The following is a 111843-nucleotide window of genomic DNA, read 5'->3' on the forward strand; positions in this document are numbered from 1 at the left end:
CTCTGTACTGAAACCAAAGCTATGGCTTTGGGGGCCTCGCTGGAAACCTAATGGGGGAGCAAGAGCTGCTAGAACAGGCATCCCCAAACTTCGGCCCTCCAGATGTTTTGGACTACAATTCTCATCATCCCTGACCACTGGTCCTGTTAGCTATGGATTATGGGAGTTGTAGGCCAAAACATCTGGAGGGCCGCAGTTTGGGGATGCCTATGCTAGAACATAAATTCCACAGGTCAGCTTATATATATGCATAAATAGAACCATATATCTAAAAGACACCACCAACTCCAGTGACCTTAATTTCAAGGATACTGAAGCTGAGGTAAGTGCTAGCACCCTTTCACCACTAGGGCGCACATAGCACTGACATTAGAAGTGGAATATTGTTTCCTGGGAGAAGATCTGTGAGCTAAGTGTTAAAATGGAGGAAGGAACAGCAGTGCTCTTACAGCAGATTAAATTGATGCTTCAGTAGCAAGTAGAGCAGCAAACCCAGCCTTAAAGGAGAAATGGAGGCTTTTCACATGCACCTGAAGGGGAGTTCCCACTTGAGGTGGCGAGGGTCTGTCTGGCCAGCTGCTCTGAGGCACTGTGAAGTACCCAGAAGCCCAGTGCTTTAGATGTATGGTGCAGATGTGGCCTGAGTTGGAGATGATATGGACATTCTGGCTACAAGTGATGTGTTTCTATTCTCTTTTTGCCTTGCCTCTTGGCTGATAGCCCCTGTGGCCATTTGAACTGTGGTGGTTCTTTCATACATGCAAAATCCCTCAGTTGACAATGCACTTCTCAAGCAAAGAACAATGTCCATGTGTAAAAAGAGCACAGGGAGGACTCCTGGTCCTAGTACTTCTGGTCCTAGTACTGCAGCTGACAAGGTAAGTAAATAGAACTAGTCATTGCAAAACCTCTTTGCGCAGATCATTTAAATGGGGATAGCCCCGGCTTCAGAACTGACTCAGTCAATCGCACATGCATATGTGTCTTTTGAAGTGCTGACACTTCTTGATATATGTCCTTGAATCACACAGAAACAAGAGCCCCACACCCTTTAAAACCTTATGTAACAAACATTAGCCTCTTCTTGGAAACGTTCAACCTCAACCTTCCCAGGCAGTTTAGTCAAGAGCTCAACTGCTCAGATGGTTAGGAACATTGTCTGATTATTAGGTCCCAGGACAAACAGAAAGGAATGGCCAGGAGCACTGTGCTTTATGTGCATGCTTCCCAGAGGCATGTGGTTGGCCACAATCACTAGATGGACTTTGAACTAATCAAGGATGGACAAAGGCTTGAGGCAGAAGACTTCCAGAGCCCCCAGACAGTATTGTCTTGGCAGTGAGCCCAGCTAAAGGGCTTCCAGGCCTTTGGCTCATGTTAGGGTATGACTGAGGCTCCTTCTCCCTTGCCAGGGCCATGAAAGGCTGACAGGGGGCTATGGGGGGAGAGGCCTGTCTCTTATCTATCAATCGTTTCAGTCTACTCTATGCTCGATGCTTTTTTGACACTCAATTCCCCACCCGTACACATCACCTTTACGAATCAGGAAGTGGGATGTGGTGTGGTCTGGGGCTTTCTCACTGTTGGCCTTGCGAGCCCTATTGATACTTCGGGGCCTCATCTCGCTCTGAGATGGCAAAGGAGCTGCAGTTTCCTGTGTCAGAGAGTAAGTACCAGAAATGAGTGAGTATGAGAGGGAGCTAGTTCGCTGTCTGCTGACAACTCGCGCCTTTCCGATGCCATCAACGGTCTACTCTGTAGGGTAGTGGTCTCACTGCAGCAGGCTGAATTCCAGACCAGCTGTCCTCATAGCGGGGTATACTGGGCAATCAGCCTTTGGCATGGCAACTCCAACCTGACTCATGAGACCGCGAGACGAAGAGACCATTTTACAGCCAGGTAAAGTACATAGGTATTAAACAGTTCTCTGCGTAGGGATGACTTAAAGAGAGAAAAGCTTTTCAAGTGAGCTTTTGATCTGACAGGTTCGGCATGGCTGAGAATGCTTGTTTAATTATTGTGGCAATGCACAAAAGGAGACCTGCCGTGCAGTTGGTCCCATCTCCAAAGGCTCTTAACTTCATGGGACCCCTGCCTAGGGGAGGCTGGGGAGTTGCCAAGCAAAGACCTAGGTCCTCCACTCGCTAGTGGGTAAACCTCATTGAGTAAATAATGTGTACGATTGTGCTACAGATACCACTGGAAGCACTGAGACTTAAGCGAACAAAAATTCATTTTATCCATTTATTTCAAGGGGACTTAGTCACAACTTTGACTGAATACCAGCTGGGTAAGCAAATGCTCCAGCTTTCTGACATACTGTGGCTGAATTCTTGGGGATAATTTTCACCCCCTTTCTTGCTAATGTAGGGTGGCCACTTACACGTCACCAAAAAGAAAGAAAAGAGGATACAGATTTGCATAAAGTATGCATGTATAATTTATATGCGGTGCTATTTTTCTAGAAAAGAGGTGCTGGAACTCACCATGAACTCCTCCCTTGTTTTCTTATAATGGCAATGGCGCCTACCTGAGAGGTGCCGTAACTGAGTTCTGGTGAGTTCTGGCTGAAGAAAAGCCCTGTTTATATGTATAAATGGAGATTCAGAAATATGATAATCTAATACATCTCACCATAGCTTGGAGGACTAGGTCCAGGTGACCTGTATGCTTGCTCAGTCTGCTGTTCATGTGCCAACTGCGTTGCTATCTCAGTTGGCTAGGGTGTGGTGTGTTAATGCCAAGGTTGCAGGTTCGATTCCCATATGAGACAACTACATATTCCTGCATTGCAGGGGATTGGGCTAGATGATCCTCAGGGTCCCTTCCAACTCTACAATTCTATGATTCTACGATCAAGGCTGTTGTTCTCTCTTCTTATGCTTCTTTATCTTTAAGCTTGACATGGACCAGACAACCCTACAAACAGGGGGTTGTCTTCTGAAGTTCTTCCAATGCAGGACTCTCCTCTGTAGAAAGGATCGCCTGGCTGGATATTATGCCAATAGATCTGTGTTTGTGAATGAAAGAAACGCTGGAGTCCTGGACCTAAATCCATAAGGGACACGGGCATGACTTGCTCCCTGTGAGAATACAGCTCTTAGCAGTGTTGAACCATTCATTCTGAGTCAGCCTTTGATTGTGAAATCTTCCACTCCAAGTTTAAATGTTACCACTGCTGATTAGTCTACAATTACTGAGAAATGCATCCAGGAAAGGAGATATAATGAACATCGGCCTAATCATTGGAGTAATGTCATCTTCTGATAATCTGGGGTCAAGGGAAAACCCAAGGAAAGTATGGGCCATAGTATTTTGCTGTTTCACATCTGTTTAACATGCGTGTGTGTGTGTGTGTGTGTCAAGTCCCTTTCACGGAGCATAGAGCTGCACCAAGACATTTTGTTGTCCGAGGCAAAAGGCAAATTGACACTGCCACCTCATTCAATATAGAGAAGGGAACTGGACTGGCAGATAAATCTTACTTCAAAACCAACAGTGGAACAGCCAGCAGAGCTGAAAAGGCTGAGTAGTCCCAGCTCTGATCTTCAACAGAGGGGAATGGACAGGGGATTAAGGAGGAATAGCCAGGAGGGCTGTGGCCCCCAGCACCTGCCACCTGAGGCAATTGTCTCATGCTGCCCAGTGGTAGGACTGGTCCCTAACAAATAAATCTGCAGGGCTTTTTCTCAGTCAGAACTCGCCAGAACTCAGTTTTGGCACCTCTCAGGTGGGTGCCATTGCCATTCTAAGAGAATAAGGGAGGTGTTCATGGTGAGTTCTAGAAAAATAGCACTGGGAATATGTATGCTTGCTGTTGGGACTCCATCTTGATTGCCACTTCTTCTCCATCAGTGTTTCACTCTGCAGTCATGAAGACCAGCCCTCCAGCACTGCTCTACATTCTTTCAGTCTTGATGGCCTTCATCGATATGTCTGCACCATGTCTGCAGCCTGCCCCATATGGGCCTTCTCCAGGTAAGCAGCAGTGACACGGATGTTGGAAGGATGGCTCTGTTGGAATATTGGGGTGTAAATCACCAATATTCTTACTACTGCCACTGGCTTCGGTAAGGAAGACAGCAAACAATCGTAGGTGCTAATCTACGTTTATTCAGAGAGTGTGTGTTCAGCCATCACTCTCCAGTTTAGAAGAAAGTGAAAGTAGAAAGAGAACAAAGAACATCACATGACAGGAGATCAGGTTACAGCTTGAGCTCCTGTGTGGGAAAGTTACAGCAATCACATAAAGTAAACATTCATCCACATGCAGCATCTGTGCCATGCAGAGGATTTATGCTAACATCTCCCCTGAATCCTGAAATGGAAAAAGATGCAAATGTGAGAGCATCATTAAGAGAAGTAAACAAACAGTTGTCATAAACAAAATAAGACTTTCCTGCTGTGGAACTCTCTGAGACTGGATTGACCAGCTTTGGCTTCCAGGGGACCAGAGCAGTTGCTCTGTTGACAGAAACAGTGTTGCGTTTGACAACCTGTTGTTGTGGCTTAGCCTGTGTGACTGCTGCCTGTTTTGGAGTTCTAAGCACAGCTAAATTTGCAATTGCTGTGTTGGCAAACTCCTGAGAATACCTCTTGGGTCCTCTTCTAATCCTCTCAGACCTGCGTGAGAGGTGCAAATCCTGTTTACTGAGATCCTCCCCTGCAGGACTTTTGGGAGAACTCATACCAATGGTAAACAGTGGATCTAGTGCTTCAAGCACTTTCTCATCATCTGATGATGGTCTGTTAAAAACAGCATGAGTTCCTTTGTGTATGACTGTCTCCCCTGTGTCAGAGCTACTCGGGGTAGAGCCTTCAGCAAAGGAATCATTATCACTACCACTTGTGTCAGTGTAGGAAGCATCAAAATCATTGGCACCTATGGTAAATTCATCAAGAACATATGTTTCTTGTGGCGCAGGAGTGTGTTCTACCTCTTGAGTAAGAATCACCTCATTGGAAGAATGCAACATAACTCTGCATTGACCTTCCTCAAAACCCAATAGAATGCCTTGGACTGGCTTGCCCTCAAGCGAAGCCACCCACATTTTGGTTCCAAAAACCTTAGTGTTGCTCACATCAGGCTTTTGTTGGAACAGAATCTCATAAGGAGAACGCTTCTGTCCTTTAGGAACCTGTCTGAGCCACTGGTAAAGGAAAAATGAGATGCTTTCAGCCCACAGTTGTTCAGACAATCCTGAACTCAGCAGTTGCGCCTGCATGCCTGCTACTAACTCAGTGTTAACCTTAAAACATAAGCTTTTGTCCCAAGCTGCCTGGGTCTTGGCAAACTTGTGGTGAATGCCTTTGTCATCAAAAAAGGCTTGAAACTCCTGTGAAGTAAAAAGAGGAATGTCATTGGTCAATAAACATTCAATTTTACAACCATGTTTCAGTTCAACCTTAGCATGAAATTCAGAAAATTTCACAATAGCCTGCTGAGGCTTTTGCAGAGGATAAAACCACGTATACTTAGAGAAGTGGTCAGTTATCAGAAGATAGTATTTGGCCTTGCCAAGGGACTTCGGCATAGGACCAAAAACACCAGCAGAAACGATCTGGAAACAACGTGTTAGACCTTTCTTGCTTGGTTGCTTCTTTGTCTGCTTAGGCTCCTCTGGACCTGTCAAACAATCATCAACAACATTAAAGCATGCATCACTTTTATCATAAGATAATCTGAAAAGGTTATCTTTGTCTCTGTGTCCCTTTAAAAGAACTTCTCCATCTTTAGAAATCATACAGGTGCCCCTGTGAAAACACAGCTCAAACCCCTTCTCATCAATTTGAGAAACACTGAAAAGGTTTTGCTTCAGCTCTGGAACAAGATACACATTACTGATACTCAAATTTAGAGATTTCAGAAAAATAGTTCCTTTTCCAATGGATTTCAAAGAATTGCCATCTGCCTGTGACACGATGGAGTCCAGCTTCTCGAAAGTCTGGAACAGTCTCTTGTCGTTCACTAGATGGTGCGAAGATCCCGAATCTATGATCAGATAAGACCCGTCGTCGTCTTGGTCATCAAGCTGAGTGAGCATTACAAGCATTTTGCGTGCAGTAGGGCCCTTGCTGCTGCCGCCGCCGCCGCCGCTGCTGCCGCTACCGCCGCTGCCTCGCCCCTTAGGCCCAGAAGCCTGTTGTTGACTTCCTGAGTCCTTCTGGGGTCGTCTGCATGTCTTGGCTGTGTGCCCAGGAATATTGCATAACTGGCATCTGACCACAGCTTTAAGGGCTTGTGCAGTCTCTGCAGATGCACCAGGTGAGGGTGAGACGCGCTCCCCGTTGGCCTCCGCCTGTGCGTGGGTCCTGTCCTCCTCATTAAGCAATGAAGCATAAATTCCTGCTGCAGTCATTTGCTGAGGGTCTTGAGCCCCCAGCTGGGCTGCAATAGCATTATAGGACTTGGGAAGGCTATTTAGCACTGTAAAGCAATAAATGTCGTCATCCAAATTGACGTTTCTGTCAGCTAGCTCCTGGCGTAGTTGACGCATCTGATGCAAATGGGCTCTCAAGTCTCCTCCCTCCTTCAGACGCAAATTAATTAATCTCTGAAAGAATAATGTTGTTGATCCGGCGCGCAACCTCAGGTGCTCGTCCCGAAGATGAGTCCAAACATCATAAGCATTATCTAAGTTCCGAATATGAACCAGCTGTGATGGGTCCAAATGCAGAACTATTGTTGCCCTTGCCTGTGCGTTGCGATTCAACCACCTTTGGCCTGGCAAAACGGGCGGTGCGTTCTGAATCAACTCAATAAGTCCTTGCCGGATAAGAACACATTCCATTTTAACACTCCACGTTGCATAATTGGAGTCATTTAACAAAGGACACAAACTCTTGGGTGTTTGATCTGAATCCCCGGCTTTAGCCATCTTGCTTCTGTAAGCGTGCTGCTAGCTTCTGACTTCAAAGTACAAAGGCTCTGCCTCACCACTTCTACTGCTTCTACTGTGTTCCCCCATAAATCCATTTCACATTAAGCTACAATTGTTTAAAAACAAAGCACAACATATATTTTTTTATTTAACTAGCTATAGAACATGTATTTTCTCTCAAAATATACATTTAAAAACATATTTCGATATCCCTTTTTTGAACTGAAAACTGAGTTGCAGCCTTCAGAAAAGTGAGCTGGATAGCTTTACAGTGGTACCTCAGGTTACATACGCTTCAGGTTACAGACTCCACTAACCCAGAAATAGTACCTTTGCTTCAGGATGACAACAGAAATCGTGTGGCAGTGGGCCAGCGGCAGTGGGAGGCCCCATTAGCTAAAGTGGTTGTTGTGGTTTAGTCGTTTAGTCATGTCCGACTCTTCATGACCCCATGGACCAGAGCACGCCCGGCACCCCTGTCTTCCCCTGCCTCCTGCAGTTTGGTCAGACTCATGTTCGTAGCTTCGAGAACACTGTCCAACCATCTCATCCTCTGTCGTCCCCTTCTCCTTGTGCCCTCCATCTTTCCCAACATCCGGGTCTTTTCCAGGGAGTCTTCTCTTCTCATGAGGTGGCCAAAGTATTGGATCCTCAGCTTCAGGATCTGTCCTTCCAGTGAGCACTCGGCGCTGATTTCCTTAAGAATGGATAGGTTTGATCTTCTCACAGTCCACGGAACTCTCAAGAGTCTCCTCCAGCACCATAATTCAAAAGCATCAATTCTTCAGCGATCAGCCTTCTTTATGGTCCAGCTCTCACTTCCATACATCACTACTGGGAAAATGTAGTACCTCAGGTTAAGAACAGTTTCAGGTTAAGAACAGACCTCCAGAACGAATTAAGTTCTTAACTAGAGGTACCTCTGTGTTCCAATCCACGCGCTGGCCAGGGAAGTGAGGATCAGACTGATGTGTATCAGAATATGCAGAGTGGTTTCTTTAGGTTTCCCCAAATGTGCCAGAAAGCAGGCCCCAAAATTCTCTGTCATGCACTGAAGTTCCACAGCAGGAGTTCTTCAGCAGTCCAGTTAATGTGGGAAGTGTTTCCTTGAAGGTGGAAAAGCCCCAAACACCCCTACCATAGTAATAAAATTTGTTGTATATAGCCAAAGGCCTTTGCAAACATCACTTAATTCATTCTGCAGAATTAACAACTGACAATATATGATGTACATCAATAGCATTCAAAAATACGTCATTGATAAAATCCATATCTACTATATTCACTGCTCATATAACTCAACTCTAAAGGTAAAGGTAAAGGGACCCCTGACCATTAGGTCCAGTCATGACCGACTCTGGGGTTGCGCGCTCATCTCGCATTATTGGCCGAGGGAGCCGGCGTATAGCTTCCAGGTCATGTGGCCAGCATGACAAAGCCGCTTCTGGCAAACCAGAGCAGCACATGGAAACGCCGTTTTCCTTCCCGCTGTAGCGGTTCCTATTTATCTACTTGCATTTTGACGTGCTTTCGAACTGCTAGGTTGGCAGGAGCTGGGACCAAGCAACGGGAGCTCACCCCGTCACAGGGATTCGAATTGCTGACCTTCTGATCAGCAAGCCCTAGGCTCAGTGGTTTAACCACAGCGCCACCTGGGTCCCAACTCAACTCTATAAAAGCCATTAATAAAATGCATTTTTTAAATGTGCATGTGATTTCTTGGCACCTGTGACAAATGACAGCACCATATAATAAGTTCTATAAAACTGGTTTACTGTATCTAATAATCACTCTGTCACAATCTTGTTAGATGTTTGATCCACCCACTATTGAAAGATGTATGCTAACCATTTTTCTCATGGGTCAAGATAAAACGGGCAGAATAATAAACTGTGAGTTGTATCACCATATAATATAATTGGAGCCAAAGTAACACTTTGACTTCTGTTGTGGCATGCATATATTATCTCCCTTGCAAGATACATGAATGGAATTACTTTGAAGGCAAGTCCTGTGACACCCTAAGTAACTGGAGGAAGGTTCCTGTCTGAGTATAATGTGCCCTCATATACAGCCCCTCCAGGCTGCTGTGGGGTTTTGCAGATGTATGTTGCAAAATGGCATTGACACAATAATATTGCATTAGTGGTGGCATTATGCAGAACCGTCCACACATCATTCCAATTTATTCGTTTTTGTTCAACACTTCCCTAGGGTTTCCACATCTGGAAGGTCCCTCTTGTGCTATAGTGTGACTCTCCTGGCTGTGTGTATATGAATAAAAACCACTCTCCTCTTGCAGCTGGAATAGGGAATATGTAGAGGCCTGATATGCTCTCTGTGAGAATCCAAATCAGTGGCTTTGGTGACCTCCAGAACCCTAATGGGGGACCGAGAGCTGTTGAAGTGTTAATACTCTGAACCTTATGCTCAGTTTGTATGTACAGTGGTACCTCGGTTTAAGTATACAATTGGTTCCGGAAGTCTGTACTTAACCTGAAGCGTACTTAACCTGAAGTGAACTTTCTCATTAAAAGTAATGGAAAGTGGATCAATCCATTCCAGATGGTCCGCGGAGTACTTAAACTGAAGTGTACTTAACCTGAAGTGAACTTTCCCATTGAAAGTAATGGAAAGTGGATTAATCCGTTCCAGACGGGTCCATGGAGTACTTAAACTGAAGCGTACTTAACCCGAAGTATGAGTGTAATTGGTTCTGGAAGTCCATACTTAACCTGAAGCGTACTTAACCTGAAGTGAACTTTCCTCTTGAAAGAGAGATCCCGGCTTCCATTACTGCTTAGAGATTGGGGTGCATGTAGCACCATATCATAAATAGATGAAATTGTTGTACATGTCTCTGACAAGCCCTTTTGAGAAGCAAATTGTTGCACACCACCCCAATCTCTGAGCAGTGTGCTCACCCAGGGTTTGTGTTTCTTCTTGGATTGAGGCATAGTGGAGACTGTGGTGTCTTTATGATATGCGGTTTATTTGCACAAATATACAACCTGAGCCTATGATTGAAGGGTCTCACAGCATTAGCACCCCCAGTGGCGGAGGAAGGGGGTGCAGGGGTGTGTGGCCTGCCCCAGGTGTGATCACTGAGGGGTGTGTGTGACAAAATGAGGGTTTTAAAAAAAATGGGTTCACAAAAGTTTTTAGGAATGACATGGTGGCTTAGGAGCCTGCAGGTTCTGCGCTGCCTGAAATTGCAGCATGGGACTTGCATCTGCTTACTGCCTCTCCCTCAGCTGCTCTACAGCTGAGGGGGAGCCGGCGGAGAGTCTCCAAGCGTCAGAGAGGCTCGCCCCACCCCCATGGGTGGCTCACCCCACCCCTGACTGCAGGACATGCCCAGGGCCGTCTTGAGCAGATCGCGCGCCCTGGTGCTGAGGGGCGGAGATCGCTCCGCCGCCCGCCCCGCCCTCACAGGGTGCAATTGGTTTCCGCGCGGCGTCGCCCTCCTTGCCAGGCCGGCGCCCAGCTTACCAGCCCCGCGCCATGGTGCACTGCGCCACCGGGGGTCTATGAAGAGCCGGCCCTGGACATGCCCCTGCACCAGGCACCCAAGCAGCTAGCTATGCCGCTAAGCACCACCAGAGAGTCTTGTTTCTCCCATAGCTGGAGCCTTGGATTCAAAAAGAAATCAAATGTTGCTCAGGCTTGCTGCTTTGCTTCTGGCTCACATCACTGCCACTCAATTCCAGACTCTGGCTTCATCTTTCTAACTATCTCTGAGTTGAAGGAGGGACCCCACCCATTTGCCATCTCATACAGAACTCCTTTCCTTTGTTTTCCTGAATGGCCCATAACCCAGGCTATCACCCCAACAGGAAGCTAGCCTGGCTGTATTTTAACACCAGGGGTTAGGAAAGGCATCCCCAAACTGCGGCCCTCCAGATGTTTTGGCCTACAACTCCCATGATCCCTAGCTAAGAGGACCAGTGGTCAGGGAAGATGGGATTTTTAGTCCAAAACATCTGGAGGGCCGAAGTCTGGAGATGCCTGGGTTAGGAGGACCTCTACATGCAGCCTACTCCCCCCCCCCAAGACAAGGGAATTCTGGTTGGAAAAGATGGTGCCCTTGCTTGTATTTAAGGTCTAGGTGGGCCACAAAAGTCAGCCAAAGGATGCCCCAAAATGAAAGTAATTCTCTGAGCTTGTGTGAAACCATGCTTATACTCCCCAAACAGAATAACCTACAGTATCTCAGTATTTTTCACAGAGCATCAAATGAAACTCCATGCTATTTAGTCTCACCTTTTCATTAACAGATTCCTCGAGTCTCAGTTGCTTTTATGACTCAGTGGAGATTCTCTCTTGCACTTGGACCCCGATGAAAAATATCACTGAAGCACAATGCCAGCTCAGGGTTCAACTTGAGTCAACGTGAGTAATGAGTGAAATATATTTATGAATGATAAAGAACAGCCTTGTTGTTCTATCAGGACTATTGTCCCCTCTTCAGTCTTTGTTTTTAAGGATCATATGCTGCCTTTTAGCTCATGCCCTGTCTGCACTAGTTCTGTGATTTGTAAAGGGTGCTGAGACTTGTTAGGAGACTCCTATTCCTCTTACTGGGATGCAGGTGGCGCTGTAGTCTAAACCACTGAGCCTCTTGGGCTTGCCAATAAGAAGGTTGGTGGTTCGAATCCCTGTGATGAGGTGAGCTCCTGTTGCTTGGTCCCAGCTCCTGCCAACCTAGTAGTTCGAAAGCATGCCAAAAAGTGCAAGTAGATAAATAGGTACCGCTCCGGCGGGAAGGTAAACGGCATTTCTGTGCGCTGCTCTTTAATGTTACACACTTTAAATGTGTGGTGCAGATAGAGCCAAAGAAGACTGTTATTGCAAAGAATATTTACAGTATGTTTGCCTCTGAAAGTTATTGCAGAACTCTATGCTATTCCACCTGTTTGAGGAAATGTTCCAACTTGTTTCGAATATCCCTTATCATTTGCTCTGTGCTTTTAGTATTTTTAAGGACAGCTGGAAAAGCATATTGGGAGATAGCAGCTCCTCCCTAACCTCTAAGAAACCTCTAAGAAATCATTTAGCACTTAAACTGGTTCAATAAACACATAATGGTTTATTGCCTGACAACAAGAGCATGTCAAGGCTTGGGTACGTGAGCAAGCCATAGCAGGTTTGGCTTGGTTGCTATGATTCATGTCTTGGTTATCCTCACGATTGGGCTACTGTAATGCACAATGCCCTGCCTTACAATGTATGAAAGAGCCACCAAACGTGAAGCTTGAGGAGCTGAGCACCTCACAGGAATTGTTTCTTACAGGTCTGACAGGTACAAAGGACCGGAGACATGTCAACTGCAAGGTGTAGCCAACAGGATCTGTGAGCTGAACGTTTCGGTGGGTAATCTACTAAGAAAATGCTACCTAACGAGGCTACCTAACGAGGAGAAGCTGTTTCTTGCTTTCATTACAGTAATTTGAAAATACATTTGCTGCAATAATTTAGTATTTCAAGTCAGGGCCGTCTTAAGCATGTCGGGCGCCCAGGCGCCGTGGTGCGGAGATCGCTCCGGCGCCCCCGCCCCATTTCTTGCCGCGGCTAGTGGGCGGGCACAGTGCGGCTGCTGCATGGCTCCGCCACGAGGCACCCCCTGGCAGCCTGGCGCCCTGGCGCCCCACACCACCCAGCCTTCCCCTAGAGCCGGCCCTGTTTCAAGTGCCCCTAGAATTCAGGGGTCAGCAAACTTTTTCAGCAGGGGGCAGTCCACTGTCCCTCAGACCTTGTGGGGGGCCGGACTATATTTTTTGGGGGAGGGGGGATGAATGAATTCCTATGCCCCACAAATAACCCAGAGGTGCATTTTAAATAAAAGGACACATTCTACTCATGTAAAAACACGCTGATTCCCAGACCGTCTGTGGGCCGGATTTAGAAGGCGATTGGGCCGGATCTGGCCCCTCGGCCTTACTTTGCCTACCCATGCCCTAGATCAGGAATAGGCAAACTTGGCCCTCCAGATGTTTTGAGACTACAACTCCCATCACCCCAGCTAACAGGACCAGTGGTCAGGGATTATGGGAGTTGTAGTCCCAAAACATCTGGAGGGCCAAGTTTGCCTATGCCTGCCCTAGATTCTGCTACAATTTTAGTCTGTTTTCCCTTTGTGAGCATCTGTGCCGTAAAGTTGAAATCTCTACCCCAGCAGTAGAGAATAACTCAAAATTCTTTGCTGTTGGGATGTAGGGAACCAGAGGTTATACCATCATTACTCGTCTCCATGTTGTTTTGGTTATCTCCTTCTTCCTTGGAAGAGGGAGGAAAAGGGGGCAGCATTCCTCTGATATTCCTCCTACATCAGGTGCAGGGAACCTCTGGCTCTCCAGATGTTTCTGAACTGCAAAACCCATCATCCCTGGCCATTGGCCATGCTAGGTGAGGCTGATGGGAGTTGTAGTTTAGCAACATCAGGAGTGCCAAAGATTCCCCACAGCTGCCTCACACCATTCTTCTATGGATATATCTATACTGCAGCCTGAAAACTAATCTAATAGTCCTAGGATATGTGTTTTATTTTTTATCTATCTGTTACATTATATGCTGCCTTTCTGCAATGAGAGTGGTCCTTAAGGGACCTTACAATCACAATCCATAAAATTACTAAAGGGTACAAAGTCATAATAAAGCAACTCACCATTGAATGATGATGATGATGATGATAACAACTTCACTTTTAAAGATTTGCACTTTCCAAAATAAAGCACAAACTGAAATGGGATAGCTCACCTGGTTAGAGCGTGGTGCTGGCAATGCCAAGGTTGCAGGTTCGATCCCCATAAGGGACAGATGCATATTCCTGCATTGCAGGGTGTTGAACTAGATGACCCTGAGGGTCCCTTCCAGCTCTAAAATTCTTTGATTCTATGTATGTATTCATGAAAATAACATTATATTATAGGAAACTGCTTTGTAAAAATGTGCATGTTAGGCAAAATTACGTATAAAAATGTGTGTATTAGGAGAAATTCACACTAAAGTGCTGATTAATTTTCATGAAGGCTTTTTTTTGGGGGGGGGGGGAGAGAAGCAATGTGGAAAACTGAACTGGGAAAGTGAGAAACAGAAAGACCAAAAGTGACACATTTACCCATTGCTACTTCCACTTATCATTTGTGAAGCTGGGTGATGGGGTGAGCAGGTGTAGGACGAATTTTTGACTCACCAGCTGATGGGTTCAAATTATAGATAACAGCCTTTCCAACTATTATTTCCAACATCCCTAATGATAGTATAACTGACCATGATCACAATAATGTTTTTATTTGTCTTCAGAAATTTGACATGACTATTACACACACTATTCTTGTGCAAGTGTATTGCCGTACTGGGAAGAACTGGACGTGGATGCAGAATCAAAGGATGTGTCCTTTTCAGAACCGTGAGTTTAAAGTGCCTACATTTCTTGACGCTATGCACTGTGCTATCTTTTTCGATCATATAACAAAGTTCCTTCCAGATGTTGCTGGACTACAACTCCCCTCGTCCCATGCTAACTCAGACGGATGGGAGTTCGAGTCCATCGACATCTAGAGGGTACCATGTTGACTACTCTGATATCATGCCTTTTCCTATTCACTGCACCTGAGCTCTCATTTGACAGCTTCTACACAGCCAGTTTGGTGTTCAGCTGTGGCTAATAGGAGATGAGTTCATCTCAGGACAAATAATCTTGCCTGGATGGCAAAATACATCTTCTAGGAAGCCACTGTGATGCTTCACAATCCATTGTAATGGATTGTGGGCAGCTATAATCCCAAACTACCCACTGGGCAGCTATACATCCCAAACTGTCCTTGAAACCCAAATATATATTCACACATACAACCAAGGCTGTGCCCTGTCTTGGTTCATATGATCAAATCTGGGGGTTGAGCTCTATGCATCTCCTCACAGCCCCTTTACTCCAGCTTTGTTCCTCCTTTGCACAGACCAGAAACCATGGTTACATGAAAACTGGGAACTATGGTTAATGGCTTCCAAACAATCCAGATCCAGAAGCCAGCTTTGTACCAGGGAATAAAAGTTGGTTTCCAATATATATATGTGTGTGTTTGTGTGTGTGTGTGTGTGTGTGTGTTTTAACATATAAAAACAAAACATCACCAACACACCAACCCCAACCAATACCTAAAAGAAAAAAACAAGATACACAAATAAAAACATTAACACAAACATAATTAAAAACACAAAAACAAAAACATACATATACGATAATTCAAAAACCATTCATCTTTTCTGACATTGTAGGTTGACTTCCTCAGCCCCCCTTCCTGTGGTTCATCTTATACTCTCTTTGGCAATTTCCTAATCCTCATCTTAACATTGTTTCTTTCTATCTTAAACATGTTTATACACTTTAAATTTTAAAGCAAAATTCTATAATTATCCTTTTCATTATAGTTTACATATTTATCATCTATGACAACATCATACTCCTCTTTCCTTACATATTATATTTCTACCTTAAACATACGTATTCATTTAATTCATATTATAAAATTCTTAATCTACTAAACTAAAAATTCTCTTCCTTGTACCCACGCCTCTCTTCTAAGAACTCCCCATCTCAGTCAAAACCATATTTCTATTATTAACCCTTCTAATCACAAGGCCCTTTTTACGGTCGGCAAGTCTATATAAACAGTCCTAATTCAATCCGGGTTACCCTATTACATAGAAGTAGGTTTCCAAATTCTGGCTTGTTTAGAAACCAATAGCTGTACTTTTCCAATTAGCACATAACAAGAAACCATGGTTTTACTGCAGGTTCCGGGTTTATTTCATTACTTGGGCGGTGGAAGGAGTAAAGTGGCAGCAGCTGGACTATGTGTGGGTGCAAGTTAGTTGTGCAGATACCCAGGGAAGGACTGTAACACATTGGTATGGCACAGGGGCGTAGCCAGGATGAAAATCAGGGGGGGCAAGGGGCGGGGAGCAAGGGGCGGGGCCAAGGGCAGGGGCGGGGCGGGGGCGGGGCCACATCGGAGCAGCCCGAAATTGGGCTGCTCCGACTCCCTCCTCCCCCTCCGCGATAGGAAGGGACGAGGGGGAGCCAGGATCAGCCCGAAATCGGGCTGCTCCGACTCCCTCCTCCCCCTCCACGATCGGAAGGGACGAGGGGGAGCCAGGATCAGCCCGAAATCGGGCTGCTCCGACTCCCTCCTCCCCCTCCGCGATAGGAAGGGACGAGGGGGAGCCAGGATCAGCCCGAAATTGGGCTGCTCCGACTCCCTCCTCCCCCTCCGCGATAGGAAGGGACGAGGGGGAGCCAGGATCAGCCCGAAATCGGGCTGCTCCGACTCCCTCCTCCCCCTCCGCGATAGGAAGGGACGAGGGGGAGCCAGGATCAGCCCGAAATCGGGCTGCTCCGACTCCCTCCTCCCCCTCCGCGATCGGAAGGGACGAGGGGGAGCCAGGATCAGCCCGAAATCGGGCTGCTCCGACTCCCTCCTCCCCCTCCGCGATAGGAAGGGACGAGGGGGAGCCAGGATCAGCCCGAAATCGGGCTGCTCCGACTCCCTCCTCCCCCTCCGCGATAGGAAGGGACGAGGGGGAGCCAGGATCAGCCCGAAATCGGGCTGCTCCGACTCCCTCCTCCCCCTCCGCGATCGGAAGGGACGAGGGGGAGCCAGGATCAGCCCGAAATCGGGCTGCTCTGACTCCCTCCTCCCCCTCCGCGATAGGAAGGGACGAGGGGGAGCCAGGATCAGCCCGAAATCGGGCTGCTCCGACTCCCTCCTCCCCCTCCGCGATCGGAAGGGACGAGGGGGAGCCAGGATCAGCCCGAAATCGGGCTGCTCCGACTCCCTCCTCCCCCTCCGCGATAGGAAGGGACGAGGGGGAGCCAGGATCAGCCCGAAATCGGGCTGCTCCGACTCCCTCCTCCCCCTCCTCGATCAGAAGGTACGAGGGGGAGCCAGGATCAGCCCGAAATTGGGCTGCTCCGACTCCCTCCTCCCCCTCCGCGATAGGAAGGGACGAGGGGGAGCCAGCATCAGCCCGAAATCGGGCTGCTCCGACTCCCTCCTCCTCCTCCGCGATCGGAAGGGACGAGGGGGAGCCAGGATCAGCCCAAAATCGGGCTGCTCCGATCCCCTCCTCCCCCTCTGCAATCGCTGGGGCAGGTGGAGGGAAAGCCCCAGAGCCGCGCAAAGCGGTTGCCTGGCTTTCCCTCCGCCCGCCCCACAGCCAGCCGGCTAGAAGGGACGTCTCCCTTCTCCCTTGCTGGCTGTGGGGCGGAGGGAGGGAAAGCCAGCCAAACGCTTTGCGCGGCTCTGGTGCTTTCCCGCCACCCGCCCCACAGCCAGCCAGGGAAAAGGGAGACGGCACCGGGCGGGCAGTGGGGCAGGCTGGCCAGTGGCCCTGCTTCTAGGGGGGGGGCAATTGCCCCCTCCTGCCCCCCCTGCCTACGCCCATGGTATGGCATAGACCTTGGATGCAGAAGGTCACATCTCCAAATAGAACTGGGAGAGACACTTGCCTGAAAGCCAAACCACTACCAATCAGCGTGGAAAATACTGAGCTAAGTGGACCAGTGGTCTGTCTCAGTATAAGGCTGCTCTCTGTGCTCCTATATTATTAAACCAGGATTTGGTTGTGTGAATGCAGTTGCTGTTAGAAAGACTCGTGGAAAGCAACAGCCACACAACACCTAAACCCTCAGGGCAAGGTTAATGATGGATGAATTCTCAGCCGTAGCAAGTAGCATCATAGAATTTTAGAGTTGGAAAGGACCCAGAGGACCATCTCATCCAACCTCCTGCAATGCAAGAATCACAACTAAAGAACCCATTACAGACGGCCATCCCTCCTCTGTTTAAAAGCCTCCAATGGACAAGAGTCCACCACCTTCCAAGTAGCGCCGAAATAAGGTTGCAAAGAAGAGATGCTTTATCTGTAACTAACTTGACGTTAGCAGTCATCAAGGTCAGGAAAGGACAATGTGTGTGTACCAAGCCCATATAACTTGTGTCAAAGATAAGAGTAGGGCTGAGCCCAACCACATCTTCCATCTTGTCATTTCATGTGGTATCTTATCCCGCCATCAGATCTCCTGTTCTTGGGCGTCAAACTGACAGTAAATGAGACAGACAGGATACTATGGCCAGGGTGGAGGAACTTCTGATTATCAGCCACAACAAACCCAATAAACCTACTCCTGTTATGGCTGTGACTCCTTTAAGATGGGCCGCACTGGCTCCTAAACACGCAACAACAAGCATTCAGCTCTTTCATTTCCTAGGTGGGCAGGGCTCTTTTGCCAAAGAATACGTAGTTATTTGCCCTGGTGGCTATGTTCTATGCCCACTGTCAGTGGAAGTAATGCCTCTGAATACCAGCTGCTGGAAGCCACAGGAGAGGAGAGTGCTTTCTGCTCAGGTCCTGCTTCCAGGCTTCCCACAGGCATCTGGTTGGCCACTGATAGGATGCAGGATTAGATGGACCACTGGCCTGATTCAGCGGGGCTTTCCTTATGTTTCTCTCTACACATTTTATTGGTGTTTTTATTTATCTCATTGTAATTCTATATGCTGTCCACCCCCCTGCTATATTTTTTAAAAAAATTTTTTAAAATGTGGTCTATAAATTGCTTTCATAAATAAACATTAAGTCAAAAGGGAGAGCAATGTAAATGGTAAATGCCTCTCTCTTTCACTCCCCTTCCCCTACAGCTGTTACAGCTGTGACTCCTGCAAAGGGACCCACCCCCAACAGAAACAGAGGGAGTGTGGCTTTGGTTCCTGACTGTACAGCAACAAACACTTTGTTCTTTCAGTTCCCCTGCCTGCAAATATGTTCCATTTATTGTTCCTCCAGTAATGAGTGACAGGTGTAAGTTAGATGGGAGGACAATGTGGTTTGTCTCACTGCAGGCATTGTAGCTGTGATCAGGGGCGGAGGAAGGGGGTGCAGTAGGGGTGGTTTGCCCCGGGTATCACCACTGAGGGGGGTGACAAAATGCCGGGTGGCACTCACCTTGGGGCCTGTAACGCATCTGAGCCACGCGTCTCTCCTGGGAGAGACGTGGTGGCTTGGGCGAGCACAGGTTTCCCGCTGCCCAAATGGTCTGCCCGCCGCCTCCCCCTCAGCTGTAGGGCGGCTGAGTGGGAGGAGGCAGACAGACTCCTTGGAGGCCCTACGGAGCGCCCTGCCATGGCTCGCTCCTCCCTGCGGGCAGCTGGCCCCACCTGGGCTTGCTCCACCACTGGCTGTGATTTTCTATTTGTGAGACAGTCACGCAGAGAAGAGTGGAGCAAGGCCCATTTTCATTGAGAGATTGGGGCTTACTGCTACAACAAACCCTGCTACAAGGATTGGGAAACTGTGGACTCCAACCTCCATCATCCCAAGCCAAGATAGCCAATGACTGAGTATTATGGGTATTGTAACTTAATAGGGACGTGGGTGGCGCTGTGGTCTAAACCACTGAGCCTTGGGCTTGCCGATCAGAAGGTCGGTGGTTCAAATCCCTGCGATGGGGTGAGCTCCCGTTGCTTGGTTCCAGCTCCTGCCAACCTAGCAGTTCGAAAGCACGTCAAAGTGCAAGTAGATAAATAGGTACCATTGTGGCGGGAAGGTAAATGGTGTTTCTGGTTTGCCAAAAGCGGCTTAGTTATTCTGGCCACATGACCCGGAAGCTGTCTGCGGACGACCGCTGCAACCCCAGCGTCGTCTGCGACTGGACGTAATGGTCAGGGGTCCCCTTTACCTTTAACTTAGCAACATATGGAATGTCGTAGGTTCATTCAGTTCAGCTTGCATTTTAATGCAAACCTACCTAACTTACACTTTGTAAAACAAGGGAAGTAATAATACCGTTCTATCCTGCTTTAGTCAGACCACACCTGGAGTACTGTGTCTAGTTTTGGGTGCCACCATTTATGAGGTATATTGACACGCTTGAACATCTGCCAGAGGAGGGCAACCAAGATTATAAAGGGTCTAGAAACCAAGCTTATGAGGGAGGTTGAGGGAGCCGAGTATGTTTAGCCTGGAAAAGAGGAGATTGATAGGGGAGCCATTTAAAAATATCTAAAGGGTGTTGTTACATGGAGGGTGGAGCAAGCTTGTTTTCTCCTGCTTGAGAGGCTAGGACTTGAATCAGTGGTTTCAAGTTACAAGAAATGTGATTCTGACTAAACATAGGAAGAACTTTCTGGTGGTATGAGCTGTTGGACAGTAGAATGGAGGTGGACTCTCCTTCCTTGGAGGTCTTTAAGCAGAGGTCGAATGGTCATCTGCCATGTATGAGCTAGTTGAGTCATGCATTGCAGGAGATTGGACTAGATGACCCAGAGGTCCCTTCCAACTCTACAATTCTACGTTTCTATGATTCTGTGTAGCAAACCTTAGAAATTTGTACTTCTGCACATTTTGAGATGCAGATCTCAACCCCCTAGAAATGCATTAAACTGTGTATATTAGTAGGAAAGGTGCATAAAAACACATTAAAAAGAGAATATTTTATAGTCTTAGCAAACTGCTTTAAGATATACAATTTTTTCTTAAATTGCATGTGTGTGTGAAAATGACACAAAATGCATTGGATTAGGGGAAACTGCTTGCAAAAAATGTATGTATTAGGAAAAATTGTATGTGGCAATGCGTACTGTATCGTAGGAGAAATGCACACTTAATTGCTAGCAGATTTTCGTGAGGGTAATTTTTTTCTAATGCAAATTGACATGGAACTGTTTAGAGCTGAGTTGAAGATTAGAAAAAGGAGAAACTGAGAAGAACTGAAATGGAAATATTCATTCATCGCTACTTTTGGCTAAGGCACATAGTAGAGGCTTAAAATGCTGCATTTCAAGTTGGTATTTGCATGCTGTTCTATACACTAGAGAGTCTTCACCTGGTGCACATTACCTGTTGGATTTCCCTGCCCCTGCAGCCCCCCTGAACTCTCAATCATGAAGGTGTCATCAACACATGTGCAATGGCTGTCTCAAATGCACACATGTCAGCTTAACTGCCAAGTGGGTGCGGCTCAAGTTTTTCTTTCAGATTGAAGCTGGTTTCAGAGAAAAGGCACCAAACAACATCATTTCTTGAGAAGCGACAGGATAGCTCTGTGTTGTGGGTAACTTCACGTGTAGACAGATTCAAAAGTCAGCGATGGGAGAGCATTGGAAGCACAGCAAATGTTAATGTGTGCCCACCTCAGCAGTTTCGTTGTTAATGTTACCTGCTGGTTCTCTCTTGTTCTCTTCAGTTCGACTGCGGTCTCCTTGCAACGTCCAAATGGAAAATGATGACAAGCTTTCCTACAATTTAACTTGGAAACTCTGTGCTCTCTCACATTATTTAGAAGATGAGGTGGAGTACCAAATACGGTATAAAAAAAAAGATCCTAGCAAGGTGCGTGTGAGGAGACATCTATAGGGATGGTAAAGATTTGATCTGGTTTATTCTTTTTCAGTCCACTTTCCTTTCCGTGGACCCAGAAAGCCATTTTAATACAAGATCCAAAACAATAAAGTGATACATTTTAGAGGTGCAGCAGAAATGCTACCTCCTCTTGAGAATGCAGGGGCGCCAACTATAGGGGGAGGAAGGTACTTCAGCCCCCTCAATATTGGGTGGCAGGAGGCTGAGCCCCGCTATCAATGGCTACTATCCATGAACTACATCCACTGCCAGAGGTAATATGCCTCTGCATGTCAGTTGCTGGGCACTCATGTCCTGCTTGCAGGCTCTCCTTTGGCATCTAGCTGACCACTGTGAGAGCAGAATGCTGGACTAGAGAGCAGAATGCTGGACCTGATCCCGCAGGGTTCTCCTTATGTTCCTAGAGGGCAGCCATGCACAAACATGTGGTGTATAATCAAGGAGTGCACACGGTCTGAAATCATTCCCCATCTTTGACTTTGCAGGCTTACATAATCAGCAGCAATATTCAGGATCAGAGGTGGATGAAATTTGAGACTCTTTCTCCGGACACAATTTATGAGGCCGCTGTTCGTGTGAAGGTAAAAAAGAACACAGCACTTTACAATAGCACATGGAGCAAATGGAGCGTGCCTGTAACATGGACGACCCATAAAGGTAAGGCTCACAGAACAAAGCCTGTAGGATATTTGAAAAATGGAACAGATAAGGACCCCAAAGCCTTTATCAATTTGGGGGTGGGGTTCGACTTAGTGTCAAACAGGCTCTGAGCATGTAATCAGGAGTTTATCTATGTACTGGAGCATGGGGGAGGGGAAATCTCCGAGAAACGCATATGCAGTGGTGGCTTGACTTACGAATTTAATCCATTCCGAAGGCACCTTCGTAAGTCAAAAAATTCGTAAGTCAAAGAACGCCATTGGAAATACGATTTCCCATAGGAATGCATTGGAAACGGAAAAATTCGTAAGTCGAAGCAACCCTATCTAAAAATTCGTAAGTCGGAAAATCCCTATCTAAAACCGCCGCGGTTTCCTTGGGGTGTCGAGACATTCGTAAGCGTGCAGCCATTAGCCCCATTCATAAGTCGAAAAATTTGGTTGTCGAGTCGTTCGTAAGTCAAGGTACCACTGTACTTTCCTTTCTGGCTAGATCTACACAGCTATTCAAAAAACGCTCTGAAAACACTCTGAAAAAGAAACCTGTTTTAAAGCTCACAATGGAAGATATTGAGTTGAGATTTCAGCTCTGCAGTGCCATCTGGTGCCACTGTGTTACAACACATTTATAACATTGTAATCTGACTAATGTAGCTGTCACTGTAAAAACATCTTGCATTATCAGAGGCCTTTGCACATACAGCCTGCCACTCTAGGAATGAGCAAATCAGGCTATTTTTAGCCTATGTTCACATGAGATCACCCATAAGTCTGTTCAGTCTCATTCAGACATTAATTTGAGATACTGCTTTTAAAAAAAAAACTGTGTGAAGATTCATGCTTAAAAGTGTAATTTTATACATTTCCCCCCTTCAAAGTATGCATTTCCAAACCTTTTTTTTGATCCTTGTAGGCTGCAGGCCTGAGCATACTTACTACAGCAATGTTGTCTACATGGGGCATTTTCTGTCGCCCACTGGATCCCTTGCCCTGAGTCTCCCCCTGCTGAAATTAAACACCCCCCCCCAAAAAAAAACCTTCTGTGTTTGCCCATAAAATAGGATGCAGCAGTCAGGGGTGATGGGAGTTGTAGTCCAGCAACATTGGAAGGCCACAGGTCCCCTGTTCCTATTCTATAGATACCATTTTTAGGCCCTTCTCAATTTTTTTTCTTGTTGTACATATCTTCTTTTAACCTGAAAGCCATCCTGGGACACTTTAGAGGTTATCAAGGTGTATGTTCGCAAGGGGAGAGCAACAAAATAAAAGTGCAAATTTTATTTGCTATTAATTATTCAAGGCAGCACTACACAAAGTGCTTCAGCCACCAATATATAAATATTCTCTTCTTTATGAGCTTAAAGCTGCAATAAATTTGATTTGATTTGATTCCCTTCCACTTTTTTTGTTGAATAGAGACCAACACTTGCAGGGATGCATTGAGTTGTACATCCTTAAATCCATGCACTCCATCTGAGGATGAAGGCTGAGCCAACATTTCCCAGAAAACATTTTTCAGAGAAAAATTCTGAGATTGCTCTCTCTTTTCTAACCCCGTAGAGAAAATAATGCCACTTTGCAGAACTTTTTTCTGAATATTCTCCACTTTAGGGGTGTGTGTGTGTGTGTGTGTGTGTGTGTGTGTGTGTGTGTGTTAATGCCAACCATTCCACCTCCCTTCTTCCCTCACAATTCCCTGGAATGACAATAATCTGGGACACTGTGGAGGTTGTAGGAAAGGGGCTAGCCTGACAACCCAGTTGCAGCACCACGTGCAGAAAGAATCTTAGGAAACAAGCATTGCTAACAACCAACCCTGGGTTGCTGAATTTCTCCCACACCTGGAGAAATTCTGTGTCTCTACACACCAATAGGGTGGATAATTTTAAGAGGTGATTTGTATACACCTGTTCCTTTGGTTCAGTTGGGAATCACCTGTCTTCCATTAATGGCTAATTCCTCCTCTTTCTAGGGGATGCACCGTCTCCAAGTCTGCTCCTGACAGTTCTTCTCACCCTTTTGGGGAGTCTCCTCTTCATCTCCCTCTTCTTCATCACCATTTTCCTGAGGGGCAAATCACCAGCATCAAAATGGTAACAGAGATCTTGCTTCCAGACTCTGCCATCTGGGTATATTAACCATGTTTCCTTAGCCAACAGCTACAGGTGAAACTCGGAAAATCAGAATATCGTCGAAAAGTGCATTTATTTCAGTAATGCAACTTTTTATTTTTTTATTTTTCTTTTAATTTTTACAAATGCTCTCTTTTGGAAATTCCACAGTAATAAAACAAATAGTTACAATAATACAAAAATAAACATCGCTATTACATTTCATTAATTACATTCCAATTATAATTGACCCACCTAACGACAAATAACTACAATTACAACAAATAAATGCTTGACATATCTTGCTTTGCATGTCATGCATCTATCTCATATACTGGTTTCACCTTTTAAGTTGCGTTACTGAAAGAAATGCACTTTTCGGCGATATTCTAATTTTCCGAGTTTCACCTGTAAATTGTGATAATGGTCACTTCTTGCATGAATCTGCACATCAACAGCATGTGCTGGGAATGAGGTGGTAGAATGGGCTGTAGCTTCTGACTGCAGGTGGAAGATTCCACTTTTAATGATCCTTGATGTAAGCACTTCCTAAGCAGAAAATTAGCTCAGCAAGGAAAGGACTCATCTTGAACCTTTCTCTCCTAGGCTTTAGTTTTCTTCGTGCAAGGAGTTTTCTTCTTAAGGTGAATCTTCAGACATGATACCTCCACACACCTGCAGTCTGTAGGAGTACAGTCTGTCTTCTCCACTGCCTCATGTTTCTACCGCTGCACTCTGCTGAATGGGCAGAACCAGCCTGAAAAGTGACAAAACGGTTTTCCCTGGATTTTTGAGACCTAAGTCAGAAATCTCACATGGTTCCGAGTCATCCAAATCCTCTGTTTCTGTTGTTGCTTTGGAGGAGGAGGGAGAATGGTGTGTCCTTGGATTTCATTCATAATTAAGGACATGGGTGGCGCTGTGGTCTAAACCACTGAGCCTCTTGGGCTTGCTAATCAGAAGGTCGGTGGTTTGAATCCGCACGACAGGGTGAGCTCCCGTTGCTCTGTCTGAGCTCCTGCCAAAGCGCTTTATATCATCCAATATAAAGCGGGTTGTGGTAGGGCTGATAAGAAATTTAATATAGGGTTTGGGGCTGGGACCTAGGCCACAGGTCATGCTGAGTAATGGGGGGCGTGGTTATGTAAATCCATGTATTGGGATTGGTGGAGGGGCTCCCCATTTAAGCTTCTGTCCTCCATTTTAAACTCACTTTTGCCTTGGCATTCGAATCCCTTCCCACCGGCCGTGTTCTTTCGCAGGTTTAGCCTGACATTGCTTTGCCTCTTTAGGGCCCCCTGTATTCAGGGGCCAGTAGGAATTTTTCCAGTTGGCTGATTGGCTTTGTGTTATGTATAAAGTTAACTGCAGTACTCCTTCTGGCCAATGTGGCTGCAGTTCTTACCCTGCCCACTGTGGCTGCAGTTCTCACTCAGGTCCACAATGGGTGTTATGTATAAAGTTAACTGCAGTACTCCTTCTGGCCAACGTGGCTGCAGTTCTTACCCTGCCCACTGTGGCTGCAGTTCTCACTCAGGTCCACAACATGCAAATGAAGGATTGAGAGTGCTGTTCACAGATTGGGTAGCTAGGGGAAGTTTGTTAATGTTGCAAGTTACTGAGTACTATATAAGCCAGTCGGCTAAGCTGCTGTTCAGTCTTGACTGAGAGCTAGAATAAAGAGCTGGTTGTTTTAAGAGCTGTGTCTTCATCCTTCTTACCCACTATTCTACACTGGCAACGATGATGGGATCAGGATGCAGCAAGCCACAGCCAGAGCTGAATCACTGAGCTGAACACTTAAGAGCTGGAATCACTTAAGAGCTGAATCACTGCTGAGGCTAGCATCCATCCCTTCGCCATCCAGTCGACATCAGGGAACCATGGCTTCGCTACTGCCTCTACTGCCATATTCTCCAGCAACTGAGTCCTGGCAGTCTTATATGGCCCGTTTTGATTGCTACATCGAGGCAAACGGTTTAGACCACAAATCAGACGATCGGAAGAGAGCCCTTTTCCTCACTGTCTGCGGCTCAGAAGTTTTTGAAACAGCTCGGGCTCTCGTCGCACCAACTGCTGTGCAGACCACGCCTTGGGAGACACTGAAAGAGAAGCTCAAGGGTCACTACGCACCAACGGTATCAAGGATCGCTGCCCGCCATGCATTCCATCACCGGAACCAAGCTGAGGGGGAGACGATTAGCAACTACCTGTCTGCTCTCAGGAAGGCTGCTTACCATTGTGAGTTCAGAGACTTGGATGACGCCCTGCTTGATAGAATTGTTTGTGGTGTATGGGATGAAAAGCTGCAGCGCCACCTACTTGCCAAGCCAGACCTCACCCTCAAGCAGGCCATTGATGAAGCCCAGGCCGCGGAGCTGGCAAAGCACTCGACAGTTGAGATTCGCAATGCCAACAGTCCAGCGGTTCCAAGGAAGCTGACCCCAGTCCACCATGGGAAAATCAGTGAATCAGAGAGCTCCTCGGAAGAAGAGGATGATGTCTGCCGTGTTAAGTGGGAGCATAGAAAACTCAAACAGCAGACAACGGACAAATCAGCCTGTGCAGGTTGTGGCAGTAACCACCCTCGATCCAAATGCCGTTTCAGGGACGCCATCTGCCGACGTTGCTTCCGTAAAGGTCACCTTGCGAGGGTCTGCCGCTCGTCTACACCGGCAAACACGCCCCCATCACCTGGAATAAAGAGGTCATCAGTAAGGTCCGTCAAAGAGAACTGCCATGCCGTAACCAACTGCCACTGCGCAGCTGAGCGGATCGTTGGTCGAGCAAAAGACTCAATGCGCCGGAAGATCTATATCACTGTGACTGTTGAGGGCAAACCTTGTGAAATGGAAGTTGACACAGGTTCTGCCATGTCCATCATCTCTTGGAGCACCCTCAAAAGACTGGTTCCCAAGGTATCCAAGAGACAACCTGACTCCCATCACCTACACTTGAGAGACTATCAAGGAAATAGCATTCCAGTTGTAGGTGTGGGCAGTTTCAGGGTGGCCTACAAAGATTTTTCAGGCCCTCTGAAGCTAGTGGTGGTTGATGGAAATCGTCCCAGCCTGCTTGGACTGGACTGGTTCGCGTCCTTGGGTTTGGAAGTCACTGGCATCCACAACGTTTCACAGCCAGAAGTAGACGCTCTCCTCAATGAGTTTTCAGAAGTGTTTGATGGGACCTTAGGACAATATGTGGGGTCACCCATATTGTTTAGCCTCGACCCATTAGTTGCGCCCATCCGGATCAAGCCACGGTGCGTACCATTTGCTCTTAAGCCGAAGATCGACGAACAATTGGACAAGCTGATTGCACAAGGGGTCCTGGAGCCCGTAGACAATGCTAAGTGGGAGACTCCCATCGTAACACCCATCAAGCCTGATGGGTCGGTACGTATCTGTGTGGACTATAAGTGCACGATTAACAAGGCACTTCAACAGCATGCGTACCCCGTCCCTGTCGTTCATCACTTGTTGCACTCGCTGGGAGGGGGCAAGGTTTTTGCGAAACTCGACCTGGCTCAAGCATACCAACAACTGCCAGTGGGCGATGCCACGGCTGAGGCACAGACAATCGTCACACACCGTGGGGCTTTCCGTTGTCATCGGTTGCAGTTCGGAGTCAGCATAGCACCAGGAATTTTCCAGAGTTTGATGGAGTGGCTCCTACAGGGTCTGCCTGGCGTCGTTCCCTATTTCGACGATGTGCTCGTCTCTGCAGAGACAACGCAACAGCTTTTTGATCGTCTTAGTGCTGTCCTGACCAGGTTCCAGGAAGCAGGCCTCAAGGTAAAATGAGAGAAAGGCCAGATCGCTGTACCTCAGGTCGAGTTCCTGCGGTACCTGGTTGACAGCTCCGGCATCCACCCCACAACAACGAAAGTCAAGGCCATCCAGCAGGCTCCCGTACCAAAGAACAAAAAGGACCTTCAGGCTTTCCTAGGCCTTTTGAACTTTTACAACATGTTCCTGCCACATAAGGCGACTGTCGCTGAGCCTCTCCATCGACTTTTGGACAAAAAAGCATCATGGAGGTGGGGCCGCCAGGAGGCTGCAGCATTTGCTGCTGTGAAAACTCTGTTAACATCGGACTCTGTCCTTGTGCAGTACAATGAGGAGCGTCCTCTTATCCTGGCTTGTGACGCATCACCTTTTGGTGTTGGGGCTGTTCTAAGCCATAGCTTCCCTGATGGCCGGGAGGCCCCTATCGCTTACTTCTCATGAACCTTGTCGTCTGCAGAGAGAAACTATAGCCAGCTTGATAAGGAGGCACTGGTGCTTGTGGCAGGTATCAAACGTTTCCACGAATACCTTTATGGCAGAGACTTTGACCTCATCACGGATCACAAGCCTCTTCTGGGTATCCTGGCTGGGGACCGCCCAACTCCACAGATATTGTCGCCACGAATGACGCGCTGGACAGTATTTCTCGCAGCTTATAAATACCGACTCCTGCACCGACCTGGTAAGGGGTTAGGGCATGCTGCTGCCCTTAGCTGCTGCCCATTGCCAGCACTGGTCGAAGATCCAGCGCCCTGGTCGGAGGTACTTCTGATCGAGGAACTGCCTGAAACTCCACTGTCGGCATCTGACATCGCCTGCCATTCCTCCAAGGATCGCACCATCGCCCGCGTGCTCAACTGGGTGTGGAGGAGATGGCCGAAAGGGCCAATTGACCCAGAGTTTCAACCTTTCGCACAGCGGCAGCACGAATTATCGGCTCACCGCGGCTGTCTCCTGTGGGGAGACCGAGTCATCATTCCACTCAAGCTTCGTCAACGCGTCCTTCAGGCGCTCCACATCGGCCACCCCGGAATTGTGCGCATGAAGGCGTTGGCGCGCAGATTTGTATGGTGGCCAAACATGGACAAAGCCATCGAATCCTGGGTCGAATCATGCCAGGCCTGTCAAGAATCAAGGCCGGATCCACCGGTGCACCGCGGAAACTCCTGGGAGACCCCCAAGGCACCCTGGTCGAGGGTGCACGTTGACCTAGCAGGGCCATTCCACGGCCGCAATTTTATGGTGGTAGTGGACGCATACTCTAAATGTCTGGAAGTGGTTCTGATGTCCTCAACCACCTCAGAAGCCGTTATACGTGTGCTACAGAGGCTTTTCGCCACCCATGGGTTGCCTGATGTACTTGTATCGGACAACGGGGCACAGTTCACATCGAGCGCATTCGAGCGCTACCTCCTGGGCAGGGGCATCCGCCATGCTCTGACGGCACCTTTCCATCCATCCAGCAATGGCCAGGCGGAAAGAATGGTTCGCTCGGCTAAGGAGGCACTGGCACGCATGGACCATGGGAACTGGCATGAACGGGTAGACGAGTACTTGTTTGTCCAGCACATAACCCCATGTACAACGACAGGGCGGAGTCCGGCCGAACTTTTGATGGGCCGCCGCCTGCGTTCTTTTGACCGGCTGCACCCAGATTTTGCTGTGGAAGATCCCCCCAGGCTGTGGTAACTTGCCACGGTCTTTTGTGCCAGGGGACAAGGTGTTTGCAAGGAACTATGCTGGAGAGATTCCCTGGTTGCCTGCTGTGGTGGTTGGGGTTACAGGTCCAAAATCATATCAGGTGGCTTTGGACTGCGGCCGGTTATGGCGCCGGAACATTGACCAGCTGCGCCGCCGGGCAGGGAATTGGGACACTGGAACAGTGCCTCCGCCGGCCCCGGCAGAGGCTGGTCAGCCACCAAGCACCGCTGAGGAAGAATATCCAGCACATAGACAACCTTCACCAGCACCCCCGACGGAGCCTCCTGTACAACCACAGCCTGAAGCTGCCACTGAAATAGCTAACGCGGAAGCCTCAGACTCGAATCATTCACCTGCGGCTCCTGGGGCAGGCAGTTTCCCAGGCTCAGGTAGCCCAGCTGCCTCTCCAATAATACCTCGGCGGTCTAATCGAGCTCGTAGTCATCCGGCCTATCTTAAGGATTATGTTGCCTAATGAATCAGTGTATGGAACTTGTAATTAGTTTAAACATATGTTGTTAAGTGTCTTGGTGAAGCAACTAAGATTGTACATGAAATTAGCAACCATACGCTTACAGTGTCTAATGTAACCTTCACAAATTGGGGGGGCCTAACACCTCATCCGGGTAGGAAGGGGTGTTATGTATTAAGTTAACTGCAGTACTCCTTCTGGCCAACGTGGCTGCAGTTCTTACCCTGCCCACTGTGGCTGCAGTTCTCACTCAGGTCCACAATGGGTGTTATGTATAAAGTTAACTGCAGTACTCCTTCTGGCCAACGTGGCTGCAGTTCTTACCCTGCCCACTGTGGCTGCAGTTCTCACTCAGGTCCACAACATGCAAATGAAGGATTGAGAGTGCTGTTCACAGATTGGGTAGCTAGGGGAAGTTTGTTGCTGTTGCAAGTTACTGAGTACTATATAAGCCAGTCGGCTAAGCTGCTGTTCAGTCTTGACTGAGAGCTAGAATAAAGAGCTGGTTGTTTTAAGAGCTGTGTCTTCATCCTTCTTACCCACTATTCTACACTTTGCCTCTTGGTTTTCGCCTACTGCTTAGCAAATTGTCACAACTCATTAGGTTGGCGGTTAGGCTTTTGGTTGGTGAATCGGTTGGAAGAGGGGTGTGGCATCCAGATGTCTACCCCCCCACCTTTGTTGCTCCACATAGAAGTATTCCGTTAAAGGAATCCTGGGGCTTACGCTCATGTCCTTACAACCCCACCTAGCTAGGTGGACTAGTCGTGATGCCCTTTTAAATGTCTGGTGGAAGGGGGGATTATTAGGCTGTCTTTGTTCTTATTTTTATTAGTGGGCGTTTTATATTGTAATTTTATGTTGTGAACCGCCATGAGATCTACAGGTATAGGGTGGTATACAAATTTAACAATTAAATAATAAAATTTGTTTGATTGTAAAAATGCAAAACAACCCAGAAAGCTGTCTACGGACAAACGGCGGCTCCCTCGGCCTGAAAACGAGATGAGCACCACACCCTACAGTTGCCTTTGACTGGACTTAACTGTCCAGAGGTATTTTACCTTTCTTTTACCTATTAGGCAGAGGCTTTATGTTGCTGTTAATACCCTTTTTGCATTTTTACAATCAAACAAATTTTATTATTTAATTGTTAAATTTGTATACCGTCCTATACCTGTATTAGACAACCTAATAATCCCCCCTTCCACAAGACGTTTAAAAGGGCATCAGATGTCCATCAACCAGAGGCCTGGTTAAAGAGCTGCCGAACATTCACACGACTAGTCCACCACCCTCCTCCATTCCTGGCTATGCTTATTGTACTGTTGTCCAAACCCATATTCCCTTTGCAGCCTTCTCACCCTAAGCTCTGTTTGCTTTAGCTTAAGGAAGCTGCTGAAGATCCATCTGCCAGACCCTGCTGAGTTCTTCCCATCTCTCACTGCTCTCCATGGAGGAGATATCCAGGTAAGGAGGACTTTGAGGTTGAGGGGGTAAGGAGATGGAGGACAAGACTGCTGCCTATAATTCGGGATGGATAGTTTTTGCTTATCTTAAGCTTCTCATTTATCCAACCTTACAGCTTGCAACATTTCACTTCGCATGTTTCTTTGTGTGGCACCGCAAAGACTCTCAGCCCCTCCTGTTGTAGTATTTGTATTCAATCTGGTTTTTGTCTGTTGCTATTGGTAAATTTAGACAAGTCATAATCCACACAAATATTGCACATCTGTGGTAGGGATTAATCTGTCATTTTCAATGTTTTCTCAGTTTCATATTTTTCCAGTCTTATGTTGAGTTTGCCACATTCCCACATTGGTGCTATTGAAAAAAATAGTCATCGCAAAAAATAATAATAGTGGGCATTTCTCCTGATATACTGACGTTTATGTACAATTTCCCTTAATATAATGCATTTTTGTACACATTATTTGCATCTCAAAATTCAGAGAAGTGTGAATGTTGAAGGAGGGAGCTGCTTTTAAGCCCACATGTTGTTTCAAGGAAGTGCAAATTTGGTAGAGTCATATGAAAATGCAAACTGAAACACATTTCTTCCCTTCCAGTTTTAGCCCTTATTTTAAGTAGCATGACCGAAGCCATTGCTATCATTTATTTGTTGACTTATTTTTAAACCACCCTGCATCATTTAGAAATCAGGGTGTTATACAAAAAGAGACAGCTCACCTGTCAAAGTGGGTCCTGCCAACTGGATCCAGTTCCCCAGCCCTGGATTAAAGATCAAGGGAAGCTATTCTGTATGGGACACGGGTGGTGCTGTGGGTTAAGCCACAGAACCTAGGGCTTGCCGATCAGAAGGTCGGCGGTTCGAATTCCCGCGACGGGGTGAGCTCCCATAGATCAGTCCCAGCTCCTGCCCACCAGCAGTTCGAAAGCATGTCAAAGTGCAAGTAGATAAATAGGTACCACTCCGGCAGGAAGGTAAACGGCGTTTCCGTGCACTGCTCTGGTTCTCCAGAAGCGGCTTTGTCATGCTGGCCACATGACCTGGAAGCTGTACGCCAGCTCCCTTGGCCAATAGAGTGAGATAAGCGCCGCAACCCCAGAGTCAGACATGACTGGACCTAATGGTCAGGGGTCCCTTTACCTTTTTATTCTGTATGAGTTCAATTTATTGAACTACGTGAATGGAACACTTCTCAACTTCTGCTTATTTCTTTGATGGTGACATCGCAGCTGTTTGAACGTTACCCTTTATTTTCTTTTTGTGCTTCCCCACTAAAACCAACAGAAATGGCTGTCCTCGCCAGCACCCATGTCTTCCTTCTACCTGGCTGCAGCAGTTCCAGATGTTTCTGTGCTTGAGGTGATGCAGAAAGGCAATCAAGAGCCTTCCCTCCTCCTTCCCAAGGAACATCCTACTAATACGGACGCACCAGAGACTAGTGGACATTCTTCATCCAGCTGCTTTACCAACCGGGGCTATTTTTTCTTCCACACCGATGATTCCCTCGAGATTGAGCCCTGCAAGGTGTATTTCACCTACGACCCTCTTACTCAAGAGATCAGTGGCAGTGAGGACAGCGACCCTAACTCCTACAAAGTGCTCCATGAAACATGGGACAACCGGTCACCGCCACCTGCCTACAGCATCATGGCAGACCAGGAAAGCGAGTCCTTTCTGCAAGAAGCAAAGGTCCCAAACCAGAAGGTTGGAGGTTGTCCAAGGACTCTTCCATCAGTGGAGAGCTCCCCAGTGACATCAGAAGTGAAACAGGATGAGAACAAAGAAGCGAGTGAGGCCATTGCTCACCCCCACAAGTCTCCGGGAAAGTATTCCATGGACTTTTCATGTGTCTGGGAGCCGTCTGGCAGCAATACTGATGGAACAGAAGCAATTGGAAGGGTAGAGCTTTCTACAGGCTCTGTGGAAGACAATAGGCCTGCATTTCCCCAGTCTATGATTCAGAACTCAGGCCAAGCCAATGATCTCTGCAGAGCCGCATCTTCCAGCCAGGTGCTGAGTTCTTCGGAGGCCTACCTGACCCTGAGGGATCTTCAGGGCCATTATGGCCATCACTCGGTCTGAATTCTGAACCGTCCCTGAAAGCAAGAAAGCAACAACACCATCAGTTAAACGTCATCAAAGAAATGGAAAGGGAACATAAGGCTTTTAACAGGCAATGGGACTTATATTTTAGATCTCCTCTCCCCCTCTCAATACGCAATAGTGACCCCCACCCTGTAGTGCTGGGAAGCCAGGAGAGCAACAGAGCCCCACCCTTACCGCTTCACTGGATGCTACTGCAGTATAAGGAGAGGGTTTTGAGGTGCTGTAAGGGGGGTTTAGGGGGGCTAGCAGTAAGGGTGGAGGTGTTGGTGAGTTGTAAGGGGGTGGTGAGCAAAGAGGGCAGGGGAACAGCCCCTAGTAACTAATGAAAATGGTAATAGGAACCAGATTTATGACACAGGGTGGGAAGCATATGGCTGCATTTTATCTTGAAAGTGGTTACCCAGAAACTTATAAGTGGAGCCCACTGTCATCTGTTAATCCATTTTCTTGAATAAATTCTTGAATTTTGGGAGTGTGTGATATGCCACAGAGGCATGTCTTTCCCACAAAAACTTCTGCTTTCTCCACATGGTACACCCTACTGTGGATAACATGGACAATGCCATTCTTGTGCCCATTAGGAAGCAAAGATCCCAACTCGGTACAGTAGTACCTTGGTTCTCAAACTCAATCCAATATGGAAGTCTCTTTGATTTCCAAAACATTTGCAAACCAAGGTGTGGCTTCTGATTGGCTGATTGGCCCCAGAAACAATGCCAACAGTCAAAACAGACATTCAGCTTCCAAAAGATGTCTGCAAACCGGAACACTTACTTCTGGGTTTGTGGCGTTCAGGAGCCGATTTGTTGGGAAACCAAGCAGTTTGGGAACCAAGGTACAAGGAAGTGAATTGTTGTCTACAGGTCTAAAAGAATCCTATAAGTCTATGAAGCTCCATGGAACAGCACGTGCACAGTAAATTGTTGCTCAGGGATGTAACTGAAAATTTTCTGGTGCTTTTTATTATATGGTTTTATACCTTATTGCTACTACAAAAGAATCTGATGCATTGAAGATATGAAGTTCATTACCTTCTGCTGGTCTAAAAAACCCACTGTAATTCTGTATGTTAGAAATGGATGAGCATAGTTTACTGAAGTCATTGCAGCATTTTAGCTAAGAGTATTGAGTTGTATCTGAATAGACCCACTGAAATGAATGAACCTAAGTTTGCCATGTGCATTAAGTGGATCTTCTCTGAGTAGGACTAGCAATGGATAAAACCCATTACAGTATTTGTATCTTGGCTGGTTGTTTTAAATAGCTTTCAATGTTTCATTAATTGGGGTGGGTCAAGGTTACCTTCTTTCTGCAATCTAAGCTTTGTTACAGCAAAGGGAAACGGCTTACTTCTAGCAATAACTTGTTTACCTTTTGAATACAACAGCTTTGAAAGAATCCCACTTTCACCCCAATTGTTGATTTTAAATTTTCCCTTGTTGCATGTGAATATGCCATTATTGTTCATTGTAACAAGATCCCAAAATTTAATGAGCCATTTTCTTAGATGTAGGGCATCTTTTGCAACAGTCAGCATATCGCGGTTGTGCTACCAGGACCGTGTGAAAAATTAATGTTCCTTTGTCTCTATCCACTGCTTCCTTTTAAAAAAAAAATCCCTTTAGGATTTAGAGGCAAATGAAGGTCCAGAATCTTCTTGATCATCTACAGAATGTGGATCCGGTAGCTTCTTGCTCTGAATCTAGTTGGTGTGTGTGTGTGTGTGTGTGTGTGTGTGTGTGTGTACTTTTAGTTGTATAGCTTGGAGCTTGTACTTTTAGTTGTATACTTGGAGGCTGCTACAAGACAGCACTATGGGCTACAAATGTGAGGCGGAAATTCCATAGATTAAAAGTTTTGTTAAGCCTATGGAGATGCATTCTAAAAATCAAAATATGGCTGAAAAGGTAGGAAGGGACTTTTTTTTTACTATGGGTACTTCCAGATGACCTGTTTATTGAACAATCCTGATTTGTTTGAAGGGAGATTGGCCAGCGTTGGCTATTGAATGAACATTCACTCTGATTTGCCTGAAGGGTGTCTGGACTATATTGTGTCAGAGGTCACACTGATACCCTACCTTTAAAGCCTTCTTACACCACTTTACACACCGGAAGGAGTGCTGGAAATAGCGTTTGTGCATGCATGCACCGTGGCGTCTGCGGGACCGTGAACCGGCCCAAGCCACAAAAAACATACCAGGGTGAAGGCATCTTCTTCTATTTGTCCCTGTGTCCCTATTTGTCCCTGTGATTTCAGTTTGTTGGTTGGAACACCAGAGAATTACCTGACTGAGGCTGCATTTCTAAATCCACTTACTAAGGAATAAACTCTATTGAATACAGTAGGATTTACTTTTGAGTAAATATGCACAGGACTGCACTGCAGAGCAGAGCTGGCTCTAATCAATCGTATCCGAGTAAGATTGTCTTCCATAAACATGGTTTTAACAATGAGTCCGTAAGTGACTGTGGAGGCCAATTCTGGATCCACACGTCCTTCCACAGTGGGGACATTGGTTTCCGGGCGGGAGTTGATCACGGTGTGGATTTGCCAAGCGCGCCTTCCTCTTAGCACGTTTCTCCCTTGCGTCCTGAGATCGACTTGCTTGCTCTGAGGTAAGGCCCATTTGACTTCAAATGGCACTTCCCCCCCAACAGAGGAAGCTGCCATATCAGATCAGACGCTTAGTCCATGTAGCCCCACATTGCTCACTATGACTGGCAGTGGCTCTCCAGCATGTTCCACAGGGGGTCTTTCCTTTGGTCTGTTTTGCATGCAAGGCTCTACCACTGAGTTTCAGTCTCTTCCTCTTGACCTTTGGGTCCAGGCACGAAGCTGAATGAGTCAAACGACTACAGTTAAAGTGATTCAAAGGTTGATGATTCAAATTAAGAACATGACACTGTAATGGAAACAAATGCATTTAGTCACTTTTATTTTTACTGTCGATGAAGTGTAGTTTCTTGTAGTTTCTTAACAGCCTGTAAATCTTACTTCTGTTTTTGTCTCTCTTCATTATAGTGTTTTTGATGTATGGTGTTGATTATTTTGATGGTTACGCTCTTAGTTACTTTGAGTTCCTTTTGCAGAAGAAAAGCAGACTAGAGACTATTCTAAATACACTTACAATGGGACCCTGTGTGCATGTTCTTCCATGTTTGAATACAGGAAATGTTTTCACAGCAAAAGCCCATCTAATTTCCCATTCCAAATGGAATATTCTAGTGATGTTGCTCTGTCTTACAGGACAAAATATCCGTCTTTCATTTGATTATGCTAAGATTATTACAGAGCAGAGCAGCTCATAGCCTGTACCAGTGAAAAATCATCTTAATTGATATAGCCCATTCCATTGTTTCCCTTGCTCGAGGAAATAATCACATAATTAACAGAGATGATGGGTGAATCATCTCACATAAATAGATACAGATCTGCACCTGTGCCTGAAACCAAAACCAAATTATTTACTTCAAAGCATTAAATATTCAATTAACATTTGATATGCTTTCTCCCTGCTTTGAGGAACACATACTACCATCACCATGATGCAGCACAGAGATACTACTTTTACCATGATGCAGTGGAATCGTAGATGGCAAAAGAATTATTGCGTGGCTGCTGTGATGGCCATTTTCAGTGATCACAATGTATTCTTTTTTTCTTCTTCAGCATCTCTTTCTTCACTTGTGACAAAAATCAAGAAATATCAGAAAATGAACATTTTCCAGAAATATCTATGGATGAATGAGCATTTAAGGAACCTCTCCAGTATTCTATAATGTTATTTTTCCATTTAAAAACAGAAATAAATGTGCTTATACAAATGTGTTGAAGTTAGGATTTTAGTTCGTAAGCTCCTTGGGGCAAAAACTTACTTGTCCTCTTGTCCTCTGTAATGCAATATGCATGCCAATCGCACACACACACCCTGCTCATATATCTTTAAAAAAAAAAAAACTTTAATTCTAATTAAAACATCAGCAAATCATAACAAACAAACACATACCAAAAGCAAATTATAACAAATCATAACAAACAAACAAATACATACAAAAAGCAAGTTATAACAAATCATATCAAATCATATCAAATCAAATCATAAGGAGAAAAGGGGGGAAAGGAAAGGAAAGGGGGAAAAGAATAAGAAAGAAAAATAAGAAAAGAAGAGATTAGAAAAGAAATAAAAGAATAAAAATCAACTTCCAAGCATTTTAATATCGATTCCCTTTCAATATATAACATCTTCCTCATTGCAAGTAATCAAAAATAAAACCTCTCATATTTTTCTTACATTATATATCTTTTAATTCTGTCCATCATATAGGAAAGCTGAAACGTCTACATAGTTATATTAAACACCTGTTACGTAAAATTTGTCAGGTGAGGGGAAATTTATTGGGGTGAATCTTATGATGGGGAAAATACAGCACTGAAGAGTTTGTCCTGGTTATACAACAGGAAACCACGAAATACCAACGCATCTCTGTGCTGCCACCTTTGCAGCCATGCATTGGTGGGTGGTTCGCCTGTTAATATTGTGCTTGCCACAGTGTGAGGCTAACCTCAGTTGTTTCCTATGCTCTTTGTTCTAAAAACAGGAAGTGTGTGTCAACACATTTAATTGTTGATGGTACTGATCTGATAACAAGCACACGCTGTGTACAGGTTTGCTTGTTTGCTTGTTTGCTTGTTTGCTTGCTTGCTTGCTTGCTTGCTTGCTTGCAGGTATGGGAGTTCACAGGGCCGGATTTAGGTGTGATGAGGTCCTAAGCTACTGAAGGCAATGGGGCCCTTTATATGTCCAGCTGTTCTTTGTCAACAACAAATTTTGCTGTTTTTTGTGTTGAATATATGCTATATGGTAATTTATGGACCTAATACAGTCATACCTCGGTTTAAGTATGCCTCGGTTTGAGTATTTTCAGTTTAAGTACTCTGCGGACCCGTCTGGAACGGATTAATCCACTTTCCATTACTTTCAATAGGAAAGTTTGCTTCAGGTTAAGTATGGACTTCCGGAACCAATTACACTCATACCTCGGGTTAAGTACGCTTCAGGTTGAGTACTCCGCGGACCCGTCTGGAACAGATTAATCCACTTTCCATTACTTTCAATGGGATAATTCGCTTCAGGTTAAGTACGCTTCAGTTTAAGTACTCCACGGACCGTCTGGAACGGATTAATCCACTTTCCATTACTTTCAATGGGAAAGTTCGCTTCAGGTTAAGTACGCTTCAGGTTAAGTACAGACTTCCGGAACCAATTGTGTTTGAAAACCGAGGTACCACTGTAGGTACCTAAAGCTATTTGCACATAACAAAATATGTATTTTATCAAAGTGAATATTGAACTGAAATACAATTAAGAAGAAGTATATTAATAGTGAAATTTAGGAGGGGGCCAAGAGAGTGGGGCCCTAAGCAATAGCTTGTTTAGCTTTTACGTAAATCTGGCACTGGGCGTTCAATTGCACACTAGAGATGATTAAAGAACCATTGATGATATCTTAGTGGAGTTCTTTAATAACCCTGAAGGGGGCTTACCTCTCTCTCAGCTGTAAAGTTGCCTGTGATCTTGGGCTATTCAGTCTCTCAGAGATGTTGCATGGATAAAATGAGGGAGGGGGGATCAATGTGTGCTATCCTAAGCTCCTCGGAGGAACAATGGGATGCAAATGTAGCAAAAAATAAAATTCCTTTATTCAAACAAGATTGCATTTATTGTGCTAATTTCAGAATGGTTGGTTAGAGGGCAGCTCTCCCATGCCACACAGTATTTTATGATGCTTTCGATATGTCTGCATTTTCATATTGGCTGGAAATCCATTTTGACTCTCTTGGCTCTCTTCAAAGAACCTCAAAGTGGGCTACTGCCCCCCTTCACTAAACAATTCCTTTGCTCAGGAGCCATGGAAGTGAAACGGACTTGGCACTAGGGTTAAGTGAAGAGAATCACTTGGCTTCTCATCTCTCCATATTTCTACATCAGTTTGCAATTTTCTAAAAAAACCGCACCCTCATAAAAATTCATCAACTCTCCTAATGTACACATTTTTGAAAAGCAATTTCCCCTCACATAAAGCATTTCTGTGGTATTTTCACTAATATGTTCCACTTTTGTGCTCACTCTCCCCTGGGATGGGTGTTTTTGCACGCATTACTTGGCTGAAGAACTGCATTGCAAAATTCAGAAACGTGTGAATTTCAACGGAAGCCTGGGTTCCGATTTGCATATTGTTTCAGAAAATGTGAGTTTGGTAAGTTTGTATTTAATTGCAGACTGAAGCAACTTTGTCCCCCATCCACACTTAGAACTGAATTAAAAGTGGCTGTGTCAACAGTCACAGTTTGAGAGATTTGTCATCACTTTGCTTCAGGGGAGGGGAGCTTCAGGCCCTGGGACCAAACTAGGTGGTGAGCCAGAGGATCTTTGGAAATTATGCCTAAGGGCTGAATACTGCATTAAATTCAGTAAATATATGCACATTCCCTAAGGCCGGTTAGGGATTATGCACAATGGCCAGGTGATGTACAAAATTCAGCTGAGACATGCTTATTCCCCAAGGAGTATTGTAGGTTGTGTATATGGGAAATGTGCACAATTACCTCTTCATGGGAGGATGATGCATGCATTTTCCATGAGGCCTGGTGAATGTGCACAATTACCAGTTTTTATGCATATTAACTGCTCAGCTTACATTCCCCTTAAGGCATAAACTCCTGCTACAAGTAAGAGCTATGCTTCTACTTGGTTAATAGTATCCAATGCATCAGGGTGGTGGGCTAAAAGGCAACACTATATGGATCCCACAGAAGTAGAGTCAGGTGCCTGAAGTTATCTACTCTTAATGCCAGCTTTGTCCGCTAAACATGCCAGAGCCTGAAACTTCTGCTTGAAACTTCTGCAGAAATTTCTGTAGAAACTTCTACAGCTGGCCTTCCTTCCCAGGAAGCCGAAAGGTCTGGCATGGAAGACCTCGGGACTGTGGTGTTTCAGCACTGCCGTTTACTACACACAATCCCCAAGGAAATGAGTGCTTGCAGAGTGTCCATTTGCCGTCCTCGGGTGGGTGGCTTTGCGGGCGGGTGGCTGGCTGGCTGGCTGGCTTTGTGTGTCTCCTCTGTGAACTGGCCCAATCATACTCCTGCCGCCAAATTGGCCAATGGAGGCAGGAATCTAGGGGGGGGGCGTTCACCTGGGCGTGGTGCCAACTGATCTGTCGCATCGCTTGGCATCGCATCCAGGGGAAGGATAAATACCCGGCTGGCAGGGCCTTTTGGAGACGTTGGAGCAACAGCCCCAACCCTGCTAGCTTGAATCAGGCATGGAAGCAGGCCAATCAAGCCATCGGTCGCAGGGTGGAGTGTTCCAATGGCCGGGTGATTCATCACCCAGACATCACAGTTAATCAGGAGGTGCTTTTCCACCAAGATGGGGTCCACCTCTTGGATGCTGGCAATAATACCTGGCTATGCAATATAGTGGAGGGCACTGAGTGTTGGTTGCAGGCGTGAGTGGTTTGGTGGGTGAGCCAATAATGCCTTAATTGGTGGATAGGCATTGGATAAGCCAAGTCTTGGTTGGAGGGGAGGTTGTAGCCTCCACAGGTAAGGGTATCCTGTTTAAAGGATCCAGAAGGAGTGGCTTCTGTCTGATGCCTAGATGGGGGCTAGGGCCATACCACTCCTCCAACGTGGACCGCTTGGGGGACGCCCTGATTTGATGTAGGTCATAAGGCATCCTCCCCCTTCTGCTGTCTTCACTCCTGGAAACACTCCCAGCAGATGGGAGTGACATGCACTGTTACTTACCTCAATGCCTATAATCAAACCTTTTACATCTGTAACTGATAAAGTTGCGGCCTTATTTGATCCCCAAAGCCCAATATGCTGTGTGTTGTCTAGTTATTTGCACCTTAGGGAATAGGGTGGTCGCGGGGCCTCGCCGTGCAAGTAATATAAGCAAAGCTGCAAAGAGGAGTTGACAGAGCACAGCGCCTCACCAGCCATAGCAGAGAGGAGGTGTTTTAATGGCTACTAGCCGCAAGGTCTACGTTCTGTTTCCATGGTTGAAGGCAGTAGGTCCAGTTTACAAGGATCACAAGTATGGGAGAGTGCTGTTGCTTTCAGGTCCTGCTTTCAAGCTTCCCATTGGTGTCTGGTTGGCCACTGTGAGAGCAGGATGCTAGACTAGAGGGGCTTCTGTACTAATCCAGCAAGGCTCTTCTGATGTTCTCATCTTATTGTTTATCTTGTGGACCAGGTGCAGCTGCAGCATGGGCAGGGGCGGTTTGGCATTTCCATTCAGCAACACCTTGACATCTTCGCCAGCGTGCCCTTCTCTTGTGGTGTACCCAGTGACGCACAGAATTCCCATGGAAACATGGCTGTCGAGAAGCAAATTCAGCTCCGGTGGGTGGGTACAATTCCTTCTAATTTTGGCCTGCTGTGTCCTTGTCTCATTCAGACATTTGGATACCATGGCGATGAACAAGCTATGAATGTCTGGATAGATTCACATTTCCTTCGTTCTTCCTTGATGATCAAAGGCCCAAGAATGCGTTCCATAAGAGCATGAAGTTTTGCAGTGGCTGGCATGCAAGTCTGGTGTCAAGGGAATCTAGATCTTCCTTTTTCTACTCCCCAGGATAAGTTTTGTAAAATCTCATTTTCGGTAGTTAGGCCAGGGATGGCAAACTGCATCCTCTGGACTGTGAATCATTTTCAACAACAGAATATTCTTAAAATTTTACCCTAGGTATTGCTGATGTGCATCATCATAATCCATCTTATTCTATCCACAAAGCACCTAAACTTATTTAAAACATAATGTCATTTCCTCAATCATTCCAACTGGTTGCTGCAGTTAGGGTTAGGCTTCCCCCAGCCCACAAATTATTATCAATGACATTTTTTGTTTCACTAGTCATCCAAATTGCTCTGGGCAGTGCTTCTCCCTGTAAAGGACCACTTCTCTCCACATGGACCTATCCAGACAGTGAGATTATCATCTGCGTTCATTCTCTATGTGCCACCTACAAAGGAGATCAAGAGGGAAACCACAAAAGCCAAGAACAGAGACTGTGTCATGAGTCCCAATGAGACCTCTCGGAGGGGCTGGTCAGATCAAGATGAGGGATGAAAGGAACTGGAGGAGTTATCAGTTTATGACCCTGGACATCATGCTTGCCATACTAAAGAAATGCCCACTCCTATATAAGGGGAACCTGGGGGGGGGGTGTTGACCATTAGATCAATGTCTTAGCTTGTGTAGTCATGCCTTGCACCTGCTGCACTCCTGGTACTTTGCTTAAGTACCATGTTTATTTGAGTATTAAAGTTTTTGGCAGGAAATGTAGTCTGAGTCCTTTGTCCAGAGGGAGCCAGGACACAGGGTCCATTCATTCTGCGTTTTGTTCTCCCGAGGTCAAATTGAGGTTGATGGGGCAGTGCCACATGTGACCTTATGGGCTAGTCTTCAATGAGCCAAAGGGGATGGCAACTTATGCATTCCCCTTGTCTTAGATGTTTTAATCTTGTACTGAGAAATGTATCTTTTCTGACTGATGGACGAATAAAGAATAAGGATGATGATGAATGATGAATGATGATGCATTCCCCAAGAGGAGGAAATGCATCACACCCCACCAAAGAAAAGCAGGACACAGATCTGTAGAAAAGATGGCACTCAATGCTAGTCCTACCTGCTGAAGTTAATGGATGTGATTCACTTAGGTTCTTTAATAACAATGGGTTTCCCTTGAACTGCTGGAAACAGCCCCAGATTTGCAGGTGCCAATGTATATGAATAGACACACATTCTAAAACTATGATTACACCTTAATTAGAAATATAGTATGTCTCACTGCAGTGTATGATCTGTGTGCCTGCTCAGTCATCTCTCCAGGTGCTACGGTACCTGTTGATAGACAACTTCAAGTCATCTGCAGCTCTCCTAAGAGTTCTTCATCTTTAAGCCAGACTTACTGGATAGCCCTTCAAATAAAGGACACATGCAGATAGGGTTGCCAGACTCAATAGTGGACAGGGCTTCTGTGCCTTTAATTGCCCTGCTCTCTTTTGAGTCTGGAAACCTTAAAGAGAAACCAGCAGACCCTTTGCTTGGAAATTAAACAAAGGGTCTGCTGGTTTCTCTTTAAGGTTTCCAGACTCAAAAGAGAGCAGGACAATTAAAGGCACAGAAGTCCTGTTCACTATTGAGTCTGACAACCCTACATGCAGATAGAGGAATGCCATTTGCAAACACATGGCCACACTCCCTCTTTGCCTGTGTTTAAACTGGTCCTGAAAGCCTATTTCTTCTACACAGGTCGCCAATAACTGTTTCTACACTGACTTCCTGCTGTTTTTTTACCTGTCATTGTGTTTCTTTTATTGTTTTAAATTATTTTTGCAAGCCACTTTGCATAGATGTTATCCTGAAAGCTGGGGTAAAGGTATACACAATTTTTAAAATACATTAAAGAAAGAATGATCGAAAGAGAAATTTATCAGCTGTGTGGCAAGTAGAAATGCAATTGACATGGCCAGAGATGCACAAAGGGAAAAAGATTCACTTGTTGGATTTCTGTCAGGGAAAAATAAATGTTGGCAACTCTAGTTACGAACCTTGGGGGATTTCCACAGGGCTCCAAAATAATTGCACCCAGTAGGCACTCTGTATCTAAGTTGCTTAGTGGACCTATGGCCATAGTGGCTCACAGGGGGCAGACATCCAGTTTGCTAGAGGAATTATTTGGGGTGATCCAAAGGTTATTTTTGGATGAACCTTTGCTTATAGCCCAGTTCCTTTTTCAGTCAGTACCTGTTGAATGAGTAATGTATTAGGAACTGCAAATAAGGAACTAGAAACAAACATCAGCCTCATACGGGGCTGTAATGAGTAAATGCAATTTTGTCTTCAAAACAGAAAGTGAGGTTGAGGGAAACAGAGACTCATAGAATCATAGAATCATAGAGTTGGAAGAGACCACAAGGGCCATCCAGTCCAACCCCCTGCCAAGCAGGAAACACCATCAAAGCATTCCTGACAGATGGCTGTCAAGCCTCTGCTTAAAGACCTCCAAAGAAGGAGACTCCACCACACTCCTTGGCAGCAAATTCCACTGCCGAACAGCTCTTACTGTCAGGAAGTTTGAACAGCTCTTACTGTCAGGAAGTTACTGTCTGGGGTTCTGAATGTCAGGGCTGGTTGTCTGAGACAGACTTTTGCTTGAGCTTATCAGCGCTGTCTGTTTGGCTAGGACTCTGCCAGCCTATCACTGCTGAGCCCATTTCATCACTCTCTCTGCTGACAGCCCTCTAGCAAGGCAGCAGAGATTTGCCTGCCCCTACTCACCCCTACCTGTGCCTTTCACCAGCTGTGCAAGGTGCAGATATTTAAGGAACAAAGAACACACCCCAGCATCTTCTTGAGGGCAGAGGCTGCACCTGTTTGATTTGTGTCTGTTGCACAGCTGTTAAAAGTGCAAGAGCTCTTCCAAGGGGGAAGAAACATAGCAACCCTAAGGTGGACATATAGGCATTAGTTTCTAGCATAAGGCTCCCCCCCCACACACACACACCCATTCAGCCGTCTTTTGACTTTATCCCCTTGGAGCAAATGAGTGTAACTAAGACAGGGAAAAGTTGCTGGGCAACTATTCAGCAGCCCTCTAGAGGGGGGACCAGAGGGAGGAGGAGGAGATGGTTGGGAGCAAGCAGTGTGTTACCTTGGCTCTTCAGAGCATCATTCGTTCCACATCTTGCAAGCTGTTATCCTCCAAACTGCCCTTCCCCACTCTCCCCAAGTGCTCTCCTCCTGCACTCTCCCATTTGAAAAGCTACAATGTCTTCAGCTTTTGGTAAGAAGAATTGCTACAATATTCTCATGGAATGAAAGATATCAAATAGGTAAGGGGATGGTTTTTCATTGGGAAAAACATTATTATTATTATTATTATTATTATTATTATTATTATTATTATTACGATTTTTAACTGCCCTCCAACACCAAGTCATATATGCACACACACACATGCACAAACACACACACACAATTTACAATCAAAACTCTAGAGTAGGTCCCAAAACATCTTGCACGGGTGTCAAAAGCCCAGGAAAAGAGGTGTGTCTTCAGCATGTAGTGAAAGCTATACAGCCAAGATGCCAGATTTAGGGGCTGCCACAGAGAATGTCTTCTGCTGAGATGCCACACTGCTGAATTTCCCAGGGCAGTGAAACTACCGAGAAGGCCTCCCCACTGCCATTCTTAACACCCAAGAGGGTCTTTAGGGCACTAGCTTCACATAAGCTGTTGAGCGACAAAGAAGAATTTGTGAGGAAGAGTGATGTGGCATGAGATCATTTAAGCACAGCTTTCAGTGCTGATTTGGAATAGGGCAAAGGCCAAAAACAGAGGGCAAAAAACATTGGGCGACAGACTGGTCACAAGGAAGACCTTGGGCTTAAGTAAATATTCAATCCTGCTCAGTATTTACATTCGTTCGTGTGTGTGTGTTTGTGTGTGTGTGTGTGTGTGTGTGTGTGTGTGATTTCAGATGAGACTGCACCAGGCCACAACCACAGCGGGAAGCTACAAAGGTAGGCCTGTCATTTTGGGATCGTGCTGATATTTAAGATTTCTCTTCCAAGGGAGGAAGAAGAGGCTTGGAGTTCTGATGCTGGGCTACAGGTGGCTATAGAGTGCAGCCCAAGCCGCCTCCTTATGGATTTGTTGGTGCAGAGGCTGTAGGAAAAAGCTACTGAGGGAAAACATGGGGCTTCACATGATGGGCATCCACAGGATTTTTTCTGGGGGAATGTGGCAATTGGCAAAGTAAAAGCACTGAAAGGAGGAAAGAGGCTAGTTTCTATCAAAAAGTGATAAGAATAGAGTCTGTACATTTTGTCACCTATCTCAGGTTCTACAATTGATAGAAACTTACCCGTTCTTTTAAAATGAAAGCCGGGAATTTGGAGGCTATGGTTCATTTTTGGGGAGCGATTGGCCCCTTGCCTCCCCTCCATGGATATCCATTCTTTTCATTCTGACTTTGCTGGCCATGAATGTGAGAAGCGAGTGATTAGTGCTGTGATTTATCAGGAACAACTGCATTATTGTGTCAGAAATAGGTTTAGAATAGAATAGAATAGTAATTTATTCGCCAAGTACTTACATACTTGGAATTTGCTTTGGCTAATTTTACAATGTAAACGCACTTTATACAAAATATCTGTTAAATATCTGTGTAAGGATCGGAGTGTGCAGATCAGAACACTATTTCAAGCAAAGAGGAACCACTCCGACTGCGCCTGGAGCTTTTGCCTTCTGTCCCTGTAGTGACTTCAGAACAGGTTGTGAGGTGGTTGTTGGTGCCTCTGGCGCCGAGTGAATTGCTCTAGTTGATAATGCTTGACTTTGCTATAAAACTGATTCAGGTCGTTTGCCAATTTTTGACTCTCCAGAGCAGAAGAATATGTTCTCTTATATTCAGTAAAAAGATGTTCTCTTATATTCAGAAATGTTCGGTAAATTCTTCCAAAGAGTAGCCGAGACATGTTTGAGAATTGAGTCCGAATCATAGGTTCGTTTTGCCACTATAATCTCCTTCGTCAGTGCGCTCCTAGCTTGGTTGTACAAATTTCTGTCTCCTTTCCTCGAACCCTCCTCTTTAGCATATCAAAGTTCCCCTGAGTTTTCTTGATTAATAAGGTGCAGATCATCCATTTTATTGTCAAGTGTGTGAAGATTTGAGAGGTATATAGATGGTAAAGCCGATCTCATTCCTCGTTTTTGTAGCTTAATCAAAGCGCTAGCACTTTTTTGATGTCGTATTATAGCCTTGTTCGTGGTAGGGGTAGGCAATGTGGACTGCAACATTATCATTGGCTATACTGCGATGGGAGTTGTGGTCCACAACATCTGAAAGGCAGCACACTGGCCTTCCCCGATCTGGTGCTTTCCAGATGTTTTAGACCACGGCTACCATTATCTGCCAACCAATGGTTGTGCCAGCTAGGGCTGATGCGAGTCATAATATATAATCAAAGCCATATGGAGGTCATTGGGTTAGGGAGGGGCTGGTATGCACATACGGTATATTTGTGTTTTGTTGCTTCTTTTCCCCCTCGGTCTGCCACATTTAACTCAAAGCACAAGGCTGGTTCTGTCATTGGGCAGAATGAGACAGACACCTCAGGCAGCAGATGCTAGGGGGCAGGGAGCCGGACAGAAGAATTGTGTGTGTCATATGCTCTGCCCTGCATCCCCTAATCTAGCCTGTTGCCCTCTGGTGGGATGGAGGGCATTACCTGTACAGGCAACAAAAAGTATCGGGCCATCCCTGAGAAGCCTCAAATGGAGGCCAGGTGTTGCTGTTTTGCCCCACTGACATCTTACGTCAGGGGTGTCAAACTCAAATTCATCGGGGGCCACATCAGCAGTTTGGTCACCCTCAAAGGGCCGGTTGTATCTGTAGGACTATGTGTCCACTCTTTATTATAATAAATTATTGTCATTGCATTCAATTATTACTGTTTTTTGTAATAATGTAAGTAATAACTAGCTCTGAAAGCAGAAACATAGTCAGAGCGGCGGGCGGCGGGCAGCGGGCCACAGCACGAGGTCTGGCGGGCCGGATTAGGCCCGCGGACCTTGTCTCTGACACCCGTGTCTTACGTGCTTATTATTGACATTTGTGACAGTTAACTCCTGATTGGATCGGAGCAGGCTTTTAGTCTAACAAAAGGCCACATATCCCTAAAATAGGCCATCTATTTTAAGGGGTTCTCTATTTGAGTGGCTGTTGGGTCCAAGTCCAATTTAAAGATAAAGGACCTAGGAAGGGGACAGCAGGGGCCTGAACTCACCCATCAGCAGTTAGACCTGGGCAGCAGACTGGCCAGGAGCACAGGTCCCCTGATCACAGTCTTCCCCGCTGTGGTAAGATGTATGACTATTAAATTTATTTTAAAATGCACTCTGTCTGATGGTTGCTGCAGATTGGGATGGGAATGTGTAGGATATACAGCTGTGAACTTATAGAAATGGCATAAAATAGAGGAAGCTTTGAACCCACCTTTCCACTAAGTCGTCATGGTTTTATTGTGATGGTTTGGTGAAGATGGTCCACAACTGGAACAGACTTTGGCTGCATGTTCTCATGGGAGAACAGAATAGAACCTCAGCTATGGAGAATGGAGAGGAGGCTGATCCTTGCTTTGCTTGTTTGGTAGGTTGTCCACAATGGAGGGAGAGGAGCAGGAGGACCATTCAGAGGTGCAGCCTCACCAAGGACACAAGCGTAGACTCTGTAACTGCCAGCAGTGCATCCCACTCTGGGTAGTCTTGGTGCTGCTGGGCGGCGCTGGAGCGCTAACTTGGTATTTCATAGGTAACTGTTTGAGTCTTCCGTTGTTCTTCTCTGGGATGGTTGGTGATCTGGGATGGGGGGAGAAATCCCATTCAGTCCACATTTAAATGTGAACTTGCCTGATTCGCGCTTTCCAAAACAATTCAGGAAGCGAAACACAATGATCCTTCGAAATTCATACTTATCCCAGTTTGGCAATTTGGCAACTCTCTAGACAAGTAAGGTACACAAAAACGCATATACAGAAGTGTGCATCTAAATGTGTGTCTTACTGCAAATAACATAAAAGATTGCGTACAGTAGGACTTCACACAAAACTCTTAACGAATTTTCATGAGGACTGTAAAAAAAACACAACCACACAATAACACACACACACACACACACACACACGTGGAGAACTGAACGTATGAATGGGAAAATGGGAAACTGAGGGAGAAAAATGACATCCCTGTTGCCAATGCAGCATGGTGGAGGAGTGAGGTCAGTTCAAGCATCTCAAAGACACTTCCTGATCTGGCTTAAGCCCTCCTGTTTGCCGCTCACTTTTGACATGGTGAAGTCAACTCCTCTTTCATGTGGCTGAATGGTGAAGTGATTGTATGTCACTTAAAAATGGTTTGAGGGGGAATTTGCAGCTGAGGTACAGGTCAGCTTCATGGGAAGGTTGAAACAGTCACACAATCAGTTCACCGCACCATCATGGAAGCATCTAGGTCCAGCATTATCACAAAATATGCTAATATACCTTAATTATAGATAGCTGGCTAGAGGAAGAATCTGATATATATCCAGTTGGGATGGTTACATTTTAATCTGCTTAGGTAAGCATCAAGAGAAGTTGCCCCGAGCATTTTTCCCCAAGAAGCACTGAAAGATACAAGTTTTGAATTTTATTATACATGAAAGAAAGGAGATTCTAAGTAAGTTACACTTGACATATTATGACAATGAGTTTAAAGATTTCAGGAATTAAACAGTTACATGTGGTTTAATTAAATACAGTATGCTGAAGTCTTATTTATATTATGGCTAAGTACTGCCAAATTCGTTCAATATAGCACAGTAATGATGGGGGCTGACTTTTTAAAGTGGGGGAGGGACAAGACTCAGTGCTAGAGCATCTGCCTTGCATGCACAAGGTCCCATTCTTAATCCCCAGCATCTCCAGGTAGGGCTGGGAGTGCCCCCTGTCTGAAACCCTGGAGAGTCACTGCCGGGCAGAGTAGACTGTCTGATCGGTGGTATTTGCAAAATCCTGGTGCAGCGCTTTGCAAGCCCCAACAACCAGCTGATCAGCAGTGCCTGCAAATTCCCTTTTGGCCCAGCCATGTCCTTACCTGCCCTTTGCCTGATGTCAGGTATAGGGCGGCTCAAAGGGCCAATATGGGCCTAAGGTTGCTTACAGGACAAAGGTTCCCCATTATTGGTGTAGACAACACAGAGTTTAGCGAGGAGCCTGTCTCCTCTGCTCCAGCTACCTCTGTTCCTATGCTCGCTATACAATTCTGTAATCCGGAATTTATTGAATATATAGTTTTGTAAATTTGATTTTAAAAAACCCTTGATAAACAGATTGATGTTTTTGAAATGCATGGGAATAATTTTTTTTAAAAGTGCCTTCCTTCCTTCCTTCCTTCCTTCCTTCCTTCCTTCCTTCCCTTTCTCTTCATCTGTTTTTCATCCTCCTTGGCATTCATTTTTCCCTCTTGTTTCTCCTTCCCAGCAGAGGATCCTGTTGCACCATAGTATGCAGGAAGCTGGTACAAGCAGGAAGCCCTGCAACAAGAATGGGCTGGGCACCAGATTCTTTGGATCCACTGGTTCAAAAGCCCCACAGACCCTTAGCTATGCACCAGGCAGCAGGTGTAACAGGGAGGGAGGGAGGGAGGGAGGGACTTGGCTTCCTCCCCCCGCCTGCTCAATTTAGCACCCTGGCCAGCGCAAGCCAGCCCAGCTTAGAATGTGGCAGGGGATCCAATGCTCCACTCCCCCACCTACAGTCTGAAATGGTACTGTCCATTCTAATACTACTTCATTCTGCTGGCTTCATTAGGGTGGCCAAAAACATGCTTTACAGATGAGGGCCTGCCATTTTTTACTTGGATCTCACCCTTCCGCACCAGCCTGGCTCCTTTGACAGAGTTGTCTGAATGAAGTCTGTCCATTTTAAGTGTGGTGCAGTGAGAGCCCATGTGGTATCTTGGTTCCACTGTATGGAACTCATCCCTGTGTCTTGTCTTCCCGGCAGACTACAGACCACGCCACACAACATCCCTACACTTCTACTCGGGCAGCCTGAGGATCCTTAATCGACAGTTTTCCCTGGATCATGGGCGGATGGAATCCAGAGGCTTCTGGTCAGAGACAACAAAGACTCAGAAGATGGTAGGGGCACGACTTCATGAGCTACAGACGGTGTTAGTGTGAGGCATTAGTACAGAGGCTATTAGTGTGCAGAACTGCCAGCGTCTCTATGGGTCCTCCTCCAGTATCGTTCAAAGCAGTTTAAGTTGCAACTTCCCCATAGCCATTATTGGGTTTCCCCAGCAGGGAAAGCCCCGTCTGCCAAATTTCTACATTTCAGTCTGCAACAAAAGGCACATAAGCAGCCATAGGTAGCCAAGCGGCCTACTTTACAGAGGACAGTCCTCTATTTTAAGGTGTCCTCTATTTGAAACGCCCAAGTCCAGTTTACAGATAAAGATCCATTAGATGGGAAAGCAGCAACAACAGCAGACATGGCCTATTGACACAGTTAGCACCTAGACAGCAGACTGAGCAGGCCAGGCACACAGCTCACCTGGTCACAATCTTCCCCGCTACAGTCAAATGCATTGCATTGCTGCTTACATTATAGCAATTGTTTCTTTTTCATGATGCATTTCTAGAGCAGAGTTGGTAAAGATAAATGTGGCAATACAGTACTGGTTCATGCCTGAATGCTGAATGATAGGTGAATTATATTATGAGAGAGACTGGGTATTATTTTCTGATGGCACCATTGTCTGGTAATGACTAGAGAACATTTTTTTACAGCTGAAAGACCTCATCCATGCCACCGATTTGGCTCCTTACTACAACTCCAGCACTGTCTATGCCTTTGGGTGAGTGAAGCCTTATTAGCCTCTTTGAAAGCTGCCCTTAGAAGTTGCCGTGTGTTTATTTTACAGAGATGAAGAACCTGCCATACTTGCCCCCAAATGATTATCGGTCATGACTTTGGGTTAATACACCTTAAAGCTGGAAATGTTTCGCTAGCTGCAGAAGCAGCAGCATGATCGCCACTCTTGAAGCTGGGATAGCTCAGCTGGTAAAGCATGAGACTCTTAACCTCAGGGCCGTGGGTTTGAGCCCCATGTTGGTCAAAAGGATACCTGCATTGCATTGGACTAGATGACTCTTGTGGTCCCATCTAACTCTATGAATTTAAGATGCACAAATGGAAAGGAAGAAGCTTTATTCTCATTGCTATTTAATACAGTGGTACCTCGGGTTAAGAACTTAATTCGTTCTGGAGGTCCGTTCTTAACCTGAAACTGTTCTTAACCTGAGGTACCACTTTAGCTAATGGGGCCTCCTGCTGCCATCGCGCCACCAGAGCACAATTTCTGTTCTCATCCTGAAGCAAAGTTCTTAACCCGAGGTACTATTTCTGGGTTAGCAGAGTCTGTAACATGAAGTGTCTGTAACCTGAAGCGTCTGTAACCCTGAGGTACCGCTGTATTTATTTGAAGCTGCGGAGAGCGCTCATTGGGAGTTCTGGGGCAAGGTGCCCTCAATAGGCTGGTAACATTCAGCTCCGTTTCTCCATAACATCTGAATCAAGAAATGCTGTGTAGGCCCCTGACCTGTGTCTGGACAGAGCAGTGGGGTGGATGAGGGAAAATAAACTGGGCTTGAATCCCAATTGGTCCATTGCCTGCCCTGGATGGGGTTGCGCTTCCTGTGAAGGAGCCGTCTGGGGGGTGCTTTGGGGTCCAGAGTTTTCACTGGAGGCCAGGTAGCCATAGTCACTAGAAGTGTCTTTTCCAGCTGTGCCTAGTATGGCCACTTTGACTGTTCCTAACGCAGGAGAGGCTGACCACAATAGACCAGGCATTGGTGACATCAAGACTGGATGACCGCAGTGCACTTTATGTGGGCTTCCCTTGAACTTGACCCAGAAATAGCAAATGCTGCAGCACAATTGCTGACAGAAGGGAGGCCTTGTCAGCATGCAACACCTCTGTTCAGAGATCTGCACTGGCTACTGATATGCTACTGGGTCAAGTTCAGGATGTTAACATTGCCTTTAATGTATTGGGAACAGTTTGCTTGCAGGAGCACCTCACCCTACATGTGCCCATTCGACCGCTTTGATCTACAAAACTGGTGCTGTTACAGGTGCCGCATGAGACTCTGCAGTTGTAAGAAATTGATCTTTTAGTGTGGCAGCACCTGCACATGGACCATCTCTGCCAATTGAAATCAGGCAGGCCCTTCATTGAACATTTTTCGGCACCTTTATCTTTTTCTTTAGCAAGCCTATCCAGGCATGTAGATGTTTCCACGTTTTAATTTTTTCTATTGTTAATTTTAATTATTTTTAAATGCTTTGAGGGAAAATTATCAATGCTTTTAATACAGTGGTACCTCTACTTATGAATAACTCTAGTTACGAATGTTTCTACTTACGAATGGAGCTCCGTCTGCCATCTTGGATGCGGGTTAGATAGGATTTTTTTCTACTTACGAATTTTTAGATAGGGTTGCTTTGACTTACGATTTTTTCTCCCAATGCATTCCTATGTGATTCGACTTACAATTTTTTTCGACTTACAAATGTGCATTCGGAACGCATTAAATTCGTAAGTAGAGGTATCACTGTACTTACTGTAAACCACATAGAGGCTTTCTTGCACTCAAGCCTTATATAAATTTTGTTGAATGAATTTTGAAATAAATTTCAAAATCCATTTGTTTTCTCCATTTGCTAGGGAGGGATCTCTGACATGCTTCTTCTGGTTCGCCCTTCAAGTCCCCAAAGGGCAACACAAGGAGATGACTGCGGAGAAAGTGAATGCCACACTCTACAAAGAGCTTCTTGGCAGCATCGATAGAACAGGACACCTCTCATACCAGACGGAATACAAGGTTGACCCAGAATCCTTGGTTTTGCTAGGTGAGTACTGATCACATATGTGCAGTTTGTACTTCCAAGAAGGAAGAGATGCCTATGATACCTATATAGTCTGGAAAAAAAGATTGCCTGACTCTGCAGAAGAAAGAGATGGGAGGAAACACAGGGTGGAGTGAGTGTGTCTGTCAGCAGGATAGGATGCTGACAATATAAGACCAAGAAAGGAAAGATGCAGTGAGATGGATCCAGACTTAGTCATGCTTGGATTAGACCAGAGGAAATCATGACTAACTTAAATCCCATTTATTTCAGTGGGTCTACTCTAGGGATGAGGGAGAAATTCAGTTTGCATTTTAATGTAGTCCTATCCAATGTGAACAATGTAAACAATGCATGAACTGAAACACAACTATCCTTCAAGGTTTCCAATTTTCCAAATTTGGCTTTGTACTTCTCCAACCAAATAACTGTGAGCAAAAATGCTTATGTTAGGGGGGGGGAGTGTGGATTAAAATGTACAAAAAAAGCATCATATGAAGGGGAAATGTTTGCAAATTTGTATCGTAGGAGATATGCACACTAAAATAATGGTGGACTTCCGTGAGGATTCTCCTTTTGAACAAATTTGCAAACTGATGTGGAAATGTGGCAAAACTGGAAATATGAGAAAGCAGATTTGACAAATTATTCAATTTCTCATCTAAGCATAACTGAGTCTATGATTCCCCTCTTTGAAAGGAATGCTTTCTGAAGATTTATAAATCTTCCTCAAAGAAAGCATGTGATAGAGTCCTAATTTTTATAACAACAACAACAACAACAACAACAACAACAACAACAACAACAACAACAACAACAACAACAGGTGTCACAGTGCTTAAAATTCTTCAAGGTTCCATTGACCCAAGTGGCAAAGTTATGTGATTTTCCTTGTTTATCTGAACAGCTGATTATCTGGCTGCATCCTGGGCCACTTGTAAAAATGAAGATGTACCATACTATAATATATATCTCATACCTTATCCAACAGAAGTACAGTGGTACCTCAGGTTACAGGCACTTCAGGTTACAGACTCTGCTAACTCAGAAATAGTACCTCGGGTTAAGGACTTTGTTTCAGGATGAGAACAGAAATCGCACGACGACTGCGTGGCTGCAGCGGGAGGCCCGATTAGCTAAAGTGGTCCCTCAGGTTAAAAACAGTTTCAGGTTAAGAACGGACCTCCGGAACGAATTAAGTTCTTAACCCGAGGTACCACTGTATCCCCTCTTTGCTTGAGATAGTATCACCATTCCCAGATCTTTGCATGCGAAAATCTTAACATGCTCACTCACCCTCCAAACAGATGGTCAGCATTGTCCGCTTTTCAATGATCAACTGGCTGTCACATCTGATCAGCCATCTTTTAGAGGCATGGGAAGGAAACCAGTAGCTCTCCAGATGCGGTAGGATTCCCAATCCCATCAGTCCCAGGCAACAGGGACAGTCCGCAGGGATGATGGGAGCTGTAGCTCAACAACATCTGGAAAGCCACAAGTTGGTTCCCCACTCCTGTGTTACTTAGAGGATATGCACAGGACCTAATCTATCATGGATAATGGTGAGTGCAGATCAGCTTGCTAGATGTAGCAATTAAAAAGAACAGGTACCACCCACAATGGAAACCTGTTCCCAAGACTGAATTGCACTTGCTGGCAGATAGACTTTAAACATCCTCCTAAACCTTCCCACCACCACCACCCATTGCATTGCATTGCATTGCATTGCATTGCACCTCACAGCAAACTGCCATGTCAAAGTCTCTTTCAACAGTTTTGCCTTCCTCTTGTTACAGTACAGGGCCGGCTCGCCGTAGACTCCCAGTGGCGCAGGGCACCATGGCGCCGTCCCGCCAGGAGGGCGCCGCGAGCTGCGCCCGCCCGCTGGCCGGCCGGTCCGCCGGTCCGCTGCGCGTCGCGCCCACCTGCCCACCGCGCTGGGAAACAGGGCGGGAGGGCGCCGGAGAGATCGCGCTGTGCCTGCCCGCCCGCCGCGCAGCAGCGCCGCGCCCACCCGCCCACCGTGCCGGGAAACGGGGCGGAAGGGCGCCGGAGAGATCCGGCGCACCATGGCGACAGGGGCGCTTAAGACGGCGCTGTTACAGTATACTTTGCAATGTTCCCCTGTGGAAAAGTTGACTGTGTTTTGCCAATCTGTGTTCCTTCACTCTCACTTCTACATTACCAATTTAAAGTGGTGAAACACTCATTCCCTCTTTTCAGAGAGCGCAGAAAATTGCTGGGAGTTTTAGTAGCTAGCGGTGGGAAGAGTTGGGATTTGAACAGAATATTCTCGGAATCATCTTGAAACCTGGCTTGTTTCCAAAAATGAAACAAAACCCCATGACAAACAGTTAAATGAAATAAAACTGATGCATTTGCACTACAACTCTAATATTCGCCTGTTTTTAACAATCATTCCTATTTCAGTGCATTGTGCCTGCCCATAAAACTGGCCTTATTAGCTCTTTGTATACCAGATGCTTGTCCCTTTTGCCATCGAACATGTCAATGAAAGGATTTTGGTTTCTAATTTCTCTACCTCACCACTGGCAAAAATGTTAAATGAGACCAACTCTTTATGCTTCCGAAAATCTCCCTGCTAAGAAATTGCCATCATTCATCATTATCTTTTATTTACAGTTTTTTCCATTCCTAAGGCGTTCTGCGTGACGCTGCTCAGCTCTAAGTAATTTGTGTATTATAATTTTGCAAATCACACTTAGCAAAGAGCAGAAGGACACATTCCAACCTACCTAAGTGACAAAGGCTATGCCCTGGCATCGTCAAGTCTGAAACCCACTATTAAATCTCAATGGGATTACAATAGATTATGTTATCTGGAGTTTCTGAATAATCTTCAATTTCCATCACATAGGTAGCCATATTGGGCTCAGACTTACTGGTGCATCCATTTTGCACAATACACTGGACGCATAATGTTACAACACATTTTATATTAAAAAGTGAGGCAAAATAATTGTGCATGGGCAAGAGAAAATGCAGAAGGCTGTAATGCCCCCCCCCCAACACTCTTAGGATGAACCTTATAAATATACAGGGCCGTCTTAAGCATAACTGGTGCCCTGGCGCCGTGGTGCGACGGATCCCTCCGGCGCCCCCGCCCCGTTTCCCTGCGCAGCGGGCGAGCGGGCACAGCGCACAGCACGGCTGCCACCTGGAGGCCCGGAGCCCTGCGCAACCCAGACGCCCCTGCGCACGACGGAGGCGGCCCCAGGCCCGTGCGCCTCCAGAGAGCGGCCTGAAGCCGCTGAACAGCAGAGAGGCGTGCCTGGGGCGGCTGCCGCCGCACCTCTCAGCGGGCACAGCAGCGCCCCTTCTCCACATGGCCAGTCAAGGGACTCTCACATGCGCCCTCCTCCTGGGCTGGCCAATGAGGTTAGGCCAGCTCACCCTTCCCTCCACACGGGCTCCTCCCCCACCATGCCTCCACCCTCCCAGCTTCCCAATCCACCAGGGGGGCATAACACTTGCCCCGCCCCAAGTGCCGGCAACCCACACAACTTACCGGATATAAGTCACACCTGAATATAAGCCACTCCCTTAAAATTCTGCAGGCACTCACACCCGTTTCATTTTACCGTATGTCTGTTTCAGCAGCAATATCGTAAAAGCCAATTTTGGTAAGGTCGCAAATTTAAGCCGTGCTTTCATTTTTCACGGTCGGAATTTGAAGGGGGGAAAAGTGTGCTTATGTTCAGGCCAATACGGTACTTATAAAGCACATTCCCCAATCCCTAAAGAATCATGGGTGCTGTGGTTTTTCCTCACAAAGCTGTGATTCCCATATCCTTAATAAACTACAATTTCCAGGTTTCTTGGGGTGTGTGCTTTAAATACATGGTGTATACACAGCCTTGCCATGCACATTGGTGGTACTGTATAAATAACAATAATAATACTTCCCTCTAATTGGAGATAATCATTACTTTTCTTCCATGCTAAGTGCAGAGAGGCATGATTCATTATTTAATGGGTAACTATAAAGATTTTTGTACCTCAGAATGAAGCCTCGCTATGATAATTGTCGTATTACATGGTGTGATGACAAATTCTTTTAAAGCTTTCAGAGCTTCTTAACGGGAGGGATTTGTCCTGCTTTAACTCCCCTTATTTTGTTTGATTTGTTAAAAATCATCCCCATCATCATCAAACCTTTATAGGCACCACATACAAATATTCAAAAAATTTTTTGTTAAAAATCAAGAATGGATTGTTGTTGTTTTTTTAAAAAAAACTAACTAGGTTCTGAAATAAATTCTAACCATATAAATGTTGGTTCAAAACAATTTCTTTGAGACAAAATACATTTATGAATGCACCTACTAAAAGGAAATAGATTCAGAAATATATATTTAAGTGCAATGTTTTGTAGACTTTTTGTTGTTATTTATTTTTGTGTTTGGTTTAAGGAGAGAATTACTTTAGATAAAATGAATGAATTCTCTGGAAGCCTAGATCCATGTTTGAGGCAAGTACCCTTTGCTGAGAGAGCCCCAGCAAAGATTTAAAATCATGAAACATGCAGCAAAAGTGGAAATGTAGGCTTAGACCTTTAAAATACCCCCTTCCAAAGTTCCCCACTTCCCTTAGCATAGAAAGAGACCTCACGCTTGATAAGTTTTAAATGGTTTACTTACAAACTCTTCAAAGGTCAGATTCATGTGCTTTCCCATACAGCAGCAAGAAAAGACAGGCAGTTTTACTTAGTTTCAAAATAGTAAGAGTTTCTAAATTATTTGTATAAAAACACAAAGATGGCTGGCGTATCCAGCTTAGAACTCCTTACTGGTAGGGTTCACATGGTGGAAGAAAAAAGAACAAAGAGTTTGGTAACCCTTGCTTCCAAGGCGAGGGGTTGTGACCTAGCTAAGCCTGGCAGACAGTTTACTCTACAGTCTTAAGCCCTTAATGTGTTTATTAGAGTTAAGCATGTTGGTGATATGAATCTGATTTATCCCAGTTTTGTTTTTTCTAAAAGATATTTTAATCAGTTTAATGTGCAAATGGAATGGGACACATGTGAAAGTGACTTGGACTGAGATTAGTCGGCTCCATCTAGCCCTAGATGGAAGGCTACCAGTTTAAAGTGCACTTTTGTGGGTGTAGGTTTGATTGAATAGAATAACTACCGGTAATATATTTAGGACTGCCAATCCCAGCTGTGTAATCCCTTTGCCTTTGATATGGAAATGGAGCATTGTGAGACCACAATTAGGATAAAGCACTGCTTTGAGTGCAATACAGGATCACAATGGCCGTTCCACTTCAACTTCTTTGCACAAGTGGAATAATTCGGCATTGCTAAAGTGCTCTAGTCTGGAACTGCAAGAATATTTCCTCTCCTCTAAAGACTGATATCTGGGAGTATTCCCACCCACCACTCCACTTATTTTGACTCATCTCTATTCTTATGAAGCTGTAAAGGGGGGAAACAAAACCCAACAACTTAATTGTCTTTTGTTTTGCTTTCCCTTGTCAAAGCCATCTGACATGAAAGAACAGCTCAGTGTCTCTTCCATTGTACATCACTCACCCCAGGTTGCTTTTCTTCCCACATCCTCCCCACCTCTTGTTTCAATACCTGCTTATTCAGTTCAGTGGGAATACTTGTAGTAGAGATTTCTGAACAAGGCATTCAGTTGCTTAAGGCATCCTCTTGATGACTGATCCCTTTGGATGACAGCATCCTCACCCAAATTTTGGTACCATTTAGCCCTGATTCAGGAAATGGCCATAGCTCAGTGGCAGGGCATATGCTTTGCATGCAGAAGGTCCCAGGTTCAATCCCTGGTGTCTCCATGTACAGGTGAAACTTGGAAAATTAGAATATCATTGAAAAGTGCATTTATTTCAGTAATGCAACTTTTTATTTTTATTTTTATTTTTACAAATGCTTTCTTTTGGAAATTCCACAGTAATAAAACAAATAGTTACAATAATACCAAAATAAACATCGCTATTACATTTCATTAATTACATTCCATTTATAATTGACCCGCCTAATGACAAATAATTACAATTAGAACAAATAAAGGCTTGACATATCTTGCTTTGCATGTCATACATCTATCTCATATATTGGTTTCACCTTTTAAGTTGCGTTACTGAAATAAATGCACTTTTCGGCGATATTCTAGTTTTCCGAGTTTCACCTGTAGGACCTGGAAACATACCTGCCAAGTCCTGGACGGAAAGATCCGGGATCGGCAGCGCGCGCACACCGGAAGTTGCGTGAACGCAACTTCCGGTGGCGCTTTGCCCTTCTATGGGCACCAGAAAATGGCAGCGCCGGCACCGGAAGTCGCTTCCACACATGACCGAAAACACGTAAAAGCGACTTCCGGCGCCGCCATTTTCTGATGCCCATAGAAGGGCAAAGCGCCACCGGCAGTCGCTTTTACGCGTTTCCGGTCATGCGCGGAAGCGACTTCCGGTGCCGGCGCTGCCATTTTCTGGTGCCCATAGAAGGGCAAAGCAGCACCAGAAAAATGGCCGCCGGCAGAAGCCGATTTAAGGGAGAATATCGGGATTAAAAACTAAACGGGAGACTGCCGGGAAACGGTAGGAAAAAAGGGGTTTTCCCGGCGGAAACAGGATACTTGGCAGCTATGCCTGGAAAGCTGCTGCCAGTCAGTGTAGACAATCAGTAGCGTTGCTGGGGGGACAGTGGCCCTGGGCACATTTGGGGGGAGGGCATTTTGTTCTACGCCTCCCTGCCTATCACGTGCCGTTGGGTTGGAACCAGAAGCTTTGAATCTCCTTTTCTGGAGCATGCAGGAGGAAATAAAAAGAGGGTGCTTGAGCATACAGGCTCATACATACAGTGCTGATTCTGCTGAAATATGGTTTGGCATTCTATCTAACCAATTATTGATAACGGGAAGGGGGGACGATTTATGGTGTGCCTAGTACAGCATGAAAAAGGAAGCTGGCCGTGAATGGAGTGGATGTTTCTTGCATTTTTTGAGTTTTTAGTTTTTGGTCTTGCAGGATCTCATGTGGGTTTTTTTTCTTTATGTGTGTTTTTTCTAACAGAATCCAGTGTGAAAGACATAAAAGTCCTGAAATCCACATTGGGTAGGCTGTTTATTTCTCCCTTATTTTATGTTTCTTGCATTGATGTGCGTGAGAGGGTTTGTTTTTAAAAATCCATAAACCAATGTGACATTTTATCTCTTGAATTTATATCCCACCCTTCTTCCCAAAGGAGCTCAGGGTGGCAAACAAGTGATAAAACAATAAACATATTTTGAAAACGGCAAGAACTGAGCTTAAAACTATTCATAGCACTTGGTCTCACTTTCATAGGTTGCATTCTTATAAATTGTTATTGTCCTTTGTTTTCTGGGTTGGTGTTTAATCTGATTCTTGTGAGCATCTTTGGGCTTACCTTCAATGGGGAAAGGTATCATTGTGGTTGGTCCTTGTCCTCATACATTGATTCTGTTTTTAATACCTCTAACATTAGCATGGAGTTTGCTGTGATTATGCAATGTGTGAAATACACATGCCTTTAAAAAAAAAACAAATTAGGAATGTCCAATTGTCTTAAAGAATATTTTTATGAGCACTTCCCATTTGTGTGTATGCATGTGAATGTTGGATGTCACACTAAACCATGGTTTAAAGGTAAAGGGACCCTTGACCATTAGGTCCAGTCGTGACCAACTCTGGGGTTGCGCGCTCATCTAGCATTATTGGCCGAGGGAGCCGGCGTATGGCTTCCAGGTCATGTGGCCAGCATGACAAAGCCGCTTCTGGCAAACCAGAGCAGCACATGGAAACGCCGTTTACCTTCCCGCTGTAGCGGTTCCTATTTATCTACTTGCATTTTGACGTGCTTTTGAACTGCTAGGTTGGCAGGAGCTGGGACCAAGCAACGGGAGCTCACCCCGTCACAGGGATTCGAACCGCCGACCTTCTGATCAGCAAGCCCTAGGCTCAGTGGTTTAACCACAGTGCCACCTGGGTCCCCTGGTCCTATGGTTTAGCATAGTGTAAATTGATCTAGCCATCTTCCAGGCTTGTGAGCTCCTCACTCCCCTTCTCAGCTCTTGTAGGACTGAGAGAAGGTGCTCAGAAGCTTTCATTTCCACTTTTATGGAACCACAACTTACCATGTTGTCCAAGCTGGGAACCGTGATTAATAATAAATATAGCTAGTTTAAACAAGCCTGCTTCAGAAACTACCCTTCAAAGTGGTCTTGTTTTAAACTAACAATTGTTAATGCTAACCACAGTTTCACTCCAGATGACACAACAGAACCATGGTTAATTAAAAGGAAAATATCCCCAAAGGAGGATGGAGCATGCAAACCTGGGAGGAGGCTAAACCATGGTTTAGCTGACATCGTAATGCTGTCTCTGCCCATGTATATGTATATGTCTTCGGGGGGGTGGGGGGTTTAACACTTGTGCTTATACTCCAGAGTAGGGAACTGGATCTAGCTGCTGGGCAAGATTCCTAAATCCCCCAGCCTGGTGGGTGGGAGCATCCACCTGACACTCACCTGATCATCATGACATAAAGTACAATACATATGTTTTGAAACACCTACTTATTACTTTTACTATCTTGTAATTTTATTCTCCCTCTTCCTATGACTGTTTTATTAGTGCTTTAAACTTAAAAAATGTAAAATGTAAAAGATGTTTACAAAATACTTTTCACAGTGCACTTTTAAAATGTCATTTTGTAATGAAACAGTTCGGAAATGAGCAGAAATTAAGAGCAACACTGGGTCAAAAGTAAAGCATTTTGTAAAATAACAATTCTATTGATTTCAATCAGAGATTTAAGCACATCTTTCACCTTTTTCCATTGGGACAAAAGGACTTGAGCACAGTTTTTGGGGTGACAAGGACTGAGATGGCTAGCAACATTTTAAGGAGAGAGTCACTGAAGAATCAGACTGGTTACTAAATTTTGATTGTATCAAAGGAACCTGGAGGAATGCAGATTGCAAACCCTTCCTATGTTACTTTGCTTTGATCTCTCGTAGGGATACGGAGTAGTTTAACTTTAAGCCACACAAGGGGGCAATCCTACAGAACACCCACTTTCCTCAGAATGAGCACCATTGAACTCAATGGGGCTTAATTCTGAGCAGGCATGTCGATGGTGGTGCTGTAAGACCCCTTTTCTGAAAGACAACTCTCCCCCCCCCCCATCTAGTGGGACGCTCTGCAATTTTGCTTCTCTTTGTAGGTTGCTACAGGTACAGCTACATCAGGGAAGATGCTGTGCTCAAGCTGAGGGGCCCAGACTACCTTGCCTCTAGCTGCCTCTGGCATCTCCATGGCCCCCAAGGCCACATGATCAAGCTACGCCTGGAATGGACCCTCTCCGAATGCAGAGACCGACTGGCCATGTATGACGCAGCAGGACCTCTGGAAAAGCGGCTCATCACTTCGTAGGTAGCTTTGATGTCATAGAAGCATGAATGGCAAAAGATGGAGCCACAGGGCTGCTTTGCGCATCACAGTAAAGCCATGTTTAATGGCTTATTGTGAATGAGCACATAGCAATGTGGCCCAGCCCTCTTGGCTTGGGGCTCGTCCACACTTCTGCTTGTCCTGGGTCTGCAAAACATGGGTCCAGGAGATTTTCCAGTTGTCCTGTGCTTTCTAGGCATGGATCCAAGCAGGGTTATGTTTTGTTTTTTGTCCCACTCAGGAAAACTCACTATTTGCTGCTGAATCACCAATTCTGCAGAGAAACTGATTGAAATTTGTTCCAATTCAGCAGTAAACTGAGAGTGGGACAAGCCCTTGGCTAGTGTAATGTTTGAGTCAGAATTGGTGGTTCGTTTCACTTAAACAAGCCACAGTTGGGAAGCCCAAAACAATGGCTTGTTTGGAGCAAAGGGAATCACAATTTCTGCATTAGACATGACGGTAAGCCAAGGGTCATGGCCTGGTTTCCACATTTGCACTACGGTAATCTGACCAGAACATTTGGAAAACATTTGGGAAAACTTTCTGACAGTAAGAGCTGTTCAGCAATGGAACAGACTCCCACACTAGGTGGTGGACTCTTCTTCCCTGGAGGTTTTTAAGCAGAAGTTGGATGGCCATCTGTCATGGATGCTTTAGCTGAGAGTCCTGCATTGCAGGGGGTTGAACTAGATGACCCTCGGGGTCCCTTCAATCTCTATGATTCTGCAAATACAAAACCCACTTAAAAAACAAACAAACACACACACACAGAGGCATGCTCTTAAAAAAAAACATTTCTAGCCATCTTGTTGTGGTATAGTGCTTAAGAGCGGTAGACTCGTAATCTGGGGAACCGGGTTCGTGTCTCCACTCCTCCACATGCAGCTGCTGGGTGACCCTGGGCTAGTCACACTTCTCTGAAGTCTCTCAGCCCCACCCACCTCACAGGGTGTCTGTTGTGGGGGAGGAGGGGAAAGGAGATTGTTAGCCGCTCTGAGACTCCTTCGGGTAGTGATAAAGCGGGATATCAAATCCAAACTCTTCTTCTGGTGATTAAGGGCTTATCCATACTTCCTCTTGTAACACTGCTTTCCCCCACAGAAAGCTGCTCTTTACTGCTCAATCAGAACAAACAGCAATATGGGTTTTCCCCAGAGTGCTGCTTGTTCCGATCTATCATGAAAGAGTGGGTTTTCCCTTGGAAAGGAGTTGGGAACTGGGAAACTGCTATGACCCATGCTTTCTAGGCACAGCACAAGCGGAAATGTAGATGACTCTTTCCCCCTTCAAAGTTCCTTCATTTTCTCTCTGCCTTTCCCCACCTTGTCAATACACTAATCCCCTTCCATTTTCACCCTCTGCCCCAGGCTGTATGGCTGCAGCCGCCAGGAGCCTGTGGTGGAGGTCCTGTCTTCAGGCCCCGTCATGTCTGTGGTGTGGAAGAAGGGGATGTACAGCTACTATGATCCTTTCATACTCTCTGCACAGGCTGTGCCCTTTGAAGGTGAGCAAGGATCCCGAGAGGTCTGGGGAGAGAGAGAGAGAGAGAGAGAGAGAGAGAGAGAGAGAGAGAGAGAGAGAGAGAGAGAGAGAGAGAGAGAGAGAGAAGATGCAGGGAGCTTTTGTCAAACCCTTCACTTCCTTTGCCAAACATCACTCATCATAGATATAGATATTTATTACAATTTCAGCAGCCAACACTGTATCTGAGATGTAGAGTAACTGCTATCTATTATGGAATGGAAGCTTTGCACAACAATTTGGCCCAAGAATCCACTGATGTTTGGAAAGTAACTTAGACACTAAGATAAGAGCAACTTTTATATGAGAAGACGTAAGACAAATTTCCACCTTACACTAAAGCCAGAATCTGGGACAGAAGATTGTGCAGTAATTATTCATGCTGGCCTCTGGACAGGAGAAAGCTTAATATTTAACACCACATCTACATAGTTCTAACACAGAGAAAAGCATATCTCCTTTGCATGCAAAGAATTCCAGGTTCATCTCCTGGAATTTCCAGTTAAAGTGATTTCAGGTAGCAGGGCTGGGGAAGGTCTCTGCGTGAGGAGCTGGCACTGCTGCCAGTCAGCATAGGCAATACAAGGCTACATGACCCAGTGATCTGACTCAGTATAAGGCAGCTTTGGGTGTTTACATCATCACCATAGGGATCCTCTATCAAAGTTAGCATTAGGATATCCAAACCGGAACCTCTTAAATTATGGAGCAGGGAACTTGTGGCTCTCCAGATGTTGTTGGACTCCAATTCCCACCAACCCCAACTAGCATGAGGGCCAGATGTTGTCCACTGCTGTTCTAAGCAAAACTGCTCTGAGTAGTTCTCTATTTGCTAAAAAGAAAGTAAATGGGCCGAAGGTCCATAGCTTCTGATTTGCAAGGAAGTGAAAATGCCTCAGTTGAATGCACGGCATGCTCCCCCACACCACATGTGCACACACACTGGCTTATACAGAAAGGACTGTGTTAGCCAAAGAATACACTTATACCATGTCCAAACCATTGATCCAAGTACCTCAATATTGTCTTCACTAACTGGCAGTGGCTCTCAAGAGTATCAGACAAGTGTCTTCCCCCAGGGCTACCAGTAGATGCCAAGGTCTGAATCTTCACCACTTCCTCTTGTTCATTGGATTGGACATCAGGGCCTGGAAACTGACAAGGTGCCTTTAGGCAGTCTAAAAACACAATCAAGCATGTATTTCCTCTGTACAGTATATATTCAATGTAAACATGAGGAAGCTCCTTGACATCTCCGAGATCTGTTATCAGTCTGCCATGCACAACTGCAGATTTGCCAGCAACGGTTAAATCATTGCATCAACAGAAGAACTATAATTAATTTCTCCCTGAGACAAAGGACTGTCTAGTTTTACAGTGTTTCTATGAGAAGCCCCTTCCTCTGAGTCGGAAGTATAAACACGAGCAACGTTTTTTCTTTTCTGTGGCTCAGCTGGTGTCAGAATATTTCTGTCTTTTCAGCCTGCCAGATGAATCTAACGCTACGGGGAAGCCAGGAGATACAAGGGAACATCAGGACTCCATACTACCCCAGTTACTATGCGCCCAATACGCAGTGCACTTGGCACATGACGGTGAGGTCTCCTTGTCCTTTGCCAGATGACGATGGGCTGTGTGTGTCCTTCTGCACCAAAGCAATCAATTAAATTATGTACCAAAAGAATTGCATTATGCACTTATTGTTGTTGGTGTTGTTGTTACATTTACACCCAGGTCCCTATCTTGAAGGATCACACTCAGGGGAGTGTGCATGGCTCTCTTCCTGCAGCCTCAGATTTAATTCTCACAACAACCCTGTGAGGTTGTTTAGGCTGAGAACTAGTGTGGCTGGCCAAAGGTCACCAGATAAATGTAGATCTGAACCCAGATCTCCCTGGTTGCAGCCCTAATGTGTTCTCTTATTTTGCACACTTAAAAAAAAACCCATTACTGAGCCTCTTGTTGAGGATACTATGTCTTCCCCTCATGCTTTGCTGCTCTCGTTTCTGTATTCAAAGCCCCTTTACCTAGCATTATGCAAATACGATAGTTAACATCAGAGATGGGAAGCTGTGGCCCTACAGGTGCTGCTGGACTCCAACTCCTATCAGCTCCAGCCAGCATGGCAAATGGTGGGGGAGTGATGGGAGTTGTAGTCCAACAAGTTTCCCATCCCTGGTTAACATGGACAACATCTCCATCTTTGCAGGTCCCATCTCTGGAATATGGAGTCGTCCTTTGGTTTGATGCTTACACTCTGAGGAGACAGAAGCATGACCTCCCATGTACCCAAGGGCAATGGACCATCCAGAACAGAAAGTAAGGAGATCCTGACATTTTGGTATGGCTGTTTATGTCCCTTTCTTCATGGATGCTCCAGCTCACTTTTTGTTGGGTTGGAGTTATCTCCCGGACTTCTGCTTTTGTTCTTCCTGCTGCCCATCATTCAAAGAGCAATCTGCTGGGAAAGGTTCTCTCCATCTGCTCCTGCGGCATCATATCCTCTGTGCTTTCACTTCTTCTAGCTCTGTGCTTTGAACACCCACCTGACAGGCAGAAATTCAAGAGATGCAGCCTCACACACACACCCTTTTTCACTATACAGTGGTTCCTCGGTTTACAACCACAACTGGTTCCGGAAGTCTGTACTTAACCTGAAGCGTACTTAACCTGAAGCGAACTTTCCCATTGAAAGTACAGTGGTACCTCGATTTAAGTACACAATTGGTTCTGGAAGTCCGTACTTAACCTGAAGCGTACTTAACATGAAGCGAACTTTCCCATTGAAAGTAACAGAAAGTGGATTAATCCGTTCCAGACAGTCCGCGGAGTAAACTGAAAGTACTCAAACCGAAGCGTACTTAAACCGAGGTATGACTGTATCTCCATATCACTTGTTGCATTTCTGCCATAGTGTGGCTTCTAAGAGCACTGCGCCTCTGGTTGCTTCTACATGAAATGCATGTTGAACAACTGTCCCGATTTGTTTTCACAAAGTTTGCATGGCGGTCATACGCAACCACCATCAAGGGGTTGTTACTTGAATTTTCCACTGTAGTTTCCGGTTACTTTTCTTACAGTAAAAAGTTATTTTTTAAGGGGTGGGTGGAAGAGGATTTGTTGTGCAGGAGAATGTTGTTTAGCAGTTCTTATCTATTGCAATGTCTTTTCTTTCTTTGTGGTGGGTTATAAAGGCACATTCTTATTGTGCAAAGAGCACATACTAGCAACTAGTCTGTGCAAAAATGTGAGAGCCTGGAAGTGTCAGAAGAAAAAGTGGCATTCCTAATTTAGTTGCAATCATAGGTGGAAAAGGGAGATGCACCTACTCCAAGCATTTGCTCAGGGCCGTCTTGAGCAGATCACACGCCCTGGTGCTGAGGGGCGGAGATCGCTCCGCCGCCCGCCCCGCCCTCGCAGGGCGCAATTGGTTTCCGTGCGGCTTCGCCGCGTGGCGCCCTCCTTGCCAGGACGGCGCCCAGCTTACCAGCCCCCCGCCATAGTGCACTGCGCCACCGGGGGTCTATGAAGAGCCGGCCCTGCATTTGCTGTCCCCCTTGCTTTGGTAGGTGCATAAAGTAACTTGAGGACTCCTTCCATGTGGATCAGTCCTAAAAGTTATCCAAACTTGAGATTTTATCCAAACTTGAGTTTAGACTCCCCAGCTTGTAATTGCTTCCTTCTATATTTTCAGAGGTATCATCACAATGAATATCCGTAGGGCACTCCTTTTTTCAGGGCTTCAGTTTCAAACCCACCTCCTGTTTTTGTTAAACTGGCCACAACCAGTATCTGGCACCCTTGGCTAGTAATCAGGGTTCAAGTGCCCTGGCAGAGAACACTGCTAATGCCTTACCTCATCCTGCCGTCCTGCGCCGGCTGGGTGGCTGTATCTTAGAGATACACACTATTTTAATTCCCACAAAGCCCTGGAACCCAAGGATCTGCCTTATACTGAATCAGACCATTGGTCTATCTAGTTCAGTGTTGCATTGTCCGGCAGTGGCTCCCCAAAGTTTCACACAGGGAGTTTTCCCCAGCCTGACCTGGAGAAGCCAGAGATTGAACCTGGGACCTTCTCCCTGCAGATGCTCTCCTGCTGAGCTGCGACCCTAGAACAATTCTTCATAGGGAATCAAAACAGCAAACAGTTCAGTCGCCTGCTGCTGCCCACTGTCTGCCATTGGCTGCAACTATGCCTGCCCTACTAGGCTGGTGGTTCTACTGGAGCCAGTAGCAGATGGCATGGAGGGGCAGAGGTGCTCACCTGACCTTTGGCCAGTGATATCATTGCTGCTTACTGGAAGGTAGAGGGGGGGAGAACAAGAGGAAGGCAGTAGCGGTGATGAGGTTGACGCAGTGCAATCCAGGATTCCTGCTGGTGCTTGCACCACGCTGACCTAACTGACCTAGTGTCAGGTTTGGGGAATTGGCTTCCTCCCGCATGGCCGTAGATAATAAGATTAAACGAAAGGAACGCCTTACCAGTTAGAATCTTTGATAATCACAGTGAGAGAACAAAGGACACATCTCCAGGGATGGCGGTGCTCCCAGTTAAGTGTCACTCCCCCCTCCGTCCCTATTAATCTACTTCACTCCTACATCCTGTAATCTGAGTTTGTAGCCTCTGCACTTTCTGTTCTGACACTTTCTGAGCTCTCCATGATTTTGGAGAAGGGGGGCGGATACTACCCAGAGACTGTGAATCTGTTAACTCTCTCTTCTAGTGTTCTAGCTGTTCCCCATCTAGTATGTCCCAGCTTCTGCCTTCTGAACTATGCCCCTCTGCAAACCACTGTTCCAAATCTATACTGACCTCCTGCTCCTGGGAAGATTCAGGAGCTCTCACCATTTTCCCTCAGTGCAGCCCTCTTCAGCATGGTCCCTGACACCTAGCTGCTACCTTGTCCCTTCCCCTCTACCTCCCGGTAAGCAGCAGCACTGCAGCTGAGCACTGCCGCCCCATTGCACTGTCCACTGCTCCCAACTGGGGTGGGAGGCTCAAACATGGACTCAGCCTTGAATGACCACTTTGCCAATGTCATAAGGCAGCACCATGGACTTTAGGATATTCTCCCGCCTGCTCTTCTTCTTTTCATTTTAACCAGGTTGTGTGGCTTGCGGACTTTGCAAGCCTATGCTGAAAGGATCCCTGCCGTGTCCAGTGCTGGGGTCACCATCAACTTCACTTCTCAGAACTCCCTAACGGGACCTGGAGTGCAAGCGGCTTACAGCCTATACAATCAGTCAGACCGTGAGTTCAAAACAGCTGATCAAAGCAGCTGATCAAAGTATTAGGGAGGAATCCCATCATATCTTGCTGTTGGATCTTTGCTGTCTTGAGGGGTGTGTGCATGCCTTACGTTCAATGAGTGTCACAATCTGTGTACCAGGCTGGGGACACAAATAATTCAGCTTTGAGGATTTGGTGAGCGCCCGTTGCTATAAACATGCAATGCAGATAGAATTCAGTAAGGCTGCAATCCTACCTTTCCTTCTCATGCCCCAGAACTTTATTACATTGATTTTGAAAACCTATACTCTGCCTGCCTCCAAATGGAACTTGAGGTGGGTTAGGAGCAGTAAAATAGAAAAATAATGCATGCAATATTTGAACTGACCTCTAACGTAGCATGCTGACAACACAGTCCTATGCATCTCTACTCAGAAGTAGTCCCATTAAGTTCAGTGGGGCTGGCTTACTCCCCAGGTAAGTGTGTAGGGGATTGTAGACTTGTGAACTAACATTTTTTATTTTATTCATTTGTTTTGTTTTAAAAAGCATGCCCCAGAGAGTTCCTTTGTTCTGTGAATGGGCTTTGTGTGCCAGCTTGTGACGGGATCAACGATTGCCCCAATGGATTAGATGAGAGAAACTGTGGTGCGTGGCTATTTACTTTTTTCGTTCTCCTCCATTCACACAGTTACAGTAACTGCCCTTCCTTAGCAAATGCCCCTCCAATCCATCCTTGGCCAGTACTGTTGGTCAGCTAAACCAAAGATGGAACACAGGAGGAGAGAAGAAAGTTTCCAAGGCAGCCTTCCTGAACCTCGTACTCACCAGCTCTTTTGCACTCAAACTTCCACCTGCCCCAGTCAGCACAAGGAATTTGTTCCAGGGAGTTAATCTGCTCTGTTCAGAAACCTCTGTTTGTCATTTGTTCTCATCCATAGGTTAGATCCACATTAGAGATATTCCCTTGAATCTTCATTTATTAGTTGTTCTGCAAGGCTTCCCCAAAGTTACTACATTATTTCACTACTAGTGGATTTTAGCCCGTTTAAAAACGGGCGCTAGAGGAAGCGGCCTGCCGGGACTGGCTTGGCGGTGGCGGGTCTTCCCGCCACCGCCAAGCCAGTCCGCAGCGGGGGCTTTTCGCCGTTTGCCTTCCCCTGAGGGGGAGGCAAACGGCGAAAAACCCCGCCGCGCCGCAATTCGGCTCCGGGACTGGCTTGGCGGTGGCGGGTCTTCCCGCCACCGCCAAGCCAGTCCGCAGCGGGGGTTTTTCGCCGTTTGCCTTCCCCTGGGGGAGGCAAACAGCGAAAAACCCCGCCGCGCCGCAATTTGGCTCCGGGACTGGCTTGGCGGTGGCGGGATGTTCCCGCCACCGCCAAGCCAGTCCGCAGCGGGGGCTTTTCGCCGTTTGCCTTCCCCTGGGGGAGGCAAACGGCGAAAAACCCCGCCGCGCCGCAATTCGGCTCCGGGACTGGCTTGGCGGTGGCGGGTCTTCCCGCCACCGCCAAGCCAGTCCGCAGCGGGGGCTTTTCGCCGTTTGCCTTCCCCCGAGGGGGAGGCAAACGGCGAAAAACCCCGCCGCGCCGCAATTCGGCTCCGGGACTGGCTTGGCGGCGGCGGGAAAAAGGGGAGGAATTCCTCCCCTTCTTCCCGCCGCCGCCAAGCCAAAGCGGGCTTCCCTCCGCGCCCGCTGCCGCTTCGGCTTCCTCGGGTTCCCCGAGGAAGCGCCGTCCCATGCCGGAGGTGTGCGGCAAGGCTGCCGGGGGGGGGGAGCGCTTCTCTCCCCCGCCGCCTCACCGCGCACCTCCAGCATGAGACTGGGCTTCGGAGCGGCGGTTGGCGGAGCGGCAGTTGGCTGTTCCCTGTGTCCCGAGAGCGCGGGTCCAATCCCTGTGTCCCTGGTTGTCCCTCCGTCCAATCCCTGTATCCCTGGGGCACATGCGCAGTGACCCAGGGACACACGGGACATCTGGACGCAGGGACAACATGGACATTATTATATAGGATAGAGCAACAAAAGCAGGACAAAATATATATACCAGAGCATTTGTGGTATAAAAAGTTACAGAATTTTGGCAGGACGTTATGAGACATGCACTGATTGTAAATGTAGCTGGAATTTTTGCAGGCACAAACAGTATTCAAAGTGGGATCGTGTATAACTGCCATCACAAGCACAAATCATCATGAATGCACAATAAAAAGCACAAGGGGAGGGGCTCAAAATAAAATAATAGCCCGCCCCACCTCTGCCCTTCTGCAGCTTGAAGACTCCCAACGCCCATCTCAGTCCCTCTTCTCTTGTATTTTGAAATTTGCCAGTATGCCCTGCAAAATTCCAGTGTCAGGAAGACAGCACGTGTATCGAGTTCTCCAAGGTCTGTGATAAACACCTGGACTGCATCAATGGGAGTGATGAGCAACAATGCAATGAAGGTAATGGAGTCAGGCACCTACCATTCCAGAACTTTGGCGTCAACAGGGCAGAGTGTACTGCTTTCTGGTTAACACAGGATACTTATTTATCCTTCTGAATGTTATGTCAATGTCACTGCATTGCCAATAGTGATCTTCCTGCAGCAAATAGCTTCTTCAGGGATAAATAGCAGTTTCAGTGGGAAGATGACATGAGGATAACAAGTTAACCCCTTCCCTCCTGGATTGGGGGGGGGAATCCTCCCAGCTGCTTTTTTCTAAAAAGATATGGCCACTTCAAAGCATTTTACTGGTGTGTGGTTTTTTTTTAAATGCTTATAACATATAGTTACATGTCCATCATGTCTCTGTAGTGTTTCCATCATATCACTTGTCCTACCCCATCAACCCCAGTATTTACATCACCCATCATTTTGCTTCCCTTCCGCCCCCCTACAGCTACCCATTCTGGCCAGCGAATTTTTGATTGGGCAATTTGGGGAGGGGAAGAAGTCAGGCATGTTGGCCTGAGGTCAAGGAGGGCTGTGCCCCATTCCCCCCCTGAAAATATAGGATGGATGGTGGATAGCAGATTGAGGTTGAATCCTGACAAGACAAAAGTACTGTTTGTGGGGGAGAGGAGGTGGGCAGGTGTGGAGGACTCCCTGGTCCTGAATGGGGTAACTGTGCCCCTGAAGGACCAGGTGTGCAGCCTGGGAGTCATTTTGGACTCACAGCTGTCCATGGAGGTGCAGGTCAATTCTGTGTCCAGGGCAGCTGTCTACCAGCTCCATCTGGTACGCAGGCTGAGACCCTACCTGTCTGCGGACTGTCTCGCCAGAGTGGTGCGTGCTCTAGTTATCTCTCGCTTGGACTACTGCAATGCGCTCTATGTGGGGCTACCTTTGAAGGTGACTTGGAAACTACAACTAATTCAGAATGCGGCAGCTAGACTGGTGACTGGGAGCGGCCGCCGAGACCACATAACACCGGTCTTGAAAGATCTACATTGGCTCCCAGTGCGTTTCCGAGCACAATTCAAAGTGTTGGTGCTGACCTTTAAAGCCCTAAATGGCCTCGGTCCAGTATACCTGAAGGAGCGTCTCCACCCCCATCGTTCTGCCCGGACACTGAGATCCAGCACCGAGGGCCTTCTGGCGGTTCCCTCGTTGCAAGAAGCCAAGTTGCAGGGAACTAGGCAAAGGGCCTTTTCGATAGTGGTGCCCGCCCTGTGGAACGCCCTCCCATCAGATGTCAAAGAGAAAAACAGCTACCAGATTTTTAGAAGACATCTGAAGGCAGCCCTGTTTAGGGAGGCTTTTAATGTTTAATAAATTATTGTATTTTATTTTTCTGTTGGAAGCTGCCCAGAGTGGCTGGGGGAACCCAGCCAGATGGGCAGGGTATAAATAAATTTATTATTATTATTATTATTATTATTATTATTATTATTATTATTAATTATTTAATATTATGGGTCAATTGACCATGTATTTTCCTGTAGCAGTCGGGGGCCTAGGGCAATGCTGCTTATTTGATCTCATGTCACTGCTGTTACCATGGTGTGTTGTGAAGAGGAGGGGTAAGGTAGCAGTGAAGTCAGCATGGCTCAAGCAAAGCAGCAGAACCATATAAGCTCCGCCAATATAACCTCACCATTTCATCCTTCCTAATGATGGCAGTGGCAGGGGGTCAGGCAAGCGGTGCTGCATGCTAACCACTACAGTCTGTATAGAACACTGCTGGTACCAGGCAAGCATTTTGGGCATTAAGTAGTTTTAGCTGTGGGTGGTACTCAGTGCTAGGCCTACTCAAAGTAGACCCATGACATTAATATACACAACTAATTTTAATGGCTCTACTAGGGCTTGCTGATCAGAAGGTCGGCGGTTTGAATCCTTGCAACGGGGTGAGCTCCCGTTGCTCGGTCCCAGCTCCTGCCCACCTAGCAGTTCAAAAGGACATCAAAGTGCAAGTAGATAAATAGGGACCGCTCCGGCGGGAAGGTAAACGGCGTTTCCGTGCGCTGCTCTGGTTTGCCAGAAGCAGCTTTGTCATGCTGGCCACATAACCCGGAAGCTGTCTGCGGACAAATGCCGGCTCCCTCGGCCTATAGAGCGAGATGAGTGTCGCAACCCCAGAGTTGGACACAACTGGACCTGATGGTCAGGGGCCTCTTTACCTTTTACTCTGTTTAAAACTTAGTTGAATACAACCCAGTAGACCTAACACTTCCCATTCCTTTCTACTTCCACAAATCTCTCCTTCCAGGAGTTCCCTGTGGACTTTTCACTTACCTGTGTGCCGATGGGAGCTGCGTGAAGAAACCCAACCCTCAGTGTGACTCAGTCCCTGACTGCAAGGATCGCTCTGATGAGATGCACTGTGGTGAGAGGTTAATAGGAGAAGATCTGTCCTAGTTAAGAATAGTGTGGGCAGCCAAATCAGAGGAGACCTTTCTATTTATAGTGGTATTGGCAGAGGGGCTCTAAAGGAGGTCATTCTGTCATGAGCTGAGTCTATGGGGCCTCTGCCCATACAGACTAACCTGCAAATAAGTCCTATTGGACTTAATTGGACAGGGATGGGGGACCTGTGGTTCTCCAGGTACCGTTGAACTACAGCTTCCATCATTCCTGACCACTGACCATGGTGGCTGGGGTTGATAGGAGTTGTAGTCCAATTATCTCTAGAGAGAACCAAGTTCCCCCACCCCTGTAACAGGACTTATGTTTGAATTGACATGCTTAGGACTATGCTGTTAAAGCAAGGATGAGGAGCCTGTGGCCTTCCAGATGTTGATGTGCCAGGACTTCTCGCTATTTCTGACCAGTGGCCATGCTGACTGGGTCTGTTGAGAGCTGGAGTCCAGCAACATCTGGAGGGACACAGCTTTTCCTGTCCCTGTTAGCATCTCAGATGGTAAGAATGATGTCTTGCTAATAGCGCTGTCAGGGTTGGGCCTTCAGGGATGCGGCAGATGCACTGCAGTTAAATGCTCGGCTTGGAGATTATCCAAAATGCTTGGTTCACAATATGCTGAGGAACCATCCTTGTGCTTATTATAAACAAATACTATTGATGCAGAAAGCCAAGGCAATGGCGAACATGTTTGTTTGTCTTCTGAGGTGATGATTTACAGGAGGTGCCAAAAAAGATGGGGATGGCTCAACAAAAAGAGCTCCAGTCCTTGTTTTTTAAGGACTTGATTTTAAGTTGTTTCCCTCTTTCCTCAGACTGTGGATTGCAACCTGCACTGAACCGCATTGTGGGTGGTGCCCATTCTGCGGAAGGCGAGTGGCCATGGCAAGCTAGTCTCCAGGTGCGGGGTCACCATGTTTGCGGTGGGACACTGATTGCAGATCGCTGGGTGATCACCGCCGCTCACTGCTTCCTGGATGACAGGTGAATGGGAGTGAGGGGAAAGGAGAGCTGGAACCTCTAGAACATACCTGCCAAGTCCCGGACTGTAGAATTCGGGACCAGCAGCCGCGCGACAGGCGCAACTTCCGCTGTCGCTTTGCCCATCTATGGGCACCAAAAATGGCCGACGACGACACCGGAAGTCACGTCTACGCATGTCCAGAAGTGCGTAGACGCAACTTCCGCTGTCACTTTGCCCATCTATGTGCACCAAAAAGGGCCGCTGACGACACCAGAAGTCGCGTCTACGCACTTCCGGACATTTTTTGTGCCCATAGATGGCAAAGCAGGGAAAAAATGGCCACCGGCAGGAGACTTTTTAGGGAGAAAAACGGGAAACAGTACGTAAAAACGGGGATTTCCCGGGGGGAAACGGGGTACTTGGCAGCTATGCTCTAGAAATGATAAAATTCAAGTAGTTCATTGGCCACCAGATAAGCCTCCCATCTCAACCTGATGATGTTTAGGTACACATTTACTAAGTTATTTTGGGCTTCCTTTATTTGACTCCAACATCCCCCAGGGTGAACCAGTCAGCTCAGAATGCAACAGAATTCTCCAGCTAAGGAATTGTAATTGTAGTCCTCTGCAGATAGGGGGCACACTGTTAATGGAAAAGGGGAGGAGGCCACAGCCCAAAGGGACCCAAAGTTCACAGGTTTGATCCAGGGCATCTCCAGGTGAATGGCTCAGGTAGCAAGTAAGGGGAATGGTCTTGAATCACTGCTGTCAGACAGAACTGGTCGGCCACACTGTGAGAACTGGGTGCTCGACTAGATGGGCCATTGGTGTGATCCAGCAGGCTTGTCTTATGTTCTCAGTAGGAATGCTGAGCTAGGCGGATAATAGTGTGACCTGGTGTGAGGCAAGATCCTAGACCAGGCATCTCCAAACTGTGGCCCTCCAGATGTTTTGGCCTACAACTCCCATGATCCCTAGCTAACAGGAGCAGTGGTCGGGGAAGATGGGAATTGTAGTCCAAAACATCTGGAGGGCCAAAGTTTGGGGATGCCTATCCTAGACCCTGTCCCCATGAGCAGTCTTTCAGGAGCTAGAGAACAGGAGAACAGGAGCTAGAGAACAGGAGCAGCATGCTGAAACCCTTTCCAACCCTTTTGATTTCCAGGCAGGCTTCCCCCACTATCTGGACAGTCTACCTTGGCAAGCAGCTTCTGAATGTCAGTAGCCAGAATGAGGTCTCCTTCAAGGTGATCCGTATCCTGCAGCACCCGTACTATGAAGAGGACAGCCATGACTACGATGTGGCGCTGTTGCAGCTCGACCACCCAGTCATCTATTCAGCCTTCATCCAGCCTATATGTCTGCCTGCCAGCTCCCATCTCTTTGAGGTGGGCCTCCTGTGCTGGATCACAGGCTGGGGTGCAACTAAGGAAGGAGGTAATCCGCAATATATAAATCCCATCCTTTCCGAGATTCCCCTTTCTGCAGCTTTTTTTTTTAAAAAAAGAATCTAACCGAAGCCATGCAATCGGCAGCAACCTTGGGAGAACACCTCTTGAGTTTTGCAGAAAAGGTGCATGTACAATGCTTAGGTGTGTCCTGTCCTGTCAAAAACCTAACTCACCATCATAAAGTAGTATGACAAGCTAAGGCAGAATGTCATTGCTGCAACCTGCTTTGCAGTAAAATGCTCTCAAGCTCCCCCTAGTGAATCTTTCCAGAAAATCATCTAAGTGTATGGATGATACAGTACAGTGGTGCCTCCACTTACAAATTTAATCCGTTCCGAAGGCACCTTCGTAGGTTGAAAAATTCGTAAGTCGAAAAGCACCATTGGAAACGCGATTTCCCATAGAAATGCATTGGAAACGGAAAAATTCGTAAGTCGAAGCAATCCTATCTAAAACTGCCACGGTTTCCGTTCGGATGTCGAGAAATTCGTATGCGTGCAACCATTTGCCCCATTCTTAAGTCAAAAAATTCGGTTGTCGAGTCATTCGTAAGTCGAAGTACCGTGTTTCTCATATTATAAGACATGTCTTATATTTATTTTTTCCTCAAAAAAACACACTATGGCTCATTTTCAAGGGATGTCTTATTTTTTTCCTCCTCCTCCTGCCGCGGCCGGCATTGCTGCTGCACCTATCACTATGTCTTATTTTCGGGGTATGGCTTATATTCCTTGAATGCTTACAAATCCTGCTATGGCTTATTTTATGGGTATGTCTTAAAATATGAGAAACAGGGTACAACTGTATTTCAAAGTCTCAAATTTGCCAATAAGCTTTTTTTTGGGGGGGTGGAATATATGGAGAGGTTCTCACTGCTTCTCCTGCCTAAGACCTACTGAATGCGTAGGAATTGGAAATGTGGAATAAGATATGTGTTGTGGAAAATTTCATAAGGAGGTAGGATTTCTTTTCCCCTCTGTCAATCTTGCTGACCTTTGTACCTGACATGCAGGTCCCAGCAGTAAGATTTTGCAAAGGGTGAGTGTGCCGCTGGTGCAGCAGGACATGTGCAACGAAGCCTATCACTACCAGGTTACGTCCAAGATGCTCTGCGCTGGCTACCACGATGGAAAGAAGGACTCTTGCCAGGTAACTGTGCGCACCACATCCCATGGCACAGAAAGCTCTTCTCAGGCCCTTGTCAACAAACTTTCTTGTTTCCATGCAACTCATTGCACACTGAAAGTTTTAAAGCACATTTCTTCAATTTGCCTCCTTCTCTTCCACTTTTTTCTGATCTGACTGGTGTTATTTTCTCCTTTATTCCTAGGGCGACTCTGGGGGACCTCTTGCCTGTCAGGAGCCAAGCGGCAGGTGGTTTCTAGCTGGCCTGGTGAGCTGGGGGATGGGATGTGCACGTCCGAATTACTACGGGGTCTACACCAGGATCACCAGTGTAATGGAATGGATTAAGCAAGCCACGAGGAACTGAGCATACGCCCAGCCTGTTTTCTCTTTCGAGGCAACGTGTGGAGGAGCCACCTTCAGACCTCACCCCTCTCTCTCCCATGTCCTATATTTGTTGGGACATCCCACGTCAGCTCATGTCCCACTTAATATTCAACTGTTGCTAGTCAAGGATACAATGCTGGGTGGCAGAAAGCATCTGCAAGGACCACAAGTGAGGTGGGACTGATATGAAACCCAAAATGTGAGGTGTCCCTGACTTATGAGGAACTGCAAGTTATGCTCCCCTGCCATTTGGTCAGTTGCGTCTATGGTGCTACCAAAGGTAGTGTCTGCCGTTGGTTTGTTTTCTAAGATAACCAGAGGTGGGTAATCTAAGAACAAGAATGGGGAACCTTTGGCTCTTCGGTTGTTGCTAGATTCCAACTCCCATCCTTCCTGTTGGCTGGAGCTGATGGGAACTGGAGAAATGCTTAAGCCTTCACCTTAAGCACCCCCAAAACCTGGGCATTGGTCCAGGAAATGGGTCCAACACATGCTCAATTACTAACTAGCTACAATTCAAACATTAAATTTGGCCAGAGTAAAGCAAGCGGACAACAGAAAGCATATTGGAGCTGCTCACAAGACTATAACTCTGCTGAGAGTGGGATGCAACCCCCCACGAAGAAAAATCAGTGGGGTGACCGAAGAGTTTGTAGAAACAGCCAAATGCAGTGGGGGGAATGAACTCAGTCTGCCACCATCCATAGCAACACTTTTTGGAAATCTTGAGGCCTGGGGAAGGGCAGGGGGCGGAGGGAGAGAAACAGAAACCAACTATATGCAATACTGAGCTTCTTATCAAACCCATTTTTACTGCATTACCAGCATACATCATTTTATAACTTAAATATAAAATTGTAGCATTTGGCATATTTATGAAATTCAAAATAATTAGCTTTGTACAAGCAATATTGCAAATGTAGCCAATTGTGGCCTATTTCATTTTCTGGGTCCTTGTCAGGATTCTGTTCCCATCCAAACCTTTTGATCCTCCAGTAAGGCAGGATGGAAAGTGCCTTGTTTCCTAGTTTGCAGCAGTGTGTTATCTGAGGCTGGAGATAGAAAGGTCAACCAGAAGGTAGGCTCAGGTGAAAACAAAAAAAGCAGGAGGTTGTTTGCTTCTGGTATCTCCAAAGGTTGCCAGGAGACATCAAGCAGCAATTCACAAGCAATGAAGACCCTGCACGCTTCTCTCACAATGGCAGCATGTCAGGGATGAGAGAACCTGTAGCCCTCCATATGCCATTGGAGGACAACTATCATCACCCTTGACTGTTGGCCATACTGGCTGGGGCTGATGGGAGTTGGGGACCCAAAAAGGACCAGGAGCGAACCACGCCTGCCTTAACCCATCAGAGAAGGTTAAGTCCCAAGTTTCATAACAAAAGTTTTATTGCCATAGATTTCATCTCTAGATTCTATTGCTTTGTCTTTTAAGCCCAATGGAAATTGTCTACCCTATGAAACTGGTGATGTGCTCCTGAAGATGTCAACATGTCTGGGCTTAAGGACTGCAGCCACTCCTATTCCAAAACACGTACACCAAGTGTGGAGTTTTGCCTTCTGGAGGGGAAAAAACCACGTAAGACAGCTGGCAGAGTTCAAATGCCTTTATGGAGAAAACGGTTCTATACATAAAAGAGCACCCAGCTCACATACAGTGAGATGACGCGAGACAGTAGTAATCGTCTGTGGAATTTATTCAGAAGTTATTACACAGCAATCTCAGGCACTGTTTTGTGGCTACCATCCAATCTTAACAGAATTAGCAGCAGAGCCTGCTGTAGTAAAATGGCACTGGCTTTCTGTTAAAGATGTTCTCTTCCTGACCTAACACTCCAGGAAGTATCCTCCTGTCATTCCCAGAACCAGTGGCCCTATAGATGATGTTGGGACTCCCAACTACCATCAATCCCAGCCCGCAGGGTCAGTGGTCTGAAATGATGGGAGTTAAGAGTCCAACACCACCTTGAAGGACCACAGATCCCCTGTCTCTGATATAGTGTTCTATTCAGGCATGAGTGTATTTGTCTATCAAGCCTATCAAGAAACTCCCTCCCTACAAAGCAAACATGAGAATTTGGAGTGGGAGACAAAAAAAGCTGTAAGGCTGTGGTCTGCTGTTCCCCATAGGGGTTGCTGTGACTGTGGTCCAGTTCACATGCCACACTGAGTCAAACCATGGCTGAAAGTGAAGCCATTAGGGTCCAGACTCCAGAAGAGGGGATTGTGACTGCTTTGCTCACCAGTTCCTCCACTGATATAAGCCATGACTTTGCCTAGCCTATCATCCAGACCTACACTCATGATTTACCTCTCCAGACTAACGATGGACTCTAACCAAGATTTGTGGCTTATGGTTCATGGTGTCTCTGCAAAAGTTAAACCATGAGCCTGGGTTCAAATTACGGTCGTACCCTGGAAGTCGAATGGAATCCGTTCCGGAAGTCCATTTGACTTCCAAAATGTCCAGAAACCAAAGCGCGTCTTCTGATTGGCTGCAGGAAGCTCCTGTAGCCAATTGGAAGCTGCAGAAGCCCCGTCGGACTTTCTGGTTCCAAAGAAAGTTTGCAAACTGGAACACTCACTTCCGGGTTTGCGGCGTTCATGATCCAAGGTACGACTGTACTTTAAACCTAGGCTTGGCACAGCTCAGAACAAAAAGGGGGTGCTCGCCCATCTGCGCTAAGCCATGGTTTGGCTGTGTGTGTGTGTGTGTGTGTGTAGCCTGTGAATCAGGTCAGCATGAAATGCAAACCCTAGGTTTGTGGGGCAGAGGAGGGGAGAGATGCGCTGAAGGCAAAACACACACCTCTTCCATCCGTGTAAGAGTGGCTCATAATTTGTGACAAACGTAAAATGCTGTGTAAAAAGGTCCCCAATGCAATATTATTCTAACTCCACCCGCACACACCCCGGCTGTGTTTTGCTTTTGTTTTGTTTTTTTGAAAAAAGTACAGTACAAAAATAAAGACTTTAAAATTAACATTAAAAAAAAACATTGATCAGCATCATATCCTGAGACATCTGGTTTGCAACAGTTTAAAGTGACAAGAACAAGCAAAGCCAGAGAAGCCAAGTGAAAAGGAGAAAGCTGGATTAAGACAGAGGAAGAAGAGGAAGAAGAGGGGCAAGTGGAGGGAGGGAGGGGAGGGGGAGGGAGGGAGAGAGAGAGAGAAGGGCAGGGGTGACATAAAAGCACTAGTAGCCTAGAACCAAATTCTCCAGCTCTCATTGCAGAGGACAATGAGGGCTTCTTTGTAATAGAAAAGACAGCCCTTCTGCTAAATCCTGAGTTCTAATTCTGAGGAAGAGGCAAGTGCATCTGAGGGAATGCTTCTCATGGGCACGGAGCTACAGTGCAATATCTGTTCCTGCCAAGAAAATGTTAAGTTTTTGCATTATCAGAAGGAAGGCAGATGTGGGAACTTGAAAGCAAAGTACCAGCAAGATCCGCACCTCCCCTCCAAAGGATTAGATAGCTGCTTCTAGGAATAGAGCTTGTACGAAGATACTGAAAATGATTGCTACACTCTTCTGTTTCCACCTTCAGTTGAAATCAGTATCCTTAAGAGCACTTAACTCTGTATTGGATTGTGGACAATGCCTGGCCACAGAATCTGGCTTCTTGCGAATCCAAATTGTCAGTTTCTAGGCTTCAAGGTTGTGAGCTTGTTGAAGGGAGAGGCGGATGCGCTAGGAGAGAGGATGGGCAAAAGTGAGCAGCCCCTGCTGAAAACGAGTAACCAAGACTACTGGAGGAAAGGGAGGGGGACATGGAGCAGATCTACTATGCGTTGCATCGATTCCTGCCCCTCCCTGTCCTGCACCTAGGCCCTGATTTCTCCTCCTGCCAGTTTTCCCAGACCACACCGCTTGCCCTCCGCAATAGTTCTTAAGCACCATAACGAGAAATAAGCATATTACATGCAATGCAAATCTGCACTGATTTATTCTGAGCACAGATACATGGATTCCTGCAGTCCAGGATGTGGGTTTCTCTGGTTTAGCACCAAGTGCCTGCCCTGCTGCTGAATGGAGAGAAGCATGTTTTGCACACAGAAGGCTCCAGGCTCAATCTCGGGCTTCTCCAGCTATGAGGATCAAGGAATAGCCCTTGGACTCCAGATAGAGACCCTGGAGAGCTGTTGCCCATCAAAAATAGACAGCAGTAGACTGGGTGGGCTATTGGCCTAATCTGCCTGGAGAGCTGTTGCCCATCAAAAATAGACAGCAGTAGACTGGGTGGGCTATTGGCCTAATCTGCCATAGAGCAGGGTGGGGGACCTGTGAACCTCCCACCATTACTGGACTCCAACTCCCATCAGCCCCAGCTGGCTTAGCTAATAAACCAGGATGATGGGAGTTGGAGTCTAACAACAACTAGGAGGGCAACAGATTTCACATTCTTGCTATAAAGGCAGCTTCAGAGGTTCACTGCATGCAGCTATCTCTCGCTGGCTGAATTGCATTCCTCTTCTGCCCCAAGTTTCTCCATCCCACTCCGGGGCTGCAAGGGCTACCCTGGAAGACAAATTCAGGACAAGGGTGCACTCAGCCCACCCAAATGTCCAAGCAAAGGGAAGGGAGTGGGAGTCACTCGCCCAAGTCGGGGAGTGCAGACCAGGGCTGGGCTGGCAGAGGAGGAGGAGGAGGAAGAGATCTAGGCTGGGAATGAATAAAGGATCTTTGCTGGCTCAGGAGAGAAGGTGAGGAAAGAAGGATTGGCAAGGCAGGGGGAAATGTGCACGAGTTGGAAAAAGCCAAAGTGAAAAGGAACCCAATAGGGAAGAAGGCAGGGAGGGAATTGGAGGAATCCTGGGGTAGACACAATTCCAATCTGCAACAAATTCTGCAAGAAGAAAAAGAAAAACACCACTACACACACATGGTTGAGACCTAAATGCAGCGGCTTCCGAAATGAACTGATCTCCCCCCCCCCCCGCCCTCTCCCTGAGCCTTTGGCCACCAGGTATTGCTTCCTCCCTGCACAGGCATCACCTGCAGAAGCACCCCTTTCGTGCTTCCCCCCACCTGCTCCCGCCAGAAAAGGGAGCATACGGCTTTAAGGTTCAGTATTGGTTTTGTTCCTGGCTGTCTTCAGAGGTTGGCTGCACCTTTCTCCTCCTCTTCCACTCCGGCTTCCTCTCGCTCCTGCTCCACCACCTTCTCCTCTTCCTCCTCCTCCTCCTCCTGCAGCTCCGCTTCCTTCTGCTCTTCCTCCTCAAGGTCCTCCTCTGTGCTCTGTATCCGAGCATGCAGTACAAAAAAGGAAGGTGGAGCACAAATACTTGCAAGTCTAGCTCCAGAGGCAGCTGCCTTATAGTGAGTCAGGGCACTGGTTCATCTAGACCAGGGATCCCCAAACTGCGGCCCTCCAGATATTTTGGCCTACAACTCCCATGATCCCAAGCTAACAGGACCAGTGATCGGGGAAGATGGGAATTGTAGTTCAAAACATCTGGAGGGCCAAAGTTTGGGGGTGCCTGATCTAGACTGAACCTGCGACTTTCTGCACTCAAGGCAGATGCTCTGTAGGATAGGATTTGGGCTCTCAAGAGGTTCAGGAAAGGGCGGCCAAAATTATCAAGGGGGTGGAGCGACTCTCCTATGGGGAATGATTGAAGTCTTTGGGACTTTTCAGTTTAGAGAACGGACAAGTAAGAGGGGGCATGATAGAAGTTTATAAAAAAATTAAGCATGGCATGGAGAAAGTGGATAGAGAATAGTTTTTCTCACTCTTTCCTAACCCTCGTGGACATCCAATGAAGCCAAATGTTGGAAGATTCGGGACAGGTAAAAGAAACTAGTTAAACTATGGAACTCACTCCCACAGGAGGCAGTGATGGCCACCAACACTGGTGGCTGTGAAAGAGGACTGGAGGATAAAGGGACCAATGGCTACTAGGTAGGATAAAATAAATAATAATAAATATACTACAGGTGAAACTCGGAAAATTAGAATATCGTCGAAAAGTGCATTTATTTCATTAACGCAACTTAAAAGGTGAAACCAATATATGAGATAGATGATTGACATGCAAAGCAAGATATGTCAAGCCTTTATTTGTTGCAATTGTAATTATTTGTCGTTAGGCGGGTCAATTATAAATGGAATGGAATTAATGAAATGTAATAGCGATGTTTATTTTTGTATTATTGTAACTATTTGTTTTATTACTGTGGAATTTCCAAAAGAAAGCATTTGTAAAAATTAAAAGAAAAATAAAAAATAGTAAGTTGCATTACTGAAATAAATGCACTTTTCAACGATATTCTAATTTTCCGAGTATCACCTGTAATAATAATAATTCATTATTTATACCTCGCGCATCTGGCTGGGTTTTCCCCAGCAACTCTGGGCAGCTTCCAACAATTAAAAACACGATAAAATGTCAAACATTAAAAACTTCTCTAAACAGGGCTACCTGTTGTCTTCTAAAAGTCAGATAGTTGTTTATTTCCTTGACATCTGATGGGAGGGCGCCACTACCAAGAAGGCCCTCTGCCTGGTTCCCTGTAATCTCACTTCTCACAGTGAGGGAACCGCCAGAAGGCCCTCGGCGCTGGACCTCAGCGTCCCAGCTGAACAATGGGGGTGGAGACGCTCCTTCAGGTATACTGGACCGAGGCCATTTTGGGGTTTAAAGGTCAGCACCAGCACTTTGAATTGTGCTTGGAAATGTACTGGGAGCCAATGTAGGGCTTTCAGGACTGGTGTTATATGGTTTTGGCAGCCGCTCCCAGTCACCAGTCTAGCTGCTGCATTTTGGATTAGTTGTAGTTTCTGGGTCACCTTCAAAGGTAGCCCCACGTAGAGTGCATTGCAGTAGTCCAAGCGGGAGATGGTTATGCTCTGTCTCCACGGACAGAGGCAATAATGCTTCTGAATAGCAGCTGCTGGAAATAACGGAGGAGGGCTCATGGGCTCTGATTCTGCTTGTGGGTTTCCCACTGTCATCTGGCTGGCCACTGTGTGAACAGGAGGCTGGACTAGATGGGCTATTGGCCTGATCCAGCAGAGCTCTTCTTATGATCTTATGAAATAATTGCAGTTCCTGGTTCAAAGAACTGGTATAATATGGCAGCTAAGAGGCTCAGCTATGACTCAGAGCAGGGGTCCCCAAACTACGGCCCCCGGGCCGGATGCGGCCCAATTGGCCTCCCAATCTGGCCCGCGACGACCCCCGCCGCCCGCTGCCGCCGCCCGCTCTTACGGCGCGCGGCGCGGCGACGATCTTCAAAATCGGCAAAAAATCGCCGAAAATCCTTTGTGCGCATGCGTATGGGCCTCTCCCGACCCAGAAGAGGTAATTTCCGATGCACTTCCGGGTCGGGGGAGGCCCATACGCATGCGCACAAGCGATTTTCGGTGATTTTTCCCCGACCGCGTGCGTGTGCGCATGCGCACGGGCGCGCACTCCCCCGCCCTCCGGCCCACTGCGCGCGCACTCCCCTGCCCTCCGGCCCGCTGTGCGGTCGGTGCGGCGGGCACTGGCCCGCTGCGCGGTAAGTCTGGGGACCCCTGACTCAGAGTCCCCAGTTCGAATCCCACCTCTGCTGCGAACTCACTAGGTTAAGGGTGGGGAACCTTTGACACCAAAGAGTGTGCTGAGGAAAAGACCCAGTTCCTGCCTGTATTCATTAGGCACAAACCTGCCATGCAAAAGTCAGGAGGTTTCTGCACAAACATGCTGTCTCTCCCTTGTGCACGCAGGCAAGCAAGAGGCACATAACCAACATGGCAAAGGCTTTTGAGGTAAGGCTGGGACAGATCTGGGGAACGGTGTGACTTGGGAGGTGGGCTGTGGCCTGAGAAGCAAGGGCCAGATAAGAGGGCTTTGGAGGGCTGTATTTGCCCCCCAGTCCTGGGCTTCCTCACCACTGCATGAGACGGACCTAAGCAAACCACCGTCTCTCAGCTTCAAACCTCGCAACAGCAATACTGGGGATAATATTGATTTTCCTGACAAGAGTACTATAAGGATTGCAACTAGATAATGCCTGCGAAAAGCTCTGAACACTCGACAGCACTGCACAACCATTAGGGATTCCTATATTCGTCAAGTCAGGCCTTCTGGGAAATTCAACTTGTTCTGGAACAGCAAGCAAAGGACCACATAAGGCAGGTATGAGATGCTTGCTCTCTGGTGGGGGGGGGGGTTGGACACAGTATCTGCCACATTTCCATGTTTAGCAAAGAAAGTGGGTATGAAATCATGTGTGGTTTGATTTCCCCTCCCTTTTTCATAATCCAAAAACTTGAGGGTCATCATCCAATGATGCTGAACAGTCCAAGATTCAGGACAGACCAAAGGATATATTACTTCGCAAAGCACATACTGTATATTCCTGCGTAGAAGACTACTTTTTAACCCAAGAAAATCTTCTCAAAAGTTGGGGGTCATCTTATACGCCGGGTCGTATTTCTTATACGGCGAGTATATCCCAAATTCTATATTTTAACTGGGAAAGTTGGGGGTCGTCTTATATGCCCAGTCGTCTTATACGCCGGAATATACGGTAGTTAAAACTATGGAACTTACTGCCATGGGATGTGGTGATGGCCATCAACTTAAGAGAACTTTAAAGGGGAATTAGGCAAATTCATGGACGGTACGGCCATCAACAGCTACTAGCCATGACGGCTAGCTGTTACCTCCAGTATCAGAGGATGGATGTCTGCAAGTACCAGATGCTAAGGATCTTGAGTGGGAGAAGATGACTGAGCTCATGTCCTACTTACAGGTTTCCCATGGGATCTAGTTGGCCATTGTGAAATGCCTTCCATTTGACGTGAAAGGGTGCCTCATGGCCCAAAGCAAAGTAGCCTACTCTTAACAAGATTGCCATTTAGATTCTCCGTAGCTCAGCTGGTTAGAGTGTGGTGCTGATAACATCACGGTTGCGGGTTTGATCCCTGTATAGGACAGCTGCATATTCCTGCATTGCAGGGGGTTGGATTATATTATCCTCAGGGTCCCTTTCCCAACTCTACAATTCTATGATTCTGTATCTGAAAACATGGGACTGGTGAAAATTTGAGACGCTAGCGATTTGCCCTCACCTTGGCTTTCCGGCTGGGCTCAGGGCACAGGCCGCTGGGCGAGCTGCAGAGCTCTTTGGAGACCACGCACAGGAACTCCGATTGGTCCTCATTCCCATAATTATAAGACGACCCAATATTCACCAGCTGAGAAGCAGAAAAGGAGAGAATGCCTTTACTGCAAAGTAAGCCAAGTGAGGTACGGTTCAGCATGCAGTACTCCTCTGAAACAAAATTTGGTAAAAATGGGAAGCTCCAAGGCTCTGCAGGCCACCTATGAGCAAACTGTTTTTTGAAAGCAGTGAAGGAATGCTAAAAATGAAGCAGTAAATGTGTGCGCTTCCTGGCTTCGTTGGTTGGTAAAGATTTGGGCATGTGGCCACTTTAAAAGCATGCATGATCAAAAAGACCAGGGATGGGGAAGTTGTGGAAGTCTTAACTCCCAACAGTCCCAGCCAGCAGAGCTAATGGCCGGGGGGGGGGGGGTCGGGGTCGGAGAGGTGGTCCAACTCTCCCTGCACGGCCACAGGTTTCCCATCCCTGAAATACAGAGAAAGGACGCAACACAAACGAACAAGTAATGGGGAGAGATAGGGGGAAATAGACACCAATTCTTGAGATTCTGATAAGGACCAGCATGAATGGAAACAGTTGAGGGAGAGAAGCCCAACATAGCTGGTCTCTCAATGGGTAAGACCTACTTCCCATATATCCCCTCTGTTGCAGCCAAGTGGCGCTTGTCCGTATGTCTGAGATTCTGCAGAAGCTGAAGTTCTACCCTGGCAAAATCAATCTATAACCCCACCACTTCCTGCATACCTGTTCAAAACGCCATCCATCTGACATAGTAGAAACCATTTGCGTGAGTTCTTCCTCCTGACATTGCAGAACCCTGTACACGTGTTTCGGAGGCACCTAGAAAAAAAGCAGGGAATGAGATGTAAAAGCAGACCCCTTCATCCATGCAGATTCTCATTAGGAGACTAAGCCCAATCAACATCAGATAGTTCTGTCTGCATTATCTACTTATTGCAGCAAATCAAAGCGAGGGGCAATTGGTGGCTGTGAGCATTTACATTTGTATTTGGGGAACAGCTGTAAGCTCAGTAGTAGATCAAATTATCTACCTGTGAAAGGGCCCGGGTTCAAGCCTTGGTTATCCTCCAGGTACAGCAGGGGGGAAACTGCTTGAAACTGTGGAGATCCACTGCTGGTCAGACAAAACTGAGATGGTTGGACCAATAGCCTGGCTTGGTATAAGGCCCCTTCCAATGCACCTATGCAAATAATTCTTTGAAGCCTTCCTCATCCATTCAATTGGTTGCCAGCTCCTGACTCAAAAGCCTCCTCTGCACCTCTCACATGGCAGGGAAACAGTCAGTAGACTGGACGCGTTCAGAACAGGGATGAGACAGACCACAGTTCGCAAACAGAAGGTCCCAGGTTTCAAGGCTGGGCATCTCCAGTTAAAAGCATTCAGCAGCCCATGCCGTGAAAGACTTCAGCCTCCCAGCCACTGCCAATCAAAACAGACACCATTGAGCCATTGACCTGCCTTAAGGCAGGTTGCTAGATCCCTTCCTTGAAAACAGTGCTAGAAATTCCCCAGGCACATTTTGTAACTGGTGCATGTCCAATTGCAACCGCGTGGAGGCCTCTGGATGCCAAGTTGGTGACAGACATCTCCACCTGGCTGGCCTCTCCAGCTTTCTTAAGCCAGTAAGCAGAAGCGCTTATTTATATCCCACCTTTTCCTCCAAGGAATACATGGTTTATCCCTCTCCTCAGTTAATTACAACAACGACCCTGTGAAGTAGGTTAAGATGGGGTTGCCATATTTCAAAAAGTGAAAATCCGGACAGGTCCTAGTCTTCCACTCCAACCACTACATTACACTGGCTTCTGCTGTGGAGCAGCTATATAAATTAAGCAGGTAAACAATATGGGGAAAGCAAAATGTCACTTAGAGACGGATCAGAGATATTCCCCTTGAAGCCTGAATTTGTTCTATCGAATGTTTTAATGTGTTGTAAACCGCTTTTGAGATTTTTCTTCTTCTTTAAAATGTAAAGTGGTATGGAAACGAAACGAAATAATAATATATTTCATTGGGTGGAGGGAATGGAGCCTAGCTGTCCTACTGTGGCAACCGTAACCTAGGTTCTAGGTGCCATTTGGCAATTACCCTATATATCCAAGTTTCTTACGCTGCTTGAAAGGTGTGCTGGGTTCTTGTCGTACTGCTATCGTGAGGGACAAAAGCCCAGGAGTCTGGAATGCCCCCATTCCATTGAGTGTCCACAGATCTCCCTCTGCTTCTCAAACAATTTATTTTCTCCGATATTCTCTCTGTTCCTGCCTCCCTGTATCTCCAAACCATGCAGAGAAGCAGAATCTCAGGAGTATCCCTCCCAGCAATGATTCACCACCGTTTTCTACTTTGCAATTAAAACTGTAATCTGAGATCCAGGCTAGGGAGTGCTCAGAAATTAAAACAACCGGATTCATTTACTTCCTCCTCGGGGGGGGGGGGGTTATGAAAATTGGCCTTCTTTCTTCTACCAGTTCTGCAAGATTTCCTGCTTGCGCATCCTCAGAAGGTGGAATTTAAGATTTTCTCCCCTCTGGGGAGGTGCAAAGCCGCCTGGTTTTTATCTCATACATGAAGACTCCCTGTTATTGTTAGTATTTTTCTTTTCTTGTCAAAGGCCTTCTGGGGCCATTCCGTTCACACCTGTGTTATAGTGTAGTCCTTTTCTTCCAATCTGTCCTTGATTAGCCTGATTAGAGACCCGATGTTGTAGAATTCAGCTTCCTCCAGAACCCCTAGAAATAAAGGCAGAGAGCGCAAGAGATAAAATAATGAGCATCGAGCCACTGAGCTGACTCATTGTCAGGCAGCTCTCGATAAAAATGCTCATCCTTTGTTACCATCATCTAGTCATTCTATAACCAGACAGCTGGTTAATTCTGGATCCTGAGTCAGAGTTATATTGCTGCAGAAGTTTAAAGATTACACAGTTTAAATTTTGAAAAGCAACCTGCTATTAACGGCGACTCTGGGAAGTTTGGCTCATACCCTAAGTCCACGTATAGCGAGGGAGGGTAAACTCACTGGGCGCTTGAGCTAACTGGGCACTTGAAAGACGAGCAGATTTACTGTGCCATACACACCTTGTGGAGCTAAAGGCTTTCAATGGCTACTAGCCATAATGGATATGGTCTGGCTCCATGATTTCAGGCAGCATGCTTTTGAAAACCAGTTGCTCAAAACCACAGGAAGGGAGAGTCTTCTTGCACCCAGGTCCTACTTTGTGGCTTCCCTTGGGCATCTGGTTGGCCTCTGTGAGAACAGGATACTGCACTCGATGGACTCTGATCTAGAAGGCTCTTCTTATTTTGTTATGTGCTCCTATCTTGCTGGCTCCATATAGATGCCTAGATCCCATGGATAGGCAGAATCACATGTGTACTCCAAACACATCAGAACCAACTAGCAAGGCCATCCTATTATTTACTTTCATATATTTAAAAATATATACTTTTTTTTCAAAATACAAGCATGACAAATAGAGAAATAAAAACAGGAAAGGGGAAAAAATACTTCCCATCCATCTTCCATTGTTTCCTTAAATTAACGGTTACTGCTGCATATTCTATTTTAAGCAAAGCCATTTTACCTCTATATTTCCCTCCATAGTTGGTAGGATTGGAGTATTACTTGTAGTTTAAGGCTGAATTCTGTACACAATGGAAATGTAAAGGATTTGAATTACAGTGGTACCTCTACTTACGAATTTAATGCGTTCTGAACGCACATTCGTAAGTCGAATCCATAGGAATGCATTGGGAGAAAAAATTCGTAAGTAGAAAAAATCCTATCTAAACCACATCCAAGATGGCGGACGGAGCTCCATTCGTAAGTAGAAACATTCGTAAGTAGAGTTATTCGTAAGTAGAGGTACCACTGTATCATAAAAGATGCGGGAGGAAATGATTCATAATAGGACCCACAAAGGGGGAGGACCCACAAAGGGGGAGGATGGAAGTTCAGGAAATTCATTGGAATCTTGTTTTTATTAATTTTCTTTGACATCTCTCTGTAAAATGTTACTTTGGAAAACCAAATAAATAAATTTATAATATTTCCCTCCATATAATTTTAAACAGCTGAGCTTACTCCAAACCGACTAGTGCCTTAACATTTTTACAATAGCTTTTCAAATAATCTACAAATGCTTTCCAATCTTCTTTAAATCTAGTTTCTTCTTGTTCTCTAATGTTACTTGTTAGATTTGCTAATTCCGTATACTCCACCAGTTTCATTTGCCATTCTTCCTTTGTGGGTGCAGCACCCTGTTATTTACATGGCCATTCCATGTTTCCTGCAAGTTCAATGCAGCATACAAAGCTCTCCTCCACCCCTTCTACTTTCAAATCCTCACAGTCATCAGGCAGGTTGTTAGGCTGAGAGCAACTAACCTCAAGGCCACCCAGTGTGCTCGGTGGGGCAGATGGGAGTTGTAGTACAGCAATATCTGGAGGGCACTAGGTTGGCGAAGAGGAACTAAACTGATAGCTAAAGTAATGGGCAATGAGGAGGAGCCTAGGTTTCATAACATAAGCAAAGGATGGTTGGCTTCTCTTTCTAAAACGATAGTGGTTCAATTGTGGCTGGGCAGAACTCTTAAGAGAAGATGAAGAAAACACTTTTAGTTTTAGTTTTCCAGCTTGTTTCTGTGCACACTGCCCGAAGCCAAGACTTCCACAACACTGTGGAGTCAAATGAGTGAGTCTAAATTTCCTAGAGGCAGGGAGAATACAAGTACAGTGGTACCTCTACTTACGAATTTAATGCGTTCCGAACGCACATTTGTAAGTCGAAATTGAATCCCATAGGAATGCATTGGGAGAAAAAAATCATAAGTCGAAGCAACCCTATCTAAAAATTCGTAAGTAGAAAAAATCCTATCTAATCCGCATCCAAGATGGCAGACGGAGCTCCATTCATAAGTAGAAAAATTCGTAAGTAAAGTTATTCGTAAGTAGAGGTACCACTGTACTGTATATTCCTGTGTATAAGACTACTTTGTAACCCAGGAAAATCTTCTCAAAAGTCGGGGGTTGTCTTATACGCCGGGTCATATTTCTTATACCGTGAGTATATCCCAAACTCTATATTTTAACTGGAAAAGTTGGGGTCGACTTATATCCCAAACTCTATATTTTAACTGGAAAAGTTGGGGTCGACTTATACGCCGGAATATACGGTAATTGCAGTCTACATACCAAGCACTAAGATACAACTGGAAAGAGAAAAAGATTCCAAACCTAACTAAGTTGATAACTATGTTCAAAGTAGGGGTTTTTTGAAGGGGGTGTGGTGAGAAACAGCTACAGTCATACCTCGGTTTAAGTACGCTTCGGTTTGAGTACTTTCAGTTTAAAGTACTCCGCGGACCCGTCTGGAACGGATTAATCCACTTTCCATTACTTTCAATGGGAAAGTTCGCTTCAGGTTAAGTACAGACTTCCGGAACCAACTGTGTACTTAAACCAAGGTACCACTGTTGGCTTAATGAATGCCGAACAGAGTTGATTCTAGCTATACAATGGGCACCAGCAAGGAAATTCAAAGCTCACAGGAAAATACGGAGAGAGAAAAAAGCTACAGGGGTGGGGGGGAGGGAATGTTATTATTGCTCATGTTTAAATAAATACTGAGACTTATTATTATTATTATATACCCTTCATCTGTGGATCACAGAGTAGTTTACAATATAGAAGCACAAAAATTCATAAGAAACAAAAACAATCCCCCCCCCAGTTTAAAAGGTCACATTCTTTCATTAGCCAAAGGCCTGGGACAGGCAACCCCAAACTTGGCCCTCCAGCTGTTTTGGGACTACAACTCCCATCATCCCTAGCTAACAGGACCAGTGGTCAGGGATGATGGGAATTGTAGTCCCAAAACAGCTGGAGGGCCGAGTTTGGGGGTGCCTGGCCTGGGAGAAGAGGAATGTTTTTGCCTGGTGCCTACAGATATGTTATAAAGGCGCCAGGTGAGGCTCCTTGGGGAGAGCATCCCACAAATGGGGAGCCACTGCAGAAAAGGCCCATCATTTTTATTATAGTATTTATTTTTACCATTGGTATTTATGCCCTCTGCAAAGTAAAAAGACTTTGCAGAGATGGCACAATTATAAAGATGTCCCAGTTGACCTTAAGGATGGCAACCCCAGAGGGACACTTGATGTAAATGAGAGCAAAGGAAGGAAAATGCCGCAGCTAATGTTGAAATGCAATCCAGCACCCCACATATATTCAGGACAATACCAATCTAGGTCCTGGAACACCCTTAGAGCACATTTACCTTTAATAATGTGAAAGCTGGATTTCAAAGGCCAAATTTAATTTCATGCAGAAATGTGTTAGTCTATCCATATTGCACACTGTGCCTGAAAAAGCATAGTTCACAAATTGCTATACTAACACTTGGGAGAGGGGCTCAGAGAGAGAGAGTTGTGTACGACAACCCTGCAGTGTTGCTATCCAGGGTGCTTTAGGGAAATGCCACTGGAGAAAGCTAGTAAGTTGACTGCAGCAGCAGCAGCACAGGAGGATAAGGGGATTGATTGATGTATTGCATTTATTTCCCACTTTTGTCTCCAAGCAGCTCAAGGTGGCCTGCATGATTCTCTCCTCATTTAATCCACATTAAGGTAGGCTAAGAGGCCACAACCGACCAGAGGTCAGAATGATTATTGGAAATGGGCTGTTGCTGCAGATATACACACTTAGAAGGGTATATCTGCCCATCTGCCTACTAAAAGCTCAAATCCTTTTGCTCAATAGAGATGGGGTTGCAGGGAGGAGAGTGGCTGTTTTGACCCGTGACAATAAAATTGCTGAAGCTATTACTAGGGAGGTATAAATTATTAAAATTATTAAATAACAAAAAGCATTATTAAAATGCACTGCTTTTTGAATGATCAAACCATGGGCTCCCAGACTTGGGTTGACGTAAATCTTAAATATCTTCTGACATCTTTCTCCACCCCTGCAATCCAAAATGCCATGCCTACCATTACACGGAATGTAGTATCAATAGCCTAACCATTTCTGGTGAGCTTTAACAATCAATCCCTCTTCCCAGAGAACTCTGGGAATTGTTGGTCTTTGAGGAGAATAGATGTCTCCTAACTCACTGGTGGCGCTGTGGGTTAAACCACAGAGCCTAGGGCTTGCCGATCAGAAGGTCGGCGGTTCAAATCCCTGTGACGGGGTGAGCTCCCGTTGCTCAGTCCCAGCTCCTGCCAACTTAGCAGTTCAAAAGCACGTCAAAGTGCAAGTAGATAAATAGGTACCACTCTGGTGGGAAGGTAAACGGCATTTCCATGCGCTGCTCTGGTTCACCAGATGCGGCTTTGTCATGCTGGCCACATGACCTGGAAGCTGTACACCGGCTCCCTCGGCCAATAATGCGAGATGAGCACGCAACCCCAGAGCCGTCCACGACTGGACCTAATGGTCAGGGGTCCCTTTACCTCTAACTCGCTACACCCTCAACAAACTACAGTTTCCAGGATTCTTTTCTCTTTTTTGGGCGGGGGGAGCCATGACTGCTTAAAGTAGTATGAAAAATGCTTTAAATGGTATAGATGCATCCTACTTGTGTGACAACAGATTAAACTTTCCCTAGCATAGAAACACAATTATGGGAATAGTTCCTCTTGTCAGTTAGATATCTTTCTACATGGGTGTGCACACACAGAGAGATTTATTTGTGTGTGTGTGTGTGTGTTTGGCCCTCCACCTCACCCATAAAAGATAGTACAAGTTTGCATGTGACACAGAGCATATGCAAAATGTGGTACAGATTTGTCTCCTCTTTTGCGAATGGCGCTGAGGGCCCAATCCACACCTTTACCGGGGCCCAGCAATCCTGTTGGCAGCCCTGTGCTCTCGTGGGTGGATAGCAGTTTCACATAAGCATGGAATTCTGCACCTATTGCACACTCTTAAGGGTGATGAAGAGATATATGAATAAATCAATGAGTATGGAGAGCATTTTAAATGAATACCAGCACAGAGTGCCAAAGACAGAGGAGACGATACTCCATGAATACATAGGGGGTTGGTACTCAAATGCAGGCGACCCATTTAGGTTAAGCGGGGGGCGGGGGGGGGGATGAAAGCAACTGTCCCATTATTCAGTTTGGGATTAATGTGGGTGAAATGGTTTCTACACCCCTGAGCAGGGTTCTGGAACAGCCTCCTGTGAATAGTTCTAAACAGAAGGGCAAGCCTTGCATCATGAAAAATGGAAAATAATTATTAAGCTCTCTGATGCCCTACTGGAGCAAAGAAGACTATTTCCCCCTCCTAAATTATGTTCTATCGGAGAGGAGAAATGGGACATGGAACGATGGGAGGTGCAAATGAGGTCAGCTTCAAGAAAATAAAGTCCCCGTACAATGAACCTCTTTTAGTCAACCAAGGAGAATCAACTAATCACCAAGTTTTGGACCCATGAAGAAGGCTACCCTCTCCAGAAAGATAAATTAGTGACCTCAGTAAGAGAAATAGGGATGTATACTGCATTGCCTTTCGATTGCTAACATGAGATGCTGCTTCTTGCAACATAGGCAAATAAGCATTTGTCATCTGCTATGTTAATCTCTGGTTATTTGCATCCATCGCCTCCCCAGAGGCATGCACAACCTCCTCCGCTGCCTAGTTAGCAATAGGCACTTAATGAATCCACGGTGGAAACAGAACAATGCTTAGGAACCAGCATTCTGTTATTATCCAGAACCCGCTCAGACACGCCATCTTATTTCAAACCTTGACCTTGCAATATCTATGTTTCCTTCCACAGAAGCAGATGAATAAACAACTGTGGCCACTGAAAGCTTCAATCCCAGGGGGCAGCGGGAGATGAGGGAGAGGACCTTCCATTTTTTACATGACCACAGACGTTATAGTCATCAACATTAAAGAGGACCTTGGTGAACTTTCTGTTTCCTGCCCTTGCGCAAGGTTCCAGCTCCCAGAGATGGGGCAAGGATAAAGGGAGAATACCAAAATTGCACCACACCACCAGTCAGGGTCATTCATAACTGCTTGTCAGAGCAAGCATTTCTTCCACTGTGTTTACTCCTGGCTTTCAATACAGAAAATGAATGAAAAGTGGAGCATCTCAGAAACAACTCTCGCTCTTGACTTCTCTACCCCCATTCCCCTGAGAAAGAGGTGGTTTATTAGGATACAACTTAAGATGGTAAGGCAGCTCCACCTGCTCCAGGTTCGAGATTAAGCCTGGGCGATGTATCAATACATCACCCAGGACTCGTATGAGGGCCAGGGCAGTATATAACGGCTGAAATTGCCACTGCTCCCGAGTTCCTCTGCCACTGCACAGGATGGGGGCTTCGTTAAACCTCTCTGCTGAGGCCCCAACAGCTGTGCACCCCTCAGTGGAGCAGTTTAAAGAAGCCGCCCACCTATGCGAAGGTGGCGAGGGAGACTTGCGGACAAATCCTGACAAGTTCCATCCGCGGAGCTATCTCCGCCGCCATCGCACGGGCAGGCAGCCTCTTCCTCCTGGCGCCTGGAGCCAGCTGCCTCTTCCCCACCCCACCAGTCACCGGGGTGAAACCGCCGCAAACCTCCTCAGCGGTTTCAGCCCGAGACCTTGCAGGGCTGGGGCCAACGCAGCTTGTTCCTCCCTTTCAACATCACAATGTGCTGCCAGATCGCGATGTTTGGCTGGTGATACATCGCAATGTTGAAAACCTGACATTGACCAGCCCTAGTCAAGATAGCTTGGCCGCAACCGCCCACACACTGGTAACCTCCAAGTTGGATTTACTGCAATGTGCTCGATTTAAGTTGGTTTGGAGGTGCAGGGCAGCGGCTAGATTCTTCTTCTGTAGGAGCCAAGTGCCGTCAGCATACAACACCTTTGTTTATGGGATGTGCACTACCTGCCAATCTGCTACAGTGCCAAGTTCAAGGTCTGGGCCCTATATACCACTAAGGACTAGGTTACGTGAGAGGCCTCCTTATTCCTTATGTACCCAGTAGGCCACAGCATTCTACAGGAAAGGGTCCTCTTCAAGTTCCTAAAACATCAGAAGCTCACTCCACAGTAACTTGGAGCAGGGCTTTCAATGTGGTTGCCGCTGTTCTGTGGAACATCATTCCTGTCAAGATAGGATACGCACCCACTATCTGAACTTTCCAGAAACAGTGGAAGATATTTTTGTTCAAACAGGCTTCTCCAGCCGGATGAAAAGTTCTCTGCCTTAGATTTTCTTTTAGTATTGTTTTTAAACCTTTCTTCAGTTATGTTCGGTACGGTTTTTAAAACTATTTTAGCTGTTTCTATGATGTTTGTAAATAGCCTAGATACATACACAGAAGACGACTTATAAATTAATATAGTAAAAATGGAAGCGTGTGGATAAGCCAAGTCCAGAATCAAAAACAAGGAAGGGCACACAAAGATTTACATAGCACAGATGCAATTGAAGAGATGCAATTGGAATAAGAAGTCTCACTTCAGCTGCCAACTGATTCCAAAGGAATGGAGCTGCAAAACTTAAATGCCTGGTTTCTAGTGCATACTAAATGCACCTCTTAAAGGAAGCGGGTGGCGCTTTGAACCACAGAGCCTAGGGCTTGCCGATCAGAAGGTTGGCGGTTTGAATCCCCGCGATGGAGTGAGCTCCCTTTGCTTGGTCCCTGCTCCTGCAACCTAGCAATTCGAAAGCACGTCAAAGTGCAAGTAGATAAATAGGTACCGCTCCAAGTGGGAAGGTAAACGGGGTTTCCATGCGCTTCTCTGGTTCGCCAGATGCGGCTTAGTCATGCTGGCCACATGACCCAGAAGCTGTATGCCAGCTCCCTCAGCCAATAAAGCAAGATGAGTGCCGCAACCCCAGAGCTGTCCGCGACTGGACCTAAGGGTCAGGGGTCCCTTTACCTTTAAGTGCACCTCTGGAGCACATGGTGCTCTTAGCAGTGCACCATCTAAGGAGCACAGTTGCCTGGCAGGTATATATGGAGCTATGTGATCCCTTAGGTAATCTCTTTTGCTTGCCTCTGGCTCAGAAGGGAGGAAGGAGGGCAAGCAAGTGATGGTGGTGAAGTTCCTAGTGCCTGCTTGTTTATTGACTATGTCTGGCAAGCATGCAAGTGGTAACAATGAGGTGGCAGGGGAGCAACAACCTGTAAAAACAATGGCAATGTGGGGTAGACTCACTGAGAGATGGACCCCTCTCCCAGTGAGGGCATCCTGCCCAAACTCCCCTCCCCATAAAACCTGGAGCTGGCACCTTATTCTTCATGGCCCTGGAACAATTTAGCTTTAAATTCTCTCTTTGTACCAAGAGGACAAAACTTTAAACATTGAATAATAATAATAATAATAAATTATTTATACCCCGCCCATCTGGCCGGGTTCCCCCAGCCACTCTGGTCGGCTTCCAACAAAACACCAAAATACAGAAATCCATCAAACATTAAAACATTAAAAGCTTCCCTAAACAGGGCTGCCTTAAGATGCCTTCTAAAGGTCTGGTCATTGTTGTTCTCTTTGACCTCTGGTGGGAGGGCATTGAAGATGTGAAAGCACAAGTGTATTCTCAAGGATCAAAACATTATCATCACAGGACAATATATTAGCTCCATTCCCTGTACTCCGTAAATGGAACTACAGTAAATGTTGACATTCCTTTCACACACACGTCACGGATGCAGCGACAAAAAGTGAAAGAGAGGATCCGTCATAGCACAACAAGAGCTATGGCACCAGCACTCTGTTTACAGTGGATGGTAGCAGCATTGTAAACAAAGCATTTCCTGGAAGACTGTTACTTCGCAGTTTAAGCCTCCCCCCGCCCCAAAGCATCTCATGGGCCAAATGGGGAGGCCCGTGGGTCAGAAGCTCCCTACCACTGGTTTATAGGCTAGTTCACCCACTTCTTACAGTCAGCTTAATTCATGCTTTGATGCACTCAGTTTGTTCCACTGGCCACGCCAATCCTGTACTCGGGTGTGATAAATGCACATGTCTGAAAACTTACCTTCCTCTGCCATATCTTTATCCAGTACTAGCTTCCCATGCCGGAGGAAATTCAGAATGGGTCCAAAATAAGTGGGATCCCGATCAATGAGGTATGCACCAGTCTCATCCTAAACAAAAGAAACAGACAACAAACAAGCACAAATCTTGTCTCATGAACCTCCCTTGAGAGTTTTAATAAGCATCTGGATAGGGGTGATCCAATATACGTAGTTTACCTGGGTTTTCAAAAAGCTTTTGACAAAGATCCCCATTGAAAACTGTGTAGACTTAGCATTCATGAAATAAGAGGGGGGAATCATCTTATGCGTCAGAACCTGACTAAAGGAGAGGAGGAATAAATGGGCAGAACTCACAGTACAAGAGGTGGGCTCCTCCATTGATCTGTACAGTATAGAGACTAGTGCTTTCTAATTGTTTTGCATATGACCAAGAGTTAGGGGTGTGGAGCAAGGTGATTGTAAAACAGTCCAAAACTGGGAGAATGGGCCATACAATGCAGTTTCAATGTAAGCAAGTGCAAAGTGAGGCACTGAAGCAAAATCCTAACCGCATTTATACGGGTGGAAGGCAAGCTGGGAGTTACCAACCAGGAATTGGATCTTGTGAAGAGCTTAAAGAAAATGTTGATTCAGTGTGCAGAAGTTATGGAAACAGAAATTACGTGCTAGGGATTGTTCGGCAAGTGAAAACTATCAATACCAAAATGCCTTTAAACAAACCTATGGTGTGGAATATAGTGAGTACAGCTCAAGTCACCATAGAATCGTAGAGCTGGAAGCCACCACAAGGGTCATCTAGTCTAACCCAAGCCCCCCACCACTGCAAGAATCTCAATGAAAGCAACCAAGACAGACGGCCATCCAACAAACCAGAAGGAAATAAAACTGCTAGCAGCATAATGCCTCTAGCCTACAGGTGGGGAACTGGAAGTGGCTGGTGGACTTGATCATTATCTTCTCCCCACCCACTCTGCATAGGCCAAGTTTTATAGGTGGGAAGATTTGCCCACCTGATAGTCACCTGACAGCACTGCGATGTCAAGTGAGTCTTTTTATGCATGTGTGGGTCTTGCAGAGCACTTTGCAAGAGACTTCAGAAGACGGTTGCAAAACACCGTCTTGCCGAGCCAGTTTTGCCTGAGCCAGATAATTATGACCTGCCACATACCTTATATAAGGTATAGGTCAGGTGGGCATGGCTTGACCAAAATGGCTTTGTGGGTAAAATGAAGGTGCCTAGTGGGCCTAATTAGGCCCATGTGCCAGAGTTTCCTCACCCCTACTTTGGACAAACCTTGGAATATATTATAGAGCTCTGGGCACCAAATCTTAAAGATAGCAAGTGTCCAAAGATGCTTGTGTCCAAAAAAACATCCAACTTGTCAACAGTCATCTGCCTGATGGCTAGCTGTCAATAGTCCATGGTATGTCCTCTGTTTTCTGTTGGTTGAATGGATGTGATGTCACAGAATGCTCATAAATCTAACTACTGAGGAAGAGGGTGTCCTGGACTCTTAAGTCAGCATTAGTACTGCGAAGGAAGTGAAACATTGGCTTGAATGGGAAAGAAGCTTCTCGTAAACTGCTTAAGGATAGGGGAAATTGAATGTAACAGAATGCAGAAGCCAGAAAGTGCTAGGCTGGAAGGCAGGAGGCCAAGAACAGGAGCCAAGGCGGCAGGAAGCCTCAGAACAGGATGGTGCTATTGAGAGGAAGGAACTGGGAGAGATTGGGAAGGCAGAAAATGCTGGCTACTGTAAGCCAAATCTGCAGGTTTGAAGTTACTTCTTTCTTCCATCTGCTCTCAGCAACTACTGTATGACTTTTAAATCTGGGAAGCTGAAACTTTGAAATTACAGCTTTCTCTCTCTGATAAAACATACTTTAGGTATTTATATCACTGCACGAGCAATCATGAACCAAGATCAACTTTTGGACTTCAACACTGATACATCCTACCCATGTCTACTCAAATACTCCCCACTGGATACCTGGAGGCTCTGGGATACCTCCTTGGATTCGCCGCCCAGAAGCATAGCTGCCAAGTTTTCCCTTTTCTCACGAGGAAGCCTATTCAGCATAAGGGAATTTCCCTTAAAAAAGGGATAACTTGGCAGCTATGCCCGGAAGGCTGGCCAAAAGAGCCTTCATGGCGCGCCACCCTGTCCTGGCGACTAGCATCCAGTGAGGGCTTGGCGGGGCAAACCAGCAACGCGGAAGAGGAGAGGCAAACGCGGCGCTTACATCGCTTTGGGCGCTCGTATTTCTGGGCGCATCTGAGATCCAGAGCGCGCCCCCAAACATCCCAATTGCCTCTCCGGGGAAACGGATCATCACACAAGTAAACTAAGCGGGAGGCGCTGCTGCAGTTGCCCGGGCGCGCGGAGGGTAAACGCTACTGAGTAAACAGGCGTCGTTTCATTTTATTTCAATTCTGCGAGTACTGTATGCCTCAGGCGAGGCTCCTTCCCGAATCAGGCTCCTCCTCTAGGACTTGATTCCTTCAGCGGCTGCGTTTCGTCGGCACGCCTCTTCCAAATCTCGCAGGTGCCAGAAAGGAGAGGGGATCAGAGAGGCTTGTATATAACTGACCGGGGGTGGATGCATGCATGGAAATCCAGCGGCCCAGCAACATTTGCAATGCAAGCCTTATGACTTTGCAAAAAAAAAAGCCAAGCCCGACTCCTTCCAGCGAGTGCGCCTTGCAAAGTGCACGGCCGAGCGAGGAACATCGGAGCGGCGGAGGGCGCTTCCTCCGGCGTCTCCTTTGTTCTGCCTCCCGGACCAAAGGCGCAACCGATCCCGGCGGCAAGAGCAGGGCGCGCACGTGTCCCGCAAAAACACCGCGATCCTTTGCGCTGGTACGCCGGGCTCGCTCGCTTACCTGATCAGACTGCAGCTCTTCTCCCTGGCACAGGCGGCAGAGGAAGGATTTCTGCTCGCGGCACAGCGTTTGCCGGGTGGTGAGGAAGATGGTGCCGCCGACGTTGAGCCTCACCCACTTGCCTCGGCTGCTGGGGGGCAGAGGCTGCTGGGAGCTCTCCCACGCGCAAGGAGCCCTCCGCACGCCTCGCGTTGCCTCCCCTCGGTCCATCCTCATCTCCCTTCCTCGCCGCGGGTCCCTCCTACTTCCACGGGGAGGCGGGGCTCCGGAGGCAGGTGGGGGAGCCTGGAGGATTCTGGGGCTTGTAGTTCTCGGGTACAGCGCCACCACAAAGGAGGCTTTCCCAGTGGGCAGGATTGGCACAGCGCACAGTTAGAGTGCATTCGAAGCGCGTTTTGTGGGTTCAAGGAAAAACTATAGGTATACTTGAAAAAGGAGATTCCCTGGATGCCAAGATCCAGGTTTCAGGCAAGTACTCAGTGAGAGATTCAAAATCACAAACTATTAAGCCATGTCAAGCATGGAAACAGAGACTATTAGACCTTTAAAATGTGCCCTTCTAAGTTCCTTCCAAAGTTTTCCTCTTCCTCCAGCACAGGAAAAGACCGCACATTTAGTACGTTAGAAATGGTTTACTTACAAACACTCCCAAGGTCAGATTCATGTGCTTTTCCATACAGCATTCTCAATAAGTTACCCAATAAGCATAAAACTTGACTTAGCTACAAAGTGGTGAAGGTTCCTAGATTATTGGTATAGGAATTCAAGCGTGGCTGACGAGAGCCATGTGGTCTGAGCTGGAGCAACCAGCTCAACCCTCTTTACATGCTGAGCTTTTCTGGTAGACAGAGAGAGAACGATAGGCCTGATAGACTAGTTCCTCCCAAGGTAAAGGAAGTGGACATAGCTAAGCCTAGCAGGACAGCTAACTCTATGATATTAACCCCTTCATGCATTAATTAGACTTAAGCATGTTGGTTGTATGAGGCTGGTTATCCCACACATTTCCCCCTGGAATATTCCTGGGAACTGTAGCTCCCCCCAACATAGCTGCAATTCCCTGAACCCTTAACAAGCCACAGCTCACAAGATTCTTGGTGTGGGGTAATATGCTTTAAATGTATGGTATGTAAGTAGCCTCAGTTTGAAGGAGGAGCTGTGTGCATGTCTTTCGTTATCAGAAACTAGGACAAGAGTTGGCAGAAGGTCAATTTAGACCAGTATCTGCTGCCCCCCTTGGTTCTATAACCCTTATCCCCAGTGCATTATTCAGAATTGCCATTTGCGTGACCCACTAGGGAAGATAAAAATACAAAAAAAATCAAACCAGTAACAGTTAATTGCACATTTATGCAAAATCGAATTACAGTCGTACCTTGGAAGTCGAACAGAAGCGTTCCGGAAGTCCGTTTGACTTCCAAAACGTTTGAAAACCAAAACACAGCTTCTGATTGGCTGCATGAGGCTCCTGCAGCCAATCAGAAGCCGCAGAAGCCCCATCAGACATTCGGCTTCCAAAAAGAGTTCGCAACCAGAACAGTCACCTCTGGGTTTGTGACATTCAGAAGTCAAAACGTTCAGGAACTAAGCTGTTGGACTTCCAAGGTATTGTTATAAGAATTTTGAGGTCATATACATATATATATTAATAATTGTTCATAAAACATGTACATGAATGTACAGAAACATGTCTGAAGCAGCACAGGAAAACAGGCCTGACTGACACCATTTTGACTCTCTCTGACCAGGTGTTCCTCTGCAAGGAAGAAGGGGGGTGGGGGGAACCTTCTCATTGTCTCAGGAATTAAAGTGATAATCCCTGGCATCCTGATACCTGACTGCCAGACAAAAGGGTGTGATTAACTTGGCTGGGAAACAGGGAAATGTAAATATCTCTCAATTTTGTTGATTAGGTTCTGGGGGCAGGGGGCAGGGTCCAGGGTGCTCAGATTACTGCCACCAGACCTCCCCGTTCATGATGTACCTATGATGAATCTAGGGAGGGGGGGTCTTGGGCTACACCCCTTCTGTGACATATGGATGATGCTTCTGGGGGGTGGGCTGAAACCAATTTCAAATCTCTTTTTAAGGGCAAGACATCTTTGTTTGGGGTTCCTTCCTTGTTCTCCTGTGTGAGAGGAAGGACCCTGTTGCAACAGCAAAAATAAAAGTGCCTTGCTTTGCACGTCCTGGTTTGGTCTCTGTTATTTGGTGGGCAGGAGACGCTTAAACTTTGTCTGCTTGCCAGGATACCTGGACTCTTCCTGGGTCAAGGATCCACTTAATTCTAGGGCCGTGTAGCTCTGCAAAATTTTTACAACAGTTTGGCGACCACTTCGGGGACCCAGTTTTGCCTTGAGCTCCGGGTTCACTGAGGAAGGGGAGCCCAGCGCGCCCTTGCCTCTTTTGCAGGGGGGTAAACCAACCTCAGGACCCGAGGCACTTGGTAGTAATTGAGAGTCCAAGCGGGACCCCCAGGACGAAGCAACGTTTAAAGGGACAAGGCTGTTTTTTTTTAGGAACCAGTTGGAAGCTGGAGACAACGGGATTCGACTGAAAGGATCGGTCGTGAGTATTAAAAGGGGACACCTTGGGTGAGCTAAGAACCACAGCAACTAAAAATCTATTTCTCCACTTGGACTATCCTTTTCTACTCTCCTCTTTGGACCTTAGTTGCAGCAAGGCTGCCAGGCACAGTTACAAGGTAGAACTGAGGTCCAGGGCAACAGTCTTTACGTTAAACGCAGAGCTCAGAAAGACTGTCCCAGCTCCCTTCTGCCAAACTGAGCAGAAGTCTGAGCAAACTGTCGCTTTTCTACCAATCTGGGAATCTGGCTATCCCAGCTCTGTTTCCTATTCCTCTGCTCTTAATCTTCGGGTGAAGACGCCCCCCTGCCACGGCGACCCTTGTTGGGTAGGACCCGTGACCAGGGAATGCAAGTGCGCCTGTTCCTTTCTACTCTGTATTCCTCAGTTCCGACCTGACATTGCGTAGGCAAGCGTTCAGTAGGATCTGAGTCTAGTGTGTAAGAGGCAGGGAAGTTGCTGTGGAACCCTCAGGCAATTGATGACCAGTGGGAGGGTTCCAATAGGGTTTTAGCTGCACCAGGCCGCCTAGTAGTTAGTGCACGCGAACGGCAGGCAGGAACACCACTAGGACGTGGGGGTGAGTCATAGACTCGGGAAGTTAAGAGTGTCCAGGAACAGGGTCGGGGACCCAGAACTGCAGTATAAAAAGACAGAAGTAAAATGGGTGCAACCCACTCTAAGGAATTCCTTTCCCAGACTCCCAACCGAGGCAAAGCACAACTGAGGCTTTGCTCCGGTAAGGACTTTGAGGATGAAAGTCCACTCCAATTCGTTCTCTTAAATTGGCATGAAATCCCCGGGGCGGACAAGCTTGAAGGGAACCAATTGCAAAAACTTTGTAAGAAAAAAACATTGGGTCCGATTTACTATGGACCACCCAGATGAGGGGAAATGGCTACCAGGAGGTTCCTTTAACATACAGTGAATCTCCGCTTTAAAATTAACCCTGGTGAACTCTGAATGGGAAAAGTTTTGTGAGGAATCCTGCAAAGTATGTTATGGTATAAAATTATATATGTTTGCATGTTACATGTTGTCTGTGTTGTCTGTTACGTGTATGTGCGTCTGTTCCTTGTGTCTGCTATAGATAGTTGTTTCCTTTAAAGTAAATGAGAGATATAATCCAGGTTTAGGAAATTAGGGGTTTGTGTTTAAAATTTGGCCATGACACCCACAGACTGCCTTTTTTAAAGCATGCATAGTTTAAAATAATATAAAAATTAAGGCAAGCTTGCTTAAATAATCTTATGTAAGGGCTTGATCAACCCAAAAACATGGCAAATATTTAAAAGAGTGGAGGTAGTGTGTAAAGGTTTGTTTTAAAGAGGCTGTAGAAGGCCATTGTTTCCTCTCCAAAAGTAAAAAGAGGGGGCAGGATGAAGGAAAATAACGAGCTGTAAGTTTAAAAATGCTTGCTCAATGCTTTGAAAATATTTTAAACTTGAAAATGTTCATAAACTCCAGCTATAAGTGGATAAGAGATGTACTCAAGGTTTAGAATGTTATGGGGTGTGTTTAAATTGGCTACAACATCCATAGACTGCCTTCTTAAGTGTGCATAGTTAAAACTGCCAACTTGTTTAAATTTCTAGTATAGAAACAATGTTGAACCGATCAATCTTAAACATTATAAATATGAGAATGAGGTGTGCAAATGTTTGTTATTGAGAGAGGCTCCAAAGGGGAGTCTTTCTCCAAGTGACTAGATGAATATTGACTAAAGGAAAATTGAACAGCTATTCCAATAAAGGTGATTTGTTTGTCAAAGGTAGAGCTTCCATAGCCAGGAATTGTCTATCTGAGTCTAGTTTTAACTTCAATTGTGTTGGACAGAAGGGTTATTGTTGGGCTCCCCATATCAGTCTCTTAAGAAAAAAACAACACATCTGGTTATTCTTTTGTGGGGCAACAATTTTTAAGAAAAATTATAGCCCCAAATGGGGGATATTGTTATAAGAATTTTGAGGTCATATATATATATATAATAATTGTTCATAAAACATGTACATGAATGTACAGAAACATGTCTGAAGCAGCACAGGAAAACAGGCCTGACTGACACCATTTTGACTCTCTCTGACCAGGTGTTCCTCTGCAAGGAAGAAGGGGGGTGGGGGGAACCTTCTCATTGTCTCAGGAATTAAAGTGATAATCCCTGGCATCCTGATACCTGACTGCCAGACAAAAGGGTGTGATTAACTTGGCTGGGAAACAGGGAAATGTAAATATCTCTCAATTTTGTTTATTAGGTTCTGGGGGCAGGGGGCAGGGTCCAGGGTGCTCAGATTACTGCCACCAGACCTCCCCGTTCATGATGTACCTATGATGAATCTAGGGAGGGGGGGTCTTGGGCTACACCCCTTCTGTGACATATGGATGATGCTTCTGGGGGGTGGGCTGAAACCAATTTCAAATCTCTTTTTAAGGGCAAGACATCTTTGTTTGGGGTTCCTTCCTTGTTCTCCTGTGTGAGAGGAAGGACCCTGTTGCAACAGCAAAAATAAAAGTGCCTTGCTTCGCACGTCCTGGTTTGGTCTCTGTTATTTGGTGGGCAGGAGACGCTTAAACTTTGTCTGCTTGCCAGGATACCTGGACTCTTCCTGGGTCAAGGATCCACTTAATTCTAGGGCCGTGTAGCTCTGCAAAATTTTTACAACAGTTCAACTGTAAAACTATTTAGTTTAATTAACAAAGTTGATCTAGTGATACCAACCTCAAAGTCTGATAGTCATTTACACCTCCCCCCTGCTGCCCACTTGCCTCTTAGCACCCCCAGGTAATCCCACCCCACAGGGAGAGTACTGCCCATTTGGGAAACCACTGGTCTCGATCCACTGGAGCAGCTCCGGGTGATTTACAGCAGGGTTCTGGATGCTCAGCAATTGCCAAACACAGTGTTCTTCAGCCCTGGGTCCCCAGATGTTCTAGGATTCCAACCCCAGTCACTCTTGACCACTGGCTCCACTGGCTGAGAATGATGAAAGCCTTCCCCATCATCACCACTGCTCACCCCCAGAATGAAAATTAGGCTGCTGAGACAAAGGCTGGGCAGGGAACCAGGGCTCAGTTTTCGTAAGAAAGGATAATGAGGTGAGTGGCTCATCCACAGGACACATTCACAGCCAGAGTGGTTTAACAATTAGTCTTCCTCTTCACAGAAAACTGAATTGTAGCTCTGTGAGAGGAGTAAGTGCCCTTAAACTACAACTCCCAGAATTCTTTGGGGGAAGCCACAACTGTTTAAAGTGCCATCATAGTGCTTTAAATATATGGTGTGAAGGCGGCCCAGTTCTGGTACTGAAAACAATTTTGTAGGCGAGCATGTCTTCAAGCATCATCCATTTCTGAATTTTAAATGCCTACCCACCCCAGTCACTATTTTTGCACCTGGCTCCAGTTGGTGAATTAAATCAGGATTCTATTTTAAAAGCAACATAGATCCCAGAAGGTAATAGGCTGCCTCCACCCACCTGTGCTAACAGCTCCTTTGGATGAGGAATGCATACAGAACATGGTCATATGATAATCATTGTTCCTAGCTCAACAAGAACTCAATCTCTTACAGTGCTCCCCCATAAGTAGATCCTCTGGGCTCCTGGGCTTTTGATTGCTTTATTCGCATGCTGCATGACATTGTAAATAAACACACTTGCCACCAGCACACCTTGCATTGCTCTATATTCAATGGACCTATTTCAAGGTGTGCAGCCTCATGCAAAGGTGTACAGCTTTAAGTTTGTTTAGGTGTGTATAAAGTGCATTCGTGTGATCAGTGTTTGCAGATGGAAGTACTTGTGATAGAGGGTTGAGACACTAACCCCAGCTTTTGGCTTAATGTATATCAGGTGGCATAGAGCTTTTGGAGTTAAATGGGCTTTCATCCACCCTTTGCAATGGCTTTAGAACAGGCACCCCCAAACTTCGGTCTGGACTACAATTCCCATCTTCCCCAACCACTGGTCCTGTTGGCTAGGAATCATGGGAGTTGTAGGCGAAAACATCTGGAGGGCCGCAGTTTGGGGATGCTTGCTTTAGAATGAAAGCTGGGTGGTGGGGAGGGGATAACACATAAATTACTACCCGTGAAATAGCCCTGTATATTGCACTTCAAACCTTCCTATCCAAGTTCCATATCCGAACAGCAGTACAGAGAATTAGCCAAATTCAAATATCATTTTATATATTTCTTTCAGGCATGTTGCTTTTCAGCGAAGAAGCCTTTATCAAAACAAAACAAAACAAAAACCCTCCAATGCAGCTGAACAGAACAGAGCTGGAAGGGGAGATATGCTGATAAGAGTGGCTCTCAGATATATACATCTGAGCTACTTCTATCAGCCAAAAGGGCTTTCACATTTTAAAAGCACATCATATCAACACTCTACCAGCTTAATAGGAGCACAATCCATTTTCTCATACTGTATATGCTTCTGCTGCCAATGTATAATTAATATCTATTCTTTCACCAGTTTTTTGGGGGTGGAGGGGAGGGACTCTGAAGTTAAAATGCCTGTGTTTGAATATATCAAAGATTAAACTTCAAAAAAAGAGCAATGACTTTTAAAGAGCATTTGCAATTGTTACTTTTTATATGTCATAATAGCTATAGCACTGTTTTCAAGGGGAGTCAAACAGTGTCATGACCAAGGGCTCCGACTGCTCATCCTCAGGGGGAAACCTCATGGATTTAGAGGACATATTTAACAGGGAAGAAGATTTGCCCTCTGAGCTGGCCTGTGACATCCCTACCTCATAAGAAGTTCCAGGACCAGAAGGGCCCATGATGGCTGACATCTCTCGCCTAAAGCTGTCACATTACCGTCTGTGATGTTGGAGGCAACAGCACAACCCGTCTCCTCCACATTACCAGAATCTACAGCTCCTAAAACAGGCTGGGCCCCTTTAAGAGAATAGGCTTGACCCTCATCGGAGGCTGGAGCCACCTGCTTAAAGGAAGCAGCAGTCCTGTTTAATCTCTCTCTCTCTCTCTCTCTCTCTCTCTCTCTCTCTCTCTCTCTCTCTCTCTCTCTATATATATATATATATATATATATATATATATATATATATATATATATAAATGTAAGAAGGGCATGTGGGGTTTTGTCCACTTTTCTCCGAAACCGCTTCACCAATTCCGTTAAAATTTGAACACAACGTCCAAAGCGAATGTCTGATGGCTCTTATAGTTTTCAAAGACAGATGTCACACCTCCGCCAGGTGAAACCCCCAAAAACCCATTCCAGAACGCACCACTCAGCCAAAAGTGCATGCTGGGAAAAGAACCAGGTTGCAAACCAGCGCCCTCTAGTGGTGGCTACACTGGTACTACACCTATAGAACCTTCCCTCTAAACAGCACCTTGGCTGCCGTTTACATACTAGGCCGAAGCCTTTACAGACTAGGCCAAATGGAGGTACAGTGGTACCTCGGTTTATGAACACAATTGGTTCCAGAAGTCTGTTCATAAACTGAAGCGTTCATAAACTGAAGCGAACTTTCCCATTGAAAGTAATGGAAAGTGGATTTATCTGTTCCAGACGGTCTGTGGAGTACTTAAACTGAAGCGTTCATAAACTGAAGCGAACTTTCCCATTGAAAGTAATGGAAAGTGAATTAATCCGTTCCAGATGGGTCCGTGGCGTTCGTAAACCGAAAATTCGTAAACCGAGGTGTTCATAAACCGAGGTTCCACTGTACTGACTCGCCTGGGTGGGGGACGGGATAGATCAGGACACAGTGGGACCAGTCACAGGGATGAGTCGGGGTGGGGGGGAGAGGGGACGTGATACGTCATGGGTCAGGACAGGGTGGGGGGAATCACAGGGGTAAGCCAGGGGGTGGGGGGAGGAAGAGGTGGGATACATCATGGATCAGCACAGGGTGGGGGCAGTCACAGGGATTAGCCACAGCAACGCGTGGCAGGGTCAGCTAGTGCAATATAACTATATGAAATATTCACCCCTGCCTTGTCTGAGTCCAGACTAACTTCACATGGAGATATCAAGGGTGATACCCAACTTGCTTGTTTGCTTTTTGGACTTTGATCTCTGCTTTGCCTGACCTTGTCTTTCTGGACTTACCCTCTGCTTTGGCTGAGCT

General features: G+C 46.2%; 3 protein-coding genes across 6 annotated transcripts; 2 read left to right on the forward strand and 1 right to left on the reverse strand.

The window, feature by feature from the left end:
- The first annotated feature begins 1622 nt into the window (after positions 1–1622).
- IL2RB (interleukin 2 receptor subunit beta) lies at positions 1623–40032 on the forward strand. Of its 2 annotated transcripts, none has more exons than XM_060279862.1 (10): positions 1623–1666; positions 3856–3978; positions 11159–11273; positions 12175–12250; positions 14184–14289; positions 21127–21272; positions 21788–21959; positions 23934–24054; positions 31419–31503; positions 32789–40032. In XM_060279862.1, exons 1-10 carry the CDS (start codon positions 1633–1635, stop codon positions 33584–33586), a joined length of 1776 nt encoding a protein of 591 aa, XP_060135845.1. In that variant the 5' UTR covers positions 1623–1632; the 3' UTR covers positions 33587–40032. The 2 variants fall into 2 exon arrangements, with proteins under 2 accessions (XP_060135845.1, XP_034982966.2); XM_035127075.2 differs by lacking the exon at positions 1623–1666 and adding an exon at positions 1690–1899.
- Positions 40033–46099: 6067 nt separating this feature from the next.
- TMPRSS6 (transmembrane serine protease 6) lies at positions 46100–81696 on the forward strand. Of its 3 annotated transcripts, XM_035127072.2 has the most exons (18): positions 46100–46216; positions 48851–49008; positions 51239–51375; positions 52027–52094; positions 53967–54151; positions 61208–61249; positions 63381–63585; positions 64978–65114; positions 66614–66726; positions 67341–67450; positions 70240–70385; positions 70914–71012; positions 72690–72803; positions 75054–75170; positions 76019–76187; positions 77332–77603; positions 78630–78766; positions 78948–81696. In XM_035127072.2, exons 2-18 carry the CDS (start codon positions 48861–48863, stop codon positions 79107–79109), a joined length of 2361 nt encoding a protein of 786 aa, XP_034982963.1. In that variant the 5' UTR covers positions 46100–46216; positions 48851–48860; the 3' UTR covers positions 79110–81696. The 3 variants fall into 3 exon arrangements, with proteins under 3 accessions (XP_034982963.1, XP_034982964.1, XP_034982965.1); XM_035127073.2 differs by lacking the exon at positions 70914–71012; XM_035127074.2 differs by lacking the exons at positions 46100–46216; positions 48851–49008 and having other exon boundaries at positions 51313–51375; positions 54008–54151.
- A 70-nt stretch (positions 81697–81766) lies between these two features.
- Positions 81767–103548, reverse strand: KCTD17 (potassium channel tetramerization domain containing 17). Its single transcript, XM_035127076.2, has 6 exons — positions 103153–103548; positions 100268–100376; positions 90910–91001; positions 88995–89090; positions 88197–88322; positions 81767–84373 (listed from the first exon to the last, which is right to left on the reverse strand). Exons 1-6 carry the CDS (start codon positions 103366–103368, stop codon positions 84230–84232), a joined length of 783 nt encoding a protein of 260 aa, XP_034982967.1. The 5' UTR covers positions 103369–103548; the 3' UTR covers positions 81767–84229.
- Between the last annotated feature and the right edge of the window lie 8295 nt (positions 103549–111843).

The sequence above is a fragment of the Zootoca vivipara genome, chromosome 10 (assembly GCF_963506605.1).
Source record: "Zootoca vivipara chromosome 10, rZooViv1.1, whole genome shotgun sequence".
Taxonomy (NCBI): domain Eukaryota; kingdom Metazoa; phylum Chordata; class Lepidosauria; order Squamata; family Lacertidae; genus Zootoca; species Zootoca vivipara.

Bases quoted from the DNA above. Each gene is read 5' to 3' on its own strand.
- TMPRSS6 (XM_035127072.2), top strand. From the start codon at position 48,861: ATGGAGGGAGAGGAGCAGGAGGACCATTCAGAGGTGCAGCCTCACCAA. The intron at 63,586-64,977 runs GTAGGTAGCTTT...CCTCTGCCCCAG, and splicing joins GAAAAGCGGCTCATCACTTC to GCTGTATGGCTGCAGCCGCC. The intron at 78,767-78,947 runs GTAACTGTGCGC...CTTTATTCCTAG, and splicing joins GAAAGAAGGACTCTTGCCAG to GGCGACTCTGGGGGACCTCT.
- IL2RB (XM_035127075.2), top strand. From the start codon at position 1,863: ATGAGACCGCGAGACGAAGAGACCATTTTACAGCCAG. The intron at 1,900-3,855 runs GTAAAGTACATA...CTTCTCCATCAG, and splicing joins AGAGACCATTTTACAGCCAG to TGTTTCACTCTGCAGTCATG. The intron at 14,290-21,126 runs GTGAGTTTAAAG...TGTTCTCTTCAG, and splicing joins GATGTGTCCTTTTCAGAACC to TTCGACTGCGGTCTCCTTGC.
- KCTD17 (XM_035127076.2), bottom strand. From the start codon at position 103,368: ATGAGGATGGACCGAGGGGAGGCAACGCGAGGCGTGCGGAGGGCTCCT. The intron at 100,377-103,152 runs GTAAGCGAGCGA...TCTTTTGTTTAG, and splicing joins AAGAGCTGCAGTCTGATCAG to GATGAGACTGGTGCATACCT. The intron at 89,091-90,909 runs GTGTGAACGGAA...CTTTTTTTCTAG, and splicing joins AGGACTACACTATAACACAG to GTGCCTCCGAAACACGTGTA.